Source organism: Eleutherodactylus coqui, chromosome 4 (assembly GCF_035609145.1).
Source record: "Eleutherodactylus coqui strain aEleCoq1 chromosome 4, aEleCoq1.hap1, whole genome shotgun sequence".
NCBI lineage: Eukaryota > Metazoa > Chordata > Amphibia > Anura > Eleutherodactylidae > Eleutherodactylus > Eleutherodactylus coqui.
The window spans coordinates 245235765-245365917 of record NC_089840.1 but is presented as its reverse complement, the minus strand read 5'-3'; the positions used below and the strand labels follow the sequence as shown (position 1 = coordinate 245365917).

Sequence of the window (130153 nt, the reverse complement as noted above, 5' to 3'; positions counted from 1 at the left end):
TCTGCTGCGTGAACATACCCTTAGATCAGAAAGGATATGGTTTTCTCCTTAGGGTGAGCACCTACTAAGGAGACTTAAAAGGCCACCCAGGCTCCTCTGGGAAATGTATCAAATGGAAAGATGGAACGATGCCTCTACAGCACCACCTATAGGACAGAAACATTCCTGCAAGTCAATGCCAGACTTTTAAACATACCTCTCACCTAACCAATGCCAACAAACCTACCTCAGACTGATGAGGGGCAACTATCCTGAAACAGCTGTATGTGTATGGTTTATCCTTTCCTTATGCGGAAGACTCTAGCTTTGGCTTATATTTCCAGTCCTTTTTTTTTTTTTTTACAAGGCTTGTTAAAAAGTCTGAGATGGAACAGAATGGTATTTAACAAGGAGAAATGCAAAGTCCTACATCTGGGCAAGAAAAATGAAAAAAGCACATACAGAATGGGAGGAATTGAGCTAAGCAGCAGCACATGTGAAAAAGACTTGGGTATACTAATAGATCATAGACTGAACATGAATCAACAATGTGATGCAGCAGCCAAAAAGGCAAACACAATTCTGGGATGTATTAAGAGAAGCATAGAGTCTAGATCACGTGAGGTAATTATCCCCCTTTAGTCTTCCTTAGTCAGACCTCATATGGAATACTGTGTCCAGTTCTGGGCACCCCACAAGACATAGACAAACTGGAGCAAGTTCAGAGAAGAGTTACCAAGATGGTGAACGGTCTGCAAATCATGTCCTATGAAGAACGGTTAAAGGATCTGGGAATGTTTAGCTTGCAAAAAAGGCTGAGAGGAGACTTAATAGCTGTCTACAAATATCTGAAGGGCTGTCACAGTGCAGAGGGATCAGCCCTATTCTCATTTGCACAAGGAAAGACTAGAAGCAATGGGATGAAACTGAAAGGGAGGAGACAGATTAGATATTAGAAAAAACTTTGACGGTGAGGGTGATCAATGAGTGGGACAGGTTACCACAGGAGGTGGTGAGTTCTCCTTCAAACAGAGGCTGGACAAATATCTGTCTGGGATGATTTAGTGATCCTGCACTGGGCAGGAGGTTGGACCCGATGACCCTGGAGGTCCCTTCCAATTCTACCATTCTATGATTCTATGGACAGGTAGGAATATTGCCTTCCAATAGTTGGTGCTGTAGAGGCATTGGTCCATCTTCCCATACCGTTACAGAAAATAAGACACCAAACATATAAAGAAAAAAAATTAAGAAAAACTCAATTTAAAAATGTTGTGATACGTTATGTCTAAAGCAATGGTTTTTAGGAAAGATTTGTTGAAATGCTTATTTACAGAGAACATAGACAGGTTAAGACGAGACGGGGCTGAGAACGTTTCCATGAACTGATTGGTTACAATTTCAAAACAGGAACCACATACAAAAATATATCAAGGTAAAAAAAAAAAGCTGTCCGGCAGCGGCGGCTCCTCCGTTCTGGAGCTGAAAATAGATATATTCAGCTTTTCAGAAAAGAACTACTGGCAGCATTTCTCTAATGTTTGGCTCCTGTGCCTCTTCAGCTGTAATCAACCTGTTCTGTTTATCCTGGAGGACACGGCGAGATTGCAGAAAAGTTAAATGGGCTCAAAGATTCATCTGAAAGTAAAGCAGCCTTGAATCGTGCACATTTTTAAAATGATCAACTTGAGGTAGAGGTTGAGATACGGCCCCCGTGGCTGGAGATGTACTTTCATCTGTCTCAGGTTTCCTACAAACCTAATAGAATAAAAGCTATGATGTATTATAGAAGTTTTCTGCGTTAGCATCATTGTACAGAAACACTATATGGCGGTACAATAAAAGTCTACAGCTCTGTGGCCACAAGTTTGTCTGCATGATTCATACCAAAACAAAAGATGGCTTCAGGTTTATTGATGCTGACGAAGGGTACTTTTACACAGGCCAACGAGGAGGGTAGAAGAATTGCTGAAATGAGCTATTTTGACCGATGTGTCCTGCATTGACAGTGGAAAACCTTCAGCATATGGAGTGAGAAATAACTCAGTCACTTTGGTTCAGCTCACTGAATCTAGGTGACTAGTGAGCAACTTCTTGCCTAATATAAACAGGCAGTCGTTCATCATTGGACGACTGCCTGTTCAAACTGAATGGAGGCGGGTGGTTGGAAGAGATCTCTGGCGTGCTGTGCCTCCATTCCCAATGACTATCGGGTACTTAAAGGCTATGAAAACTCTTGTGCATGAAAAATCATTTCAGATCTTACCAGACCCTGCAGGAAAAATAAAATGATGTACCTATCTTTTTTTTGCATTGAGTCTTCCTTTTCATGCATTTAGAAAGTCTCATACTTGGTTTGCAGTATTTCCTACATTCATGTTTCTGACGGGGTTCCCCCCCCCCCCCCCCCCCCCCAGCACTGAATAGCTGGTCTTGCTCATGAACCTGTACAAGTTCAACTCCCCCTCACCTTTTCTGCTCACTCAACACTACACAGCTGTCTGACCTGTGGTGGCGAATCTATAGCATGCATGCCAGAGGGGGCATGCAGAGCCCTCTCTGCTGACACATGCGCTGATGGCTGCTCACAGTTCTAATTACCAGCAGAGGTGCCGTGGCTCTTCAGCTGGTAATCACTCAGCGCTGCTGATCCTGATGCACACTCTGACATCAATGTGTGCACCCGAGATCATCCTTCCCTCCTTGGTTCCGCAGGAGAAGCGAAGGGAGGAAATGTTGCGGGCTCACACAATGCAGTCTGTGTGCACCCAGGATCAGCGCAGAGAAGAGGAGTGTCGCTGACTACAAGGAGGAGGTAAGTGTATGGGTTGGGGGCTATTACTACTGGAGCTAGTGTGGGGTTAATATTATTACAGGGGTCACTATTACTATGGAGGCCACTGTGGAGAACACCATTACTACTCCAAAGGCTACCCGAGCAATCCAGGACTCATAGAACTTCAGGCGTGCTCTAAAAACGCACCTCTTCAGGCATGCATACCGCATTCCCTAAACAAACCCCTCTGTACTCCGCCTGATAACATGCTCCCTGACCTACTGACTGCAATCCTTGCCAGCCACCATCAACTGCCCCTGCAGTCATACCAATTCTGCCATCACACGGCCAAATATCTGACCATCGTCTGTGTGTATAGCATCCCTCACTCTCCACCTCGCCATACCGTGCACATCTCCAGCCCCTTTATCTTCTGGGTCACTCCACTACTTGTAGTATGTAAGCTCGTTGGAGCAGGACCCTCACCCCTATTGTTTCCATCACATGATTACTATGTAACCATGGTTCTGTAATTTTTGTACTTTTGTCTCTCTGTATTCCCCGTCTTTGTAAGCGCTGCGGAATATGTTGGCGCTATACAAATAAAGATTATTATTACTACTACTGAGGGCCAATACTACTATTGAGGTCAATATGGGGGACACTATTACTACTGAGGCCACTCTGCACGTGGCAGCATACCTCAAGCTGACTTAGGTTATGTTTACATGTGGCGGAAATGCTGCAGAATGTCCGCAGCGGAAATTTCTGTTGCAAAATCCATATCATTGGTGCAAATTTTGAGCGTAAATCAACCGTGTATCCGCAGCTGATTTGATATTATGCGGCGCTCCCCTCACCTCCTTTATAGGCTTCTGGTTCCTAGCGGCCTGTTCAAGCCGCTGAGGACCAGAAGTCGGGAGCGCTGACAGCAGGAAGTTGTCGTAGGAGGTGAGGGGGTGTGCCGAATAGTATGAAATCAGCTGTGGGTACGCAGTTGATTTCCAGTCAAAATCCGCACCAATGGTACTCCAGTGCTCCAGCTAGAAAATAAACACAGAGCGCTCCTCTGTCTCTTTTGAAGCGGCCCTGTCCTTTTTTATAATGACAGAGGTAAAATCATACATTGTGATAAGCCCCGCCCCCTGAAGTGTTAGCACTTTGGTATAAATAAGTAGGTCTTGGGTTGCAGTTTGGGCACTCGGTCTCTAAAAGGTTCGCCATCACTGGCCTAGAGTGAATTACAGCCCTCTGTCCTAGTAGCTTTCTCAGCTCTGCTCTCTGTCCTCATGATCTTCTCCATGCAGCCCTCTGTAACAGCTCAGTGGTAAGGCAGTGAATGCACCTTCACAACAGGGAAGTAGATTAGGGGAGCAGCTGAGAAACAGCCACTAGATTACTCTGACAGAATTTGCTCAGATTTCAGTCTTCCCGGCGGCAGCCCTAGAGATCCATAGAGGCATAGAAACCAAACAATCAGAAATCAAAAAAATAAAATAAAATTACAAGTCTTCACTTCCAAAAACACTTTGATTAAAATGAGACAGAAAATAGACAAAAGACGTACATAGCCTTAAGCACCCGACCAGGCTAACATTACCTTGAGGGTGCATTCACGTATTTTTCATCAGTGTGGATCCAAAAGACGGAAGAAATGCAAATCTTCCCGTTATACTTTCTGCAGGTTCCACTCCTGGTTTTGGTTTACAATTACTGATGTGTGTAATTAATGGTATTGCAATTAAATGAATGCGGGTCCATTCACACACAGCAGAAATGGGGCAGAAAGTCTGCTAAACCGTGCCAAACCCTGCACCATTGCTTCACCCTTTCACTTGAGGGGGTGAAATCTGCACCTATGGTGCAGTTTTTGAGGCTCCGTGTGAACGTACCCCAAGGGTGTATTCACCTGTTGCAGTCAGGTCACTTTCTGCCATCTAGGCCATACTGGAGTGTCTGTACAGATGTAGCAGAGGTTAATGGGTTATGATCACTTTCTGTACCCCTTTCTTTACCCTTATTGTACAATATCCTTTGTTATGTTGAGAACAATAGTCTTTAATGGCACAATTAACTATGTTATTGCACACCAGTTGAATTGTGTCACTTCTAGCTGTTTTGCTGCAGGAAGCAGACGGCTCCATACATTGTGCAGTAGCCTGGATTGATACACAGGCCAAATTTCAATCCCTTTAATAGACAGGCTGCAGCACCAACCTGGGCCACTGCGCAATGTACGGAGCTGTTTCTGCTGCAAGTAGGACAACCTGTTTAAGCTTTTCTACAGCGCTATGAGAGTCGTACCTGGAAAACTCAAAACCACAATTCACACTGGACAGTACACAGACACCACATACTGCACTTGCTATTCTCATCAGTGAAAACATGACAATAGGACATTTAAAGGACAGACTGCCCATGTGAAAAATCGCTGTGTGTAGTATATGGCCATTAACCACATTCTTACAGGCTCTGACCTTTAGTCCTGCACACACCCATTCCCTCTGTGCCTTTTAATTTGATGGAGGTGATCTCAGGGCAGAATGACCAGCTTCCCTTCCAGAATGGTACAGGCAAACGATATGATGTTCCCCTCTCTCCATCACTGGTTTCATTAGACAGGGGTGTTTACTGCAGACACCAGCCTAAGAAAATCCCATCCAACACTGCATTACCGGAGCAGGTACTGCGGTTTATCTTTACTGAAGGAGATAAGGGAGCCATCTTGTGCCTCTCCTATTTTTAGGAATATACAAGGGCGAGTCAAACCTTATCGGCACTCTGACTGTAGAATTTAATTTTAATCCACTTTATGTAGATAATTCAGAAAAGACCAATATCACTCTCCCGGCTTTTTAATATACTTTGTCCATCTGACAAAAAGCTTTCATATTACCTCAATAAAGTGTTTTGGGGTTGAGCTGTGAGCCAGGAACACGCTGCTGTTTTCACCTCTTCAGCAGACATGCATCTTCTTCCTCTTAGGGCTTCTTTTAGGGGACCAAACAGGTGATAGACTGATGGATCAAGATCAGAACCAGTGCAGTGTTAAACCGCAGAGGACCACTACCCAAAAATGTATTTATTTTTATTTTTTAATAAGGGGGGGATGTTTTGTCTGAACTTTAGATTCCGGCTCTTGTGTGAGCATCCTCACTGTAACCAGCACTGTTGATTGTTGAACCTTTTTCCCGATAATGCTCCAGCTCCTCCTTCTTGGCCAACATTTCTGCGACCTTCCTTGAACTTCTCCACCCATTTATACACACATTTTATGGGGAAAGTGTTTTGGTGCAAATTCTTTGATAAATGTTGGCTCCAGCAACACCATCTGACCACAAAAAAAAACAAAACACAAACACACTCACTCACGCAGCATGCTGCTCTTTTTTGCAAATCACAAGCCATTTTTTTTCTTGCACTGCAGTTACAAATTGACGCAACACATTCAAACCTGCACGGCAGTGACTGGGAAGATGACGCTCTACAACAGAAAGCACTGATAAGACAGTGCGGCCAACTGAAGTTGTAATATAACTGGAGTGTGGATCGTTTGACTCCCTTGTTTTTTTTTGGGGGGGTAGGGCAAATGATCTAAAGTCACATCTAAATTGATGCATGCAGCCCTGACAGGTGTTCGTCAATGGCACTAATTTATGGTGACAAGTATTTCAAACTTCCACGTCCCTCCAGTGGTGATGTAGGGGAGATGATAGACACGGCTGGTGCCAGTAATTAGGTTTTTTTTTTTGTGTTTTTTTTTTTAAGTAGTTAGTAAATGGAGTGAGTGCACAGCAGATGGGGTTACTGTCAGGCCAGGCTCACACGCCGGATTCCAGATGCAGGAGCTCTGCAGCAGATGCCGGACGGTCACCCTGCGTGCCTGAATTGTTTGTAAACGCGGATGACTGCAGTCATGCGCAGTACAGTTTTTTTTCCTTTAGGCCTCATGTCCACGGGGAAAATCAGGCCCGCTACGGATTCTCCATGGAGAATCTGCAGCGGGTCCCTTCTGCCCCGCGGACATGAGCGCTGAAAATAAGAATAAATCAGAATAAACTTACCTCCCGCCTGCTCCGGATCCTTCCTTCGCTGCGGCGCGGCCGGATCTTTTCTTCGGCCCGGCGGATGCGCAGGATGACGTCGGTGACGTGCCCCGCGCATGCGCCGGCCCGAAGCAAAATGATTCGGCCGCGACTGAGAGAAGATGGCGCCGCGGCGGCGAAGAAACGGAGCGGGTGAGTAAAATCTGATTTTTGTCTCCCGCAGATCCGGACGGCTTCCATAGGCTTCAATAGAAGCCCGCGGGAGCCGTCCCTGCGGGAGACCCGCACAAAAATGGAGCATGGTCCAGATTTTTTCATGCTCCATTTTTTTTAAAATCACTTTTATTGACCATCCGCGGGTATTTATCTACCCGCGGGTGGTCAATGCATCCCTATGGGGTGCGGATCCGCGGGCAGGAGAAGAGTTAAAATCTGCTGCAGATTTTAATTCTTTTGCCCGTGGACATGAGGCCCTAATGTTTTTATTTCCTGCACCACTGACTTCAATGGGGGCCGTCCGTGGCAAAATAGAGCATGCTGCAAACATTCCTCTGCTTGCAGAATACGGAATTGTGTGAAGAAGAAAGAAAAATAAGTTAGTTTCTTTTTTAAAGTTCATGCCTTTCAACTCCCACCATTTTGCTGCTGATCCTTTGTGCAGATTCTGTAATTGCGGTCTGTCTGTATGATATCCCCCCTATAAAGCATTGGCCAGAAAGTAGACTGCAGCCAGATGTAAGGTTTGTGTTGTTTTTTTTAGCGTACAGCATTTATGTATCTGGTAGCGTACATTACTTGACATGTTATAAAAACACAACAAGCACACAAATGTTAAATGTCATTTTATTAATTGTAAACAACTGTTAATTGCACCAACAGGACATACAATCCACACCACCAGCCTCAGGGTTACATCAACAGAAAACACTAAAAGACCATCTACAAATGTTGCTGCCATCGGTAAGTGCTCTAGGTAGTCAGGTATTGCTTTTTCAAAGACTGCAGCTATGGATTTCCTCCAAGAAACCCATTAAATGCCTGAGATCACTCAGTCTTGTACATGGTTGGGGAAAAAAATTAAAAAAATTGTAGAAATTGCATATAGACTACAGCTGCGTTATCTGACTGTATGACATCACATCTAGAACTAGATACAGCATCCGGCAGCCGTATCGGTCATGCATTCACGAGCTAGCGTCCTACATGCTTCTCATACGAGGAAGAGATGGCCCATCACCACCACACATCAGGCAGCAAGGACAAAGTGCTACATAGATCAGACGTTAAAGAAGATCCTCTCGTCCTTCGGCGCCAAAGTTTTTTCTTCTAATAAAAGGTGGAGGGCTGCAACTGTTCCATCCCTGACTGTAAATGTGTGCAAGGCATTCATCTAATGGGGTGTGCAGAAATCAATGCGTATGCTGAAAGAACGACTCCAGTCAGAAGGTACGGAACCAATTCTCAGTGTCTGCAATACATGGTCTTATGGGAGCACACAATGTAGTGGCGGGTCATGTTAACATATAGACAAGTCAGGCTGCACAAGTTGGACTACAGGAACAGTAGGGGGGGGGGGGGGGGAAGGGAAAAAAGGGGGGGCACCTAATTAAGGTGACCCTCTAGTATCGAACAAAAATGGTCGCACCGCTTCTGACTACCCGACGTACACACTGTGCTTAGTATGTATTGGTAGTCCAAGTGTGTAAATGAGGGGTGTAACAATACCTTTGCAGCGCCACCTATTGGATGGCAGCATTCCTGCTAATCAACGTCTGACCCTTTATCCAGGTCTTTGGGAATTTAAGACCAAACCAGAATCCATACACAAAGACCTGGATAAAGGGTCAGACATGGATGGCAGCATTCCTGCAAATCAAATAGGTGGCGCTGCAAAGGTATTGGTCCATCTTCCTTATTTGGTAGTCCAAGACACTACAAGCTGCTCTAACCGGCCAGTGCTACTCATGTTAATCAAAGCAGGTGCAGAGTCTTAAGACTGATACATACTAATGCACATGAGGTAGTCCGATAGCTGTGGCCATCTTTGTTGGCGCGGGTCTGGAGGGTCACTTTATTACCATATTCTGGAGCCATTTTTCCCAGCATGCAACACACAATGAAGCATTGTACACTGACACCCAGAATGCCAAGTGCTGCCACACAGTCCCATGTACATGGTGACCATGATTAAAACTAGGAGTTCGAAGGGCTCTAGCAAAAACAAAACAAAACACACTATTGGGGGGGGGGGGGGGGGCAATAAACATTTGTGTGGGGGATTGGGATGGGGTTTAGATTTCTCAGAAAAACAATAAATAAATAAGACCAAAAACTTTGCCACCAGGGGAATATGTGGCGCTGTTAACAATTAATGGCCGAGAACCATGCATGGTGGTTTGGGACATTATATCTACTGTATGATGGCTCAGTAGTAGGTCATGTTGGAACAACCTATAGATATGGTACAGTGTGCGCTGCTTGTAGAGGGTTCAACCAGCTTGTTACCACCATGGCACAATCAGGGAATCTTAGAGTCCTAGCGCTGCAGTCATCCTGTATCATATAGCATGTATTATTTCATCAGCCGCATTATATAAACCATTCATATACAGCAGGACATATTTCCCCGGTGGCAGCATTTGGTACTATTAGTACCCAACCCCACCCCGTACATCAACTAGGGGGCAGAACGCAGTAAAAACGGATTTGCTGCAGACCACTGAACACTCTGATTTAGACGGAGAACTTCCATTGTAAATCAGGATGATAATTAAGCTGAAGTACAGTTTAATCCGGTCCACAGACTGATCACCGCCTCTGTAATGGCGGGCACACATGGCCAGTTCCCGCCGCATAACATCTAGACGTGGCGCTAAAACAATGCAACTAGGTTTTTTTTTTATGGTTGCTCCTATTCTTGGTTATAACGAACTTTAAACCATTCACCCCAGTGTAGAGGGAGACTAACGCCGTGCAGAGAGGAAAATGGAGTCCCTGGCCCTAGAAACCAACTTCATGATACTCTGAGAAGTGAGAGCTGGAATCTCATTGGTTGGTAAACATCAACTTTGAGAAGTTTCCCCAACTACTTCTATACCCTTACGTAGAAGTCCAAGTACCTAGAAGAAACATAAAAACGTATAGAGGACAAAACACTTTATCCCCCTCTCCACCAATAGCCATTTTTTAAAGAACAAGATTAGTCACCGACTAGTAAGACTTTAATTTGCATAGCACTTAACAAATCTTAACCACCAAACAAGTGGTGCATTAGGAGATGTCAGATGATAGAGTAAGGCAGCACCAATATCTCGTAAGGCTCCAGTAAGAGTAGGTGTAGAATTATGGAGTTCAGTCCGTTCCAGAACTGTGCATAGGTCGGGCACCGTTTGGTCGTGCCACAAAGTCCACACTGTAGCCTGCGGTTCCTTCTGGTGCAGCGGATACACCACTAGAAACTGGATTACAAGATGTAAACTGGGATGTTAGAGATCTGTAAGGTCATGAGATGTAAAAAACGGGGATGAGATATGGATGCAAGGAGCCAGATAACCACAAATCCCCCCCCCCCCCCCAAGAGCCCTGTAATCCCACAAAACTGGACCAAAGCCTGGAAGAGGCCACTGCAGGCTAAATGTAGCATCAGAACCTGCTGACCATCTAATACATGGGTGGTTGGGCAGCAAGAGCCAGTCCTAGAAAGTGGCTCCCTATTTTGGCTTCTAGTAGGGTGGAGTCCTGGGATGGGTACCCCCCCCCCTCAAAGTGAGGTCTATAGGATCTAATAGGGCATGTGAAAAGGGGGTGTTCTTCACAGGCACCAGTATTAAATGGGTTGTCCCATATCATTTCTTGAAACAAAAGGGCCCGGACAGTAGGCAGTCACTTTGTGGGCTTAGGAATATTCATTTAAACTGGCTTAATAAATATAGATTTCACTATTAACAGCTAAACTTTCTATCTCAGTCACTTCTGATCAGTCGGGAGCCAACTGCTGGGACCCCCACTGATTAATAAACTTTCAGGACACTTTGGGCGTGATTTCTAACAGTGGAGGTCTAACATGTGCTCATCTCTTGTGAACCCATTGAAGAGTAGAGCTCGGGCCCAAGTGCTCGGCAATCTTCGGCAACCACTGCAGTAAAAATTGAGGGATGTGCCAGGGGCAATTTCTGTGGATCAGTAGGATCTCAGCAGTGGGACCCCCATTAATCAGCAAGTTGCCCCCCATCATTCTTTAAAGGCGTATTGCCATCTACTAAGAGGAAAAAATAAAAATAAAAAACATACCCAAATCTGAGGTTTTCTAGAAGCTCTTGAAACAAGAACCAGGAGATGAAACAGTTTCTTAAAGGGGTTGTCGGAGTTGTAAGTACTCTGGACAACCCCTTCCCTAATAAGTTGCCATGTACTCGCCACTGCCGCTGTGTCTCACGATGGCCCTCGGTTTCCTTCTTCGGTTTCTGTTGACAGCTGCAGTCCCGTCCAGTTTACGGGACATCACAGGGGCCTTAGCCAACAGGGCTCAGTGATCGATCACTGCCAGTCTCCAAAACAGATACATCAGTGGAGGAAGGTTTCTGATGCAGCAACCCATCTTTTAAGGTCAATTTACATGCAAAGATGATCGCTCAAAATTTGTCAGAAACTGACAGTTTTGAGCGATCATTTTTAGAGATGAGCGAGCACCAAAATGCTCGGGTGCTCGTTACTCGAGTCGAACTTGTCGCGATGCTCGAGGGTTCGTTTCGAGTAACGAACCCCATTGAAGTCAATGGGCGACCCGAGCATTTTTGTATTTCGCCGATGCTCACTAAGGTTTTCATGTGTGAAAATCTGGGCAATTCAAGAAAGTGATGGGAACGACACAGCAACGGATAGGGCAGGCGAGGGGCTACATGCTGGGCTGCATCTCAAGTTCCCAGGTCCCACTATTAAGCCACAATAGCAGCAAGAGTGGGCCCCCCCTCCCAACAATTTTTACATCTGAAAAACCCTCATTAGCAATGCATACCTTAGCTAAGCACCACACTACCTCCAACAAAGCACAATCACTGCCACTTCTCCTGGGTTACATGCTGCCCAACCCCCCCCCCCCCCCCCCCGCACGACCCAGTGTCCACAGCGCACTCCAAAGTGTCCCTGCGCAGCCTTCAGCTGCCCTCATGCCACACCACCCTCATGTCTATTTATAAGTGCGTCTGTCATGAGGAGGAACCAGAGGCACACACTGCAGAGGGTTGGCAGGGCCAGGCAGCGACCCTCTTTAAAAAGGGCGGGGCGATAGCCCACAATGCTGTACAGAAGCAATGAGAACTCCAATCCTGTGCCACCGCCATCAGGAGCTGCAAACGTGGGCATAGCAATGGGGAATCCATGTGCCACACAGTATTCATTCTGTCAAGGTGTCGCATAGCTCAATCCACACTGCAAGGGGAAAGCCGTCAGCGCTCTACCCCCTACCCAAGTCAGTCAGTGCCTTTGTGCCAGACAGGTCAAACACCGCGATGGGAACTAAGTTTGCACCAACAGCATAGGTGGGTCCTAGGAAGCCCAATACATGAACAAAAAATTGATCTGAGCGGCCAAACATGGCAGACTTGCACCGCGCCCACGACATAGGCCTCGGCCCACAGCTTCAGCAATCCTAGGCAGGAAGCGGACTTTCACTGCACCCAGGACATAGGCCTCTGCACAAACCCTCAGCAATCGCGGGCCTACAGCGGACTCTAATGCTAGCGTAGCTGTGCACGTCTCATTAGCGCTGTATTGCTCCTCTAGTTTGTCCCAATGCAGTGCCCCGGATAGTAGAGCTAACGTCAGATTAGATACAGGTGGGCTTCGGCCCACACTGCATGCCCCAGTCTGACTGGGGTTCTTTATAAGTAGACACAGGCAGGTATAACTCCGTGTGGACCGACAGCATAGGTGGGTCCCAGGAAGCCACCGGCGGTACATAAATATATCCCATTGCATTGCCCAGCACAGCTGAGGTAACGTCCGATTAAATGCAGGTGGGCTTCGGCCGACACTGCATGCCCCAGTCTGACCGGGGTTTTTAATACATAGACACTAGCAGGTACAACTCACTAATGTGAAGTCCCTGTGGACCCATAGCATGGGTGGCTCCCTGGAACCCATCGGCGGTACATAAATGTATCCCATTGCAGTGCCCTGCTCAGCAGAGCTAACGTCACATACAATACAGGTGTGCTTCGGCCCACAGTGCATGCCCCAGTCAGACTGGTAATATGTACCTTAACAGTAGCTGCGTTGGTGGTAATGTGGTGGTGACTGCGGACCTAGTAGTGCGGTTTTATTTAGTTGGTTTTCGGAATGTGGCCAGGATTAAGTGGGCCGTGGCGGGGGGATGGTGGGGGGGCTCTTGTTGTGTCGGTAAAGGTGAAATTCTTGGACTGCCACCAGACGGACCAATGCAAAGGTATGAACAACCACACTGCCTGTGATGTGCACTGTATTTTGATTGCCCTGTTGGAGGCTGACTTCACGTACGTAAAGCACTGCAGAGACAGGCAACAATTATGCGCAAGGCTGGGTATTAATTCACCAACTACTACACCCAGAGACGCAGTAAACGGAAGGCAGTGACAGGCAGGCCAAATACAGTATTTTTTTGAACTTTTTGGGAAAAAGCCCACTGCCTATATAGCCAGAATATCTCTTTCACCTTTCCCACTGTCCCTGCCCCTATACTGAGTAAAATGACTGCAGACTGAGCACGCTATGGTCTGCCCGCCCGATATACAAAAAAAAAAATTGTGCAAACACTGCTAAAAGCAGCCTCAACAGTACTGCACACGGTCAGATGTGGCCCTAAGAAGGACCGTTGGGGTTCTTGAAGACTAAAATAACACCTAACACTCTCCCTATAGCAGCAGCAGCAGCATCACTGTCCCTGATCTCTCTCAGAGTGCATCTGTGGCGAGCCGTGGGAGGGGCCGATTTTTATACTCGGGTGACACCTGATATCCCCAGCCACTCACTGCAGGGGGGTGGTATAGGGCTGGAACGTCGCAGGAGGAAGTTGTAACGCCTTCCCTGTCTTTCTATTGGCCAGAAAAGCGCACAAATTTCTCAGAGAAGTGAAAGTAACTCGAACATCGCGTGGTGCTCGTCTCGAGTAACGAGCATCTCGAGCACCCTAATACTCGAACGAGTATCAAGCTCGGACGAGTATGCTCGCTCATCTCTCATCATTTTGCATTAGGTACTAATGGGCTAATCAGCACATTAGTAGCTAACTAGCTCCATGTGCATGTATTTAGAGAACAGCAGTGGTCTGTTCACTAAATACATCACTTTTGTTCTGCTGCAGGCTGCATAAAATGCTATCAGCGCTACCCACAAAGAACACAGCATGCGGTCCCTCTCATCAGGGATTGCGGCTTTTATGCTGAGCTGAAGTCAGTGATGGACAAAGAGTGCATGGTAAGTGCATGATGGGCACACATTTACATGCAACGGCTATCACTCAAAAGCAGACGTTTGGACGAATTTTGAGAGATAATCATTGCGTGTAAATCAGCCTTTATACCCAGTGTTGGTGCAGGCAATTCAGGAGGTTACATGCCAATTTTTTGTTTTTGGATTGACCTTAAAGAAACAAAACAATCAAGATAAGGAAGAAGAAGAAAAAAAACAACGATAAGTTAAGAAATGACTGTACTGTGACTTCAGAAATGAGCTGAGAATTAAGCCATTTTAAGTTAAAAACGGTTTTATTTATAAAGTCTATGTGGGCAACAAACCAGAAACCCTGAGCGCAGAGGATGCAAAGGAATCAAAATAAAATAGAGGAAAAAAGTAAAATAAATTAACTGTTGAATACAAAGTTCAGCCTCTCATCACTTGTTGGATTCTAAGAAAACGCCAAGAAAACAAAAGCTGGATTTGATATATAATGGATGACTAAAATCATAGCGAAGATTTGCATATTGAGCCCAAAAGTATATCCTCCTCAAAGAGGAGTTACAGTGTCCCCTCCCCCCTTCGCTCCCACAAATGGTCAAATTTCGTTTCCTGCAGAAATATTACCAGCCTTTTACAAACAGTGGTGATTTCTCTGTATATTTAGGTTATAAAATTGCTTAATTAGAACAGAATGGGCAGGAATTACCATGAAAGATTAATGTGGGTGAAGGATGTCGATTCTGAAAAGAAATCTTCCCCCCAGGTAAACCCCTGTAGTAGGTTTTAAACGCTCCTGTCCATGGGCTCCAGCAATCACCGAATGTGAGGTCTAGAATCTGACCGGTTGTCTATAGAGCGAGCCGAGTCTCACGGCAGAGAACGCGGGTGGGAAGTTGTCTTGGGGATGCAGACGTTATTTTCACAGGTGGTAATCGCGGACACCTCGGCACAGGAATAGGATTATTTATTTTTTTTAACACGTTAATGGGGCTTTTAAAAAATTTTATACTTCTTTAAATTGGACACATGATAAAAATGTAAAAGAGTAGCGGAGTTTCCTGTAACAACCAAACAGGTCGTTTATCCAAAGTGCATAAGAGAAAAAAAAAAAATAGAAGCAGTTCGTTAACTTTAGACCAGATACCCCTTCTGCGCCACAGGCAGGACGGGATGCGGTGCGGATAGGGTCAAATAATGCGAATTGTGGGGTTTTGTTGTTTTTTTAACTGTGGAATGCGTTGAAGAATTTCATGCAGTTTTGTAATTAAAGTCCATGCATGAGATGCGTTTTTTCTAGGTTAAGAAATCCGTTACGACATTTCTGCAAGACGTTGTTAATGCAACAGCAGAAACCTTTTCCGCTGCAGAAAAAACCCAAAAACGTACAGATTTGAATTTAAGACATGGGGATTTCCAGACCCAAACGCTTGCGGCACACTTGTGTATTTGGAGCCATGTGCTAATTCACAGGTAGCACACGGTCCCATCGTGATTAAGCAGATTGGCGATTTTCTCATGTTAACCTATGGTCCCACATCAGAAACACATTGCATGTCCTAATCCTCTCTGCATCACGGACAGGAAATGGGACAGGCTAATGCATGTCTGTCTGTATAGATTGACAGCACACAGTCAAGATGTCCATGTGCTGGCCGATGCGAGTTGTGTCCAAGTCTGTCTGGCGCAGCTCACACACAGGAAATGTGCACCCAGCCATAGGACAACGCGGGGCTGTAGAGTTTTCCGCGCAGACAAATCCTGTCCTATATGAAGGGTTCCTTACTGGGACTGTGTGGTATCTGTAAAGTGAGGTCTTAGTAGAACGTATGACCAAATCAGATAAATAGGGGCAAAAAAAAGGGATTTTAGGAGCAACAGTACCACAATTCTATAGCCCATTGGTTGCTACATGCAGCAGCATCTTTTATACAGCCCTTACTAGGCTGTGAATGGGAAGTGATGGATTGTTCAATGGCAGCCTCTAACATCCCAGCTATAAATATGTGCATCATGTAATCAGAAACTGGATAAGAATACTATGTAGGGACCATGCAAAGGAGAATTACCTGCCAGATAGAGTAACAGACCGGGTGATATAATCAACTCTGGATGTTAAAACCCATGGCTGGACGCAAGTGCAGTCTATCCATTGCCAAAAAGCCTCACCCATCGTGTCCAGTAGCCACCACGGAGACCCCTTCATAAGAATCCCTTCCATCCACCGCAAATCAATGGTATATTATATTATATATACACATTCACACACAATGATAAAAAAAACCATCATAACGCTTCTTTTCCAACAGGACGCAGCGCTGCAATCCAGATGGTTTCCGACACGCCACAATTAAAAAATAACCTATTAAATTTTGACTAGATAATTTGTTTATCCTATTGAAGGTATATTGATAAAATCCTACTATTGTCATCACAAGGTGTACACATTCTGAAACCCAATAGGGAACTCCATGCTTCTGATGCTTTTTCCAGGTCTTCCTGCTTCTTGCTTGCATCATAGTTTGGCAGCCATGAAGTTGACATGTGGCTTCACCAGTGGGAAGAGAGGTAGGCTCCTCTTAAACTCTGTAATGTTCTCGATGACGTCGGGCTGTGGGGAGAAAAGATCCACAATGATCATTCCATGACGCAGATTATATAGAAGGTTCCATTTGCCGACGCGCAATGTTGGCAAGCATCTGAAACACTCTTAGAAATTGGGCGCAACTCCGCCAGGTACCGTGCAACCCTGCTTTCGTGGAAACCCCCTTTACTAGAAGTTGGAGCAGCTCCTTCACCCTGGAGTGGCTACAAAGAAGGTCTCTGCCTCTGGAGGATCCAACATGTACATTATCCTACCAATAGCAATAGGAGGGCTGGGCAGGAATACTTAGTGGGGCTCCATTGGCCCTAATGACACTAGAACGTATACTATGGAGAGTTTCTGTTAACGGCCGATACACTTCAGCTGACACTTCCCTTGATTCTTCCAGCCAACGTCTAGAGTTCTTACAAAGATGAACGCTGTGCATATTTCCAGTTCTCCCCAGACACGTTTAGTACATATGTAAATTAATAGACTTCAGCATGGTTGGTGATCCCGGGATTATTCCGATTGCCAGATTGAAATCAGGAAGAAATTTTTTCCCCTTAAAATGGGGAAAATTGGCTTCTACCTCATTGTTTTTTTTTGCTTTTCTTTGGATCAACATTGGGTGGGGGTATAGGCTGAACTGGACATGTGGCTTTTTTTTCCAGCGTCACATACTAGGTTACTTTTGATTCTTGCTCATGTGTCCAATGACTTTTGCCAGGATAGTGTCCATGTATTTCATTAGAAGTGCTAGGTGAGGAAGATGGAAAAATACCTCTGCAGCGCCACCTATTGGATGGCAGCATTCCTGCAAATCAATGTCGACCCTTTATACAGGTCTTTGAAACCATGACTGGGAATTGAAAACCAAGCGAGGGTGTAGTCAGATTCTGGCTTGGCTAGTGAGAGGCCTATGATGTGAGTCAGGAGGGGTATCATCATAAGTCCCTCCCGGCTAGGAATGCTGTAATACCTTATTTGTCCTGCGGTGGCACTGCAAGGAAATCTTAAACTTGCAGCCAGGTTCACATGTAGGTAAAAGCACAGCAGTGTTGAAAGATCAGTCATGACACCCTTCTAATAAAAAGCAATCCCCTAAACCCATTATAAGAATGATGACAAATGGGTTCACCTTTACAGATTTCTACTGGCCAGACAGAGTCTCCCAGGTACACTGGGTGCTTAAGGCCCATCAGGCAGGCAAAAAATAAATAGATGGCCCGTGCACCCAGTTATTTACCATTGTAACCATTCACGGTGGTCTATACTTGAATACCTGTCTCGGATTAGTCCATCTCAGAAAGCCTTACTTTTAGCGAACCCAACTGAAGTAGTGTCAATGTAATACATGGTGACAATACCTGTGGAAGAGCTGGTGCAGGAGCAAGATTAGCATAGTTTTCACTAGGGAACTCCCCTACGACAGGACCTGGGGAGAAACAAGGGACATTCAATTTTAGAATGGTGTTATTTTTCTCACCTGTATCTTGAAACACTAGGCATAAAATCTACAGTAAATGGTAACGATATGAAGCTACGGTCGGGATATTGAGAATAAAAGGTTAGGAACCCCCACGAATATGATCCTGGCTTTGATGAGATCAATCTAGCATTAAGTATTAGGGCAATGGACATATTTTGCCCCCATCTCCCAATATTCAAGAAGGTGGCCCAAGGCCAGGTTCACACAGGTGTACAGTCACTGCATATTACATGGGTGCTGTACGCCCATGTGATACAGGTAATTTACAGGCAATTACATTGCCGTATGCGGTTCCAAATCACGTTAGCGTAACATTCAAGTGCAAAAAAGCAACACATCATGTTCAATTTTGCAGCGTATATACGCAAGATAGGGCCCACTGTTCTATATGGACATATATACACTTCCATACTCTGCAGGAAATTTAACACCCCCCCCCCCCCAAAAAAAAACTAAACGGTTGACTGCGCATAACAGCATGCACAGTACGATTTCTCCGCCATACGTGGCAGCATGCAGTTTCATCGCTGACCCCAGAGCTGTAAAAACTCTGCAAGACCTTCTGCAGCATTTTGCACTTAGGGACGTGTGAGCCCGGCCTAAGATAGCAATTTATAAAGCTCCTTCAAACATTTCAAAATGCACAGAGCCAAGTCAGCGGCCCACCAGGATCATACAATGGAAGAAACTGCAGATCTGCCACCGGGAACAAGAATGAAAACAGAGACTGCATATATTAATGTCATTTTGTACAACTGGTAGCATTGTGAAGGACCACTAGGGGCAACACCCGTGTGATCACATGACTGCATCGACAGGGCTTCATCAGGATAACCTGGTATACATCTAGTGTTAGCAGCTACTACAATAGGTTAAGGATTAAGGCGTGGCTATTCTTCTTGGTTTCCAGCAGTTTTGACCACTTTTGGTGGCCAGATCCAGATGTCGAGGGTGTGGAGACTTCCCTTATCTTAACTGCATAAAATAAAAGATATCACAAGCTGTCGAGCTGTAGTTCGATAATATTGAATTGCAAGGGGACCGGTCTTGTTATGTAATGTTATGGTGTTACTCGTGTTTCTGTGCCCTCAGGAGGGAGGATGGATTGGCTTTATGACTCTGCGAACGGAAGAGCCAAGATCGATGTTGCTGTATAAAAAGTGAGAAGTTCAAGCGTGAAGCAGTAGGAAAAGAGAAAGAAGCGGGTTCTGACAGTCCTCTGTTCTGCAGGCTTGCATTGTAGCTACGTCTTAGGCCGGTCTCACACGGGTGGATTTGGGCAGTCGGCATCCACAGCAAATGGCATGCACTGAAAGGTATGTAAATTCACTTTCCTTCACACGCACAGAAACGAATTGCGATTTCTACAAGCGGAGGGGACTGTGCGTCTGCAGTCATCTGCAGTACAGGAAGAAAAAGGTACGCGGGGTCACCGGGCAGGGTCACAGCAGATTCTGGTGCAGGAACCAGTATGGGGAGGGGAAAAAAAAAAAAAGCCCTAAAAATGCTAACCAGCACCGTTCCTGAGAGAAGGAAAGCTCCATGGATTGTAATAAAAGTTCTTTGTCTTTTGCCTGCACCGAAAAATAAGAGCCGCTTTTCCTGCTAGATTCAAAGTGACAAGGACATGTGGTGGGAGAACCCTGTCGATGCCCTTTTGTACAGCAGTTCCAAGCTATGGTGGGTCTGAGGCCCATGAGAGCCAGCGAGACCAGTCCCCTTTCAGATCTGGAGAGTGACCTACCTTGTCAAAACCTGGTGTCCCCTTAGCTCCAGGCCTTTCTACACTACTTGCCAGTCCAGTTGTACACAACCAAATGTATAGAGCAACACGTTTCGGGAACCGAAGCCCCCTTTCTCAAGACCTCTCATACAATTGCCTGTATGTCTTGTATACGTCTCCTTCATTACAAAGTACAAGGTCTTCGATCAGACCTTGCCGATACAAGTGTCATATTTAAGATTTAGAAGAGATGTCTTGTAGTAGGTCATGTAGGCTTGAGAAAGAACACGTTGCTCCATCCCTGTGAGGTTGCAATAAATCATTTTCTAAACCCCATAGCCTTCTGCACTTTATGAGCGGTCAAAGTATTTTTCATTGCCACTTGACCCGTGTGAGAGGAATCTGGCAACCTGCCCAGGGGTATAATTTACCACAGCAGCGGTTCCTAGGGGTTTACCTACAGCATAACCAAAATCAGGTGAGATATGATCTCTATTGCATTCCCAAGTAGGGGCATACTCGCCCCATGCAGCGCTAGATTCTCACTTTTTCGAGCCATACTTGGGATGGCAGCACATACGATGGAAACAAATACTTGGGGGACTTCTATGTAACCCTTGTGATGTTAACCAAGTACTCACATGAATCCATTTCTCTGGCGAGCACATGTACGGACACTTTATGCCTTCTTGGAGCTTCTACAGCTAATAATTCCTGAAAAATAGAAGTAAGGTAGACTGCAATCCCTGCGGTATTGTCACGTTAACAGCACTGAAACCTTATCGGATCTCAAAACTTTACACAAAGCAGAAGAAGGCGTACTTAATTCATTTACTTCTGCGACCTTGAACGGTGATGGTGGGGGTTTGTAGACAATGACATGTAGCGCTGGTAGCTAAGATTAGTCACAAAATTAATTCCCTAGCGTGAGTCCGATGCAAATCAGGTTGCCAGGAAACTATTCTCACAGCAACCGCTAACCAGCACTTTATAAGACAAAGATTGGGGTGTAAAAATAGAACATCTAATAAAACACATTGATGTTATCCCTTAAAGCCATGACGGAGGTCGAGGACCGGCCGACTCGTCCATCAGTAGCACACCGGCCACAGTATAAGGAACCATGATACAGTTGGCAGGTCACACCCCACAATACTGTTTAGAGTCAAGTAAAGAACTCTAGGAAAAAAAGTTGTAGAAAACCAGAAGCCTAAAAACGTACTTTTAGACACCCGCTGCCTGGCACCAATAGCTCTAAAATCAGAGAGGAGTCACTCTTACGACTCCAACGATGTGCATTACTAACCTAAAGTCCGACTTGGAAACAATTTTCCTTTTGTCGTACTACAGAATCAGACTACAAAATGTCTTCGTAGTCTGTTACTATGGGGACACACAGGGGCAAGTAAACAAAAAACAAATGACAGGAACCTGTAAAGGGTATTCTGGTAATATAAAGTTACTGCCCCCATCCACATGACACAGGATAAACTAGCTGATTGGTGGGGTCCAACTACTGGAACCCTCACCAATTTTACCAGAACGCGAGTCTCGTCTCCACCCGAGACTGGCAAATGAATGGAGCAACGGTGCGCATGCTTTATTTCAATGAACGCGACAGATAGCCATGCATTGTACGCAGCTTGTCATCTGCAGTCCCACAGAGTTGAATGGATCAGCAGTGTGCATGATACGCTGCTACTCCATTCCAGCTTCTCATAGTGAAGGGAGCTGAACAGGAAAAGGGAGGTAGGGAACCTGTGTTCCCATGATGGGCGAAGTCCCATTAGACATTTATCAGTATCACCTCTATGATAAATATTGCTTCTGGAGATTTTGGCCATTAATTCAAGCAACGCAACTACTAATTCACTGTACCTGCTCTGATTGGTCAGAGCTGCAGAAGTGATTAGTGCTGACCATTCAGAGCAGTGCATAGTGTCTATTCGGTAGTTAGAAAATTCCAGCAGTCATCTTGGTGAGTTGAAAACTGGGCCAGAAACTGGCAGATTGGAGAGGCGGCAAGCAAGACAAACCGCAGCTAATTTACGTCTTGAAGTCATCCTTCAAAGATATAATCCGCTTTTTTTTAGTTATAGCTTTTCTGGGATAACAGCGACATCTCGTTATGCTGCGATGGAAGTATTTCTGTGCGACTGGATAGACTGGCTGTTCGGAGATTGCTATGGCGTCTATATAAAATTTCCCAGAACGAATACAGAAAGGAATTACATTTTTAATTCTTTCGAAAAAAGCCAATACAAGGATGTAATTTTGGTGCTGAAAGTTATGCAGAAGCACATTGTTTTCTTGATTTTCTGCCTAGCGCTGTCTGTCAAACTCAGACGCACAAGGTACTGAAAAACAAGAGAAGAGGAGAAAAAAAAAGCTACCCCAAACTTCTCCAAGATGTATGGGCTGTGTTCTATGAAAGGTTTCGCACCGCTCAGACTGCATTATGCTACTGGAGCAGCTCAGAAACATCTGACATGCACACAAGACACGTACATTATAATTTTCATTACCCAGATTTCACACTGAGAGAAAGCGCTCCGGCTTGAAGCGCACAGCTTGCTCTTGACTGCAGTATTTAATAATTAATGAGACTAGAGAACCCCACCTTCCCCCTCCACATCAGAATCAATACACGAGGCACAAGATCAATCCTAGCCTACCTTGTAAAATTTGATGATATTATCCTTGTCCAGGGTTTTCAGATACGCCACTTCAACATTATCTGCAGACACAAGGCAAAAAGCATTTCACTGTAGACCGCTATTCACAATGCAGACTATATCTGGTATACATGTACACGAAAGGAATAGAAGGGATTGTTTTTCTTAATAGTCAGGTTTACGTCATGACACAGGAATAGACTACCCTAGCAGACGTAATTTGACATCTGAGCAAGAATCAAAAGTAGTATTTTTTTTAAATTTCCATACTTAGTGGGGCTCCTTTGGCCCTTCTAACATCGGATACTCTCCGTGCCATACTTTCTACTAACGTCTGATACACTTCAGCTGTTATTTCCCTCCATCCACCCTGCAAATGTCCGTTGCTGGGCCAATGCATTTTCTTTGAGAGAATTCACTAACGTCACAAGGAGCCAAGACTAAACCTTACCTCTTTCAAAGTGATACTGTTGAGAGATGATCTCCCCCCAGTATTTTGCACATTCAGCAGAGAGCTTTTTTGGCTTGTCCAGACGCTGGAGCGCTAGGGCTTGGATGTGTTTCTGGAAGGCCTCCTCAGTCATCTCCTCTAATGACTTCTCCATAGTCTTCAAAAAGGCCTCCACCCGACTCTCTAAATAATGAGGTTGCTTCTCTGACTGAATTATAAATCGCAGTCCTTGGATTCCATTTGCTCTGCGGGGGCCGCTGAACACAATATAACCTGCAAAATAGAAAAAGAAAAATACTTTGGAGGGGAGCGAAGCAGCAAGTAGTACAGAAACCATTGGCTAAATAGGTGATAAACTTATGATAGTTATTGTTTAAACCACTGGGTACCCCCAGGGATCACGACAATGGCCCACCACAATTCCCCAGTAATAATTGGAGTAGCATTCCAAAAAGTCGAAAACCGCAGAAAAAGTACTGAACGGGGGTCCAATGTACATTGGCTACTGGTGGTCATGGATGTGAAATAGCTCACCTAGCTGTTCCTTGGTACGTAGCGTGTTGAAGCAGGGCTCTGCAATGATCTGACAGAACAGCTCCAGAAGCATGTTCTCAGATGTATTCTGCATGTCTGTCTGATAATAGATCTCGATACCGCAGTTATTGTGTACTTCATTCCGTTGCTGATACACAAACCAGCCCCCTGTAAGTTGCAAAGAAGTCAGGGCGTCACAAATGGCCAACAGTTACATGTAATACTCATCAAGTGGTGGAGAAACCAGGACTTACTGTCAGGCAATTGTACTTCTCTATATCTGACCAGCTGGCTCGGGAGCAGGGGTTTTGTGTGAGCGTGCTCTATGAGAGTGTCCTCAACCATCTGCATGATGCCCAATGCCGTCTGGAGAAGAAGAAAAGTGACTTGAAGATATGGGGATCATGCATCTGTACAACAGAGGTGAATAGCGCTGAGCGAACCGAAAAAGCCAAATCTTGTTTAGGGTCAAACTTTATTAAATGTTCAGCGTGAACTTAAACCTCAGGCGGTTCATCTCAGGAAGGAGGAGGAAAGGAAGCGAAAGACTACTATTTCCTCCTCTTAGACTGTGTTATACACCAGGTTTAGCGCTGTTGGTGAAGTTAATACAGACAGAGCTAAACTTTTCGCGCAAGTTTGGCAAATCAGACAAACCGAACTTTTGAAAAGTTTGCTCATCACTAGTGGTGAATACATACCGCAACATGCAAAATAAAGTCGCTACAAAAAGACAACCTATAACATAAGCCATATCATTGTATATGCAACATATCAAGTCATTCCAGCTACAAGGGATCAGTGACCACCATACATGTGCCCGTGCAAATAACCAACCTGCTTTGTTATATTGCCATGGAGAAGGGCTTCCACATGCAACCGGGACAGCAGCTGAGGAATGAAGGCCTTGAGACGAGGGAGGGTAACATCTGGAAGAAACAATAGTTTTTATAGATCAGCTGTTGCTCTACTCGGATTATATTATAAATGCATACAACCATACATTTATATTAAGCTCTGACAACCCTTTTAATCTATTCACTATGGCGACTACTAAAAAAGGATGGAACTTTATCTGTTCCATGCTATTATGTTGCCTCCTCACACAAATTGCCGATTCCAAAAGGAAACAAGGAAACTCCTGGCAACAAACGATCTAGCTGTTACATTCAGTAGGCTAGCTCAGATGGAAGGAAATATGTCAAGACGTAGCGGGGCAGATGGAATACAGTGGGACTACAAAAGCCATGCATAATCCAATCCTGATGAGTTACCATGGAGACGCATAGGTCTGCATAGAAGCTGTAAATACAAAGCGGTAGACATTTCTCCTTAAGCGCTCATGCCCACGAATGTTGCAGAGTACGCACGCAGATTCACGCCGCGGGAGTACCGTGATTAAAAACGTGATCGTGCCTGTGAGTGATTGCAGAATTGTGTGGATTTCCGCTGTCTCCAATAATATGCTACATTAATGGAGACCCCCTGCAGCGTAAATCCGGAGAAATGGAACAGGCCACGATTTATTTCCCGCTGAGTAAATCCGCGGCAGAATTCTGCAAGTGAGCATTGGCAGGCAGAAAGCTATTAGGTTCAACAGAACCCAATAGCTACGGAATTCACACACAGATTTCCGCCACGGGAAACGCAGTAGAAATCCGTCTGTGGGCATCAGCCCTAAGACAGTTTATTCCCAGTGCATCTTAAATGCTTTGCAAAGTAAAAATTAGATTGCAAAGGGAGACATCGTTAAAGGGGTTGTCCCGCGCCGAAACGTTTTTTTTTTTTTCCAATAGCCCCCCCGTTCGGCACGAGACAAACCCGATGCAGGGATTAAAAAAAAAAACAAACTGGGTAGTACTTACCTGAATCCCCGCGCTCCGGTGACTTCTTACTTACCATGTGAAGATGTCCGCCGGGATCTTCACCCTCGGTGGACCGCAGGTCTTCTGTGCGGTCCATTGCCGATTCCAGCCTCCTGATTGGCTGGAATCGGCACACGTGACGGGGCGGAGCTACGAGGAGCCGCTCTCTGGCACGAGCGGCCCCATTCAGAAAACAGAAGACAGGAATGCGCAAGCGCGTCTAATCGGGCGATTAGACGCTGAAGATTAGACGGCACCATGGAGACGGGGACGCTAGCAACGGAACAGGCAAGTGAATAACTTCTGTATGGCTCATAATTAATGCACAGTGTACATTACAAAGTGCATTAATATGGCCATACAGAAGTGTACACCCCCACTTGCTTTCGCGGGACAACCCCTTTAAGGGTTTTCCTCGCCTTCAGGCCTCTTCCACACGGACAACAGCGATTTATCTCCGCTACGTACACGCGATTTTATAGCGCCAGTGATGCTTTTTTTTCCAGTTAAAAATGTAGCGTCGCTGCTACACGCGATAAAATTGCGCGACTTTGTAGCAAAAAAGTTAATACAACTTTCTAATGAATTTTCATGCGATTTTAACAAGTTCGTGCTATGCGTTGCGATAAACAAAGAGGCTCGTTAGAGAAACATGGGCTACAAAACATAGCAAGTCGCCATTGTATAGAGCATGCCGCGATTTTGTAGTCTCACAATGTATCAGCCTACCAAGCATTGCTCATGTAGAAGAACCCATAGTAAAGCATGGGCTCCATATACATGAGATTTGTAGCGTTGTCGCATAGCTACAAAATCGCGCAAGAAAAATCACCTGTGTGGATGCGGCCTCCGCTTGTGCTTAGGACTGGTTGTGTCTAGTATCCCAAGTGAATGAAGACTGAGCTGTGTTAAGCCATCAATGTGAACCTCTTCCTGATATACATATGGATATATCCAGCTAACTTCTTCTCCCCTGTGCATTAAGGACATCTATAGACCCTGTCCGCTGTATGTGCCGTGTACGGAGCAGGCGTGGGAGCCAAGCTGATAAGGCTGACCGACGATTTTTAGGTTGGACTGAATTTAACGATCAGCTGGCAGCGCACGATGAACGCACGTTTAGATGCAACGATTATTGCTAAAACGATTGCCTTTTAGCAACTTTTTTAGCGATCATCGGCTCGTGTAAATGGGCCTAGAGGATTAATATCAATACTCTATACACACTTCTCAGAAAAGGTTAGTTCTGAGCTGCTTTTTATCCAGGATAGATGGAAATCCCTCATTCCCACGTTGTCAGCCGAAGAGTGGCTACATGTAGTGGAATCTCATTTGATTGTATCCCCTGCTAATAACAGATTAATACAGTTTTATATTTAACAGGGGTAAGCTGGGACTGATGAAGGACTACCAAAAATGGGTAAAATACCAACAGCCTGTCAGAGGTCATCAGCTCAATGCTGGTTTTTGGCATTTACTATGGGAATGCCCTTATATCATGAAATTTGGGTCGGATCCGTTTACCTTACTATTCCCACTCTTCACCTCTCCTCTCCATTTAGATCCCAAAATGACCATATTTAGCCCATTGATGAAGAACTTTGGTCACACCACACAAATTTCTTAAAGAAGCTTTTCTTGCCCGACAAGTAAGTGCCAGGACATGAATGTCTGTCGTGCCACCCTCCTTGTGGGGTTGGACAAGACTGGTTCAAGTGGTAATAGCTTACCAAAAACTCATGCCAACACAAGTTTCACGAAGGGGTCCTTGGCTTAAATTGCATTCGATGCTGCACATTGACTGATCAACTAACCTCCCCCCTTCCATTTTAAGGAGACCCAAGACCAGATGTATGCCAAACAAATTAGTTCTTGTTTAATATTTCCTCTTTTCCATTCTATACTGACTGATTGTACCAATTCCACTGTCTCAATTGTTTTCAGCCGCAAGAACCAAACTTCTGTTCTATTCATCTTTTCAATATGCTTCATATCGGACTTGAGCTGAAACTTATTTTTAAACCTGGTTTTATTTAACAATAATCTGATTGGGGCATTTAACTCCCATTCGGGACATTTCATTACCACTAATGCAGCCCCTACCCACCCCAAGAGATTGCTGGATGTGATCGCAGGTTGTGGCCTTCTGAAGTCCCCCAGGGCTGCCATGATTGTATGCCTATTAGGTCAGGCTACAGGCACGCCTTAAGATGCCTCTTAAACAATATAAGCAATTATACAACTGCAAGTTCAAATCCCCTATGGGGACAAAAAAAACAAACAAACAAAAAAAAACGCAATATGTACCTCAAATCTGTAGCAATAAAAAACTACAGGCCATACTGGATAAAACAATCCTTTATGTAGCTATGCCTTTCAAAAAAAAAAAAACAAAAAAAAAACAAAACTTTTTTTTCAAAGTGGGGATACCAGAACTGTAGAACGTAACCTGGACACAGAAGCATCAATAACCCTCGGTCACAAAAGGTTAAAGCCCAAAGAGCCCCTTCACATTTTGATTGGCGGTCTCATTTTCACTATACATTCTTCCTACGAAGTCCAAGGGCGACGGCAGCAGTAATCCTATTTGATACCCCAGTCTTAGTAATGCCAGAAGTGCTGCTGGGTAAGAACATTGCCAGTAATTCTGTGATGTATGGAGGCCGCACACAAATATAAAAACAAGTAATGTTCCCATTTATATTACATTACATGAGCGGAGCCGCTGCTTCTAATCCGCTCGCTGTCTGACCCAGTTTCATTGCAATCTTGCGGCACATGCGTTTACGCTCCAGAGCAAATAGCTTCGCTCGTTCAGGTGGTGCGAGCAGATAAAGCGGCGCTCTCCGCAGAGCAGAGAACATGATTTATAGGGCTGCTGGGAAGGCAAATGAAGTACTATACAACTGGAAAATGGTCTATTAGAACAGCGGCAAATATCACCCACAGCACAAAGGAGTGCAAGCAGAGGAAATTCAGCCAGATAGAAATAGGAGGTTTTAGAAAAATACGCGAAAACATATGTCTGTCTGTGCACAAGATGAAGGAAAGAAAAAGGCCTATAGAAATCCAGAAATAGAAGAGCCCATATTCACAATCCATCCCTGCTGGGACTGCAATCGCTTCAATCATGTAGGAGACTGGAGTTGTTGTGGCCAGAAACTACAGCAAAACTACTTACAACGTCCGTCAGTTCTGCATTTGACCTAGATGACTAGGAACGGAAAGTTGTGCAGGGAGGGGAGGAGGTGAGCTGTGACTTATCTATATATAGATGTTAGTTTTCATTGTAATCCTGCCTATGAGGTTAGTGAGATGAATGCTAAGAAGGGATCTCTACAGAACAGGAAGTACTATACTATTATTGGACTCAGTGGTCAGAGGGAAAACAGCAGGTTTTAAATGAACATATAAACTTCATTTAAAGCATTTAACATACGTAAACATTAAGTACATTTCAGATGATACTTCCCCTTTAAGAGGGTTTGGGCTTCATCCACAAGGGATTAGTAAAGCCATTAATTGTATAGCTAGAAAACAATTTTGGACAATTGCTGACCTTCTAGCGCTTCCCGGAGCTCGTCTTTGGTCCAGGCCACTTCAGTCATCAGCAGCCTTAGGTAATACATTGCATGCTGGTGAGGCTGTTCCGCACGGAAGTTGTTCAGGGAACGCATGTACTGCAAAAAAGGAAGATCTAACATTGTAACGACTATATACTAGGAGACTCGTTAAGCTTCAAAACTAAAGGTTTCATCTAATATGAATAGGACTAATAGACATGCCAGAACATGGAACCTGCAGAAGTCTGTTTAAAGTGCACTTGTAATGGAAGCGTGCATCCACAACGCATCGGTGTAGCCTTGTTACTAAGACTCCAGCAGACTCCTCAGGAGTGTATTTGTATGGGCTAAGGAAAGCTCCAGGCCGGGGTAATAACTCACCAATAACCTCACTTTCAACTTTAACCCCCATGGTGACCGCTGATACGCCTTTTGACAGCCTGTATCGGCGGTCTATGTATGAAGAGAGCGCGCAGGGAGATCTCTTCATGCATCGTGTCAGCTGTTAGGCAGCCGCTCATCGGAGCTGTTAACCCTTTAAATGCCACAGTCAATTCTGACAGCGGCATTTAAATCCCCCAGATGTTCGGGGGTCGCGTATGGCCCCCCGTGATGAGATTACAGGGAACCGTGCGGGTGTCATATGAGCTGGGGGCCTTCTGAAAGGCCCCAGGGCTGTCATGGCAGACTGCCTATCAGGCCATCCCTGTGGGGTGGCTTGATAGACTGCCTGCCTGATAGCAGTGTGATGTAATGCTAATTCAGTACATCACACTGCAGGAGTGATCAAAGCAACGAAAGTTGACAAAAAAAAAAAAAGTTATAAAATAGAGATAAGCGAGCAGCTAGTTTAAGGCAGATATTCAAGCAAATAACTGATTACCCATCCGAGCAAATGCAGGGGGTGGGGGTGGGGGTGGGGAAGAGATCTCTCTCCCCCGCATTTGCTCGGACAAGTAATCAGTTATTCGAGAAGAGCGATGCTCGCTTGAGCATCTGCCTTAAACAAGTGTGCTCGCTCATCTCTAGTAATAAAGGTTTACTAATAAAAAAAAAGCCCTTTGCTATATTTATAATAAAAATCTAAATAATGAAACAAAAATACATATTTGGCATTGGTCCGTCCGTTAAAGTCCGATCTGTCAAAGTAAAACATTTTTGTACCCTACATGATGAAATGTCAGAAAAAATAAACACCAGAAATGCGATTTTTTTTTTGGTCACCGTGTCTCCAAGACAAAATGCAATAAAAAAAAAAAAAAGCTCAAAAAGCAGTATGTATTCCAAAATGGAATATGAATAATTTTTTTTCCATATTATATATTTATATAGAAGTACAGCAAAAAAGGGGGAGGAAGAAATGAAAATGGAAAAAATTAAAAACGCTCCGTCACTAAGGGGTTAAAGTGATCCACTCCAATAAGAACATTCATTAGATTCTGGAATTCCTGATATGCAGCTTCTTATTCTAGAATGTACCCAAGCTTCTAAAATTGTAAAAAAGTAATAAAAAAAAGTCAAGTGTTCTGAAAGAGAACATAAAGCAGATAAGATAAGATGCAGCTGGAGACTTACCGCTTCCTTAATGATCTCAAAACGTTTCTCATCTATTTCAAAAGTGACCATTTTCTCAATGATCTTCTTAAGCAAAATATGCTGCTTGTCATTGTAACCCTTCACCGACAGCTGGAAAACAAGGCAGAGGTCAGTGCATCCCCAGAACTAGTTATAAGAAGAGCACCCCACACACGGTTGTGTTCCCCTGCCAGTACTATGCAGAGTCACACCGGAGGGGTGGAGTTGGGGAGTTTTACAAAAGGTTACATTTGTTTCCATTAAATTTAGAGCATAAAATCTAGCCGACTACACCATTCTATACTCCAGACATAATGGAAACAAACGGACCCCCTGTAAAATTAACACCAAAGTGATGCTGGTTTCACTTACTGTCGGGTCTGTCACACACTAGAACTGGTTCCCGGGGGACCCATCAGCAGAACACTATGCAATCTGATGAGGGACAGCTCTATTAATTGGAAATTGTCCAGAGCGGACAACTGCTAGAACTTAAGGAGCCCAATTACTTGTGAAGTCACTAAGAAGAAATGAAAATCAGGTGCTCCCCAACCAGCATCAAGCACGGTACCACGTCCCATTGTGAGGAAGAGGCATGCAGTAGTTAGAATCCCATGCACATAGTTCACACGACAGGAGATAGAAATAACCCCTGTGAATAAAGTTGGACTTTCGCCAAGAATATTCAAAGCAACAGTCCAATTTATGGACCAAATTCTCTTCCAGGACCGAAGGGAAGGGGGGGAACAGAGATACATTATCTGCAGTACTTTTCTGCCCTCTTCTGCCAGTTCCAGGTCCCATTTTTCAGGCATCCAAGACGTCAGACAGTCCTCAGACCGCCTAAACCTAAACCACGGTGGTGCATTGATAGTGTTAGGCTAGAGATGCACTGTACCTCCTATGATTGGCCAGAGCTGCCCACATGACCAACACTGGCCAATCAGAGCAGTACACAGGGTGCATGAGGTAGTTAGAAAGTTGCCATCTTGGAAGGCTGAAAACGGGGTCCAAAACTGGCAAAGAGGAAGGACTGTAGGCAAGAACTGCAGGTAAGATACCCTCTCTCCCTCCTGTCCCATTACAAAATTTTGTTCCGAAATCAAAGTGTCACTTCAACACACAAAACGGGCACATCTCATTCTCCACTGCTGAAAAAACACTTTAGATTGAAGCAATCCTAAATTATAAAAGACAAAGGAGCAAATATTCATCGATCCGAGGATTAGTAAAATTAATCTATTAGCTGTTGAAAACTCAAAACCAAGTCACCAGATTGTACCAACCATGCAATTGTGCTTTTACACGGGCCAATTATTGGGTGGTAGAGTGTTCGTATTAACACTCATCCCCACAAGTGTCCCAGGAAAACCGTCCGCTGATCAAAGGGCATACAAGTATCCTTTATGGAAACATTAAAAGTTATCTGTCGGCAGCAGATCACCCCGTGTATACAGAGATGTGCTGCTGACCAACTGTTTGTACCAAATGGTCACATACGTGGTGATGATTGCCCCAAGCAACCACCCATCTACACTTATTTCCAGCAGGAATGTTGCCCTTGTATACGGACCTTTAACCCTTACTTTATAAAGTAGATCCGAGTCCCGACTCAGGAGTTGGCGATTTAATCAATTTATTGCTTTCTAACATGTAAAAAAAAAAGGGGTCGATCAACTGCATGGGTGCCGTGAAGATCATCCCATCTGCAAACTACTTTGATCTTCCAACGCTGCATTACATTACTGACAAATGTATCCTTAAATGAAAAAAGGCAAAACCCAAGTCCAAATATGCTGGTGGAAATTGAAAAAAAGTGTTACACCCAAAGTTGCAGAAAAATTGGATGAAGTACGTGTATTAGAATGCAAATTATGGGAACCTTGGTAAAGCAAAATGTTACATTGCTTTAGTTTACAAGTCAAAGGGTGTTATGTAAGAAGGTCCACAGACGGCCGGTGACCATGTATACCAAATCGTAGAGTTCGAACTTTGTGCACCCAAATGTCTTATGAAAATGGACATGATTGAAATGGGGGCATCATATCGTGGAGCTTCCTGAAGGACTGGCTGTAGTAGAACGTCAGTACAAAGGGTTTACTAAGTGGTGGACACAGGAAAGCTCCAGTGCTTGCAGGCTTGGCAGAGGTCCACGCAGAAGGACAATGCCACGTGTAGACTGCCAGATTGTGTAGATGGCATTGCCGATAGGCAGGTGACCAACCCCTGCTCGGATCAGTGCTGTGGAGTCAGTTACCCCTTGAAACCTTATAAACAGCTTGGTGTAATGCTAGACGTAACTGGATGCATGAATGGAGAGAGGTTGTGTTTATGGACAAGTCACGATTCTATTTGGGGCAAAGTGATAATTGTTAATGTATCAGTCAATGTTTTGGAGAAACGGACCACCCTGCTGTGATTTCAGAGTCACACAAGTCCAATCCATGGGCAATCTGTTATGAGTTGGTGGTTGTTGAAGGCACAAGGTCTATCATCAGTATGCGGACAGAGTAGTGCACCCAGTTGTCATACCCTACATGACCACCATCCAAAATAGGATCTTCCAAAAGGAGAATACCCGTCCTCATATTGCAAACATCACAAGACATGCCATGCAAGGTGTCATGACCATGGGTTTGCCCATGCAGTCTCTAGATTAATCTTTTGTCTGATTCATTACAGTTTTCTAAACATATATGTAGTGTCATACCCAGAATATATTCCTTCTGGGAGTAACACTTTCAATTTCCACCAAAATAAAAAAAATATATATATAAAAGCCAGAATAAAGCACCCCACACAGTTATATATATATGCCTTTTCATGCCTTGATGGGAAGTCACGGCTTCCTTGAGATATCTACTTACAAGAATTGCATTCATTCCTGATGCAATGCCATAGTTGACACCTGCGAGGCGGGCTGCATATGTATACTCTTTTAAATCATCCTTCAATAACCTTAGAAACAGGTATGTCATGTTGCAATGGAGGGGGTCAGCATAAAGGTAACGACTAACAAAGAAAAAAAAAATGGGAAAAAAAAGGAAACAAAAAAATAAAGTAGAAAAAAAAATAAAACTAAAAACCAGAACAGATGTGATAACTCAAGCAATGAGATGAACGTGTGAGGACGTCACCTTGACAAAAAGAGTATGGATATGCAGCTTCACAATCACATGGTCTTTGAGATGGGATGGTATCTGGACTACACAGCGAAACCGATCAGGTTTGTGGTTTTGGTTTTCAGAGAGGTAATGAGAAGGTTGGTTCCCCATAAAGGATATCTAAAAGGTTCTACAAACTTCTTCCACCCATGATAAGGACCAGGGAAGAAATGGAGGAGAGATTGTTATTGTCCGCCTTGGGTTTCAGGTACTTACATACATCCCATAGATGGTATTTTGGAGGTCATAGTTCAGGCCGGCTAGTTCTGCTGCATATGCATACTCGTTGAGAGAATTTTTAAGCAGTTCAAGGTACAAATAGGCCATGTTACAATGCAAAGGATCCACATAAGCAAATGGGCTGAAAGAGAATATTGAGATTAAAGTCTGGCGGCCACAAGCATCTCTAGGAATATAGATTCTTGACTTTTTTGGAGGATGCAAGAGAATCCTTGTAAGAACTGTACCAACAGCAATATTGGTTCTAAACAAGAGGATTAGGGATGGTCTATAAAAGGACAGCCCTGAAACTATAAGTCTGGAATCACACATGCAGTTTTGGATGCAGTTTTTTGACCCAAAGCCAAAAGTAGACTACAAAAACAAAATTTAAAAAACACCCACATTGTCTAAAAGCAGCTTTTGGGGGGGTCAATTTTTTTTCATGGTCATGAATGATGTAAAGCGTTCTACCTCCTTCAGAGGCTTTCCATCTAGTGCTGGAGCTCCACTCCACCACTTCAAACCCTGAAGGCGGTGGCTGTAGTCACGCGTCACTCATTGTGCATGTGACAGCCAGGCCAGTCACCGGCGCTTCAGTGGGGCTTCTGCCATGATCACTGAAGTCTGCAATTAAGTGGTCACATACATAAGGAACGACATGTGACTGCAGTCGCCTTCTTTAGTGTTCGTAATAGAGGAGATAGAAACTCCATCGTGGGTCGGGAAGCCACTGAAGGAAGAGAGTAGGCCTTTCTTTATACCACTCCATGGCAGCAAGAAAAATAAAATTTGTGTTTTGTACACCCCCTTTAGAAAAGCCTGCCTCAAAAACTGCATGTGTTTATACACCGATGGCCAAAAAGCTAAGGCTGCGGTCACACGGGGCGTAAATCCAGAAGAAATCTCGCAGAATGACCGGAGTGGGAGCGCACGGAAATACCATGAGATTTCCGCCGCAGAAATGCAGATTCAAAATGCGAACCGTTTGGCGCTGGTTTTGAAGAGTCTTCGGCGCCTGCATTCCACTGCAGCCATCTCTTCTCACAAGAGAGGAGAGACGGCCGCAGCGGAGACTGCGATAAAATTGACATGCAGCGGCTTTAAATTCCGTGCGGCGGGCCAGTTTCAGCACGGATTGGCCGCAACGGCTTCTCGGCAGCATGTGGACAAGCTTTTGGCAAATCTCATCCACTTTGCTGCTTTATCCCGGAATAAAAATTGCCGAAAGTCTGCATGGAAATTCCGTGGCAATTCCGCCCACTGTGAACCCAGCCTGAGGGTATATAAAATCCCAGTATACTCATTTAGGCCTCCTTCCCACGAACGGATTTCCGCCGCGTAATTCGCGGCGAAAATCCGCTGCGTTGCACGCAGCTATTAGGTTCTATTGAACCTAATAGCTCAATGCTCACGATGCGTAATTCCACCGCGGAATTACGCACCGCGATTTCTCCCGTCCTCACCCGCAGCATGCTCTATTTTCTGCGGGTGAGGACGGGCTGTACGCACTGACGGCTTCCATTGCAGTCAATGGAAGCCGTCCGTTCACGCTATCTCCCGCTGTAACCAGCGGGAGATAGCGTGAAAAAACGCTTTCCCGCCCACCGCCGCGCGTCATATGACGCCAAATGACGCGGCCGGCCGCGTCACGTGACACGGCTGGTGACGCGAGAGTGGTGGGCGGTGATGAGCGGTGACGAGCGGTGATGCGGCGGTGGTGGGCGGGGAAGCGATTTCACGCTATCTCCCGCAGGTAAGTATAGGGGCTCTGGGGGGCGCCGTGACGGGCTTCACAGCGGAATATTACGCTGCGGAGCCCGTCACGCTCGTGGGAAGGAGGCCTTAAGTTTTCGTGAGAAAACAAACAAAAAAAAAAAACAACAACTCTCAAAACATGCAGTTTTATATGCAACAAAAAAGTGCTCCAAGACAACATAGTAACGAATAAAAACACACAATATCAGCAGGTCATATAATACGCAGTGTTGTTATCACTACCCACCCGACGACCTGAAATAATTTACTTCTTAACACAAATACCATAGTTCACAGATGTTTAATTATAATTAGAATGGGAGTTAAAGCAAGAAGGTCTCAAAACATGGAGGTTGATAATCCCTGGCAATCTTGGCCTTAAGCTTTATAATTAAAACAGACTTCCAATAACTGCTGTGTTTGCACAAAACATACGATTTGAGGGGTTAAGGCTGCTATAATCTCCAGACCCCGGCAACGACAGTTGCTTTGATGATTGTGGCTGAATTCCAATACACCATAGGGTAATGCTGCGAACCGTATACAACATAGGTCAGGACCACGGAGGCCGAAATTACTGAAGACGTTAGGAGCCAGATCACAGGGTTTTATATCTATAGTGAAAACTAGTTCGTTAAAAAGGATATTACCATCTTGTAAAATAAAGTCATATTGCTAGGACATGCCATTACTTTAGGATTAGAGGAGGGCCAATCTCAGGGTGGTAGGGAACGCCACTGTGCAGGAAAAAGTTATGTGATGCAATGCTAAGTGCTGTAACCGCTTTATTGTCAAACTCTGTGGGCATCAAAGAAGTCTGACCCCAAAGGTTATAAAGAGGGATGGCATGTCCTAGAAATATGCCACAACTTTACAAAATGGAATACGCCTTTAACTAGCTAGTTACCATTATAGATCCAAAGTCCTGTGATTACAGCAGCCTCTGCATGTTTTAGATATGTAGTAGCTGCAGTGTAGCAAGGGATACAAGCGTAACGTAGGCCACCGTAGCTTGTAATTCCCTGTTTAAAAATATTAAAGTCATTTCTGTCCCGTTTCTACACGGGAGATATATCAAAAGTAGAGATGAGCGAGTATACTCGCTAAGACACATTACTCGAGCAAGTAGTGCCTTAGCCGAGTGTCTCCCCGCTCGTCTCTAAAAAGATTCAGGGGCCGGCGGGGGAGAGCGGGGAGGAACGGAGGGGAGATCTCTCTCTCCCCCTCTCCTCCCCCCCCCCCCCCCCCAACTCACCTGTCACTCGCGCCGGCCCCCGAATCTTTAGAGACGAGCGGGGAGATACTCGGCTAAGGCACTACTCGCTCGAGTAATGTGTCTTAGCGAGTATACTCGCTCATCTCTAATCAAAAGTAAAAGGAGGACATAATGTGTGTTTTACACCGTATGCTCTCCTTATTTTTCCTAACACTAACAGAGCTGTACCAGCTGTGTCTCTTCACTCCCCCACCCCCCTCCATATCTGACTGGATCAGGTCCCGGTAACAGCTAATGGCAGTCAGTCAATCAGCTCCCAACGATGGCACCTGAACCACAGACTGCTAGGGTGTTTTCTTTGCTGTGGGAGGGGGGGTGGGGGGGTGTCCGCGATCGCACGCTGACAGAAGAACTTACAATTCATGTCACCGCTGCACAGAGCCTAGGCAGCAGTGACATAAATTTTCTCTGAGCAGTCATGAAGTGGTTAAAGAAAATCCAAATTCATTTGCTAGAGGGATTCTTATCCTTGTGCACTTGCAAAAACAAACGTTAAAAAGTTTCTTTACATTAAAGTAACTTTGCATTTTGTTTCTTGGCTCCACTCAATCATGCAGGAAGACAGAAATGGAGCAACTGCAGCATTAACTGCTTAATGGGTTATGGCCAAGTATTTCAGACGTGGTGGAATTTATCATTAGCCATAAACAGAAGATAAACGATCGGCAGTTATTGCCAGAGCAGGGGATTATGACAGTTTTATTGAAGTTCAAGCAATAAAAAATATGAACGTAGAGTGTTCAGTGTCAGCACATTGGATGATTCCTGCGATTATAGCCCGCCACATAAATATTAGTGAGAACTTATTATCCATGCTTGGAAAACACACAGTCTCTCCTAATTAGTATACAGATGCTGACAGCGGAGTTTGTGTGGAAAGATAATAGCTTATCATACTAGATCGGTGCTGTAATGGGTGCAGACCTACCTGAAGAACTCGAAGTTGAGGCAGGCTTTGGGAAGAAAGAATTTGTCATCCTGCTTGAACCATAGTTTGCTCATTGCTGTGTCCTATTGAAATGAGACAGTAAAAGACACTTACTAAACCAGATATTTAAAAAAGGATTTTCAAGTCGTCCCCCCCCCCCCCATTCTTTTTCAAATACGCTACCGGTGGTTATAAAAAAGGTCCTATAATCACCTGTCCTGAATCCTTGAAGATCCATTCAATCTGCCAACATTATGATTGCAGGCTGCAGTCAGCTGGTTCACAGGTCGCCCCAGGCTGCTGCAGCCTATCACAAAGCTATGTGGTTGACTGCTGAGGTCTGCAATTGGCTGCAGCAGCCTGTGGCATTCCATTTAAAGACTTCCACTGCAGCCTGTAAACAGACCCGGCGGTGTGAATGGATCCTGGACAAGGGCATATAGGATCTTTTATGGAGTTTTTTGCTTTTCTTAATCAGAGGTAGCCCATTAAAAAATAAACTCCACAAACCCTTTTAAGCACCCAGTTGGTTTTTTAAAATCTGAACTCTTTTCTACAGTAGAATAGGGAAAAAATAAATGTCACCACCGTTTCCTCAGCTTTGGTTTTCAACATTCACTGTGTGGCAGTGGTAAAAAAAATGACAAGTGTATTCTGCATGTCAATACAATTATAGACATCCTAAATTCATTACTGCTAAAAAGAAAAAAAAAGCTGCATCATTGGGGCACACAGCTTTGACATGGTTACGGTATATAACAACTGCCTATTGGAGGCGGACACTAAGCAGACAAACAAGTTGACTCCTCCCACTTGCTATATACCCTCTGCAGGTACTCCGCTAATCAGTTTTTGCTTAGTGTCTGTAGGAGGCAGACCTCTTCAATCAAGGTCCTCAGGACTACAGGGATGTGGGGACAGGCCAGGCCAGCTCACTGCCTGTTACCCACAAGGAGGTCAGACGTCAAGTGTCTGTCCGCCTCCAAGAAGCAATTGCAGGTCGACAGAGCAGTATTACTCTCCGATCTCCCCCTATGAAGGAGGGCAAACGGCCATACATTGCTGTCCGTTGTCTGCCCTACCTGGCTAAGAAAACGTGGCACAGCTGGAGTCCAGTTCGTTGCCCACCAGCCATAGGTATCCCAGGGAAGATGCCTCTTCCCTCCCTGCAGGGTATGGGAAGCTCGTCAGGGGACCCTGCTGGAAGCAGGGAAGAAAAAAAATAGGCGCGTTAGAAGGGGCAGGTAAGTAAATAGGGCTTCTCTTGTTACCTTGCCCCTGTACAGGAGTCCCCCTCCTGTGTCATGCTGCCTGACAGGCTGTGTAGTTTAAACATGCGGGGGTGTATTCACTACCATGCAGTGTGTAGCACCATGCTGGGTCTGTTGCCACCTAGCGGCGTCTTTTACAGTTGCCATGCGGCTTGTGTTATGCCTACACTGGCCACCTTGGGGCCACGTTAGAACTTGCTGCTGGGATCTGTTCTGCATATTTCTTAGCAGCTGAACTTCACATCTATCCATCAATCTTCCTGCATGTCTGGTGGTTCGGTTCTGTGTGAACTGCGTCATTCCTCTGGTGTCTGATGTATCCAAGAGAACCGAATTGCCACCGTGCGGCTTTAATGTGGAGCCGCGGTGCGGCATTTCTGTAGCAGTCGCTGCGCTGTATTTATGTGTAGCTGTGCATGTTCTGCATGGGGGTGGGTGTCACACGGTTTATGCCACCATGGGCATGTATGTATTGGCCGCTGCACGTTGTTTGTTGGCCGCCTGCCGGACCGCATGACAAGCCTGCCGTTGCACCGAGGCGGCAGGTCCTGTATGGCAGGAACTGTGGCTGGAAGGCCTGCCCGTTCTCCGCCCACCCCCAATGGCTATGTGCCCCATTCCTAGGCACCACGGCTGGTCAACAGAGCAGTATTACTCTCCGATCTACCCCTACGCAGGAGGGCGAACAGCCAGACATTGCTGCCCGATCAACCTCAATGCCTCCAATCAGCAGCTGCTATATACCCAAGGTCAAAGCAGTCTTCCCCAGTGAACATGACGAGATTTTACAGCAAGTTCTTACAAAAATATTATTAATGCTTTCACAACCCACGACAATACGAGTTGTGGAGCGCTCAGGAGCAGAGCTCGTTTCTTACCAGGCAACTATAAGCTGTTTCTAACTTAACTGCTTCAACTGTAGCAAAGCAGCTGGCATCCCATCATCACCCCGTGACACGATGGAGGGGTGCCCATTGGTTGCCATGGCACCTCGGGGATAAGCGGACACCCCCAGGCTTGCCATAATTTCAGCCTATACAGCCTACTGAAATACTGCAGTATTTTGTACAAGTTATCCAGGCAATACCAAGCTCCAGTCCTCTAGCTTATTTAATAAGTCATTTGACTATCACTGTGCAGAAAAAAAAAAAACACAAATCCCATCCCGCTCCTGGGCATCTATCAGAACAAGGGCGAAATACAACCCTCAAACTGTATTAAGAGACATTAGTCCAGGCATGAAGCTGATACATAAGAGCAGGTGAAGGCACCACCCCACTGGGATGGCTTGATAGGCAGACTCCCAAGGCAGCCCTGGGGCCTTTCAGAAGGCCCCCGGCTGCCATGACACCTGCATGGCTCCCTGATCTCACCGCGGGTGAACTGTATGGGACTGTTCGGGGGATTTAAATGCTGCTCTCAGAATTGACAGCGGCATTTAAAGGGTTAATAGCCGCGATCGGCCGAACTGCAGATTGCAGCTATTGCCCGCGGTGTCCGTTGTAGTAAACAGCTGACGCCCTCGCTGTATGCAGAGAGGTCACCCCTCTTCTGCACCTGATCATCGCCATACATACACTGTAGTAAAGATGATCGTTTCCTATTAATAGTACTCTAAAAAGGATGCCAGCTACCTTCAGGAATTGATTGCAAAGTGTTCTTGCATGGCATGTAAATTAGATGCAAGGAGTCAGCGGGGCTTTCCAGCTTTTGGAAAAATTCAGTGTATTCATGAGACTCCCTGAAGTTGCTAGAGACTGCTGCCCCCAGAACACACTCATCGAAATCTCATGCAGCGTAAAGGAGTACTCCAACCTGGTTCATACAGCTACTATGCATGATCCTACTCATGGGGATAGCAGTCTTTTGGCTCCATAGATGTAGGATTTGGTAGCAACAAACAAGAACTCAGAAAAAAGCAACCTGTTAATCAACACAAGGAAGGTGGGGTAGTGGTGAGATATAGAAATAAAAGTTAAAAAAATAAAATAAGTTGAAAACTTTATGAAGCGTCCACAAAATTTGGCGCGTGCCCATAATAGTGGTTAGGTTCCCTTCAACAAGCTGTATATAATCTCTAATTTACACCTGTTGATTCATGTAGCGTGAATAATTGAATTAAAGGGATTGTCCGGAACTTTTACCATTGATGACCTATCCTGAGAATAAGTAAACATTTGATTAGCAGATGTCCACAGCTCAGGATCCCCACCAATCAACTGATTGTCTTGTCCGCTGTCAGTGTGGATAGAGATGGAACTCAATGGGAGCTGTGTTTGCAGTACCAAACTGGGCCACTGCAATATGAACAGCGCTATCCGCACCGATGGCTGGCCCAAAGATCAGCTAATTGGTGGGAATCCCAAGTGGCAGACCCCCTCAGATCAACTACTGATTCTGAGGATAGATCAGCAATAGTAATAAACCCAGATAACACCTTTAGTCAGCCTGCACAAACATACTAATTCTGCAGGTCATTATATAGACGTGACATTTTACATTATGTGACAAAATTACAAGTGCCTTCTTACCTTTAGCAGCGCAGGATAGGGCGTTGCATCCTTTTCTAAAGGAACAATCTCAAAGTTTGTGGGAATAAACTCGTTCCTCGTCGGAAGATGAAACTTTCCATTTAAATCAGCTTTCTGCCACTTCTAAAAAGACATTTTTATATTATATATTAATTGTGCAATTTCACAAACCACTTACTATACGGCGACTTTAAAGAAACGCCAAACTATACATGGACAATGAGGAGCGATACCCGTTCTAAACTTATAAAATGTGCACACTACTTTTAAACTGTGCCGGCCACAAACCACTCAAGATGACCGATATGTGAAGTGACGGGAAGGAGCCAATTTGCACGCGGTACTGTAATATTTTAGAGGAGCGCATTACAGGCATATCTTTGCACTTATATGATGGGTGAGTTCCCAGCCCGATGTCGGGCCTACTGATCCAAACTAGCAGCACCATACTACAATGCTCAGAGTTCGGGTCAGCAGACCTGGGGTTAGGCCAAGTGCTATTGATACATACTGATATGCAATGTGCAGCCATCTTTGTTTGTCCAGGCCTGGAGGGGCGCTTTAAAGCAAAAATGTGCCTATAATATGGTTGTCTGAAAGTCGCCCAAGCTGTATTTACATGACCAAGGAAAAAGCACACAGGTTCTGAGACGCACAGTACTTGCACGTTGTAATAACCCATTGCTTTTAATGGGTGTTTTTCCTCTTGCACAGATAGGACCTGCTTCAGTTTTTCCATCTCGCACTATTATCATGCAATTCTCTTTGAGAACATAACTTGCAGTGTGTGGTGCCTTGCACAGAACATGGATGGACAATCGCTGGTGCAACTTGCCATTGGCTGTGTAAATATGGCCTTAACCCCTTGAGTGGCACGCCCGGAAAATTTCCGGGGACGAGCTCCACTGCTCATAGCAACATAGCCCGGAAGATTTCCGGGCTATGTATCACTATGGGAGCTGCAGAGCACAATGCCACAAGCTGTGACAGTGTGCTCTGCCTGCACAGACCCACACAGAGCAGTGCAAGGGCTTTGAAAAACCAGAAGATATTGCCGACATGTCGGCAATGTCCTGCTTTGTTTACAAGTTGCCATAGAGACCATCGGCTTGTCAGAAGCAAGCCGATGGTCTCTGTGGCAGGGAGAGCTGGTTGTTAGCTGTCAGAGGACAGCTAGGTACCAGCTCTTACAGCAGAGATCAGAGAAAACCTCCGATCTCTGCTGTGTTAACCCTCTACATGCTGCAGTCTATGTGACTGCAGCATGTAAAGGGTTGTCACTGCAGCATGTAAAGGGCTGTCACCATCGGACCCCCGGAATGTGATCCGGGGGTCCTGATGGGTCCCTGTGGAAGTCCCCTAAAGGGACAAAAAAAAAAAAAAAAAATTAAAAAAAAAAAAAGTAAAAAAATAAAAACAAACACTTGTCTCCCTTTACTTTGTAAAAAATCAAAAATACAATCACACATGTGGTATCCGTGTGCGTCGTAATGACCCAGAGAAGGAAGTTAATACATTTAACCCCTTAATAACATGGCCCCTTTTTTTCTTTTTTCCCCCCATTTCTTTTTTTCCTCCCCCGTTTAAAAAATCACAACTTGTCCCGCAAAAAACAAGCCCTTATATGGCCATGTCAATGGAAAAATGAAAAAGTTATGGCTCTTGAGACGCAACTGCAAAATTAGTTGAAATTCAATGATTAGACCATTTTAAAAAACCTGCCCTGGTGGCCACGACAGGGTGGTAGGAAACCCGCCACTCAAGGGGTTAAAGGGAGTCTGTCAGCTCAGAGTTGCTGTGCAAACTGCAGGCATGATGATAGAGCCGGGGGAGCTGAGCAGATGGATAACTAGTTTATGGGGAAAGATTCAGTATAACTTGTATATTATGTAAACCTCTGTACAGTCTGAGCTGAACAGTCCAGTGGGCGGAGCCAGTGATTGTACAGTCATATACAGCTATCACGAATCTAGCTGTCAATCACAGATAGCTCCGCCCATTGGACTGTTCAGCTCAGAATAGGCAGAGATATAAACATACAAGTTAGGAGGAAAGATTTCTGTATAAGACTATATATGGCAATCTGCTCAGCTCTTCCTGTCCTACCACATGCTGCCTGCAGTTCAGACAGCAAGTTTGAGAGGATAAATTCCTTTTAACCCTTTGAGAACCAAGGGACATGTCTGTGCCATAGTTTTAAACTGTTTCAAATGCGATTGAATCAATTAAGGTCCTGGAAGGGTTAAACAGATTCTTTGAAGAGGTCAAAAGAATAGCTTGAAAACTCCGTTCCCAGCCTTTGTGTTAGAAATACAAGATGCAGTATGTGAATAAGTAATGGACCCCTGAAAAATGCTTCCATACAGGCTGCTATAAATAAGAAAGTCTATTAAAAAAAAGTCACTTCTAGTGCAATTTTCAGCAAAATTTGGGAAGCACCAAACTTGGGCTTTACTTAAAAGTACAGCCATTCAGTTATTGGATGCGCATAACATGTGCCGTTTGACTGCTGCTCATGCATCCCAAGGACTGGACATAAATGTCTTCCAGGCGACTACATTTTGGAAGGTTCACAATAGTTGATTTTTAAAAGACAAAATAGATTCTCTGTCTGGCTCTGGGAGACATTAAAACCTTGTCATCTCCGTACCTCCACGGCTTCTGCTTGGATGTCTTCTTGCTTGTACTGGGTGCCGTACCACTCTTCTGTCTGGTCAGTTGTGCCCTCAAAAGACTTGGAAACAATGGCTACTCTGTAGGACGTAACAGATTAGTAATTAATGTTCGGTCTCCAGCTCAGCAGAGAGCTATAACACACACACACACACACATGCACACGCACACACGCGACTGAAATCCCTACATGCATTGTCCCCAGTACTTTTTTTTTTTTTAAAGGAACACCCCAGATAAAAGCCAGTTTATTGTTATGCCTAGTGCAGACAGAGGGGCAGCGGGACTTCTCCTTTAAAGGCTTTGTAAATCTTAGTGTGTGTATTTTATTTATTTTTATATGCACAAAACAAAAAACTTGGTGCCGCCCAGTCCCGCTCCTCCGATTGCAAACAGTGGCGAGGGGCAGAGAGGGGACGGGAGCTCAGTGCACTGCTCCCGGCCTGCCTCCTTGCCCTGCAGAGCGGGACAGCGTTAATCGTCCGGGCATGAAAACCCGGCCGCTATACGCACGTCGGAATAAGCCCCAAGACATGATGTTCAGGTGGCCACAAATCCCATCCCAAGAGGGACTCGTGACCACCTGACCATATCAGTAAGTGGGGACCTCTCTGGAGTATTGGCTTTACCCACCAAGCTTGCTCTCCTCGTCTATAAGATAGAAGAGAGTTACACAATCCTTGTAAACTTATCAGGGCACCTACATTAGGGTGGCCCAATAAAAACTCAACTTTAAACTACAAAGCAAGAAACCCTCTGTTTTTTTCCTTTTAACAAACCTTTATTTAGGGCAGTTTCGGGTTCGTATGTCTACGACAAGGTTGTGCTCAAAGACCATGAATTTTCAGACTGTCACCAAAAATGGTCTATTCAGGTATGTCTCATTATGCATATTTACTAGAGATGAGCGAATGTACTCGTTTACAGCAATTACTCGAAAGAGTATCGCTTTTATCGAGTAATTGCCTAAATTGGGTGAAAAGATTCGGGGGGGCGTCGGGGGAGAGCAGGGAGGAAAGAGAGTCCCCCCCCCCCTGCATCTTTTCGCCTGAGTAGGCAGTTACTCGAAAAAAAGCGATGCTCTTTCCAGTAATTGCTCTAAACGAGCACGTTCGCTCATCTCTAATATTTACTTATGTCATGACCTGCAGGTTATATTTTATTTCTGGACCTATTCCATTCAGTATGGCATCGACACGCCAAAGTAGGGAGACCTAGGGAAGTCATACTTGGAGGCATTTTTGTTGGAACAGCACAAATGTGTAGATCGTCAGGACAAATGTTATAAGGACATGACAGATGCCATCGTCAATACTTAACGTTTTAAAGTATAGGGGCCGTTTTGCAAAAACAAATTATTGATGCTGTAGCTTGTGGAATATATATAAAATTATATTTTTAAGCTTCAAATTCCAACTGCAAGATGGTGCTCAAAACTGATGTATATTATGAGAAGTGGCGCTTAAGACTTCCAGTTCCACAAGCTTCAGCATTAATATATATAAATTAGAGTAAAGTGTGTGTTTTTTTTAATCTTTTATGTCTATGGGCCACCCTAACCTGCATCCTTTATGTGGAGGATATTGGTCAATTTAGTTGTGCCATTTATCTATATAGGCCTTTTTGGGGTTTTTTACAGATTCATCCAATCGCAAGCCAATAGTTTTCCTGGCTAAAAATAAGGTTTCTCTCAAGAATATTATGATGAGATGTTGCCAAGGCTCCTCAAAGTATTCCAAACAAACCGATTTCAGGGCATGTGGGTATAGAAACTCCGAGGGTCTCATAAAGGAGAGCTGTGGCCTCCTCACAAAAGTCCCAAATAACCGGGTATTCCCAGATCCTATGCAAACAGTCAGAGCCAACACAAACAACTAATAGAATTTGCTGATGATACACTTCCCATTTATTGTAGCTTCCCTGGATTTAGAGAACACTGATGTAGAATATAAAAGCCATCAGTTGTTTAGTTGCTGGAGAAGCAAATAAAAGGCGATTTTAACCCCTTAAGGACATGGCCTATTTTGGGCTTAAGGACGCAACAATTTTTGGCGGATTTTCTTCTCCGTTTATCAAAAGCCAAAACTTTATTTTTCCGTCGACGCGGCCGTATGAGGGCTTGTTTTTTGCGTGGCGAACTGTAGTTTTTATCGGCGTCATTTTTGGGTACATTAACTATATTGTAAAACTTTTATATTTTTTTTTTATGATAGCAGGGAGAGTAAACGCATCAATTCTGCCATAGATTTTTTTTTTTTACACCGTTAATCATGCAGCATAAATGAGATATTCCATTTTTTCTGCAGGCCAATACGGTTACAACGATACCAAAATTCTTACATTTTTTTAGGTTTTCCCACTTTTCTGCAATAAAAACCCTTTTTTTCGGAAATTTTTTCTTTTCTAAATCGCTGCATTCAAAGTCCTGTAACTTTTAAATTTTTTATGGACGGAGCTCTGTGAGGGCTTATTTTTTGCGAGACGAGCTGTAGTTTTTACTGGTACCATTTTGGGGTACATACGGCTTTTTTGATCACTTTTATTGCGTTTTAACTGAGGCAAAATGCTAAAAATTAGCATTGTGCTTCAGTTTTTTTAGCTTTTTTTGTGCACAGTCAAAAGCATGTGCAACTTATTGTACGCGTCGTTACGGACGCGACAATACCAAATATGTGTTTTGTGTTTTTTTTTTACCTTTTTTTAGGCTAATCTGAGAAAAAGCATAAAAAAAATTTTTTAAACTCTTTTCACATTTTTTTTCATCTTTGTTTTTTTTTTTACAACATTTGTGTCCCTCTGAGGGACTTTGACCACAGCCCTGATGATCGCTGTGATAAGGCATGGCAGGGCTACTGCTCTGCCATGCCTTATCGCTTATACAGCGATCTCAGGCACTGGTAACACATGGTGACAGGCCGGGCTCTCGCGATGTTATCGCGAGAGCCGTCCGGAGACAGAGGGAGTCCACTCCCTCTGTGAACTCTTTCCCTGCTGCAATCTACTTAGATCGCGGCAGGGAAGGGGTTAACAGCGGGGGGCGCATCTCCGATGCCCCCCGCTGTTGCAGCGGGACGCCGGCTGTGACTGACAGCCGACTCCCGCTACGGGATAGTACGAGATCATATGTGATCCCGCGCTAACCCCAGGACGTAAGTTTACGCCCTGTTGCGGGAAGTACCCAGCTCCCAGGACGTAAACTTACACCATGCAGCGGGAATGGGTTAATAACTCTTGGAACCGGTCGTCTGTTAATGTTGGTATTGTCGCACTTTAATAAAGAGACATTTGATTCTAGAGGCTATCAGTTGGGAATAGAATGTGGATATTAGGCCTTGAGAACATAGAATGCCAATTAAGGGGTAGTGGGATATATAGGGTCTGGGAGGCTAGGAATTGTGTATGTAATGTGTGTAACTTGTAGGAAGCTAGAAAAACGGGTACAGAATAGTTCGTACTTTGCTTGAAATTGGCCGAAAGAGGCTAAAGCATTAAATATATGCATTTCCCAGGGTCCGTATACCACATGGTTTCCAAACACACACGAGCGTCCTTCTTAGACTACAGTTCCAAAAGTTCTGGGTTACACCATAAAAGGTGTATCCACCACTATATCAGTGAAATTACTCATTGATTTTAGATTGCCTCCAAATCTGTGAAGCCAGCCTATGTAAAGGTAGCAATCTACCAGATGGGGTTGAAAACCCATTCTAATATAGATCACAGGTTGGGAATTTTTAGGAAATATGCCAGGTGTGACTGACCAACTATGTGTAGGACTGATCAACTGGTCTTTCATGTACATGCACAAGCTCAGCTCCTCCCTCTGAGGCCGTGTAGCATAGCCATGCCCACACAATACTACACAGCTCTCTCTCCATCTATCTTATCTTTTCTCTGAATAGCAGCTGTTCTACTCCTCATGGCTGTTGATTACAACCCTCTGTTATAGTAGCTTTTTCTACTGTCTTCTCCACCATCTCCTGGCACAGTCATATACCCTCTGTAATAGTTCAGTGAAAAAGCAGGGAATGCATGTTGGGGCCCTCTGTCCACAGGCAATTCTTCATGGTGTTATCTGCGTCGATAATCCACAGGTGGGTAACGCTTTCCATAGAATAACTATGGAAAGCGCAGTCCAATGTACTTGAGCGGAAATCTGCGATGAACCTATCATAATGAAGCCTATGGAAGCCGTCCGGATCCACGGTACACTCGCAGCTGAATTTCTGCTCTCCGGAACGTGCACATCCGCCGGGCAGAGGGAAAGAAGATCCGGCCGCGACGAACGGGAACCCGCAGCGTCCGGACAGGTGAGTTAAATTAAATTTTCAGGACTCATGTCCCCGGGAAAGGAGGGACCCGCTGCGGGATTCTGCATGGAGAATCCGCGTGGCCCGAATTTCCTAGTGCAGGGGTCCCCAACTACTGGTGCGCGGACCAGGACCGGGCCGTTAGGGTTTCTTTGCCGGTCTGCGGCGCCGCAGACCAGCACAGTACTGTTGTACCTTGATGTCACGTCACTGGAAGCTAGGGGCTGAGCGGACTTTGGAGTGAACGCCCCCTAGCTTCCGATTGGCTAGTACTTCGGCAGGGAGGACACGCTCCATCGTGTGCTGCTGTCTGCTACCGGTGGCGGCATAGCAGTGAGCGTGCGAGAGCGGAGAGCATAGCAGGGACCTAAGGAACCACGCCATCAGAACTGACGGGGTCCCTAGAGTTCTTGCAGCACAGGGGGGACATGGCCACACGGACAGTGCTTCGGATCCGGTGAGCGCATATCTAAGGATGCCAGGGAGTGTAGCAGGGCAGCAGAGTGGTCCCAGCAGCACCCCCATCACCCCCCCCCCCCCCCCGCGGTCTACAGCGCTGTCTGGTATATAGTGCTGCATAACCCCACCCCCATAGGACCAAAGCCCCACCCCACCGGGCCATGGAAGAATCATCTTGCTTGAGGCTGATCCCTGGGAGGAAAAAAAGGTTGGTGACCACTGTCACTCACATACTGCGCAAGAAGCCGGATATTTTGGCACTGGAGCATCGGATAAAAAACATAAAAAGGTCATCGTCCACTTGTGTTTAGCAGTGTAAGCTAATTGTATTAGAAGATGCGCCACAAGTGACAGCTTTGTGATCCTATTCACTTGAATATATTTTCTGTTTGTATTTAGTCCAATAGCAGCCATATTTTTTTTTGCGCACCCAGTTTTCTGTGGGTTGTGACAAGACTGGCATCACTTGGACCATCTTGCTTCTTCGTGCACGAGAAAGATGAAGTGAATACAGTTGTAAAAAGATGCAGACGCAGTTCTGCTCATACATGTGCATTGAAAGTTTACATTCCTAAAACTAAAATTAAGTCAATTTCTTATTTCTTTTTGCAGCATGGCCTTCCCAGTACGCAGGGGGGGGGGGGGGGGGGGGGGGAAACAAAAAGAAACCCAACACACAGAATACGACCAAATCATAAAGTGGACAACATAAACGAGACTCGGAACAGTCTTATGATCTAGGAAAAAGTCAAGTCGTTAATTTTAATGAACTCCACAATTCATACCGGCACTTTTATAGTCGAATCTCCATTAGCAGAAAAAAAGGTCAGAACTCATAACCAATAAAAAAAAACAAAACTCTAAAACACTAATAAACTGCTGGCATCTTTATTTACCATCATTTTTTTGGCGTTTCAGTTTATTCTATTTTTCTCTAAATGGTCTGTAAAAGCTACTCTGAGCTATGAAATTAGTTTTACAGCAACTGCCTGGACCTCCGTCAGAAATGGACCTATCGAGTCGTACAAGAACTGTGGGCATGCTCGGTGACATGTACAAAGGTTAGCGGAGGGGGTGAGCTGTGTCCATTACCTATAGTAAATGATGCATTCTCCATTATCTGCCTCCAGCTACACATTAACCGCTTTATCACAATCTTTCCTCCAAACATTATGACATCCGACTACTGATAACAGCAAGCAGGGTGACATCTTTTAATAGACGTACAAGCTGCATCGTACAAGGAGGAAAGCTGGCATGTTTCTTGCAGCCATTCTGCTACCAGTCACATTACTTTGTCATATTTGGCCAAGCAGAAAGTCTATTTACAGCAATACCCAAATGTGCGACAGACTTGCAGTTCTGCCTCCAAGAAAGCAGTGCGGGGGTCAGTATAAATCTTGGAAGCTACAGGTCCTTTCTTCATCAAGAAGCAACAAGGTTAAAGGCGCGGGAGGAGATGGGAAATGCAGAAGAGTGTGCGAGAGCAGTTTCCCAGCACGGTCTGCAGTGCGTCTCATCAGCATGCAGCCGGTGCCACTACAGATGGCGGGCAGAATCCAATCCAAAATTACTTTACAGATAATAGTGTTCCTTCTGTCTCCAGGGCTGCTTTTCTGCAATAGTAAACAAGCTTGCGCTTGCTCGCAGCAGAGGGAAGCACGTAAACCTCAATTTTATGGCGCAGGATGGAAATAGCGGAGCATATGGGCACTTAGTACTGCCTTTTCAGCTCATGTTCTCTGCTTACTAAACACAAATCTACAGAAAGGGTAGAAAAAGGTTGGCGGAGGAGAACATCCCTATCTAATCTCCACACAGCCCTTCTGTTAAATGGGAAAAAAAAAATTTTTTTTATTTTTTTTTTAAATACAAGTGTCCTTATTTTATAGTGAATGAAAAATAAGAAGTTTCATAAGACAAGACAGACTCTAAACCTAAGAGTGTGATCGTAGGCAAAGGAAACAGATTATAGACAGCAATGTCCTTCTGCATCTTAAGCAGCGCAATCTAGGGAAACCCTGCAGGATCTAAAAAAGGAGACTGCGGCAGATGTGCACGGTCTATCAGGAAGGTATTAAAGGAACCCCTTAGCTATCCGGACACTTGTTTCTTTTAGAAAATCCTTGTTTTTCTCTAGTTAAAAATGATTAAAAAAAGCCAAAACTCCAGCGTGTCACATCCACTAAGCATAAAAAAAACTAAGTTGAGGTTCTTCTAGGACATGGAATGTGGCGTCCAGATGGATTACACATGTATGGGTATACAGATGGCTATAAAGACATAGCGGGTTTGTATGGTATATGGTCACACATGCGCACTACCAACCCTTTAACACTGGGGACCGCTATACTTGTAAGTCCCTGAACCCCAGCGATCATACAATTATCACCCATCCTGTGGTTAGGGGATGCATTTTGAGTAATGGCAGAAAATGTGATGTGACCAGCAGATACTTTTTTCTAAAGGTGTTCTTGCTCGTGAGGCAGGAGATTTACCCTACAGGATGCCTATGAAGGCCTATGCTTAACCCCTTAATGACATGGCCTATTTTGGCGTTGAGGACCAAGCGATTTTTTTGGTATTTTTCCATCTCCATTTTTCAAAAGCCATAACTTTTTTATTTTTCCGTCGATGCAGCCGTATAAGGGCTTGTTTTTTGCGTGGCGAGCTGTAGTTTTTATCGGTGCCACTTTTGGGTATATAGACAATATCGTAAAACTTTTATTATTTTTTTTTTTATGATAACAGGGAGAGAAAACGCGTCAATTCTGCCATAGATTTCTTTTTCTTTTTTTTACAGCATTAATCATGCAGCGTAAATGACACACTAAATTTTTTCTGCGGGTCGGTACGGTAACAACGATACCAAAATTGTTATATTTTTTTTAGGTTTTTACACTTTTTTGAAATAAAACCCCTTTTTTTGGAAATCTTTTTTTTCCTCTATAGCTGCATTCAAAGTCCTGTAACTTTTTTATTTTTCTATGTATGGAGCTCTATGAAGGCTTATTTTTTACGAGACGAGCTGTAGTTTTTATTGGTACCATTTTGGGGAATGTACGGCTTTTTTGATCCCTTTTATTGCATTTTTTGGGAGGCAAAAATGCTAAAAATTAGCATTTTGCCTCTGTTTTTTAGCGTTGTTTTTTACGCTTTTTATCGTACAAAATAAAAAGTGTGTTCAACTTTTTGTACACTTCGTTACGGACGTGTCAATACCAAATATGTGGGGGTTTTAATTTTTTTCCCCCTTTTTTATGCTAATATTAGAAAAAGCATAAAAAAAGGGGTTTTTTAAAACTTTTTTTTAACATTTTTCTTTTTTTTTTTTACACTTTTCTTTTCTTTTTTTTATACTATTTGAGTCCCTCTGAGGGACTTACAACACTGTGCCTATGATCGCTGTTATAAGGCATGGCAGAGCTATAAACCACGCTTGTTTGACTGAGCCCTTAATGTCCATTTCTTTACAAATGTACCCTCTTAAATGTAAAGTGCTGCTCAATATACTAGTGCCTTTTCTTCAACAGAATTAGAAATATGTAAACTAAAGAAAAAAAAAAAAAAAAAGAAGTTTACTGAACAAATGCACAGATTACAAAAACTGTAATATGAAGAGGATCCCCAGGAACAAGCGGATTGGTGGCACAACGGAGAAAGACACGCATCAGGTAATACCAGTACTCCCTCCAGTCCAGAGACAAAATTTTGCCCCCAGGATGGTCACTTCAATTCTTGCAGGAAAAGCCCCATGGCAGGTTGTATACAGAAAGGAGAATAGGCTCATAAGGTTACGGGTGCCATAAGCAGTTTTTATTGCTGACTGCAAAATCTCACTTACCTGACATTCTCTGGCCTTAGCTTATCGAGTACCATTTCTATTAAATCTGGCCTGAATTCTTCCAGTAAATACTCAGCCGCCAAGACTTCCTCCAGTGGGTAATACTAAGAAGAACATGAAATGCATTAGTTATAACAATTACATAGTGTCTGACTTTCCAAAGAGAAAAAACATTCAGTGACCTGCAAAGGCTCGATCACAACTGTGCATTTTCTTTGCTCTGTCTGCATTATGTGTCAGAAGCGGGACACAGAAAAACCTACTAGCCATTAAGGAGTCTAGTGAAGGAGTCAGACTGAATCTACTCAGTGGCTGAAAGGTGAAGGAGTTGATATTAGTAGCCATATCCCATCTCTGAAATATTCTGTCGTGTCCTGGCTGCTTAATATAGACAACCCTTCCTTCCCCTCACTTTTCATATATCGCTCCCATTCTATCTGCTTACAAGCTGCAGAAAAAAGGGGCGAGATATGAAGTTACAAGAAAAGTTTGGTACAGTGTTAGCCAGTGGAGCAAAATGTGATTGTTCTCAGTAAGAGAAAGCAGTAACCTTGTAGATATGATACAGGGTTTACGGGTCTGACAGTCACAAACCTGTGATGTACGGCACCTAGTGTTGACCATGGAGGGTGCCATTCGGGCTCCATGCTGCACAACACCCTTCAATGCCACTGCCGTTTGACAAGTGGGTCAGCCACTTCAGTTTCCACCAGCTAACACATGGCCAACACTTCAGGGTTATGGATTGATTAAAAGCATTAAAGGACGACTAATAAATTTTTAAAAGCGGTTTTCCAGGGAGAATACCATTGATGACCTATCCTTAGGTTCAAGAGTGCAAGAGAATGAAATACTCTTTGCTGCCAGATCCTCCCCTTTATTTTGCACTCAGACTGAACTTGAAATACTGAGGTTATAGCTGTCATTTCAATGACTGTAGCTCCAGTTTTGAAAAACGCTATGAACGTGCTTTTGGGGTCATTGTAAAATGTTGATAGCATTGACTGAATTGGAGCTACAGCCATTTGAAGTACAACAAGCTCTTTTTGTTCAAAAGCGCAAAGTCCTTCTCCAGCAGAATGAACAGAGCTAGTCCTAAACAGTGGGAGGGGTTCAATGGTTTTCCAGGAATATCAATGAAATTCCCCATCATTAAATATGGCCAGCTGTATTATCAGGCAAAGCAGCATGTATTGATGGCTGTGCCACCATTTCAAGTGTTTCGGACCCTTCATTTTGAGAGTCAGACCCCCACCAATCACTCAAGGACAGCTTATCCCCATAATTTTACCATAATGAAGAGCTCTGTGGTCATGATACTGTATAAAAACATCCTTTGGCAACTTACATGTTGTAGTCCAGCCAGTTTGGATGTGTAGCCACGTGGACGCTCCTTGTCTTTAAATCGAAAGGCGACTGCATTCAAGTCCTAAAAGTGAAAAAAAGTCCAAGAGTCAGGCGTTGCAGACAGAATGACAAGACAAGTCATTATGGTACATGTGCAACTGGACTGGAAGGTCAATAAAGTCCCACTAAAAGTATACAGAAGTTTATTAAAGCAACTCTCTAGTCAGGAGTTCAAAAATGAGGTGCAAGTCAGAACCTACATTACCTGCTGCTTAGCTAGAGCACACAGGGGGTCTGAGCCACGCCCCCTGCATTAGCAGCTCAGGCTGCTCTCCTTTCCCTGCAGTTCTGTCTCCTAATGGGCTGATGTGTAGGACACAAATCTAACCTTATTATAGAAAATTAAAGGTCCAAGAGGGCCCTACAGAAGTCTGTTCTACATGAGCCCTCAAAGAAAAAACAAACCAAAAAGGCGGCTTCTGAAGTGTGCGCCGATAACATGCTGGATGCTCGCTCTTCTATACAGGATACTTTAATTCATCTGACCACAGGACAGTTCTCCCCATTTTGCCTCAGTCCATTTTAAAGGAGCTTTGGCCCAGAGAAGACTACGATGTTTCTAGGTTGTGTTGATATTTGACATCTTCTCTGCAGGATACAACTTTAATTTGCATTTGCAGATTGCACAGCGAACTGTGTTCACAGACAGCAATTTCGGGAAGTATTCCTGAGCCCATGCATTATGCTGCAGTGCGGAATCATGCCCTTATTAACCCCTTATCGGCATGGCCTATTTTGGAGCTGAGGCCGCAATGATTTTGGCAAATTCTCATTTTCATTTTTCAAAAGCCACAACTTTCCATCGACGTGGACTTATAAGGGCTTTTTTTTTGCGTGCCTTACTGTAGTTTTGATTGGTGCGATTTTTGGGTACATAGACTATATTGTAAAACTTTAATACATTTTTTATGACAGAGCGAAAACACATCAATTCTGCCATAGATTTTTTTTTACAGCGTTAATCATGCAGAATAAAATGACAATACATTTTTTCTGCGGACCGGTACAACAACAACGATACCAAAATTCTTGTTTTTGTAGGGGCTTATTTTTTGCGAGACGAGCTTTAGTTGGTACCATATTGGGGTATAGACAGCTTTGATCACTTTTATTGTGCTTTTTGGGAGGCAAAATGAAAATGAGCTACTGCCTCCGTTTTTGAGGGGGTTGGAGGGGGGGGGGGGTTGGTTTCAATGCTTTTTGCTGTGCAGGATAAAAAAAAAAAAATTTTCAATTTATTGTACACATTGTTACAAATAAGACAATACCAAATGTGAGATTTTAATTGTCAAAAATTTTTTATGCCAATATGGGAAAAAGCACAGTGTTTTTTGTCTTCTCTTTTTCACACCATTTGTGTCCCTGTGGGGGACCTGCACCATAGCACCCATGATAAAGCATTGCAGACTTATTGATTGTTCTAATGATCATAGGCACTGGATATGCAGGACGCCTGCATCTGGTGTCCTGCTGCCATGGCGCCGGTCAGGCTCTCCGCGATTACATCACGAGAATCCGATGACGTCACAGGAGTGCACTCCTTCTGTGAACTCTTTACATGCTGCGATCTACATAGATCACAGGAGGGAAGGGATTAACAGCGTGGGTAACTGTCCCTGTTGCACCCCTGCTATTGCAGGGGGAAGGGCGGCTATCAGCGACAGACGGCTCCCGCTTCCGGATAGCGCGAGATCCCTTATAATCTTTCTATCCTTAGGGCGTAACTGTACATCCTGTTGTGCCAAGTACACCTCTGCCAGGATGTACAGTTACACCCTGTGGCAGGAAGGCGTTAATGCAGTAACACCTGCAGGTCTGTAAATCTTCATATATCGAATATAGACCTTGTCCCTAATACACATTAATTTAGATATGTACTGCAGATGGTGGGATATTCAAGCTTCTCAATTTCACATCGAAGAACGTTCTGAAAATTGCTCCACAATTTTGTAGATACAATTTTTTCAGATTGGTGAACCTCTGGCCATCTTTGCTTTTGAGAGACTCTGCCTCTCTAACATACTCTTTATACACAGCAATGTGACCCACCAGCTGTTTTGCATTAGTCCCACTTTTCCAGCCCTTTTGTTAACTCTGGCCCAACTTGTCAGATGTGTTGCTGCCAATTTCTAAAGGAGTAATTTTCTTAAAATGTAATGTAAACGTGCCGCACATTTAACTTCTGATGAGTGCCATCGTGAATGCATCATTGTATATAAAGTTTCCAAATAATTGTACTCTTGAAGATTTATTTAGATTTTACACGGCGTCCCAACCTTTGTGGAGTTGGGATGGATATTCAAGGTTGTCCAGACAGTGGTTACCATAATTTATCAATCCAGGAGTCTAGAGGATATATATCAGTAATCCCAAAATAAATCAAATTATCCAATCAAAATCAAGCAGTCAGTGAAATCTATAAAATCAGAGGCAAAGCAAAACAATGTTTGGCTCAGAAATAGTTCAATCATTGCTTGCGGATAGGCACACAAGGGTCCGTGCAAACTGTAGGTTTGTAGAGAGAGTCATGAGATAAACTAGCATCTAGCACCTGCGTCTACCCCTTGTGGGCAATAGTGTTGTCACCTGTCAAAATACTGAGGCCACACTAACCCACAAAACATTTATGGACAATTGGTCTGTGTGAAAAACTGCTCCTAAGCATAATCTCATAGGCTATAATGGGGTTGTATGTTGTCCATGGAATAAACAGACCGCACACAGTCCAAAAACACGGACATGAATGAGTCCTTCAAGGCAAGTCCAGGTGTTGGTGACCACAATGTCGTTACACGAGTACTAGCGCTTGACGGACAAATGCTGAGCGACATCTGTTAGCAAAGGTGCTACCAGGCAATTCAGGAGAACACTGCTCATGTAATAGCACCCCATGGGTGGTTGGCCCGCAGAATGTGCAGGGACTCCAGTCCATTTTCAATTAAAATGCCAGCGATCATCTTCAATTGAACAAAATGGTTTTGTACAACTTGTGACAATTACCACTACACATCATCGGAATCAATCACCCTGCTTATGTAGTCCTACACCCCCCACATTCAGGAATTTACTTCATTAGGAATAAGTCGAAAAGCTAGTTTGACTTTCGTTGGATGTTACACTGTTTTAAAAAAACTAATTGAATCCACCGAGAACATTTATCTTTAATGGCTAGTGTCATTAGACAGGGCTGACCTTGCATTCTTGAAACACCCATTCTTGAGGGCCCTCTGTTCGGAGTTTTTGGATGTATTGAAACATGTGAAAAATGATATCATCCACGTGCACTAAATAAAGAGAGAAAGAACTCGTTACAATAGCAAATAAAGAGGCATATGGCAATATTAGGTATACAATGACCAGACCTTCAAGGGTACTGGTGTATTATGTCGCCACCGGAAGTAAGGGGTGGCGACATAATACAGCTGTTAAAGTTTTTCAGGCCCCCAGCTTCTGATTGACTGGGGGCGTGCTTAATGCCCCAAGTGCCGTTCAGACCTGGTAGGGCACAGCAGCGATGCAGGGAGTCACAGCGCCGGAGCATAGCAGGTACTGCCGTTTTCAGGCTGGGAGCGGTGGCGCTGGCAGAGGCACAGGCGTGTGAGGACAGCGCTGAGGCATGGAGCAGCGGCAGAGCACTGCAATGCGGCGAGGCTGGGAGCGGCATTCAGTTCAATCCCCGACGCCAGGAGGACAGCACTAACAGTGTGAGCAGTGGCGGCATTGGCAGCTCAGGCACAGTGACAGCGTTGCTTAACAGTGAGTGCCTGGGCATTAGTGGGGCCAAACGGAGCAGACAGCCACAACAAACTGCTGCCACGGACACCTGAGGGAGCGCAGGGAGCACTGCTGCGTGCCTATTGCTTTAGTGCCTGTCTGGAGGGTTAGGGTGATGGTTTATTTTCACATTAGGCTTACATAAGTAAGCTTAATAGGAAAACTAGCCATCCAGACCAGGCACTAAAGCAATAAACACAGTGCTAGGACCTTCCATTCTTCACCCTATCGGGAGCTAGGGGTGTGACAGGGGCGTTGCTACATGCAAGCCCTGTCAAACTGCTAGCTTCCGGTGGCGTCAAGATACGCCAGTACCACCTTCAAGACCCTGCCTAGTGCATGGAAAAGGCTTATTTACTATTGAAAAATGTGACAGTTTTCTGGGGTAAGTTGCACCAGAAGACTGTCAAACATGCTCTGTGCCACATTTGCCATTTCTCCTGTGTCTGACAAAGGGGATTTTTTTTTTTTTTTTTTAAAGGGTGAGGCCTAAATTGCTTTAAAGTCTTGGTGCAGTTCGACCTAAATTTACAATACTCTTAAGTTTGGCTTCGTTTCACAGTTACAATTTCAACAGACTTGCCATTTAACAGTACTGCGGTGCTAAATCTGGCACATTTTAAGACTATCTAGTCCAAGTTTGCACTGTGACTTAGAGACAGCATTTGTAAAGAAGCCTCATTGCATAACAGAAAAACATGGAGCCGTCTTCATCTGGTGTCTAGAAGGATCAGCTCATCCGGGCAGAGGCAAACAGTATAGAACATGTAGTATTGCACTGTACTGTAGCAAGTCGCTACTAGGCAGCCAGTCCATGCATGCACTTCAGTAATACCACTGAAATGCCCATGCGATTAGTTGGATCTTTCTGCTAAGTGCACGTACCGCAGATCTGAACTGCATGTGACATTATTGTTTGCAGTCTGGTTTAGAGTTTCAACGTCTCAGCGGTTAGCACTGTTGGCTTGCAGCACTGGGGTCCGAGGTTCAAATCATACCAAGAACAACATCTGTATAGAGTTTGTATGTTTGTATGGGTTTCTTCCCACACTCCAAAAACACACTGGTATGTAATACAGATTGTGAGCCTCCATGGGGACAGCAAATATCAAGTGATGTAAAACGTTGTAATAGGTATGTGCTATATAAAAAAGGCGATTATGAGACACTGGGAGAAAGACAAACTCCATGCAAATACTGTCAGATTTGAAGCTAGGACCCCAGCACTACAAGACAACAGTGCTGACCACTGAGCAACAGGAGAATTCCACCTCAGCCATTCAGGTTTCCCCGCAAGCTGAACTTTTAGCAAAGTTCAGCTGATTTGGTTCACTAGTGAAAATAATGTATGCCGAAGCAATCATAAGTGGAACAGTTATTGTATATTCCTCTGGAAAACCTTTAATTTTTTTTTTAAATTGGGAAAAAATAAATCTGACAAAAACCCATGTTTCAGAAATCCCCAACCCAACACCTATGTCCTTCCAACGGGCCTTTACATGACTTACACAGGCCTTCTTCAGTCAGATCTACATTAATGATGAAGAACATGAAGCCTTTGGCGCCCTCTTTCTGGCCTCCGACCAGAGTATTTACCCAGCCTATGGAAGGAAACACAACAGAATCAAAAAGTTGATTGACAGATTTGCCATCACCTGATCACCATCACATCTATAAGACTTGTGTTCTGGTGGACACTTGGGTATGCACTGAGGTAGAAACATTTAGCTTCAACAGTTAAGGGAATGTTTCGACCCATCGATGGATTGCTGGTGGGGGGGAATAAATGTATATTAACCAGTCCAGGAGCACTGAATGACTATAAACGTCCTGAAGCGTGTAAGGAGCGGGCTTGGGAGCCGAGGCCACTCTACACTCTGTGGGTATCAGCTGTTGTGGATAGCTCTGATCACGACAGTTAAATGTGTAGGCATCATGGTTAAAGTTGATTGCCCTTCTAAAATAGTTTCATTTTATTCCATTTAGAATTTTTTTTTTTAAAGTTTCAATACATTATATAATACAATAACTAGTACCATAACAAAAACAAACAAGCCAAAATGCACAAGTAAGCCATAACGTTGAAATTTACCAGTCTCAAGGCTCATGCCAACCGGCATATGTGCAAGCCGCTGCGTCTCCCCACAGTTCTACCCATTTTACAACCATACGCTCTGCTGGCAGGCCGCGTATGGCACTGTGCATGCCCACATGTCACACGTACACGTGCATTGTGACTATGTTAAATTCCCCGTTCTTTGTCAGAGTGGGAAGGAGTATGAAAACTCTGCCCCAAGGCTTCATATACGCAATGTATAGGGCTCGCGCTCCGTATGCACACAGTAACAAAGCATGCTGCGATTGATTTCTCTTGCGCATCGATACGCAGCGTCTGTACGCCAGTGTGCATGGATCAACAAAACCCCTTTGCTCTAATAATCTACTAACTGCTGCATACTGGAACACCCCACAATGCCTGCTGTTTTGGAGAGACCCTGACCCAGTCTAGCCATCACAATTTGGCCCTTGGCACAGTTGCTCAGAGCCTTACGTTTGCCCATTTTACCCGCTTGCAACACATTTTTTAATAACCGACTGCTTACTTTCTGCTTTATATATCCCACCTCCTGACAGACGGCACTGTAACAAGACGATTGAAGTTATTCACTTCAGCCATCAGTGGAATTAATGTTCTATCCGATCGGTGCTCCTGCAGTTTGCTCCATTTGCATCATGATTCGTAGTGTTAAAACACAGGCCACAACTGTAAAGGTCATATGTAGTATTAGGAATATTCTAAAATCTTTTGGCATCCTGTTGGTACACCTCAACTTACCTTTAGACTTCAGTTCAGAGAGTAGACTGCCAGGACCTTCATGTCCAATGAGATGTCCAAGATAGTGACCTGGGTTAGACTTGTAATACTTCTGAAGGTCAGGAATTGGGAATGTGACATACAGATTCCTTATATCCTTTACAGGCACTATTTTGTACATTTTCTAAAAGTAAAACAAAAATGAGAAAACATAAAGTCGTGTCTTTCTTCATGATCAAGGGCTTGTTAATTGTCAGCATTTTGTTTTCTGTTATGCTGTCCCTTCAGAGGGGCTTCGAAAGGGGGGAAAAAAGTACCATTTTATTGCCTTTTAATTAGATTTTCTGAGCTTCAGTTATAAGCAGACAGAATGGTTAAAAAATAAAAAAAAATAAAACAAATGGGGGGGACTGCAGTGTTTAAAAAAAAATAAAATAAAAAATCTGTACTGCGCATGTCCGATGGTGAGCTGTGTGGACCATTCGCAGTACAGAAGAGAGAAGACACGGACAGCTACACAGGGTCACCGGCCACAGGCACACTCCATGCAGGAGTCTTCATGCAGAATCCGTGCGTGCCCATGTGCATTTGGCATTCGCTTTGGAGCCCGATACTAGTAAATTGTCAGGCAGGCGGTCTCCACAGCAGAATGTCCAAGGTAACCTCAAATCCTAGACACTGATGAGGAGGACCACTCGCCTGACTCTGGAGAAGGAAGGGGGGTGGGGAAGCATATAATGAGACAAGCGCTTACCTGCAGATATTGCTCCATAAAAGGATTTTCAGGAAATTCTGGGACAGGAACATTTTTATTCTCTACTTCTGCAAACAGTTTCACCAGCAACTCTGTCAACTCATCCAGGGTTTCTGTGCATAGAATTTGTAATAGTTTTTATAAATGATGTTAACACACCAACACTGGGAGTATAGAATGCGTGTACAAACTCACATCATTTGGATTAAACACAGAAACATCAAATAGCCTGTATAGAATAGTTATTTTCAAGACTGCAGTCTATAGTCAGTGAACAAGGCTGAAAACCTATAGAAACCCAATAGCTTTCAGAGCTGAGAGGTGGATTGAGTTGTATGCAATGTAGATAATCCTCTGAGCTGTATACATTAGCAGCACAAATACTATCTGTTCTGATGGTTTTGTATCAGTGCAGGTGATCCATAATGGGCTGGGGTTCATGGAGTGGATACAGTTGTATCTACTTGGACTTCTGAGATGGAATCAGCGGGGCTGGATACATGACACTGTAGCTACGTCTCCACTGACTCCCACTTTGTTCGCCTGGATGGGCTCTTCATAGCTCCGGCTCCCTCAATCTGCCATATAGATGCTCCCCACAGCGCTCTCAATGAGTGACATTGGACTACTGATCAAGTCTGATGTCCCCTAGAGTGAGTAGTGGAGACCAGTCACCTGGCACAGCCTGGTTTAGGAAGAGTCTGTCTGGGCAAAGGCAAGGGAGTAATGCCCCTTTTACATGGGCCAATTCTTGTTTAAGTGAGAGCACGAGCGAGTGAAGTTACTGCTTGTTCGCGCTCGTGCAGAATGTTGACCAGCAGATCATTGATAAGAGTGAAGCACTGAGCAGGGAGTGTTTAGATGCAATGAGAAGTAGTGAGCGAAAAGTGCACAACGGTTTGGGTTTAGATTTAACCATTATCGCTCACTTTCGTTTAAACGAAGTCTGAGCGACAATCATTGTGTAAATGGGCCATAACAAGAATGGGATAAATCAGCGGGGCCGTGTATCCAGCCCCGCTGATTCTGAGGAAAGGTTCTCTTTAACTGAACAGCACCAGGTCTCCACCACAATATTGGTCTCTGGTATCGAGCTGGAGTGAGCGCACATGCTTCTGCTGCTCAAAAACAGAGCTGTGTCCAATGCTTCAAGTTATTTCCTCCACTACTGTAGGCTTCCCTCTCCCCATGTACTTTGAAGGACTTCAGGATAAACAGTGCTACACCTGTTCACAGGTGATATGTGGTATTGCAACTCGATCTCATTCCCTTTAACAGAGCCCAGCTGCAATACTGGACGCAACCAATGGACAGCCTCCAAGTTTCAGATGTGAACCCCGTTCAGACAGTAGTATTTGCAAGCAAAAACCAGGAACGGAGCATACAGAGAAGGTATAATGAAGAGATCCGCACGCCTTCCTGGCTTTGGCTTACAGCTGTGTGAACCGGGCCTTAGATATAAAAATTCTTTGTGGGTTTTTCCTCCAGCGCTACTTGTTTCCTACAATACTGAAGGTATCCCAGCAACAAACACTTTTTATAGACTGCGGTTGTATCACTAGTCCAGATCCCATTACAGTTGGCATAGCACCAGCATGTGCGGGCACTCGGGTTCAGCCTCACAAGCACTGCTGTAACAGAAGAGGCTTTACACGTTCACATGTCGGCTTCAACACTTCTCTCATATTAACTTACATTTAGAATCATAAACCGCATCAAATGCTTTACAATTACTACAGGAAGCTATAAGTAACAACTATATGAGCCGCTCTACTAATGGATGTCTAAACCAGCAGCGTTCAGCCTGGGTTCACAGAGCGCGGATTTGCTGCGGTTCTGCCGCAGTTTGCCGTTGCATATCTGCACTGCGGCAAAACCGCTACGTTTGCAGTGCAATGCAGTACAAATGTGTTTGGGCAAAAAGCTGTTCTCACAAGGCGGATTTTTTTCCGCTTTGCCGCAGTGCAGAAATGCAGCTGCGGTGCGGTTTTTCAAGCATGTCGATTCTTTTGACTTTTCCGCAGCGCTTTTTTGTCCATAGACCCCTATCGACGGAGCAAAATCCACACCCTAAATATGCTGCAAAAGTAAAAAAGCGCCGCGGAAAAAAACGCTTGCAGATTTTCCACGTGGAAAATCCACAAGACAAAGATAACCTTTGGGCTGGGTTCACTCAGGGCGGATTTGTTGCGGTTTTGCTTTGGTTTTTCCGCAGAACTGCTTCTGCGTCAAAACCGCTTCAAAGGTTAATTTTTGTCTTGTGTATTTTCTGTGCGGAAAATCAACAAGAGTTTTTTTTCCCGCAGCGCTTTACTTGTGCAGCAGTGCAGATATGTAACGGCAAACAGCGGCAGAACCGCAGCAAATCCGCGCTGTGTGAACCCAGACTTGAAGCGGTTTTGCCGCAGAAGCAGTTCTTCTGCGGTAAAACCGCAACGGAAAAAACGCAGCAAAACTGCAACAAATCCGCCCTGTGTGAACCCAGCCTTACTGGGAAGCATGTGGACACTATAGCCACAGGACTGTCAACCTGTGCAAATATAGAAGGGAGAAGAAAAGATTTTCAGCATATTTTTCCTTACAATTTAAGAGTCACCCGAGTAACTTAAAGGGGTTCTCCGAACTACAGATCCCATATAAAATACAATCACTGACAAAATAGGCCTACACTCCCTTCCCTGGCCGTTTCTCATAGCGCCTCTCAGTCCTCCGCTTTCGGAGTTTGCTTACGGTCTGCAGTCTCGCCTAGTAGAAGTGACGTCACAGGCACGGCAACCAATAACAGCTCAACAATCTATCGCGGAGCTCTGTTATTGGCTGCAGTGCCTGCAACGTCCCATAAAGAGGATGGAGCAGCCTGTAAACGTGGTGTCAGAGGGGAGCGCTGCCGCGAGAGGCCGACATGAGCCTATTTGTCATGCCAGTGCAGGATCAATGCATTTTACACAGGCTCTATAACTCAGAGAACCAATTAAAATTGTTCATGTTATTGTGGCCTTTATTTTAATTTTCTGGCTAATTTTTTTTTATTTTGCAGACTTTAAAGTTACATTTTTATTACAGCTTTTAAGCTCATTAAATTTATTACTTATATGGTTATTTCAAACTTATAAGTTATCAGAATACCTCTCTATGCTAATACATTACCATGGCCACATGTAGACCACGTTCACACAGGGCGGATTTGCAGGGGGGTTTCCCCCAAGCAGAAAATCTGCAGTGCTTCCATGGGGAAATTCATGGCTACTGTTGCAGATTATAATTATCTGCATGGAAAGCCCACTGCAGAAATCTGAAGCTATTATGGATTTGCTGTGAATTTCAGCTGAAGTCTATGATAGAAATCCAGAGGTTTTTGGCACCAAATCCACTGCAAAGAAGAAAAAAAAAAAAGCACTGAAATCCACGCAAAACGCATGCAGAATTTATAGCAGTCTACAGCATGGACATGTGGCGTCAGACATGCACGATGAGACCCCTGCTGTTGTGCAGACAACCGTTGTGCCGTCAGCAGTCCTTCTCCTTTCTCTTCTAGTGAAGTGCTTGACAGCTGCTCAGGCTCGCTCCAAATCCATGGAGATATCCATTCCTAAGTCTGAATTGATAACTTATGCCTGGCCCGGTCTTAGCTAGCCGGCTGTGACAGACTCGTGCTGCACTATAAAGTCAGTTCAGAAGCATTGCGCCTACATTTTGTGAATTTGATATTTTTTGTGTAACCACAAAAGAAAAAAAAAAAATTACGATTTTAGTGCAACGGTTATTACCTCTTCCAAGCACACAGATACACATGAGATTCGAAGAATAATATGTGGAGTGAAACTTCAGCAACTCTTGTCGCACACAGATCCCTTCTTGCGTGGGTCTTGTTTCCAGAGTGAGCTTATTACCTGAAAGAAAGACCAGAAATCAAGTCTTCAGTAATCTGTTTAAAAACCTTTAAAAAGCATAATGACTTCTACTACTTACACCTACCTCTCCTGCGCAGACCTATAGGTGTTCATGTTCAGAAAAGGAACACGATAAAACGCACAGAAAACCAATACGCATCCCAAAAATTCTTCTTTGGGTTGATCCCATTTTGTCTCATATTACAAATAGAACTGAGAAACCCGCACAGCCATGCTTTATATGCTCGGCCAGAGCCTTGGTTCCAAGAACATGCAGAGAACCCTGAAGACTGAAACTGTGTGAGCAGGACTGATAAGAGCGTCCAGGAGACATTCCCTTATTACAGGTAGTCTCTGCAGAGACTACACATCTGGCCCAGACTTCTTGCTATCCTACTGTGTAGTCTCTGCAGGTCATTACTTCACAGCTTACTGTTTGCTTACAGTGTTTCAGTATACATAGGGTCGTAATTAGAGATGAGCGAGCGTACTCGGAAAAGCACTACTCGCTCGAGTAATTTGCTTTATCCGAGTATCGCTGTGCTCGTCCCTGAAGATTCGGGTGCCGGCACGGAGCGGGGAGCTGCAGGGGAGAGCGGGGAGGAACGGAGGGGAGATCTTTCTCTCCCTCTCTCCCGCCCGCTCTCCCCAGCGACTCACCTGTCAGCCGCAGCGGCACCCGAATCTTCAGGGACGAGCACAGCGATACTCGGATAAAGCACATTACTCGAGCGAGTAGTGCTTTTCCGAGTACGCTCGCTCATCTCTAGTCGTAATCAAAATTATTCAACCCCCATTGTAAATTCGGTTTATTTGCTAGACTTACATACTTTGTTCTTCTTTTGCAAACAGCTGATTTTTAAGTGGCTCAACGCAACAAATACAACAAGGGGGTTTCTCCAAATTACACAAAAGTCACTTCATGAAGTTTTGTTTCATCGCTCTACAAGAACAGAACCCCAAAACGTCCGTGGCTCATTTCTATGATTTTGAGCATTTTAGAGCCGGCTTTTTGTGCTTTTCAAACAGAAGGTGTATTTGAGTGCCTGGATGAAGGACGTCAGCATTTACTGTGTGCCTTAGTGCACAAATGGAAAGTTCAGTGTCTGCAAAAGATCTGCAGCGAGATTTGGTGGAAACAGTCACTGGAGGGTTTTTGACCAACCGCCCCCTCAGGAATGCGGCGATAGCTTGCCCTTTCTGCCACATCCAGGTTGTTTAACCCGTGTTCCTGTAACTTAGAGATGCAGCTGGAAAAATAGTTAACAGGCTCAAAGGACTCATGTCCAGGGGTTGGTTGGATTCTGTATGCAGGAAGGGGGGGGGGGCGCCCACAAAGATTCCACAATTCATTCCCACCTGTGGACATTGGGCCTTATAAGTGATAATCACTCACTGAATAGAAGCAGAGCACCCCACAGAACTCACCTGGTTGCTTGCTCCCCAGAGTAAACAGGCAGTCGTTGACAGACTAACCACTGTCCATTTACACAGCTGATTCATTCAGTTTTGCACTGGTTAATGACTATTTGAATGATAGTTTCGTGTAAAAGGACCCTCAGACATATTTCTAACATGCAATCAAAAGTCAGTCTGCAACACCCCAGCCAGTCCAGGTATTTGAGGTGTGTTGTCAAGCACACCTGATGCAACTGATGAAGCCTTTGATTAGTTGTACTAAAGGCCCTTTTAGACAACGATTTTCGCTCCAAAATAGCTTAAAGCCGTCTTTTGAGCGATAATCATTGTGTGTAACTGCACTGACATTGTGCAGTTTTCGTTAAGCTGTCGCTGATCTTTCAGCGTGCTGAAGGATCAGCGATCAGTTATGAGGAATTTACAGCGGGATACAGCTGATACTATTGTTTCAGCTGCATCCCGCTCCCTAACAGGCGGGGTATGAAGAGCAGAGCGGTCCAGCTCTGTTCTCCATACTCTGGTCGGAGCACTTGGCTGTATAACAGCCGGGCTCTGCAAGCGGGAAACAGCTGGATGCAGAAGATAAGCGGGGAAACCCCCGCTTGTCTTTTGCATCCTCCGCTCTGAGCGCAAGGTGATCGCTCAACGTTTGAGAGATCACCTTGCGCTTAAAAGAACACAATGATTATCGCTCAAACGATTTATTGAGCGATAATCGTTGTGTCTAAACCAGGCTTAATAGTGCTTGAGATAACACCAGATTTGCAAATTTGTGTTCTTCAGGGTGCATTCCCACGGTTTTCACGCCGAGCCGATATACATTGTCCTCCTGTGCAGGGAAGAGGATGGAAGAGCCAGGAGCAGGAACTGAGCTCCCGCCCCCTCTCTGCTCCTCTGCACTATTTGCAATGGAGAGAGGCGGGGTGGGGGCGGGGCTAATTCTCCCACTTAGCCCCGCCTTATCTCCTTTCATTGCACATAGTGCAGAGGGGCGGAGAGGAGGCAGAGAGGGAGCGGGAGCTCAGTTCCTGCTCCTGGCTCTTCCATCCTCCCCCCTGCACACGAGGACAACGTATATCGGCTCGGCCTGAAAACTGAGCCGATATACGTTCGTGGGAATGCAGCCTCAGGTACGTTCACAAGAAGCGGAAAATTCGACATCAAAAACCGTGTCAAAATCTGCAGATTTTAGTAGCAACCGTGCTCACCCTCACCTCAATAGTTTGCACTGTCCACACACCTGTTACCTAGCAGAAACCACTTGCTCTATTAGGCTGCTATTACAAGTGGCTGTCTCTAGCACTCATGTTTTCCAAGTGAGCAGCTTAGCAATTAGTGCCATTAAACAAATGTTAACAGTACATGTATAATTGACTTATGCTGCAGCCCAAGATGCAGATGTGGCTAGGGGTTATTTCCATTCAAAGAAAAATGCCAGAACAGTACATGCCGTAGCTGAATGACCCCATTGATTACAATTGGGTCCATACGGCTCTTGGCATTCCATCGCAAGAAACAACTCTCCATGCTGCACGTTTCGTCCAGAGTTTTCTGCCCAATCTATGCCAAAGGCTCCAAACAGAACGTCTGGCACAGATGTGAATAGGGCAGAGGTTGTGCTGAGCCAATTATATGGTTCTTGTTTGATTGACCAAACAAACTTTCAGCTGTTTGCAAAAGGCCAATGAATCTAATCTGCACTGGCTGTGATTGGCTGACGCTTAGCTAATCAGAGCCAGCACTCGATGAGTGGCTGTGATTGGTTTACCCAGTGCTGGCTGTGATTGACTGTGCATCAGGTAAATCAGCGGCAGCGCTTCCAGGAGGCTGTGATTTTTCAAAAAAAAACAAAAACCGTTTCGGCGCGGGACAACCCCTTTAAGCAAATAGCAGTTTTGCCCCACCGAACTTATTAACTGTGCCCCCTCTGCAGTGACATCAGAATGAATGGAGTGCTGGCCGGGCAAGAGCAGATGGCATTCCATTCACTTCAATAGGTGTGATGGAAATACCCGAGTGCTTGCCACTGCCAACTCAGCGGTCCCACCGAAAGTGAATAGTGCATCAGTGTCCTTTCGCACTGTAGTAAGGACGGGGGGACACCGGACCCCCGACAAGCTCTATGGAAAGGATTTCTCATGTGCATGAGGCCTTTCACATATAATCCAGTACCCATTGGATGGGAAGGGTAGATGTGAAAAGAGTTCTTGTAACATCTGAGATCAATACTTGGCCAACATGACAACTTACTATTCTGCAGCAACAATTGTAATCATTGGTCACGCGGTGGGAAAATGAGAAGAGAAAAAAAAAAAAAAGTCTACTGCAGCCAAGTCCCTGAGCACTAGAAGAAACCAGTAATAACTAATGTGGGTGAAATTAGTGCAAAACTGCTGCCAATTCCTTTATCTAGAGACATTGGAAAGAAATGATTGGGCTGAACTGAAACTAGTGGAAACACCTGATGAGTAACCCGTTGGGCAGGGAGTTACATACACAATAGGTGGTATTTATTCCATCTCCTACATGCTGCCAAAGAGTACACGGGGCAGGATGCCAGAAATAATCACTAAAACTGTACACGGACATCCAGAGTGACGCAGAACAACAGCCCGGCCTCCGCAGCAAGCTCACCTGTGCCCTGGTAAACAGGAGAGTCAAGATAGAAGACACTCTGCCATTTGTTAGCATGCATGCCTGAACATCGTATAGAAAGTAATGCTAAAAACTGACCAATCAGCATCGATTTAAGCTCAATGCCTACATCTCCTGGCTATTTCATGGCTTGTATTCACGCTGGTGTTGAACCCTCGGTGGTGACATGTTTGCACGACAGTGTTTGTTCCAACACTAGACAACGGTTGATGAGTGGATGAAGGCTGGACTGCTGTTGGCAGCATTAGCACTTGAGATGACATGAGATCACGTTTTGGAGATGTGAAGATAGTGGTGAAGGACTATGCTTCAGTGTTATTGGTCAATATGCACCGCCAGCTATGTATGTGGACATTTGTGAGGTGTCATTTATTGGAGTCTCCACACAGGTGTCCAGATGTCTCCCAACCACCTACCAATTGCCAGACTGAGTACTGCTGTATCCATAGCAACTGAAGCCACAGGCCATATGACTTTTTTTTTTTACTATTAAAACATGTGCTGCGCTTTCCTTGCTAAACGCATCGCACTCAGATTTACAAATGCAATAAGTCAGTACAAGTTTCTTGGGTATATACCAATATACTTCCCTGCGTAACTAGGGTGGATTCAGATTAGCGCATTTATGTGCGTACAATTGTGCGCACAAAAACGCACGCTTATTAGAACCATTGGTTCTCTATAGTGTAGTCACATGTCTGCGTTTTACAGGCGTGCGAACGCACATACCTGCAAGACATAGGACATGCGTGCAAATATTCCCCAGCAGGGAGTAAAAAATCCCCTGTCACAACTGTGTAAGAGAATTTCTTAAACCCCGCGGCGAGTAAAGAAATCTGATGTTCTCCCATTGCTTTCAATGGGACCGACGCTTCTGCGGTCCCATTGAAAGCAATGGTCTGCCAGCAAGCCCTGCAGGGATTTTCGGGGAAGGGCTTTAAATATAAGCCCTTCCCTGAAAAATCATCCCTAGAATGTGTTAACACACACACACACACACACACCTCCTCAGCTGCCAGGGAACATGCGCATCCAGCCTCTTTTCTCCCTGACTGCTCTGAATCCGTTTCAGCAGGCAGGATTTAAAATTCCCACCTGCTGAAAGGGCTGTATCTGATTGGCTGAGCACTCAGCCAATCACAGGCAGTGCTTGGCCATTTATTGAATTCAATGAATGGCCGAGTGCTGCCTGTGATTGGCTGAGCGCTCAGCCAATCAGATACAGCCCTTTCAGACACAGCCCTATTGAAGCCAATGGGCAAGGACCTGCATTTACGAGTTGTGCATGTATGTGGGTGCGCGATTTTGTGCACAAATGCTCGTGTGAATACACCCTTATTCTGAAAATGGCCAGGACATTTCAGTAAATGCACTTTAAAGTTGGACTCTGAAAAGAGAGTCAATGAAGTGGCTAATGCTTGCTTCCTCCCGCCCAAATCCTATTGAATCCTCTTTTTCTGCACAAAAGCAGGGAGAGATCTGTCAGTCTGCAAGATTGGGGAGGGAAGAAGCCAGCGGGACACTTCTGATTCAAAAGCAACCTTCCAAGTCAAAACTGTAAAGGGTGCTTATTCAAAAACGCTGCACTTACAGGGACACCGTGTATACCTGTCCTGGGTTTATGCTGCCTGTATCTTGGGCAGAATGTATATGGTGACAGGTGCCAGGTACCCTTTAAAGGGGGGGTATTCAGGGCACAGACTAAAGGCCCATTTACACGTAACGATTAACGCTCAAAGTTCGTTCAAATGGATGAAAATGAGCGATAATTGTTACATGTGAATGAGGGTATCGTGCACTTTTTGTTTGAAAGGTATATCTTAGGGGGAACTTAAAAGCCATCCTTCAGCTAGTGAGAGATAAACTATCTCCACAGACCACATGCTATTATCATTGTAACCTGCCTGCAGCCACGAAGAACAATGCAGCTGCTTGCACAGCTGGACGTGTGATTAACCCCATGACGACGCAACCCCCCCCTACCCCCTTTGTAACTCCTTTATTTATCCTACGAAGTCGCTGTATGAGGGCTTGTTTTTTTTTTGCGGGATGAGTTGTATTTTTCAATGGTGCCATTTCATGTACCATATATGGTACTGAAAAAAAAATAAATAAAAAAATGACATGCTAACTTTATTCTATGGGTCACTTCGATTACTACAATTCTTACTAGGTTTTTTTTTCTGTACTACTTATTTTTTTTTCAAAGACATTTAATTTTTCAAAATGTTTTTCTGCCGCCATCTTCTGTGTGCCATAACTTTATTTTTCTCTCTATGTAGTTCTTAGGGGGCTCATTTTTTGTGAACATTCTGCAGTTTACGTGGGTACAATTTCAGAATACATACGACTTTTTGTTTGATTTTTACTGCATTTTTCTGTGAGACAGTAACAAAAAAGGGCATTTCTGGCGTTCTTAATTTTTTTTTTTTTTTTTTTAATTATAGATATGGCAGGAGGGGGGAGGATTTAAACTTCTTACCAATTGTAAAAAATAAAAAAAAAGTTGCGATGCTTTGATCACTCCTGCAGTATGATGTAATGCTATAGCATTACAACATACTGTGGTCAGAAAAAGGCAAAGCTTCAAAAAAAAAAAAACCAGATATGACGCACCGGGGTACCCCTAGGACATCGGTATGGTCTGCAAAGGGATGTGGAATGGCACGTACTGGTCCTACAGACATCCAATAGTGGAGAGCATCACTGGGGATCAAAGTATAGAGGAATAAAACCAGAAACCATAGGTTGAAGTATAAAAGGTGGTACCACCAAAAAAAAAAAAAAAAAAGCCCCAGCACTACAGATACTGCAATGTTGAGTGTAAGAAATACACTTACTTCACAGGGGTGCCTCAGCTGAGTGCACCCCTAATCTAGAAAGGCAATAGCTTCCCCACCAGGAGAATATCTCAATCGGCTACTGATCTTATTGATCCTCCTTGCCTTGTAAAATACTTTAATTTCATCAGATAGTGATGCAATGCAACGTGTTTCGGCTCCATGTCGAGCCTTTCTGGATTAGGGGCTCTTTACATCATACTGCAATCTGAAGGCAGTCTATCAATGTGAACAGCTCTATAACAATAGATCCTGTGGGAGGCTCAAACAAATATTATTCCTGATCAGCTACACCCAGTATCATCCATAGAGCTTGCCACATAAGCACCAGATAACCGCAGGATGTACAGGAGACGGCTTTGAATATTTCAGCGGTCGCATATCCTGATCCGACACTGCTCCCAAATTATATACACTAAATAGGATAATTAAAAAGGGAATTTACACTTATTTTTTTTACAATACATTGAAAATGAAAACTGAAGCAATTACCAAAAAGTAAGAAAGAATTAGGGAATGTATTAAAGTCAGTTGCATAGGAGCTTGTTACAGGAGCGCCCTCCTTAAAGGCGTTCTATCAAGACCCCAAGCTATCCCCTATCCACAGGACAAGAAATAACTTGCTGATCGGTGGTGGTCTCACAGCTGAGACCCCCACTAATCAAGAACAGGGCTCCCGATGTCCCCCTCTGACTATTACTGCAGCGTAAGGTGGGAGGGGCGCTTCTTTCCCCGAAAAGGAGATCAGAACGAATGGAGCGCTGGCCGAGCATGCAGTTGCCACTCCATTCGTTTCAGTAGGTCTGAGAGAAATACCCCACCGCTTGCTGCTCGCCAATCTCCAGCAGTCCTAGTGAAAGTTAATGACGTGACAACACATCTGCGCTACCAGCACTCCACTCCATTCAGTACCCTCCCAGTCTTACCGATCTACACGAGCAGGTGATATTGCGCTAGCTGTGCGCGCAGAACATTTAAACATGCAGAGTCGCTCGCTTACAGCTAAATCCTCTCCCAGTGCTTAACATTCTATGAGCGGGGAGCGCTTAGTCACAGCGAGAAGAGACAACCAGCGATGGTTTTTATAATAGTTGAAAGTGAGCGACAAAAACAGTAAACGGTTAGTAAACGATGGCTTGCATTGAAATGGGACAATTTATTGTACATTTTCATTCAAACGAATCTTGCGTGACAATAGTCCCGTGTAAATGGGGCATTAGCTTTATCTAAAAAGGAAAAAAAAAGTTGCTAGTTGATTATTTGGTGTAAACAGGTAATCACTGATTTCGACAACTAGCCAACAACCTTGCAGGGAGATGCGCGGTTGTTCGGTATGTACCTCCCACTGAATGCTAATTGGCTCCCACTTTTTCTTGGCCATTTTGTCCTCCCACTTAAAGCTCATTGATTCCCAAGTCAACACAAATACATGCGAGTGATCCTCAACTGAACTATCCTTGTTGGTCTTCAAATGACCACCCTGTACTACGGCCTCCGGCTGGTTTGGCCTCGCAGGCCACTGTTCAGTCGTACCAGCTAGAGACTGCAGCAACAAAGTGTTGGTGCACAAATATGTACAGGCGGTCTGAGTGATCAGGGGATTCAGCAACATAGTGTACATTTGGGGGAGAAGTTTCAAATACGCACCTGCCAAAGCACCTCACCCCCACCGTTTTCTACCATGATTAGTGCAGCGTCCCGAGCGGTGCGCTAATCATAATACAGTGCTCCCATTCATTCTAATGAGGCCCCGCAGACCTGCGCTCGAATGCAGAATTTCTAACACAGCAAATTTGAACACGGTCCATCCTATTTCCTACGTTTATGCTTTTAATGCACCTCATCACCAACCACAGTGATTGGGTGCGTTAAAGTGCTGTCAAACGCTGCGACATGCATCAAAAACCCAGTTCGAAATTGTGGTAAAATGCAGAGCAGTGTTTAACTGAACCCATGTGCGAGAATGGCCTGACTAATAGACTGATATTTCACCTCGTGTAAATGATTCCAACAATGCAGTCAGTGACTGCCAAGTTGAACATGTAAACAATCATCGCTATGGAAAAGCAAAGTCATTTATCCACTTTAGCAACTATTTCAAGTGAATACTCAGACAACAGTCTAACAGGAAACCTGCATGCCAAGTGTGCTCAGTGAGCATCTACAGTAATAGTATAATTAGGGACTTTATAGATGGAGTTATAAAATTTAAAGATCCCTGAGACTATCCCCGCCTGTCACGGCAGATCAAAAGCTGAATAATCCTCATTAAAAAGTTTATGGAAGCTACTGTGTAATTCTAGACTAGCACCAGACAGAAGTACTTCTGAGGCGCACTCTCGAGGCATCACGACACCAAGTGCAAATGTGAGATCACCAGAGCACCAACAATGCACATAAGCACAAGGTAGCAGTCATCAGCGTAACAGTCACAAGCATGGAAAGTCCTGGAGCGCCGATCACCACTGGAGATAAGACAAAAGTCACATTTTTAGAAGAGTTGCTGTGGAAAGTCATCTTACCCAAAAGCTAGCAGAATTTACACTTGTAAGATTTAACCCCACGAGTGTCATCTGCCATATTTTAATGATTGATACGTGCAAAGTGTGTGGAGCCGAGTACCATCCATATGCAGCAGGTACCAGCTGTATTACAGGCCGGGATCAAAGAACTCCAATCCGGACCATTTAACCCCAATACTGACTGCCGCCTTTAAATTCTTAGATGGAGCGGAAAGTCCTACTTTTAGTGACAGGACTGACAGACTTGAGCCAACTGTAGAGTACAAGAACAGCCATTCATCTGATTGACCGCCATGTAATACTACATTTCCCCTTGCCAGAACACATTGAACAAGAGGCAAAAAGTTGATAACCTTCAGAGATGCAGAAGGGGTTGTGTGATGTTAGCAACTACTGGAATTGTCACTAGATGTACGACAAAAACAAAGGGCATTTTTTGTGTCTTGTTGATTCTCAGAGGGTATACCTCTGAGAGTTGACAAGGCTTTGATGCTAACTACATGGCATGCCGATTGAAGAGGTCTGCAAATCTCAAAATGCATGACCTAACGCTTCGTGATAAAAGTATATTTCTATAAAGACCAACATCACTTCTCTTTCATGCAACTTCTACTATAAGATTGCGCCAGAACCCTGGTTCCCTTTCGTGTCTCTTCAACTCTGAATGAAAGTAGTTTGAATCTCAAGCCTTTGCTAAACTGGTTGCAATGATGTACCACGGTGAACTGGTAGAGGGAAACCATCTTCCAGCACCACACAAATGCATTTGGTTTTTAGAAGAAGAAAAAAAAAGGACAATGTTGTGACGCATCATATGCAGGACTGTGTAGGAAAGTTATATATTGCACACCTGTTCCAAATTTATGAAAGGGGTGTTTAGGGTCTCCTGTAGCTTTCTCTAGCTGGAAAAGTCTCCAGGCATCATTCATCAGGTTCTTCTCATGCTCAGAATCCACTGCATTGACTTCCCGATCCTTACAGCTTTCATCAAAGAGGGGACCCAAGAAAAACTGGGCAAACCTGAGGGAAAAGAATGTAGAAAGTCATGAGTAATAAGCTTATATAATCAAAAGGATATATGAAGGCGATATGCAATCAAAGTCTCCTTCATAAGTGCTGAAAGCAAAGTGGTCAAACTCATTTTCATAGAGGGCGACATCAGCCTAAGGCTAGTTTCACACAGGCGACAGATATTGTAGCGAGAAAAACCGCTGCCTTTTTTTTTTGTTAATTAAAAAAAATACAAATAATTTAACAGGCGCTTTCTGTCTGCTTAGCCGCATTTCTCCTCGCAGGTTCCCGACACACTTGGATTTGTTTTCCCCCAGTGCTTTTTGGTCAGGGATTCAAAAACCCTGTGCCTGTAGGAAGCGCTGGCTTTGATTGGTTCTCGAGCGCTGTGGCTTAGCCAATCCCTGCAGTGCTCGAGAACCAGTCAGAGCCATAGTTCCTGGGAGGCGGGATTTCTGAAGCCCTGACCAGGAAGCGCTGGGGGAAAACTACAAGCAAGTGTGCTGGGGACCTGCAAGGAGTAGTACGGCTGACCAGACAGTGGCTGCTAGGTGATGTATTGTGGTTTAGCTCCAGCCCCTCCCATTGCACACAGCCAGGCGGGAAGACAGGAGGTAAGCTGGCGAGGGGGAGGCCCATTGGCATTGCGGGTTCGGCTTGTATGCGCCGGGGTCCGTGTCGTCTGAACGTTAGATTTGTTCGCCTGTTTACCTGCTTTTTTACGGCGCTAGCAGGTGCACATAAAAACGCCTACGTAAAAGAGTCCTAACTTAGCTTCTGGTGCTGTTCCAACGTAAAAGGTTCTCTTTTGAGCAACCATCCGGGCCTGGAGACACAGAAGTGGGCAAACTAGCTTCTCTGACTGCCTGATGTACACTGTGCTCTATGTACTATGCATCATTAGTCAAAGGCACTACACCTGTTTTGATTAACCTGTGCTGCCCACATGATTAGTGGGAGCAAGTCAGAGTGCCATGTAGTGTCACGCCACCGATACGTATGGAGGAGTAATCACTTAATCTATCAATTAAGTATGCCTAATTGTACATCCACTGCATCAGAGAAAAATACATATGCAATAGACAAGATGACGCTTTAAGCTCCTCTTCCTCTGAAACACATTTATTAAGAATTACATCTTATATGGCAAACTTTGGTCTAGTAGGAGCTGATCACGAGCTCACCTCACCCCCTAGCTTCCAATCATAACACAATAAGCACTGCATAGCAAATCATGTTGAGGTTATGGCTCATGCACTTTCCTGTATCTGTAGCTGCATAAATAGAGAACTCTTACAAGAAGTTCTACTGCAAGGACTTGAAGACTTGGACATTACATAACGTAGGAATGATGCCAAAATATCTGGGAGGCATAATTACAGATACAAAGACTTTTATGAACTCATAAAATGCATTTTTTTCTTCATTGCTATCGCTTTGTGAACTTGTGATGACACTGAAGAAATGTGCTGAAAACATTCTAGATTACTGTGCGTCAGGTAGTCAGAGAAGCGGTTTGGCCATCTTTATTTCTCCAGGCCCAGAGGGTCACTTTAATATTTTTTGTGATGTGGGAGATATGACTGCCGCTGAGATACTCATCATGTCTGCCAGCGGAGAAAATGCAAAGTGATGAATGACATTTAAAGCAGCACATTTGTATACAAAATGAAGACCTGTCTAACTTGATTCTAGCAGGCTCTGCTTCTATTACCCCCAGCAAAGCCTTGTCTATTTATACTTGAGGTAACTGAGCATTGCATAACAGCTAGGCAAATAAATGGCTAATATGTCATGTACGTATAGGCAATGCTCAGCCAAAGAGGAGCCGCTTCTTCAGATACTTTCCAATCTGGCTCAAAGTAAGAGCCCGATTGTCTACGATGTCCAAATGAGAGCATAAAATTAATTATTTCTTTCAATTCATGATTTATCGGGTTTGTTCTGCAAGTGAACTACAAGTATGACAGTAAGTGAAAACAAATCCCAGCATATTATGTTTGATTCGGTTTCTGCCAGCGGCATTCTACCAGCAGATTTCTGGGAGAACAACTACATCCTATTTGCTTTACCTGTCCAACGCTCCCTCCAGGTGTTCATGGGATACATCGAAGTAGTAGTTTGTATGTTCTCCGCTGGTGAAGGCGTTTGAGCTCCCTGCATGTTCACTTAGAAACTGGCTGTACTCGTTCTCTTTAGGGTATTTTTTCGTGCCCAGAAACATCATGTGCTCACAGAAGTGAGCGAGTCCTGAAATGTTGTCTGGATCAGAGAGGGACCCTGCCAGGAAACAGAATGCAGAGTTTAGTATAGGGCACAGTATGCACAGATTAAAGGGGTTGTCTTAGGTTTTATTTATAGGGTAGGGAATAAGTGTCTGATCGGTGCAGATACGACAAATAGAATCCCCGTCAGTCAATGGGGTTCTGTATCCCCCCTGTGTGAATGGAGCCAAAACCAAACACATATGGAGCAGTATTCATCTATATGGGATTGGAGACGAGAACCTGAGTAAAAGTTCTCAGCTAACTGCAACAATCCCACAGAGGCGAATGGAGTAGTAGCACATATGCCTGACCTCCATTCCATTCATGCAGGTGGGATGAATGGGTGACTGGTGGGGGTCCCAGCAGTCAGACACCCACTGATCAAACTCTTATCTCCTATGCATTTAAGTTTTGGAATAACCCTTTAAAGCCTGGACCCACATGCATTACAATGTTTTGTGATTAGGGAGTGGGGGGGAACGTGTCCCACTTTATAGTTTTAAGAGCAAAGCAAACCAGCCTAGCTTTTCATAAGTAGAACCGATTGTCTGCAACTTGGGTCTGTTTCAATAGGAGATCGCTTCAGACATCTGGAGTAATAATGTTAAATACTAGATCAGATCTTTAGTGATGACACAGAGGTGCTGCTTCAGCTTGCTGAAACAAAGCCATGAGCAAGTTCTTGCTCCGTGTAAACAGGCAGTCATCCGTCTATGAATGATTGCTTGTTCACAGTAAATGGTGGCAGGCGGCCAGAAGAGACCTCCATTCACTGAACGGCTATCGCTCCTGTGTGAAAGGGAGAAGCAACAGTTATTGGGAAGACTGTCCTAACAGTCGTCCCGTGTAAAGCCACCTTAAGGCTATATTCACATGGGAGAGAATCTCATGCAAGTTATGTGCAGGGTATTCCTTCACCCCGCAGTGATGCGATGCTGTTTCCACGTGAAAAAGCCTTGCATCTACGGGTTTCACATGGATGGCGAGAACGACATCTGGCCATAAATCACGGACAGATATCGTCCTTTCCAGTGTGAAGGAGCCCTAAAGGCTTTAATTTTTTTTAGCCCTGTGAGGCCACTTAAAGGGCATGTTCACATATAGCAGAGTTGGTGTGTTTTTTCTTCAACAGAAAATCCACACCAAAATTCAAGTCCAATTAGTTGAATTCGGCACCAAATGGTGCGGGTCCACACCAAAATCTGCAACGCAAATGAAGCTTCAAAATTTTACTTGGATCTGCATGCACCCAAATGTAAACAGTTAGGTCTCTGTATGTTCAGAATTGCGTTAGGCCTCTTGTCCACGGGTGATTGCTGCGGATGACACCGTGAACAATAATCCGCAGGTGGATAACGCATGACGCATTTTCCATAGGATAACTAAGGTAAGCTCAGCCCGATGTACATGAGCAGAAATCGCCACAATTTTCCACTCGCATATAAAAATCACGGAAATTGGAAAGTCGCGGTGACTAAGTGTTCTCACATTGCGGAAATCAGCTGGCACTAAAACCCAACGCCTATGGACTGGCGGCCTTACTGTGGCTATAATGCAGTATTTGAGTACATGTAGGAATGCATACCAAAGGATCAACGTATCCATTCCTCATCCCACATTCTCCCATGTAAACAAATACTGTAGTCACGGTTCTTAGGACTAAGGTTTGAGACAAAAATTAACGAATAAGATTGTAATATATCTTGTATCACAACCCAGATGCATGTCCTGTGCTCCAACAGGTTTGGTGAGGCATAAGACTGAAGCCAGGCTCTGAACAATGTAGGACATGGAACATTAGCAATGCAAAAATACCGATGAAGACATCCAGAGCTGCGGAGGACTTGTCGGTTGTGGGGTCACTTATAAGTACTGCTTTTATTCCATTGGCCAGCTCAACGCCCCGGTATTCCCTCTTATCTTCTGGGGACTTGATGATGTCATTGACAACTCGTTTGACCGCAAGAGAATTCATGTTGCTGTAGGTTTTACACCGAAATCTGCAGAGAAAGGAAGTGCACAACGTCAGACACAAATACAGGATGTTAAAGCGCTCAGTCGTTACAGCAAGCTCTGCAGAAATCAATACAAGCGACGCTCAAAAAACATTATGTAATACAGCTATATCTTACTAAAGAAAAGTGCCCCTTTCTCTAAGACTCCCCTCCAGCACCGATCATTCATTTCACTGCTCAACTCCATCCCATGAAAGGCAAGATAGATCAGCTTACTGAGGTATCAGGTTACAGATAGTTCTTTTAAGGCCATTTCTCTGTTATTTCCGACTTGAGGGAAATCCTTCGCAGAACGTGGATTGTGAGCCAGAAACATAGTTCATCTCTAACTGCAATATCAGAGACGGCGCCAAAGTATCACATGATAATATCATGAGCCCAAAACAAACACGCCGCGAGCCCTCGCCGACAGGCAGGGAGAATTCGTCGTGGGTCATGATAGCATCAGCTTGCTGCAAAAATATTTATTCCAGAGGGTTACTGTGGTTCAACAGTTGCATCAGAAGCCATGATGTAATGAGAAACCAGCACTAGCCCACCAGGGAAAAAACATTGCAGAAATAGCCGTTCTTCGACCCTTTATTTACTAATCAATGGCCTGATAATACAAAAAAAAAATCCTGAAAAGGAGTAAACAAATTAAAAATAAATAAAAAAGCCAGTCCCTCAAAGACAGCCAACAAGTTAGGAGATAACTTATAAACTTGGTACAAGCCCTTTAATGTATGTGCCTCATGGCCAAGGTTCTTGAACGGCACACAGATACCTGCAGACAAGAGGACACAGCAAGTCCTGTTTTGATGCGGGCCAAAATTACGACATACTGTGATTTTTTTTCTCTCCCTCACTGACCAGAGCGCCTGTGTGGATAACCAAATTGGCCCCATTTACACAGGACAACTCGTCAGGGATAGTCCTGACTGCCCGCATCCATTCACAGTAAACAGGCAGTCGCTCATACGTGAGCTGCCTGTTTACATGGGCCGATTGAATGCCGAACTATAAGAGAATGCATCATCATTCGTCGTTCAGTCGGTGCAAGCATGCGGACTGAGCGACAGTTTAGATTCTCTGCGGGAATCTGAACGATTTATCGGCCCGTGTAAAGGGGCTTTCAGCCGAGAGTGTGTACGGGGAGGGCGGTCAGGAGGTAGAGGAATTGGTTAAACACTTCTGAACACCTCCATACTGTAAGAGAATAACTCTTGACAGACTGACATTACAGACTGACATTACAGACGACTGCAATCCCGGCACCAATCGTAGTTAGCAACTTCTAATACATAATACAGACGTATCAAAGCATTTACACGGGAAGACCACAAATCAAACCCTCCGCAGCGCAGGAAGTCCCCACCGCCACCACCATTACCTGATGTACACAGACATCGCTCCACCTTGGTTGAGCATGAAAGCACTTTACCATCTGTCTGTAAGAAGTGTCAACCAGATTGTGAAAGTGAAGAGACGCCGCAGGATCTGACAACAGTTATGTAAATGTGTAGAGAAGATACATCATGTGCCCCGGGAGGTGTCTGATGCCATCTAGCGAGTCGTACGTCAGCAGGCCCAAAGATGGAGAAAATTACATAGCTGCTCAAGATCAAGGCCTCCTGCACACGACCGGGTGGGATCCCGCAGTGGAATCCAACCCTGCACCCGGCCGGTGAGTACCGGCCAGCGTGCATGCACACTACCGATCACGCCGTATCGTCGCTAGGCGATGATTGCAGAAGGGCTGCTTCCATTGACTTCAACTGAAGCCGTGCAGGCGGAAACCACACAGAAATGGAGCATGCTGCGATGACTTCCACTCGTGTGCAGGAAGCAGCGGTTCTCCATAGGAGGCCATGGGCAGTATTTGCTGCGTAACGCGAGGGCAGCCGCCGGCCCTGGATTCCGCACATTAAATCCACCCGTATGCAGGAGCCCTAAATAAACGACTGCCTGTTCACACAGGCCGAAGCAAGAGCCAACGAATTCTCATTCGCCGTTCAATCGCGGCACGCATAGACTTATCGTCCCGTGTAAATAGGGCCCTTCGTACGGATTTTTTTCCGCAGTGCATGGACAAAATTTTGAGAATTTCATCCACTTTGCTACAGATCTTCCGTGAGGATTGTCCGCAGGGAAAGGGGGGCACAGTCCTACAGCAGAGTATACATCAGGGGGGTCTCAGAGCAGAGATGCCCGTATACAGGGGCTACAGGAGCGCGGCTTGTTACAACACAGATCTCTGTCTTAGGCGAGAATCTCACGCAAGTTTTGCGCATTGCAAGACATACAAAACTCACACCAATATGAACTCTATTGTGAATGGACTCTTTCACATGAGGGGAAGGGCACAGAATAAAAAGGGCCTGTTCTATCTTTTGGCGTTCAGTTGGAACGCCTCGCTCGTTTTTAATGAGACCTTTAAATACATTTCATGCCGTGGGATGTGATGTTTCCCATTGAAAGCAATGGGAAACGCTTGTGATCCTCTGATGCGCATGAAACGCGTGGCTGAGGACAGCATTTTCACAGAAGTGATGCAACGCGTTTTTGAGTGAAAACCCCTTTAGAATGGAAATATTAGCAGGCAGGTCTTCCTGTTACCGGTACCCAGTAGTGGGCAGCCGTTGGCACGACACTCTCCAGCTAGAATGACTAAGATTCTATTGCCAAGTGAACGGCCATCCTGGGAAGTGTAAATGAAGCCACACAAGCTGCTGGAACGTGTCACCTAATCTCCCGAAGGTCAGCGATGCAGCTCCGAGCGTGCGCTCCACTGGATCTGCATGTTGGGATTACTTGTCCTACAGCTAATTATCGGTCCCCGCTATGTCCCTTGACAAATCTACAACAATGTGACCCGTTACAGAGATGCCAGCTGCTTCCGTGACACTCGAGGCTTGTGGTGACAATTGTAGGATTATGTTCACACAGGTTGGAAAATCTGCAGCATGTACAGTAAAAGCGTCACGAACAGGATTTTATTTATTCACGCTGCAGATTGTCACTCCTTCAGATGTTGGCCGCTCTCACACATGCGTTCAGTTAAATGCTGTTTTTACAGCAATTTCGAGCGCCGTTCTTGAACAGATAGTTCAGTATTTGACAGCGCTGGTCTGCGAGGCTCCATTGAAATCAATGGGAGTGTTCCATGATCAGCACGGCATTTGAGACGCCGCCATAAAAGGCGGCTGGTGTGAGAGCGGCCCAAGGGCTCCTTCACAAGGGCGTATTTCCACGTGCAGTACGCAGAGATTACCCGTTGATTTTAAATGGGTTAGTTTCCATTTTGTTCGCGCATTTTAGCCAAACCGAAAAAAAACAAAACAGTTTGTCCCACAAAAACGCAGCACTGGGGCGCAAGAAAAAGTGCAAACATTCACGTGAAGGAGCCCTAAAGGGTAAAGTCTGTGGCGAAATCAGCTCAGCCCTCTCCAGCAGTCCTAATACAATGAACGGAGCAGCGGGGCGCATACCCAAACTGCTCTCTTCATGCAGGGACCAACCGGGTTTAGGGCTCATTCCCACAGGCGTATGCCATTTCGGTCCATGAACCTAAACTCTGTATGCCTGGTGTATTATGCTTTTTGTGTGTGCTTATGCCTACATATTCATGCCATCCCATTGACTTTAGTGGACTATAATCTGTAAGAAGGCCCAAAATAAGACATGCCTCCCCCCACCCCCACCACACAAACACGTATATACATGCATGAAAACCGCATGTCTGAATACCCCAAATGCAAATCCATGGGGTTACAGCTCTCTGTATTACGGAGCGCACATATACCTGTCTAAGTGAAACCTAGAAGTAGTCCTCTATCCTGCAATAAGATCCAATGGCCAGACCTACTGGACGCCATGACGATCACAGCGTCACACTGCAATATTGCATCTAACGACTAAGCGGCAGCCAATCACAGCCAGCGCTTCCAGCAGCCGGGGATTTTTCAATCCCTGGCCAGAAGGTCAGTGCCGGGACCTGGGGGAAGCGGTGGACAGGCTGACCGCGCGTCTAAGGTGATGTATACCTTTTTTCCTTTAGTTACAGCTTATTTTCGGGGTAGGGCTTATACTTTGTAGCATCACATGCAACTTTGTAGCGCTATAAAATTGCGGTATTGCCGTGAGAAGGCGCAGCGATATCGCACTGTGCAGTGATGAGATATGGCTGCGATTTTCTCGCGGCGATGCAGCGTCGCCCGTGTGAAGGAGGCCTTAACCCTTTCCAATCCATTTATTTTTTCTCACCCATTCTCCCTAGCTCCAAATAAATTGGAGCTGGGAGAATGGGTGAGAAAAAATACATTTTCCCTGCACCCTCCTGATCTGACAGAGTTCAGGAGGGTGCAGGGAGAGACCTGCTTACCTGACCGGCGTCTTGTGCATTCTCCTTCTGCCTCCCGACTCGGCGATCATGTGACCGCTGGGGTCAGGTGACACCTGGCGGTCACATGATCGCCGGGTCGGGAGACAGAAGGAGAATGCACAAGACGCTGGTCAGGTAAGCAGGTCCTTGCACGGTGCAGGCTCCCGGCTCGGCGTTCATGTGACCGCCGGGGGTCAGGTAACACCGGCGGTCACATGATCGCCGGCCGGAATCTATGCATTGCATAGCGCTAATTGAGCGCTATGTAATGTATAAAGAAGTGGGCAGAAAGGGTTAAAAACCCTTTCTGCCTTCTCCTCGGGGGTCCTCGATGACGACCAGTAAAGGAGTGCATCTGCACCCGATGTGCCTGACGATCGGGTGCAGATCCACTCCTGCACTGCAGTGTCGGGCCTGCCCCGACATCGGAGCTGTGGAGGAAAATGATGATGTCGGGGCAGGCCCGACATTGGACTGGAAAGGGTTAAGGGTGCATTCACACAACATTGGTGTGGATTTTGACTCAGACTCAGCAGCGGAGCAACAGGTCATTTCAGTCTACAAATAATGGCGTCCTCTCAACTCCACATACTGAACGTTCACTGCAGTACCAGGAGTGCAGTGCGCGCTGTCACCCTGCAACAGCTACTGAGTGCTGTCATCTTTCTCCTGGTGACAGGCAGCCCAAGCTTCCTGCCTTCTTTCACAGCTCCCTGTTAGTTTCCACATCGCTGCATCCCTCCCGCCGTGGCCACAACCCTCAGCGCTGGCTTAAGTGCTTGCACTTCTTCCAGTCCTATCTGCAAATGTGATCAATAATAATCCAGCCAGACATTACAAGGCTGGCTGAGGATAGCAGCGTCAGCAGAACGGGGCAAAGTGCCAGAGCCGAGTCACATGATGGCCGGTGGAGGAAGCGGATTGGCTCAGAAGCGCTACAGAGAGCCTATTGCTAAAAGTTTGATTCCAACAGTTGTGAAATACTTTAAGGGCTCATGTCCACGGGCAAAATAAGAATTAAAATCTGCAGCGGATTTTAACTCTTCTCCCGCGCGCGGATCCGCACCCCATAGGGATGCATTGACCACCCGCGGGGTAGATAAATACCCGCGGATGGTCAATAAAAGTGATTTTAAAAAAAATGGAGCATGGAAAAATCTGGACCATGCTCCATTTTCATGCGGGTCTCCTGCGGGGACGGCTCCCGCGGGCTTCTATTGAAGCCTATGGAAGCCATCCGGATCCGCGGGAGACAAAAATCATATTTTACTCACACGCTCCGGTTCTTCTCTTCGGCGCGGCGCCATCTTCTCTCAGTCGCGGCCGGATCATTTTGCTTCGGCCCGGCGCATGCGCGGGGCACGTCACCGACGTCATCATGCACATCCGCCGAGCCGAAGAAAGAAGATCCGGCCGCGACGAGAGAAGATGACGCCGCGGCGAAGAGAAGAAACGGAGCGGATGGGAGGGGAGTTAATTCTTATTTATTCTCCTTTTCAGCGCTCATGTCCGCGGGGCAGGAGGGACCCGCTGCAGATTCTCCATGGAGAATCTGCAGCGGATCTGATTTTCCCCGTGGACATGAGGCCTTAGTGTTGCGATTTCTGAAGTCAGTCTGCATCAGTGCTGCTGCGGATTAAGGCCTCATGTCCACTAGGAAATTCAGGCCCACGCGGATTCTCCATGCAGAATCCCGCAACAGGTCCCTCCTTTCCTGCGGACATGAGGTCTGAAAATAAGATTTACTCACCTGTCCGGACGCTGCGGATCTTCTTTCTTCGGCCCGGTGGATGTGCTCGGCCCGCCAGCGTGCTGCGCGCATGCGCCGTGCACTTTTTTTTTTTTAACTCCTGCTCTCCCGCGGCAAAGCAGAAATTCAGCTGCGGGTGCGCCACGGATACAGACGGCTTCCATAGGCGTCAATGGAAGCGTGCGGGAAACCCGCAGAAAATGGAGCACGCTGCAGGTGATTTCCCGCATGTGCGATCCATGCGTCAGGGAAAAAAGGACATCCGCAGGTATTTGCTTACCTGCAGATGTCCAATGCATCCCTATGGGCGCAGATCACTCATGCGGGACACCCGCACGGATTTGCTAAATCCAATTACCCCCCCCCCCCGTTCACAGAAAATAGATGTGTTAGGCAAAAAAAAACAAAAACACGACTTGTGCATACGGGCTCGGTCTATAAATTAGACTTATGGCTGTGTGAATAAGCCTTAGATCAGCGAAGCCCGGGGTTGTTAGCATCACTGTTTCGGATTTCCATCAGAGGAACTACAAAATGGTAAGAGAACGGTCGCACTTTAGATACGTGCATTTTGCAGTGATGATTTTGTAGCTCGTGTGAAGGCGGCCTGAAGCCCAGTCACTGCAACAGGAATTTAGGGGCTTTAATTCCGTTGGATTTCTAGTTTTTAGCAGAAATAAAAAAGAAGCATTTGTTTTTTAAAAAAGGAGTTCGATTTTGATTCTAGTCCACGGGGTGACGGAACTGAACTACTCGCGCCTCTGAGGGGCGTCAACAGGTCTGTTTGTAAATGAGCGTGCGTGTGCAGAAGGTTAGAGAGATAACGGGGCTGTGCCGAAAGCCGATGCAACAGAGGCAAACTAGTAGAAACTGTCCGTTTATGTAACAGATCTGCCAAAAAAATACTGTTTCCATTTAGATTCCGTTTTACCGTATATACCATTTAAAAGGAAATAAAAAAAGAACGCCAATGGCGCGAGCCGCAGCCTGTACCGAACGGCCAATGTCGCCGAGCCGCGGCCCGTACCGAACGGCCAATGTCAGCGAGCCGCGGCCCGTACCGAACGGCCAATGTCAGCGAGCCGCGGCCCGTACCGAACGGCCAATGTCAGCGAGCCGCGGCCCGTACCGAACGGCCAATGTCAGCGAGCCGCGGCCCGTACCGAACGGCCAATGTCAGCGAGCCGCGGCCCGTACCGAACCGCCAATGTCAGCGAGCCGCGGCCCGTACCGAACGGCCAATGTCAGCGAGCCGCGGCCTGTACCGAACGGCCAATGTCAGCGAGCCGCGGCCTGTACCGAACGGCCAATGTCAGCGAGCCGCGGCCTGTACCGAACGGCCAATGTCAGCGAGCCGCGGCCTGTACCGAACGGCCAATGTCAGCGAGCCGCGGCCTGTACCGAACGGCCAATGTCAGCGAGCCGCGGCCTGTACCGAACGGCCAATGTCAGCGAGCCGCGGCCTGTACCGAACGGCCAATGTCAGCGAGCCGCGGCCTGTACCGAACGGCCAATGTCAGCGAGCCGCGGCCTGTACAGAATTGGCGTCATGCAGTATTTTTTTTCCAGCAAGCAGATTATAAGATCCGTGGCGCACAGCGACTCTGGCGCGGATCACCATTAGAATGAATTTTGCATTTCCTTGACACAAGGTACCATTACAAAATGCCCAAATAACCTCCGGAAACCGTTATTTAGGGCACTAGCCGCCCATGTACACACAAGCACGGAGCGAGAAGTCGCTCGCCTGTCGGAGTCACTGAGCTCACCTAAAAACCAAGTGGCTATCGGCCCGAGTAAAAGACATGTTCGTCTCCGGGCCGGCGGCGGGCTCGTCTACCGACTGACGACGGGCTCACAGTGAACGGAGTTTGGCAAACGGATTAGATCCGCAGCGCCTCCTTCTCTGAACGGCTAGCGCTCCTGCGTGAAAGCACAGAGCGATAGCGGGCAGTGGTCCCGTGTAAGCCCACCTGTAGAGTCAGCACATCTAATCAATGGCGTGGTCTGTGGAGTGATTAGAGGCGTACCGCGGCGTCTTAAACACCCCCAGACATTAGGAGAATCGGGGGTCATTCTACGAGGCGGAGGAACAAGTTGTTCAGTTTTTCAGAATTCCCGAAGCAGTCAATGTAGGACCCCCGTCCGCACAGACTGCTTCCGCCGTAGGAAGAGGGACCTGGTACTCCCTACAGGCGGGCATCTCTGTTACCACTCACGGTTGCAATGGCAGAAACCGCGCTTACGAAAAACTAAGTGGAGACAGTGTTCTGCCTGCACTGACCCTATAGAATAACACGCGGCTATACGTTCTACGAGGAGCTCGGGGAAGGGGGGGGGGGGGGGGGAATTCTATAACACCCTATAACGGGGTGCTAGGGGGCACTATACCACCCCTATAATGTGGGGCTAGGAGCGGGGTCTATAACACCCCCATAATGGGGGGGGGGGGGGTCCTATAATAGGCTCTCTATAACACCCTATAACGGGGGGCGAGCTCTATACAACATGACTGCTGACTCACTACTTCCCAGTGTCCGTCATCCAGAACATACCGGGCAGAGAATGGCGGCTGCAGGACGCACGGGACGGCGCTCTTCCACCCTCTTACCCGGCTGAGTGATCGGGACCCCCAAAGGCAGCTGGCGAGGAGGAAGCGGCGAGAGCCCTGCAACATGGCCCGGCGCCGCAACAAGAGGAGGGAGCGGCCTGTGGAGCACAACTCCCTCCTCCCGGCACCCAATACTAACTACGGAGCCGGCCACTACCCGCCTCCAAACACCTCACAGGGCCGCCTCCAGCGTGTAACATGGAGGCCCACCTCTTCGTGCCCCCCGAAGCCCCGGCCTGTCGTAACACTCAGCCCGCGCGGCTGAGGTAATCCAACGGGAGCGCGCCAGGAGACCCCCGAGGACTGAGGCCTAACCCAGCGGCCTGCTCTACCACGGCTTACCGGGAGATGGCAGACCCGGGAGGCTACAAGGATGGCGGTTCCTCCTCGCCCATGTCTCTTATAAGAAGCGGGAGGGGGAGGACTTGTCTGGGTGATTAGTCATGTAGCTGCCAGCAGGGTTATCACCGGGCTGCCAGATGCCATGTCTCTAGCTGTGCCTTAACCCCTTAGTGGCAGGCTTGTTGGCACCTTGACGACCAACTCATTTTTCATGTTTTTTCTTGCATTTCTAGAGGCGCCCCCTTTATAATTTTGCAGCCGTATGAGGGCTGGTTAATGGCGGGACGACGCGTATTCGCTAATTACGTTTATTGTATTTCATTTTTATGGCGCGCCAAAATAAACAGTGTGATGCGTTATTCTCATGTCGCGCGATTCCAAGTTTATACGCTTTGCCATTCATGTACAACCCCCCCCCCTTTTTTTCGCTTTCGTGTCGCCGCGTTCCAAGAGCCATAATATTTGTATTTGTCCGTTGACGGAGCGCGATGAGGGTTGTTTTTTCACAGGATGAACTCTAGTCTTACTTTATCCACTTTTTGGGAAGAATTTGCTTTTTGATCGGTTTTTAGTCAATTTTCTTTCTAGAGGCAAGATTAACAAAATCTGCAAATTCTGGCATTTTTGTTGTTGTGTTTTTTTTTAAATAAATTAATTCTGCAGGCCGCTATGATTGCGCCAATACCAGATTTAGGTTTTGAGTTTTCTTTATGTTTTTGCAATTTTTTCATACTTTATTTTTTTTTAATCACTGAATTCAAACACCCCTAACTTTTTTTTTGTCAACACTGTTGTATGAGGGGGATTTTTTGTGGGGCGCGTTGTACTTTTAAGGCCTCCTTCCCACGGACGGATTTCCGCCGCGTTGCCCGCAGCCATTAGGTTCTATTAAACCTAATAGCACAACGCTTACGGTGCGGAATTCCATCGCGGAATTCCGCACCGTGAAATCTCCCGTCCTCACCCGCGGTATGCTCTATTTGCCGCGGGTGTACGCACAGCCGGCTTCCATTGCAGTCAATGGAAGCTGTCCGTCACGCTATCTTCCGCTGTAGCACAGTGGAAGATAGCGTGAGACCGCTTCCCCGCCTACTGCGTCATATGACACGGTCGGCCGCGTCATGTGACGCTGTGGGCATGTCGTGTGATGTGGCCAGCGTGTCACATGACGCTGCAGCACGTCGCGCCAAAGCGTCATGCGGGACGTAGGACGCCGGATCCGCTGGTAAGTATGGGGTCTCTGGGGGGCGCCGTGACGGGCTTCGCCGTGGAATATTCCACGGTGGAGCCCGTCACAGCCGCATGCAGCCGGCCTTAATGTCACTATTTGTTGATCCGTAGGATGTTTTGATTGCTTTCTATGTGTTTTTTTTTTTGTAAGGCGCGATACGCAAAATTAGCTATTTTTTTGTAGTCTCTCTCCATGACATGCGCTACCTGCGTTAAATGAACTAACTTTTTTCCTCTGGGTCATTATGAATGCGCCGATGCCAGGTCTATTTTTGCTTTTGCCCCCATTAAAGGACTTGAATCTCACAATCTTCTATTATTCTTATAATATACTGCAATACTCCAGTATTCTAAGGCCGAAGGCCCACGGAGGGATTATCGCTGCGGAATTCGTGGTCAGACACCCGCCACAAATTCCTCAGTAACGTCAGTCCATAGACTTGCTGTGGTAAACGATTCTCCCCCGCCCATGAGTGGAAAGCAACAATTTTCCGCTCGCGGGGGAGAATCGCGGCAGGTTCTATTCTGTGCAGAAAATTGCGCGGACGGGTTCCATTGCAGTCAATGAAAGCCGTCCATCCCGCGGTACTTCCAAAGTTAAGTACTGCGAGAATCTGCGTCACAGCCGGGCGAGACACTCGTGGCGGATCCGGAGAGGAGAGTATAGGGTCTTGGAGGCGCAGTGTCTGATTTCGCAGGCGGAATCTGACCCGGCTGTGGGCATCAGGCCATATTTAAGCCTCCGGGTGCCATAGCATGCCATCAAGACCCTTCGATTACATTGTGGCGGTCCAATGGGCGACAGAGGAAGCTCCCTTCTTCGGTCAGCCTTTTACATGCTACAGTTGCATTGCCCACGGCATGTAAAGAGTTAAACAGCGGGAATCTGATGTTTCTCTGATCCCAACTGTTTGAGCAAGTACCAGGCTGTTATCCAACAGTTGAGCACCGGCTCCCCCTGGCATGGGAGACCCGTGCCAGGATTCTGATGCAGCCGTAAAATGGAGCGTACCTGCATGCCTTGCAAGGGCAATCAGTGACTTGAATGGGCGATTCTGTTCCAAGAATCGCACCAGAATTGGACCTGCAAAAAAAAAAAAAAAAAAACACTTGTGAACACACTTTATTGGGTCTGAGTGGTCAGTCTCAAACTCCTGAATAAGGCCTGTTTGGTTCCCGTGACGGAACCGAATAATGGAAATACAAGTGCATATGCAAATGAAGTCTTAGATTTGCATTTGCTCTATGGCCGTTTTCACATAGGTGCAATCTAGCCAAAATTTAAAGGGGTTGTCCGGGATTTTTTTTTTATTGATGACCTCTTCTCAGGATAGTTCAATAGTTGATTGGCGGGGGTCCGCCACTAGGGATCCCTGCTGATCACTAGGTCCGCTGTCAGTGGGGACAGCGCGGAAAGCAGGTAGCACTGTCAATATTGCAGCCACCTAGTTTGGTACTGCAGACACATCGCAATAGAGCTGTGCCTGTGGCACCAAATTGGGTCACCACACAATGGACCTGCTTCCAGCACTGTCCCTATGATCAGCTGATCGACAGCGATCCCAAGCAGCGGACCCCTTCTAATCAACTGTTGATGACCTAACCAGATGATAGGGCATCAATAGTAATAGTCTTGGGCAACCCCCTTGAGATCCATATTATAAGTGGGCATGTATGTCTATGAAACCGCTTGTGATGTATTGCGACAAAGGCAGACAGTGCGGTACATGGTCATGCGATGTCTGCGATCTCACAATTGTAAAGAAATCCAACAATTGCATGAAACCTAATATATTATACTTTATGGACGTAGGACATTTTCCCAGCTTCTGCATCCGGTGTTATTTTCTTGCTACCGGAGCTCTGTCCTGCAGCATTATCATGGATTTCCGTGTAACCGCTCCATTACCTCTTGTTCAGCTTTGCTCCCATCCTTGTGGGAATAAGGGCAGTGACTGAGGGTGGATATGTCATCCAATATATAGAGAAGACATGACTGGTAATTTACTTGATTGCCTCTTAAAGGGGCGTGCCTGTATTATATATTAACAAAATAAAGAAACATTAATGTCAATTACCTCAATTATTTAAATGGATACTAACTTTTTAGACAAGTTCTGCTCATCTAGCAGCGTGTCTGTATTATCAACCCTGTAATATACACGTATTAAAGGGCTTTTATCATTACTACAAAAAAATGGCCACAAAACAGCACCTCCTCTCCCCTCCCCAGCTGAGAGGCACGTTGTAAAGGTTGCATGCACACGGGTGGGTTGGAGCCCACAGCAGAATCCGGCCCTGGCCGCAGCTGCGTCTGTGCGTCTCTGGTTACTTTTCATTTCACCTGTACTGCGGATGGCCCGCACCGCTTGCCGTCAGATATGCGCAATACAGATTTTTTTTTAAACTTCTGCTTTTCCCACAGAATCCGCAGCCTGTCTGCAATGTCACTTGTGGATGGACCGGTGGTTGAATAGTTTCTATTAACTTCAGTGGAAGCCGTCTGTGCGAGGACTGCAGTACAGTAGAGCATGCTGCGATTTTTCATCCGCAAGCGGAAACCGCAATTGGTTTCCGTTCGTATGTATGGAGAATCATTTTTCGATAGTATGCTACAGAGGGTTAATGCTGCAGAATCTGGAGGCGAACGCCAGCTCCGAATTCTGCAGCAAGAATCTGCCCGTTTGCATGAGGCTGCAGTGTCGCTGACCTAACTCCTACGGTAACACATGCTTGAGCACATTTAATACCTGCAGATGTTGTTTATACTAACTGCATAAAAATGCAGGATTCTTAACGCACAATTTGATAAATTTGACCTTCACAATTTATTTTTGGGAGATGCATGTGTATCGGAGTGACTGCCTGCAGGAGTGCTGCTCTGCATATTCCCAGCAGGCTCAGTACTGGTACACAGCTAGCTATCCAGCTTTCCCATTCACGTGGAGGCTTTTTAGCCCAAGGAGCGGTGTCTGTAGAGCTGGGTACCCGGACGTGGTGGATGGGCCTACGAATATTTTAAGGCTTCCTGCACACAACTGTGGCAGATTCCGCAAGCAGATGCCCACCGCGCAGGACCTGCGATTCATCGCGGAAATGAATTCAAAATTCTTGCGGACGATCATGATTTGATGCTTAGTCCGCGCAGATCTATACAGATGCACTGTGGGTCGTCCGCGCTAAAATAGCCCTGCTCTTGTTTGTTCAAAGAAGCTCCGCCTTTTTATTTTTGGATACCTTTTTGGTCCTCAGACTTTTCTCCACGTTTAACTATCCATAGGATAGGTGATAAAAGTCTGATCTGTGGAAGTCTCACTGCTGAGACCCCCACTGATTCCTAGAATGGGGTTTCTGTGTCCCCCTCTCCTTACTGCACCCCGCACAGTGAGGAGACTGAATGGCGTGGCAGTTGAGTATGTGTAGTGCCGCTCCATTTTCAGTGGGACTGCCAGGGATAGCGGAGCGCTTCTGTTTCCATCAGCCCCATTGAAATGAATGGAGCTGCGCCATGCATGTGCAACCGCCTCTTCATTCAATCTGCATCACTGTTGGTGCAGCGAGCCTGCATTGACAAGAAGCGGGGGTCATGGGATCCCTGTTCTCAGGATCGTTGGGGGTCTCAGTGGATGCCCTAACGTTGCAAAAGCAGCTGAATGGCTAACGGGTGAAAAAAGATGCAACATGCTTTATATTTGTGTGCGCTATAGCAGTCTATGGGGGTCTATGGGGGTACGCAAATGCGCACGTTATCTGCACAAAATTGCGCACTAGTATGATTACACCTGGGACTGAGTAGGCTGCCCTGTCTGTTCAAACATGGCAGGGGTTAGTCCGGCACAGATGTGAACGGGCCCAGCAGGAGAAAAAAGTTCAGTGAGGAGTACGGGCCCGCCCGTGAGAGGATGTGATAGCGCTCCATTCAGTGTGCAATTATGTCACGTACTACCGGGCATTAAGATGTCACGGTTGTCTGCAGGAGTCCTTAGGGTGGTTTCATATCTGATCCGCAAATCAATCCGCCCATAGGGATGCATTAGGCGCAATGTCCACGGGGGGATTTGATTTGCAGATCACTAGTCAATGGAAGCCGTCCGATGTGCGGACCGCCCGCAGCTGTCAGTGTGGATGGGCCGCAGAAAGGCAGGAGATTTGAAAGAAAAAAAAAGCACTGCGCATGTGCCTGGCGAATCAGCTGGCACACCCCGACACATCCGGCATACTGAAGGAAGAAGATCCGGCTGTGATGGAGGGGATCTGCTCTGGATCCAGAGAGGTAAGAAACAGTTTTTTTCTTCCCATGTCGGCAGGAGCACGAATACCACTGCGGGATTCAGTAGTGGGGTCCGTCCGTGCAAGTGGACATTGGGCCTTAAAGTGGTAGAGTTCTAAAAAGTTGTGTTTTTTTTTTAGTAAAACATATAAAACAGACCGTGTTTTTGTGTCATTTATTTTTTGGGCATGCACAACACAAGCAATGGGCATATACGTTTAAAGGGAACCATGCATAGGACAAGCACTGTATAGGCATCAGAGCATTCCAGCCTGCCCTGACACTGAACCAACGCTGTTGAAATATGCTCTATATTGAATCATAGACTGGTAGAGTTGGAAGGGACCTCCAGGGTCATCGGGTCCAACCCCCTGCTCAGTGCAGGATTCACTACATCATCCCAGACAGATATTTGTCCAGCCTTTGTTTGAACACTTCCATTGAAGGAGAACTCACCACCTCCCGTGGTAACCTGTTCCATTCATTGATCACCCTCAGGCCGGCTTTACACTGGTGAGAAAATTGCATGATCTTTGTGCGATGCGAGAGTGAGTGAAAATGCATAATTATGAAACCAGTGATTTTCAGCGGTTTCATTCTCATTCTCATTTGCAATGTTTTCACTCCTGCGATGCTGAGTGGGGAAAAAAAAAATTGCAGTATGTCCTATCTTCTTGCGATATCGCTCATTGTTTTTAACGGGGCTGGTGGCAGCAGTACCAACCCCAATGAAGACAATGGGAGAAGATTGCAATTCCCCGCCACGGCTGTGACAGCCACACCGGGGGATTCCTTCAACCCCGCAGGGATGCGTGGCTGTATCCATGTGATAACGCTTTGCATCCAGGGGTTTTCAGAATGATTGCGAGGGCGATATCCCGTCGTGAATCATGGCCTGATATCGCCCTCGCCATTCTGAAGCCGGCCTCACTGTTAGAAAATTTTTTCTAATATCTAATCTGTGTCTCCTCCCTTTCAGTTTCATCCCATTGCTTCTAGTCTTTCCTTGTACAAATGAGAATAGGGCTGATCCCTCTGCACTGTGACAGCCCTTCAGATATTTGTAGACCGCTATTAAGTCTGCTCCCAGCCTTCTTTTTTGCAAGCTAAACATTCCCAGATCCTTTAACTGTTCCTCATAGGACATGATTTGCAGACCACTCACCATCTTGGTAACTCTTCTCCGAACTTGCTCCAGTTGACTACATGCATGCTTTGTAACATATACCTATGAGGGTGCGTTCACACGAACGTATATCGGCTCGGTTTTCACGCCGAGCCGATATACGTTGTCCTCATGTGCAGGGGGGGGGGGGGGGGAGGATAGAAGAGCCAGGGCCAGGAACTGAGGCTCCCGCCCCCTCTCTGCCTCCTCTCCGCCCCTCTACACTATTTGCAATGGGGAGAGGCGGGACAGGGGTGGGGCTAATTCACAGACTTTAGCCCCGCCCTTGTCCTGGCTCCTCTCATTGCAAATAGTGCAGAGGGGCGGAGAGGAGGCAGAGAGGGGGCGGGAGCCTCAGTTCCTGCTCCTGGCTCTTTCATCCCCCCCCCCTGCACCCGAGGACAACGTATATCGGCTCGGCGTGAAAACTGAGCCGATATACGTTCGTGTGAATGCAGCCTAAGGCTGGGTTCACACAGGCAACAAACAGTGCTACTAATCGATACAAATTCGCTGAGCCGCGGTGCTCAAGAACCAATCAGAGCCAGCGCTCGATGAACCAATTATAGACATTTAATGGTCCAATCAGAGGCCGCGCTTCCTGGAGGCAGGGCTTTTCAAAGTCATAACCAAGAAGTGCTAAGAAAAAACTACAAGCAAATCGGCCGGGGATCTAATGAGCCGGACTGCGCCTCTTAGGTGATGTATTTTTTATTTTTGGGCAGCTAGAGCTTTTTTGTGGATAGGGCTTAGGCCCAATGTCCACGGGTGGATTTGAATTGCAGAAACCGCATGGGTCACCCACGGAAGATATACAATTCAAAGTGCCCATGGGGAAGCATTGGCATCCGCAACTGAATTTGAGCATGCGGTTTTGATTTGCGGACCGTTGTCCCCAGAGGTTGGCTGGGGATTCAATGAATGCCAGCACATGAGAACCAATCAGAGCAATCGCTTGCTGGAGGCGGGGTTTTCAATTCCCGTTACCAGCAAGACATGCTGTCGGTGCTGAGGACTGTAAAGAAGCCTGCCGGAGAGCAGCAGGAGGGACCTGGACAGCGCCTGCTAGGTGAGGATTGCTTTTTTTTTTTTCAGATGGTGCAGCTGAGGCTTTTAGCGTTGTTAAAAATGCTGAAACGCCCCAAAATAGAACATGCACCGCTTGAAAATCACGCGGCTGTCTGTGTGAGCGGTCCCATTGAAAACAATGGGCACGTACCGCTGAAATCTCCGCGCTAATCACACTAAAAAGTGCCTGTGTGAGGGGGGCCTTACACTTGTTTCTTACACTACCCACAAGCTGAGTAGCGAGAAATCTCGTTACTCAGCTTACGGGTAAGTGTAAGGAACAGAAATTTAACTCCTTAATGACCGCCGATACGCCTTTTGACGGCCTATGTATGAAGAGATGGGTAGTAGAAGGACATGTGACTATAGGAGATAACAGCAGAAAGGCAAAAGTTTTCTATTTATTACATATGTATGAAGAGAGATCGCGGGGCGACCCCCCTTCATACAGCGCAGGCGTCAGCTGTTTACTACAGCTGACACCAGCAGGCAATAGCTGCAATCAACTGCGCGGCTGAGCATCGCTATTAACCCTTTAAATGCCGCTGTCAATTCTGACAGCGGCATGAACGATGTATTGGGGTCCTGTATGCCCCCCCCTGCAGGGAGCCGTGCAGGTGTCATGGCAGTCAGGGGCCTTCTAAAAGATCACAGGGCTGCCTTAGTAGACTGCCTATCAAGCCGACTCCGTGGGGTAGACTGCTTGTCAGATTGCAGTATGACATAATGCTATGGCATTACGTCATATTGCAGGAGTGATCAAAGCGTCGCATGTTGTGGTCCCCTGTGAGGACTAAAAAAAGAGATAAAAATAAGGTCAATATTTTTGTACTTGGTAAATGTTGAATTGCAGTTTTATATGGAAAACTTATAAAGAATTGAAATAAAAAGATCAATAACGTTTTACTAATTGTTACAAAAAAAGCAATAAAAGTTTAAATCACGCCCTTTTTTGCCATAGCTATAATAAAAAAAAATCTAAATCATAAAACAAAAATACATATTTGGTATCACCGTGTCCGTAAAAGTCCGATCTATGAAAGTAGCGCATTATTTACCACGCATGGTGAATGTTGTCCGAAAAAAAAAAAGAATACCAGAAATGTGCTTTTTTACTCACCCTGTCTCCCAGAAAAAATGGAATAAAAAGCAATCAAAAAGTTGTATGTATTGATGATAAATACCAATTAGAGATGAGCGAGCGTACTCGGAAAAGCACTACTCGCTCGAGTAATTTGCTTTATCCGAGTATCGCCGTGCTCGTCCCTGAAGATTCGGGTGCCGCTGCGGCTGACAGGTGAGTCGCAGCGGGGAGCAGGGGAGAGCGGGCGGGAGAGAGGGAGAGAAAGATCTCCCCTCCGTTCCTCCCCGCTCTCCCCTGCAGCTCCCCGCTCCGTGCCGGCACCCGAATCTTCAGACCCGAGCACAGCGATACTCGGATAAAGCAAATTACTCGAGCGAGTAGTGCTTTTCCGAGTACGCTCACTCATCTCTAATACCAATGCTATGGAGAGCTTTCACTGCGTTCCCTGCGGCTGGATTATCACCGCAGGGAAAGCAAAGAAAACTCGCCCGTGGACAGACAGCCTTACACGATGGAAGACACTCTGCGATTCTCCGCCGCGGCAGAGGATCGCTACTTCCCCGAAGTGATGCGAGACGTTTTTGATAGAAAAACGCCTCATATCCGCAGGGAAATCGCATGTTGACGAGCGCGATATCGAGTTTCATGGTTCGCTATCGCACTCGCTTGTGTGAGATTAGCCTTAATGGGCACATTCCTTTTTTCCTAATACAAAATGGAAAAAAGTCAACGTGTGTGTGTGATATCAATTTACGTGTATTTACAGGATTCTTACAAACGATGCGAAACACTTAGAATTCCCACTTAATTTTCAAAAATTGGTAATAAAATCATCTGATATCATTTTTATGTGTTTGTGTTGAGTAATTCCAAAGAATCTACAATGGGCTTTCCCACCCAAAATAAGTAAGAGCCGAGGAGTGCGCAGGAAGAAATGGGGGTGGGGGGGAGGGGGTTAGGGGAACGGGATGGGAAAGGGTTAAGGAGTCATGCAAGTGTATTCGCGCCACGTAAGAGGCGGGTACTCTTGTGCTGTACTACGCAGTAATTAGAACCTAGTGATTCTGTGGGTTTGTACACTTCAGCATATTTTTCTGCACCGTGTAATCACGTGAAAAGGTGCGCAGCAGGTCTTATTTAGGTGCGTATGACGCACGGAAATCCATGGGCGAGCATAAATACATAGGAAGCCTGCGTATTCATACACGATATACTCATATGCCGCGTGAATGCACGCTGGGGACGGCTTCACATGGGTGTAAGCGTATTTACATGTGTGTTTGCACGATGGCTGTAGCGTTTAAATGCGTATTTCACTGTAGTTTTTGCCCGCGTAAACACGGGAGCGCGCTTATTGCTTTTTTATGTGCTATTTTTGTGCGCAATACACGTGAAAATAGGGCATCCTTTTGCACGACTGAAACAGGTGTGAAAAAAAATGTGCATGACCGAACCCACTGAGATCAATGGGCTCTATTCACTGTATTACACAGCGCAAATATGCTCATGCATATACGCCCTAATGTTCCCCAACACCGTGACAGGAGAACACTCACTGCTCCTACTCTCCTCCCCACCATGACTTCTCTGCTAGTAAACAGGAAGCCCTCGCCGCAGCCCAGTGGGCGGAGCTAACGCGTGACGTCAACAAGCCTCTGTACAAGGCTTTTGTAGTTTAAAACACGGTCACGTGGTACAGAGCTCGTCCAATCCGTAACGCCGTGGCATCGCGGACCAATTACGTATCCTCGTTTGGCTCTGACCAATCAGCGTCTAGCTAGCTGCTCGACAGCCAATAAGGTTCTTCAGCATTACTGAGCTCTGATTGGCTGCTGTTATCGGAAGCGCAATTTTCAAATGCGCCCTGTATAGCCGGAGTGGCGGTGTAACGTCTTCTTCCGAGCGGCTGACAGCGGGGTGAACCGGAGCCGCAGACAGGTAGGAACGGCACCGCATAGCGCGATATCTATATTAGACGATACGGAGTGTACTTGGTGCTGTGTTCAGCGCTGGACGGGAAGGCGGCAGCTGCGTTTACAGGACGGTTTAACCCCTGCATTGCCAGAGTAAGAAATCTATATATTTTTGGTAACTTTTTTTCCCCATATAACTTTTCAGGGTTTTTTTTGTTACTAAGTGTTTACATGGAGGGCCGAAAAAAACTAAAATAGTTATGGTTGCTGCACTTCTAACTTTTTTTTTTCCTGGCCCCAGGGTGGCTGGTGATTGGCTGTAGCAGCGAACACATGGCAGGTGTTTAAAGGGGCTCTTTAATTGTCCTGCGTGTAATATGTAGTGCAGACACACCATTCACTTGCATTGGGGTATTCAAAAATACTTTTTTTTTTTTTGTTTTTTTTTTTAATGTGCCAGAAAGTATTCCGCAGCCTGTCCCATAGCGGTCTGTATTATGGACCGCAATAAACCGCTGTAATCAAATCTGCCGTAAGCGCTGTGTAAGGACGCGCGTGAAAAAAGCGTGCTCCTAGTCCAATCGTGTAAATACGCAGCGTATTTACATGAGTGGCATTTGCTTTAGGGTTGCGTAATACTCGGGCGTGTACGCTCCTCTGAGTGAGGCCTTTAGTAGAAGGCGATTTTAGACGGAATGGTTAGCGTTCGGTCTAAACACGTGTGAATGGCGAATGAGAAGCGTTCACTTTTCACTCGTTCTTTTTACGCAGGCATAAAAGCCATCGTTGGCTCGTTCGCTGATCGTTCGGATTAAGTCGCGCTCTTTCTGTCCTTCTCATAACTTAATGTTGGGTGAACTCTTGTGTTCGTGTGATGGCGCCCTACGGAGAGCTCCTCAGTAACTTGTTCCCGGAGAGCCCTGTTAACGAGCGCGCTGCTTCTGTAAACTCTGAGATAACTTCAAGTTCAAACTCCATCCTGGCAGGAAGTCTTCGAACTCGGGCAGCATTGCTTTCTTCGCGCACGTATAATATGCGGTACATTACAGCGATTCAGATAAATTGCTTTTCGCTGTTACTAGCATTTTTCATTGTGTATTATACTGTTTCCCCCCAAATAAGACCCTGTCTTATACTAACTTGTGCCCCAAAAGAGGCACAGGGTCTTATTTTACTTACCTAGCAGGCTCAGTCCACTTCTATTATGCAGGTCCGCGCGGTTCCCGCAGTCGTCTCTGCTCGTACATCATCACTTCCTGGTGACGGGATTCATAAATCATCCCCCCTCCAGGAAGCGATGGCTCTGATTGGCTGAGCACGGTGCTCAAAGAACCAATCAATGCAGTGTTGGATGAACCAATGTGGTGGCTGTGATTGGCTGAGCACGGTCCTCAAAGAACCAATCAATGCAGCGTTGGATGAACCAATCACAGCCACCACATTGGTTCATCCAACGCTGCATTGATTGGCTGAGCACGGTGCTCAAAGAACCAATCAGAGCCATCGCTTCCTGGATGGGGATTTATGAATCCAGTCACCAGGAAGTGTGTGTGGTGTGTGTTACCTCCACCACCAATGTTGGGGGTTCTCTAAAAACTAAGGCCGTTCATGTGTTGGGGATGAGATAAGCTGGACCTTCAGCTGACTGCTGCTACGACTACTCTTAAAGGGATTACCTTCTTGTGACATCTCCTCTTAGTTTCTAGGGCTCCCAGTTCCATCCCTGGCCACCATTCGTTGTATACAGCGGACTACTTATGTGGATGTTTGCTATGACAGGACTAGTCCTCATTATGAGTTACAGCAGACTACTTCTGCGCACATCGAGGAAGGGGAATGGGTGAACCCCTGGGCTCGGCAGCTCTCGTTTACGTGCTTCATGGCTGACAACCCCTTTAGGCCTTGTTTCCAGGAGGAAAATGGAATTAAAAATCTGCGCAGATCGCTCGCGTGGGAAAACGCACCTTGCTCCACCTTCTGCGGTTTACCCGCACCGACCACTTCCATTGAAGCTAATGGAAGCTGTTCGATCCGCAACGCAGCAGTGGATGACACTGTGGCCGTGCCGCAGATATGTGGGAAACGGGAGTTTAAAAAAAAAAGACACAACGTCACAAGTGCATCCGTCACGCAGAAGAAAAGATCCGGCTGCGACTAAGACCCGCGCCGCGTCTGGACAGATGAGTAAAAGGATTCTGCGCTGGGAAACCGTGCGTCCCGTGGACACGGGGCCTTAAAGCAGTGGGTCTTCCCCCTTATCTCTTGATAGGCAGGGTTTCCTCTGTAAGGCCTTCTGCCCACAGCCGGGTCGGATCCCTCCTGCGAAATATTGCAGTGGAATCAGACCCAGGGCCCCCGAGAGTCCCTATACTCGCCTCTCCTGATCCGTCGCGAGTGTCTTGTCGGCACGCATGCGCAGTGTAGCGCATGACGCATTGGCGATGACGCGGATTCCCACGATGCTTCCGCTGCGCTTACAGAGGAGGCATCGCGGGACGGACAGCTTCCATTGACTGCAATGGAAGTCGTCCGTGTGTTTTTCCGCATAGAATAGAACCTTCTGCGAATCTCCCCCCGCGAGTGGAAGACACAACATGTCTATGGACGGACATTGCTGCGGAATTTGCAGCGCGTGTCTGACCACGAATTCTACAGCGATAATCCGTCCATGGGCATTAGCCCTAACAGTGCTGTGGGATCACTTTGGAAGCTACATGGGGTTATTGGGGAAAGAGGGCGCTAGAAGGGACTAGTTCTGCAGCAGCCCTGTAGCCACATGGGCAGTCCTGGGCTTTATTCTAGGTGGTCGTAGAATACGAAATGCAGAAATGTGTGTAACACAAGTGTGGTAATGGTTGTCTGTTTGTCCCCAACAGGTTTATTCGCAGTGATGTCGTCCCAAAATTCCATCCTGTTCAACAAGAAAGAAGAGAAGGGGAAGAATATCCAGGTGGTTGTAAGATGCAGGTAGGTGCCCGATCAGGTCTCGGGCGTGTAATATACTAAGCTCTACCATATGACTTGGGCCCTCCTCTCACCTATGGGAGGTTCCATCGCAGATCCGACACAAAATCGGAAGAAAAATCGCCGCGTGCAGCCCTTTCCTCCGGTTAAATGCTGGGCAGCTCGGTGGAGACCAGACAGATCCAGTTATAGTCAATGGGGTCCATTCTGCACTGTTCGGTTCCTTCACAAGACGGGCTTGGGGTAGTGTCATACCTGCGCTGGGGATTCCACTTTCCCGCTGCGTTCGGCGAGCAGGAAGGGGGAATCCCCATGGCTGAACAATTCTGCATGTGGGTGGAACTGAACAGCGCTGGGCAGACACATGGATTTCTACTTGGACCATCACACCTGGACTGCTGATGTCCATCTTAATTGTCACTTCTGGGTTTTGGGGTCACCAATAAACAGTTGTCATCACCCGTGTCCCGTTCTCCTGCCACTGCTGGGGCCGATTCTTTCCCCACAGTGATGCCAGTGTGAAGGAGCGCTGTCCGAGTATACGGGAATACCCGAGCGAGGGCTGGTGGGGTGTCTCAGCGGTCTCTGTGAAAGTGAATGGAGTGCAGGGTGAGGTTCATCAGCCATTATCCATACATGTGTCATTAAATCTGTCTCTTCTAATTCCGCCTCAGACCCTTCAATCAGATGGAACGGAAGGCGAACTCTCATTCCGTTCTAGAATTTGACCCCCAGCGTAAAGAGGTTTCTGTTCGAACCGGTGGAATAAATGAGAAATTGGGGAAGAAAAACTATGCGTTTGATATGGTAGGTGACTGAATGTAGCTGTTTTTGGTTCGGACACTATGGATTTTAATCTACATTCTTGGAACTGATTCTTGAGCTCTTGCTGTATCAGTCGACCATGTTCTTGTGATCGGTGGGGGTCCCAGCAGTTAAACAACCCCTCCCCCCCCCCCCCCCCCCCCCCCAATCCCCAATGATCAGATGGGTATTTCCTATCCTGCAGATAGAGGATAACTACTTCATGGTACAGTTACTAGAAATGGTAGAAAACCCATTTTGGAATGTTAGTGGGGTCCCTACTTCTGGATCCCCAGCACTGGTGAGGGTACAACAAGTGTCTATGGGGGACCCAGCACATCTGTACATTACAGGGACAGCAGGTCGTTTTCATTGGGTACCGCTGAATCTTTACTTTCAGGATAAATGCGGTGGAGGAGGCACGGCACCCTATACCGAGGGGTCAGCATTTTAAAATGTGTCTCCTGGAACCTGCAGAAAGATATTTTGTAAGGAAGGAAAAAGCATGATCTCCCTCTGAGAATGAGTGAGTGGCCCAATTCACTTTTCCAGTTCCGAGCAGGCAACTAATTGTCCTCTGGACTCCTGCAGCAACTTTTAAAGAGAACCTGGTGTCACATCTCATTTCTTATATGAAGCCCATAGGATTTCAGTGAAACAAATGGGAGCGTGAGCCAGTAGGGGATCTGAAACTCTCCAACTGACCATAGGTGAACCATGCATCCCCTTGTGGGTCCGGATATACACAGGGGTGCTGGAGAGGCTAGCCGTTGCACTTGTATTGTCTTAGTTGGGGAGAAGAGGGGGGAATTCCCAGAAAAACTGTCTTGGCGATGCAAGCGGGAAAGATGGGATTACAGAAAAGTGGCATTCTGTGTCTATAGAGGATGTTTTAAGTACTACAGGCTTGTCCCATTGTCTCCCACTGATCAGATATTAATGGCCCATCCTGAAGAGAAGTTGAAGTCCTTTAATCCATTAATGTTTTTTTGTTTTGTTTTGTTTTTGTTTTTTTTTTTTTCAAAGATGAAAGCAAATATAAAAAAAAAGCCTGCAGGCTTTTTCTGACACCACACTTTGGCTTTGGCCCCTTTGCATGACTTGGTGTCATTAGATTTCTTATATCCTCCCCACCGCCATAAAATCATAAAATGTGAGCTTGATACATTGAGTGAGCTGTCAGGCCAGGTCAAAGTTCCTATGTTAAGTCTATGGCTGCTGTTGTGCCTCAGCCAACAGTGCTGCTAGGGAGAGTCAGGACTCCTTCACACTGACTAGTGTGTTATCAGGCTGTGAATCATGGCCCGATATCTCCTTCGCAATCCAGGGGAAACCCCTGGATGGCAGTGGATTGCGATGTTCTCCCATTGTTGTCAATAGGGCTGGTGCTGGCCCCACTAAAGACCATGGGCAATATTGCAAAAAAAGGACATGCTGGGATTTTTATATGTATGTGTATTTATTTATTTTTTTGCCCGCATGTCAATCTAGTAAAATAAGAATGTATACATAAAAAAATTATCTGATGTCGACGCCAACCAAAACCATCGTTATATGCGCCTTGTAGTTCTATATCTATATATATATATATATATATATATATATATATATATATATATATATATATATATATATATATATATATATATTCTCAAAATGAGGAACCCACTAATTAAAATGTATATTTTAAAGCTTTTTACCCCCAATAAAACTAAAATGGAAAGTTTGAAAATAATTTCGGTAGCCCTACATGTCACAGAAAAACTGCAGCAAAAATAATTTTGGTAGCTGAAGGAAAAAAAAATAAATCAGCAAAACCACCACATGGGTAGAATACCTTAAATATCAGGTCTTTTTAGGACAAACACCCTGGCCCTTTAGAGGGTTAAGTGCTGCAAGGTTGTAATGAGATCTTCATACTATAATACCCTTTTCTTTATCTGCAGGTATTTGGTCCGTCGGCTAAACAAATTGAAGTGTACAGAAGTGTAGTATGCCCCATCTTGGATGAGGTTATTATGGGCTATAACTGCACCGTTTTTGCGTGAGTATCTTTTCGTTGTTTTGTTGTTGTTGTGAAGAACTGTATTACAACAGTAAAGATACCCTTTGAAGCGTATCTGATGTACACTCATATATCCTGTGTCTCCTCAGTCATGTGATGCTGTCATTAAAGTTTGTTTTAACACTGTAAAATCAAGGCTGAAGTGCAGTCCCCTGCTTGTTGTTAGACATTCACCTTCTGTAGTAACTAGGACTTGCTGTCTTCCAGCTGTGGGGGAACGGGCTGTCTTCAGACTGGGCTCCCCTGCTCTCAGATCTGCAGTCAGTGTGTACGCAATCTCCTTCCTCCACTGATCTTAGATTTAAACTGTTAAGGGGCTCAAAGGGGAGGAGGTAGTCTGTGTAGCTGCCTCTCATACTTACCATGTCCCCTGTTACAGTACTATGCCCCCATGAAATCAGCTAGCGCAGACAGCATAACTTTTCTCACAAGGCCTTGTGCACACGTTCTCCCATAGAGATGAGTGTGAGTGCACACAGCCTTGTGAAAGGTCAGACTGTGTGCACAGCATTGGAACATGGGGCCTGGTGAGTATAAGACGCAGCTTAAGGCCCCCTGTTCACGGGCGTTGCGAAGTCCCGCTGCGGGGAGCCGCCGCCTGGGAGCAGGAGCTGGCAGACTAATCTCCGACGGCCAGCCTATCTGACAGGCTGACCGCGGAGAATCGTGGCAATTTGCAGCATGCTGCGAATTGCCAGCCGCGAGCGGAAAATCGCAATGATTCTCTGCTCGTGGACACGGGGCCGGCGCTTTCCATAGCTAGGCGCACAATAACGCCAGGCCTGCGGCTAGTTCTAACATATCGGCCAGTAGACTGCTAGCCATCAGCCTTGATATCGGCATACAAAACTGCTCCGGCCACACCTGATACTAGCTTATATGGCCATTCAGTAGACTACTATCTGCACTTTCATAGTGAGGGTACACTCATAAAATCCAGTCATATCATGGTCTTGTGAGATCAGCCAGTAGACTATCATGGCATAATTTGGCTAGTTTGACAACCATCAAAATACCTGCTAAATGGCCGGTTTAAAGCGACCCTTCGTCCTGAAGAAGCAAGGATGGCCAAACCACGTCTGACTATCTGATGCATACAGTGTAGTATTATTTATCAGTAGTCGACGACACTGCATCCTGATGTGACTGGCCAGTGCTGCTCACCTGGTCAATCGAAACAGGTGTATACTGCCTGCACACGAGCAGAATTTCAAGCGCGTGATTTTAGGCACATAATCCGCCCCAGACCACAGCCAATATACTCCTATGAGGATCCGCAGTTGTCCCCAGACGGACGGATGTGTATCGCGTTTTTTCACGCGAGTGAAAAAATCTGCGACCTGTTCTAATTTTGGTCGGATCATGCGCGTGAAGCCTCCAATACAAGTGAATGGGTGCGTTTTTTCACGCAGTACATCCGCAGTGCAGCTGCGGATGGAGTCACTGGTTGCTATGACTACAGGAAGTAGGCATGGTAGGAGGCGTCCCAGCACACAGCAGAGCTTCACAGGCACATTTCAACTGCAGATCTGTCCTTTCAGTCCCCTCATCTACCAGAGAGCAGCCAGCAGACACCAGCCAGGGTGCACCCAGTACCTCCTTTTTTTCCTGGGGGGCTCTTCCTCCTCCGTTACCGCAGTACGTCCGAAAAAAGTTACATGGATCAACCATGCCCACAAAGACATCTGCTCACCGGGTGAAAGCATGTTGCCAGAATAATTTAACAGTGCTCACACAAGCAAGAGGGACAGAACGGAGTCTGGGTGTTGGTTTTAAAGCTGTTTTCCAGGGAATGGGCAGTTCTCTAGGGGTTGGGTTTACAATAAGGGTGTCTTCCGGATTTTTCTGCGCGTTTTTTTCCGCAACACATCCGCGTATATCCGCGCGTGATTTTTCACGCATCCGCACCTATCCGCAAGCACATTTAGGTACCATACGCGCGTGAAAATCCGCGAGTGGAATCCGGAACGCTCGTGTGCAGGCGGCCTAAGACTAATGCAGATTTTGCATCAGACAGTCAGAGAAGCTGGAGTGGCCATGTTTGATTCTGGCTACACCTCTTCTGTGCAGTGCGCCCATCAGACACTTCATAACGTAACACCTGCCGACTGGTCTGAAGCATACTAGTTGCTTGGTATCTGCCACAAGCCCTCTTGTTACCAGAGACACAATGGCATTCTCGGTTGTCTAGCCACTCTCTGTTGTGAGTGATTGTAGAGTGACGCAGGATTCCGGATACAAGGCACTAGATGTTACCAAAATCTACACTATTTAAAACCCAAAAGTAGAAATGAACAATGTAACAATGAGTGTGCTGTTAAACTTTTGCCTATGGAGACCTAGGCATTATTTACTGCTAACTAGAACATAGGAATTGGGAATAACTTGTGAACTAGATTGGCACACTCGTGGGGAAAAAAAGTTACAAAATGTAAGACTCTCTTCCTCTGCCCTCCTGGTTCACCTTCTCACCCTCAGCAGCCCCTTGTTCTCCTATAACATGCCTACTTGGCCTCTAATGCAGCTAAAAAGCATCCTTTTTATCTTTATATTCAGCCAATCGACAAGAGTCCAGGGGGCAGGGTCAGATTTGGTGCAAATTTTGGCACACATTCTGAATCGGAGTTCATAATTGTGAATAGGACTTTAAAGCCGATTCACACCGGTTTTTATACGGCTCGTGCTTCCTTGTGGAAATCTCTTGCCCGGATGATGGGAAATCTCACGGACTGCCGCAGCATTGCTTTAAATTCTTTTGTTACCTGCTGTCTTACAGCTACGGTCAGACCGGCACAGGGAAAACCTTCACTATGGAAGGTGAAAGAACTGCTGATGAGAAGTTTACGTGGGAAGAGGTATTGTTTAAATCTTTTTCTGCTTTTCATCAGTATTTCAATACTTTCCTTAAACCCATGACTACTTTTTTTTTCGTTTTGTCTTCTGCACAGGACCCTCTGGCCGGTGTAATTCCTCGTACTCTTCACCAGATATTTGAGAAACTTTCTGAGAATGGTACAGAGTTCTCCGTGAAGGTTTCTTTGCTGGAAATCTACAACGAGGAGCTTTTTGACCTGTTAAGTCCGACTCCTGATGTCAGCGAGAGGCTGCAGATGTTTGATGATCCCCGCAATAAAGTGAGTCTCCCATTGATGGTACAAACTTACACTCCTGTCTCTATTTGAAGTTTTACAGGATCGTGCAGAAGAAAAGCTGATTCCTTGACTTACAACAGCAGAATGATGTACAGTGATAGAACTCATGTTTTTAATGCATCTTACAGATGTGTCACCCACAGCGTCCACATTGAACGGCAGATATCTGGTCCGTAGTCTAGTTCTTCCTAGATTGATCCTAACATATATTCTGTTACTATTACACAGCAGTGGAAATGCATTGTTTAAGGTCTAGTGGCGCCCACATCAAACATCTGTAAGATGCATTCAAAACTTGACAAGATTTATTTTTCTGTTCTGGCTGTTTGTCATTTCATGTAGGAAGAAATCTGCTTTACTTCTGTACAATTTGTTTCATCGCCCTGTGTAATTGTCCCACAGAGAGGAGTGATTATTAAAGGCCTGGAAGAGGTGACTGTACACAACAAGGATGAAGTTTATCATATCTTGGAAAGAGGAGCAGCAAAGAGGACCACTGCATCCACTCTAATGAATGCTTACTCCAGGTATGTATCTCGAATGTTTCTATGCTTCTGTAAAATCTGAGTTTGCGGAACTTTATGTTCAGCATTTTCTTTGACTACTTAAAGGGGGTTTCTGGTCAAATACTATTGATGACCTATTCTCAAGATAGGTCATCAATAGTTGGTAGGCTGGGGAATGCCGAACCCTGCATAATGGCTGGTGCTGGTAATTGTAGGTGCAGCTGTCAATAAAACCAATGACCGCTGCTTCGGCCATTACACAGGGGTCAGAGTTAATGTACCTTTCTGTTGTGGCATTGACAGGCACTGGATCAAGTCAATGGCCACGGTCCACAGCGGCGGACCCCAGCTGATCAATTATTTATGACCTGTCCTGAGGATAGGTTATCAATAGTCGTGTGTCTTTGTTTTGTGTGTTTTTTTTTTTTTTTTTTTTAATCCATGAACCCCTTTAAGTACTGTGACGGACTTGTTCGATAGCCCCATGTAGAAAAAAAATAGAATGTGCTATTCTCCTTCCCATTCATAAATAAGAATACTACATGCGCTGTGTGATGCAAGTTGCACCCAGATTTTTCATTGCGCCTCACAATATGGCCATCTGTGTATGTCTGAGCTGTATTACCCCAGACTTTACTGCCATCAATGGAGAAAAATATAGGGCAACTCAAACATGCACTCTCCTGCCCATCCTTCCCAATCACCACCATAAGATGCTTCTTGTTTGCAGTAGCTTTAATTAATTAAAATGTTTCCCTTCACAGTCGATCTCATTCGGTGTTTTCCATCACAATTCACATGAAAGAAACTACAGTTGATGGAGAAGAGCTGGTGAAAATTGGGAAGCTTAATTTGGTAAGATTTCCTCATAGCTTGTGCTTTGACTGCCTCACTCCTGCTGTCTGTGCTTCCAAGATTTAAGGTGGCTGGGTTGTATTGGCACAGCCAAGCATCTTGTGGTACACTGCTTCCATGGAAGTCAATGTGAGCTGCAGAAATAACCCAGTGCAGCAAGTTGCGAATTTTCTGTAATGAAAATTGAAGTTGAGCATTGCAACTTTAAAACGTATTACTTGCAGGAAGCTGCTGCATTAACTTAAATGGAGCTGTGTTGCAGTTTTCCTGCGCAGTGGGCCAATGGGAGGGCACCTGGGAAGTGAAAAGGTTTAAGAACCTTAGGACTTCAGACACCCACCAATCACCATGCAATATAGTCTAGCATGTTCTAGTATGGTAATGCACTTTACAAAGATCCCTTTACTGCTGTATATTATAAACCTAGATGCAGAATATATCCTTTAGTTCTCATAGGTGCTGGATTTATTTATTTTGTCCTCGGCTTCTTGTCTTCAGCATCTGCTGACCTGAACTTTATTTCTCCTCAGGTGGATTTGGCTGGCAGTGAGAATATCGGTCGCTCCGGGGCTGTAGACAAGAGAGCCCGTGAAGCTGGGAACATTAACCAGTCTCTTCTGACGTTGGGTAGAGTTATCACCGCTCTGGTAGAGAGGGCTCCACACATCCCATACAGGGAGTCTAAACTAACGAGGATCCTGCAGGACTCGCTAGGAGGAAGGACAAAAACATCCATCATTGCCACAGTCTCTCCAGCCTCGATTAATTTAGAGGTAATTAAATGATTTGGTGTGCTCCTCTGTTTTTGTAGGCATATTCTACCCAATTAACATTTTAAGTGTCTCAGGCTATGAAGCGGAGCCTGCTCTAGACACAGCGTGTCACCTAGCTTTGAAAGCTGACCTATGGCTGCAGCAGCCGTTGTCAGAGAACTTGTCGCGGCTGTTAAATATTTAACTGCTTCTGTCAACTCAGACAGCTGTATTTACAGGGGTTCTGTCATTAAAGAAAAATTCTAGCCTTGCCTATTCCTCCCGTCAGTCTACTTACCAGATCTTCAACTTGCCTGTGGGGGGGGGGGGGGGGTCCCTTGCCTCCAGCTGGCTGATTCTTCTGCTTCCTGTGAGGTTACGTACATTGTGGGTAGTCTCCTTCCTGTCCAGCAATGTATGTTACGTCACAGTTCACAACCTAGGAGGGAGAGTGCCGAGCTATTGCAGAGACAGCTCATGTGTGTAGTCTCTGCAATAGATCGGCATTCCTTCCTAGACAGTGAACACTGTCACGGGTATCTGACCTGCCAGAAGAAATGTGAGGAATTCCAGCTTCATAACCGGCCAGGTGTCGTGACCCAGGGCACTGCAGAAGCTCGGGGAGGAGCAGATTCCTTAAGACTGCCTGTGGAGGAATAGGCGAGTATAGAATTTTTTTTTTTTAATGACAAAACCCCTTTAGGGGTATGTTCCCACGTGGCGGAATTTGGTGTGGATGTGCATTGAAGTCCGCAGCATAACTTGCATTGTGAAGTTTGGTATGGATCTCCAGCGGATTTCGCCCTTTCAATTGAAGGGATGAAGTCTGCTGTAGATTTGCATCAAAATCTGCACCAAACTATTATACTTGAACGCCTCTATTAAGTCCCAAACAGCTCATCCACTACGAGATTGTGGTCATATCTTTCTGCCTATTAAGACCTCTTGATAGAATCCCTGCAAAAATACAATACACTGAAGTATTGCAATATTTAGTAAAAGTGATTGAACATTTGCTAGTTGAAGTCCCCTTTGCAGACTTTTGTTTTTTAAATAAAGATTGTATTTGTTGCAAAAATGAAAAGTACAGTTTTAACCCATTTAAAGATCAAATGCAGTAAATATACGGCTCTTGGCCCTGGGCTTTATTCCTGGCTGGTGGTAATTAAAGGGCACAGGATTAAAGCTCCAGCAAATTGGTAGAAGCAGGTTGGATTCTCAGCTGTGCGATACAGCCAAGGACCCAGAGGAGAAGGCAGAAGCGTTTAACCACTTCTGCCTTCTCATTTACAGGCTACATAGCGCTTACAGCACTATTATAGAGGCTGTAGGAAGCAACAATGCAGTGCAGCTGGGTCGGCTTGCAGCAGACCTTTGTGTTTAGGTCTCATTATCATCCATTCTATTAGTGCTCTAGTTAAACAACATGACACAGTATTTTGCTTTTTAACCGTGTTTAACTGTAAGCTTTGCTTATCACTTAGGATGTTGTTCTTTTTTATTAACTTTTTTTTTTGTGGTTTTGCTTTTATCCTCAAAAGGAAACCGTAAGCACGCTGGACTATGCCAACCGTGCAAAGAATATACTGAATAAGCCAGAGGTGAATCAGAAACTCACCAAACGGGCTCTAATTAAGGTAAGTGATGCTTCCCACTCTAAATTAAATGTTTTTGTTTTATTACCTTGGTGTCGGATAATGATAGATTAATTATGACCTTCTATAAGTGTTCCATTAAATGTCATTAGTGACTTTTTACATTAGGCTGGGGAAAAACATTTCTTTTCAATTAAGTTGCGTAGGGAGTTTACAAAGCTTATCAAAAGGTAACCCATTTCTCTAGGAATACACTGAAGAGATTGAGCGCTTGAAGAGGGACCTCACCGCAGCCAGAGAGAAGAATGGAGTCTTCCTCTCCAGTGAAAACTATGAGTAAGTTTAGTTAAACAGATAAAATTGATGCATTTAAGAGATTCTCCAGAACCTTCTATTGATGACCTATCCACAGGGTAGGTGATCAAAATTTTGATCCCCTGCTCAAGATCCCTGTGGATCAGCTGATTCCCAGCACCACTACAGGCACACCTCCCATGGAATTCAATGGGAGCCATGCTTGCAATACTGAACTGGGCTGCAGCACTACTGACGGCTGGCTTTGGGATCCTGAGTGGTAGACATCCCCCCCCCCCCCCCCCCCACCATCCCACACTGACCAACTATTGATGACCCAATTGTAAAAGTTCTGGACAGCCCCCTTAAAGGAGTTCCTACATTCACTGTTATCTTGTATATACAGGCAGCTACAAGGTAAACTAGTATGCCAAGAAGAACAGATTACAGAATACACTGATAAAATCGCAGCCCTCGAGGAGGAGCTGAAACGGGTGAGTTCATAGTTTGCTGTAGAAAAATTGGTGCTATTGCCAATGACAACCATGTACAATATATTATACTTGTGTGATTTAATCCATATACATACATAGTAGTAGCATTTATTTAATCACTTTTCACAGGTCACAGAACTGTTCTCTGAGAATACGAAGCAGCTGGAGGAGTGTAGCACCGTACTGCAGTGCAAGGAGAAAGAACTGGAGGAAACCCAGAAGGATCTACAGGAATCTAAACTGCATCTGGCTCAGGAGGAGTTTATAACCACTGCATTAAAGACCACAGAGAAGAAACTTCGCAAAACAGCTGTCAAGGTAACAGTCGACTACTTACACTTCATCGTACACACAGTACATTCTTAAAGTGTGTATTTGTCATGTTTTTAGGTCCAAATCAGTAAGATAAACTTCAGCTTCCACTTTGGGGTAAAGGGTATGAGCTTATAGCTATAGACTATCAGGTCTTGCTCACATCCTGCCATATGCCATCAAGTTAAGGATGTGATGCAGTCCACTCTGTAGGCTTGCAATGGGATGTGTTGCTCATAAGCCCCCCCCCCCCCCCCCCTTCAATGTGTAAACTGTGTACATGAAGTGATGGCTTATGAATAGAGATGAGCGAACCTACTCGGCCACACCCCTTTTTCGCCCGAGTACTGTGTTTTTCAAGGACTTCCGTACTCGGGCGAAGAGATTCGAAGGGCGCCGTGGGTGAGTGGGGGGTTGCAGCGGGGAGTGGGGGGGAGAGGTGGAGAGAGGGCTCCCCCCTGTTCCCCGCTGCTACCCCTCGCGCCGCCACGCCGCCCCCCCAGCACCCCCCGAATCTTTTCACCCGAGTACTGAAGTACTCGAAAATAGCGGTACTCGATCGAGTAATTACTCGAAACGAGTAGGTTTGCTCATCTCTACTTATGAACTTATTCCCTCTACATGGACATAAACAGACCGTCAAAGGGCGTTCTCCTCTCAGGTTTTAAAGGGTACCTGTCGTTACCTTTTGAGTCCCCACAAAGTTTGCGTGCATGCATTCTCCCATAGAGATGAATAGGAGAGCCCATGTACCAACTTTGTTGGGGATGTAGCGCAGGAATTGACCGCCTGGTAAGTATGAAACATGGCTTCCCAGACTCACCTTTGAGCCTCATAACCTAGTTTATGGGGCTCACAGGAGGTGATGGATTCCTTTTTAAAAAAGGGGTCTGCTTTTTATTTATTTATTTTTTTTAACTGATCACCCCTTCTCTGGATAGGTATCCAGTAGTTGATGGGAATTGTATGTGGCAGAACCCCATCCATCCACAAATAAGTGCAGTGGACCAGATGTAATAAGTGGACAGGGGAATATGTGCAGGCTTCACTCCCATTGAAATTAATGGGCATGCTGCGCAGCCACGGCACTTCCTGTTCCATCCAATCCTGAGAAGAGGGTGATCAAAATCCCTTTTAAGGGTTTTCTTGTAATTGAACAAATTTATGTCTAAGTTTTTTGAAAATCCTTACCATTGATGGTTTTAGCTATTGAGCACTGTTAAAGATACTACAAACGATGTGACTGGTCTCCATGCCAAGCTGGATCGTAAGGTAGCAGTGGAACAGCACAATAGCCGGGTCCAGGGGAACTTTGCAGAAGAGATGGATAGAAGGTTTAGCACCATTCAGAGATCTGTGGATGAGTACAGCGCAAAGCAGCAGCAGACACTGGATGTCTATACCAGCTCAATAAGTAAGTGCCTGTTTTGTACATTATGGCATCCCTTTCATTTAGGGATATGGATGGATAATGTTAGTATAATGGTGATTCAAAAGGAATGACTGAATCAGCTTTACTTTTGCACCAAACATGAATTGACATACTTCCGCCAGAATGTCCTGAAATGAGAACTATTCAAGTTTTCAATGCACCTTTTATAGATGTTCAATGTGGCACGATTTGTGACACGACAATGTCAAGTTAATAGTGCAGTGGAATCTATAGCTAGGTATGCTAGGATGCATCTTGGCTGCCTGTCCACGGGCGTTGCGGTATCCCGCAGCAGATCGCCGCCGCCCGGGTGCAGGAGCCTGCAGACGGGTCTCCGTGGTCAGCCTATCCTGCTGCGGATTGCCGTCCGCGAGCGGAGAATCGCAATGATTCTCCGCTTGTGTACAGGGAGCTGCGCTTTCTATAGCAACGCTATGGAAAGCGTGCATTGCGTTCCCTGCAGCCGGATTATCGCTGCAGGGAACGCAATTCAAAAACGCTCGTGGACAGGCAGCCTTAGACTACTGACTTAAAGGGGTTGTCTCACGCCGAAACGTTTTTTTTTTTTTCAATAGGCCCCCCGTTCGGCGCGAGACAAACCCCAATGCGTGTGTTAAAAAAAAATAAAAAAAAGTTTAGTACTTACCCGAATCCCCGCGCTGCGGCGACTTCTTCCTTACCTTACTAAGATGGCCGCCGGGATCTTCACCCACGATGCACCGCGGGTCTTCTCCCATGGTGCACCGTGGGCTCTGTGCGGTCCATTGCCGATTCCAGCCTCCTGATTGGCTGGAATCGGCACAAGTGACGGGGCGAAGCTATGAGGACCAGCTCTCCGGCACGAGCGGCCCCATGCAACACGGAGAAGACCGCACAGCGCAAGCGCGTCTAAAATCGCCAGAAGAGGCGATTTTAGACGGATCCATGGAGACGAAGACGCCAGCAACGGAGCAGGTAAGTGAATAACTTCTGTATGGCTCATAATTAATGCACGATGTATATTACAAAGTGCATTAATATGGCCATACAGAAGTATATAACCCCACTTGATTTCATGAGACAACCCCTTTAACGTCTGCCGTGTCACCAACTCTTCAAGTTTTTAATGCACATTACAAATGTTGTATCTTTTCAGGTCATTCTGGCTGTTGTACGTCAATTCATTTATGAAGAAATCTGCTTGGTGTTTTTTGCACAATTTCTTTGACTTGACCTGTATATATAGATATTTGCTAGATAGCCAGACCTTCTTCTTGCAGATGACCACCTCTCTGCCAGCTCTTCAGCTTTAAATGCCACGGCTGCTTCTGTGGCCAAATCCTTTAATACGGTTCAAGATACTGTATCCGTTCAAGTGTCTCTCAGTGTAGATGCGATGCTAAAGCAGGAAGGACTGTCCGCTCAAGCAAAGGAGGATCTGCAGAAGCTGATGGTATGTAGTAATGGGTTTGTGGGTATGCAACTCTTACTTGAAATTGGTGTCTTCCAGCATAGACTGCTTTTGACTTGTGGCATCTAACAAGTTCCCTGAAATCTTAAGTATATTGTGGATGCTCATAGTGTGGGCTTCCAGCTGCCCCTTCCACCCTGTAAATTTGCAGCCATAGGGGCAGTGGCAGCACCATGTACGTATTTTTCTGACTGTTCTTGGCTCGCAAGGTCATGGCAACAAGATGGATAAACGAGAGGCAATTGGCTCTATACCAATGAAGAAGCTTGATTTAATAAGGTTTGGGATAGGTGTGCAGATCTTCATCCACAGTGCACATGCAGCAAGCTTACCAGCTTTTGTTGAGTTCTGCTAAGTCAGACTTACGGATCTGTTGGTGTTCTGGGGCAGTGAGCGATGATCGCTGATCTAGCAATGTACCTAGGGGAGGCCTTTTATGATATGCCTCTGGAGGGATAGTGGGAAGAAATGTACAAACTATTCAGTTAGAAGTGATTCGCATGTACTTTATACTATAGGCCACCTGCACATAATAGAGGTATGTAAAGTCCCCGGGTGCAGCACCAAATCATGACTGACTCCTAGGGTGACGTCGCATCATGACAGTTTCTTGGCAGACTGTTTTTTGCAGGGTGGTTTGCCATTGCCTTCCCCAATCATCCACATGGTGGATGCCCTTGTAATTCCCTGGAACGTCTTCTAGTGTGCTTGCACCTTCTATTCCTTCCCACTCATTACACGGCTTTTCAAGATAAAACTGGAAGGCTACCTGGTAATTCTCATGTCTCAACTGGCTTGATACATGGATCTCATTGACACTTTATGGTGACTTTCTCTTCGAGACTATAGTCTTACATAGACCCCTCTTACACCTGAGTGTCTGTTTCGTTTAACAGTGTGGCGCTTTAAGGTCCTGAGAGCCTATTGCGGAACCTGTCATTCAGACTGCTGAGGGCTAGAAAACCCTCCTCTACACCAGAGGAATTACATTTTCCCATACAAACTAAACTTTCATCCTATGCACTTTTCTCTATCCCGCCTCTTGTCCTACCTCCAGGGTCTGGCCATGCGCCTGGGCCTCAGTTCTCTGAAAGGTCAGGTGTTGACTCTTCCAACAATCTTTGGCTTCAGAATATGGACAACGTCGGCTGTTTGTACCTTCTTACGTCTGTGTTTCTGAGCTTGTAGCTTTGTCCCGCATTCCATTCCCTCCTTTCTTCCTAAGGTGGTATCAGCTTTCCACATCAATGAAGACCTTGTCTTGTCTACATTCTGCCCCGCCGCTGCTCATCTGAGGAAAAATGCTCTCCACAAGGATGTACTTCGAGCCTTGCAGATCTGCCTGTTTGAGGCGTTCCAACTCTTATAGTGATCCCAGATGGCCGTGGGCATGGCCTTTTAGCTTCCAAAGCCATCATGTCACATTGGATCAGGTCAGCAGTGGCGGAGGCCTACCATGCCAAGGGCAGAGAGCCTCCCTTTCGTGTTACGGCACATTCTACACAAGCAGTGGGCGCCTCTTGGATGGTACTCAAGGGTGCTTCTGTTCTTATGTAAGGCCTGCACATGTACAGTTTTTAATCTGCTGATGCCTCTCTCGGTCACAGACCATAAACTTACGGCATGCGTTTTTTTTTGCTCTTCCTCACGCCCAGGGGACTGCGCTGGAACATCCCGTGGTTTTCTGTTGAGTCCCCCAATGACACAAACAAGAAAACCAGATCTTTCTTACCATAAAATTTCTCGTCACATTTAACCCCTTGAGTGGCACGCCCGGAAAATTTCCGGGGACGAGCTCCACTGCTCATAGTGACATAGCCCGGAAGATTTCCGGGCTATGTATCACTATGGGAGCTGCAGAGCACAATGCCACAAGCTGTGACAGTGTGCTCTGCCTGCACAGACCCACACAGAGCAGTGCAAGGGCTTTGAAAAACCAGCAGAAGATATTGCCAACATGTCGGCAACCTCCTGCTTTGTTTACAAGTTGCCATAGAGACCATCGGCTTGTCAGAAGCAAGCCGATGGTCTCTGTGGCAGGGAGAGCTGGTTGTTAGCTGTCAGAAGACAGCTAGGTACCAGCTCTTACAGCAGAGATCAGAGAAAACCTCCGATCTCTGCTGTGTTAACCCTTTACATGCTGCAGTCTATGTGACTGCAGCATGTAAAGGGCTGTCACCATCGGACCCCCGGAATGTGATCAGGGGTCCTGATGGGTCCCTGTGGAAGTCCCCTAAAGGGACAAAAAAAATAAAAAATTTAAAAAAAAAAGTAAAAAAATTATTAAAAAAATAAAAAAAACACTTGTCTCCCTTTACTTTGTAAAAAATCAAAAATGCAATCACACATGTGGTATCCATGCGTCATAATGACCCAGAGAAGGAAGTTAATACATTATTTAACCCCTTAATGACATGGCCCCTTTTTTTCTTTTTTCCCCATTTCTTTTTTTTACTCCCCCCTGTTTAAAAAATCACAACTTGTCCCGCAAAAAACAAGCCCTCATATGGCCATGTCAATGGAAAAATGAAAAAGTTATGGCTCTTGAGACGCAACTGCAAAACTAGTTGAAATTCAATGATTAGACCATTTTAAAAAACCTGCCCTGGTGGGCACGACAGGGTGGTAGGAAACCTGCCACTCAAGGGGTTAAGGGACACAGCACCTGCCCAGGACTCTCCATTGACTTCCATGTTGGAGCGTTTTCCCCGAGGCTGCATTAATATTTCACGGTTTCGCTTTGACTTAACTTTTTTTCTATCCTATGCTGCTTCTCCTACTGCTTGCATACAAACTGGGTTAGTGTGGTGCCTGCAGGAGGGGTATAGCTGGTGGTCAGAGGAGCTAATACACTTGCTTGGTATCTGCCTCCTAGTGACAGTAGTTATACCCATGGTCTTCAGCTGTGTCCCCCAAAGAACGTGACGAGAGATTTTATGGGAAGTATTAAACTCTTGTTTCTATTAATGTGATTTACTGTGCTGCTTTTATATCTCCTAATGTCTGGGCTTTAGCATTTGTCTAATTGTACAGCGCTATGCTCTTTTGTGTAATCTCTCCTGGCAGGATGAGCACCAGCTTGCTCTGCAGAAATCCCTGGCGTCTGACTTTCTGCCAATTATGACCTCTGTTTTGGAACTGAATTCTCGGATGAAGCAATGCTTGCAGAATTTCTCAGCTGTTGCTGACAAGGTATGTGAATATATTAGTGACTGTAATGCAGAATATGGCGGCATTGTTGACACTTTTTTTTTCCAGCATGTGTATCGGTTGCACTATTGGTTTAGTTGCAATGCAAGTGCAAGGACACTGCAGCTCTTTAGCGTTATCTCCATACTCCTGTGACTGGTGGGAGTGATTCCACATTAACATTGGAGCTTTATGTTTTTTGTTTATTTTAATGCAGCTCCATATGTTACTCTGATTTAACGGATCGAACAAAGATGGCTGAACCAACTAGTCAGACCAATGATGCATGCTAATGCACAGTGTGCATCAGGTAGTCAAAGACACTACACCTGCTTTGATTTATCAAGTGCTGGCCAGTCAGAATATAGTGTCTTCTATTACCAATGCGTGCTAAAGCACAGTGTACATCAGGTAGTTCGAGAAGCAATGCAATTATCTTTGTCCAGGCCTGCAGGGTCGCCAAAAAGTAACTGAGCTTTTAAAAACTTTTGCTGTCAGTGTCATGTCCGATATATTGATCGGTGGGTGCTGATGTGCTGAATTTCCCGGTGATCGGTTGCTATGACATGTCAGAAATGTATAAAAAGTTTTAGTTCTACTTTAACTGTGCATAGGGGATAACTTCATTTGTCAGGAAAAACACCTTTAACTTGTTCTGTTTTGACGCTGTGAAAACCACCTCCTAAGCAGTAGAAATGTCTTTAGACCAAGTATAGAATGCAATAAAGTATTTGCCTATAGATTGACTTTCCAATAGGTGATTTTTGCTGTGGACATATAGGCATTATTAATCTTTTGGTCACAAAAGGGTTAACCATTTTTTGTAGCGGTGGCACGTGCGTTTTTTTTTTAAAGGGATTGTACTATGAGGGTTAAAATTCTAAGTGCAACACCAATCCGGCCCACCCCACTTGCCCCGTTGCCGGCCGTAAGAAGAGACACCACACACAGGAGTCTGGTCTAGCTCCTCACACGGGAGAAAAAACTGCGCACTTTATTACAGATTACATGAGATCTTATACCCTCTGCCCTCTCACCACTAGGGGGTGATGGGCTCATAATCATATATGGGCAGTCCGGATTTCCGCCTTAGACAGTGAGGCGCCTCTGGCTTATACAGAAAATCACGTATTCAATTAACTCCAGTACAAAGAATTACCCACACAATTCTAAGAAGTCCGGCCTAAGACAGTGAAAATTATGTACATTTGAACATCTTGATATCTTGTTTCTGCGCTTCTGGGAAATCGGCCAAGTACATGCGGCCTTGTGTCTGGTTCTTCTTCTCTGAATTTAAGATACATCTCTTGCAAAACCTTGGCATATCTGATGTAAGGCGAAGTATTAAAGTTTTTTTCATTTGGAATTGAATAAAACTTGCATACAGGTATAAAAGCATAAAAAACACATATGGCAATATATATATATACCCTCACAGTACCACAATGACAAGTTATATCATAAGTGTCTAAGGAGGGAACATTCCCTGTAGATGGGAAATAACTTGTAATTGTGGTACAGCCCCTTTAAATATAACTATTGGCAGATGGTGTCATAGCGGTAATATACTGTAACTCTGCCTATAGGTTAACTGTCAGAAAGAAGAAATGAACAGGTTCTTCACAGAACATTGTATGATGCTGCAAAAGTTACGTCTGGATTCTACTTCCGCCCTTTCCACTATTAAGGCAGAGGCTGAAAGTTTGAAGCAAGCGCTCCAGGCCGCCCGGTCCCTGCAGTCAAAGGTATTGTGTAAATGGTCAGCATATAGGTGCATCAATCAGGTGCTTTAAAGGGGTTTGTTTTACAATGAATGACCTATCGTGAGTCTCAGTATTTGGTGGGAGACTGGGTGCTGGCACATCTGCTGATCCGCTGTTTGAAGGGGACCTAATGCTTTGAAAGCTGCTTTATGCCCCCTTGTACTACTTATACAAGGCACAGCTGCTACTCTTACTTCTGTCCCATTCACTTGAATAGAACAAAGCTGAAATAAATTGTAATACCAGGGACTTCCACTACTAAGAATACAGAGCTGTGCCTGGTAAACAATGAAGGGGATTTACCTTTTAAACTTACTGATCAATGGGGTGTTTAGAGTCAGACCCTTGGAACCTAATCTTGATGGCCTACTCGAAGGAGAAGTCATTAATTTAATTTTAAAGAACTGGAGAACCATTTCAAAAGGTACCTCCACATGTAGCCTGTTAAAACAGAGACCCACCATGGGGCTGCACAAGCCTGGTAAGTCATGGAAACTAGGAAATCTTCCCTGGTGACTGGGATATATACCCTTGCCTTCATGACTTAAAGGGATTGTCCACCTTTTGAAATGGTGGTGATCCATTATTTGAATAGGTTTTCAGTAGCTTATTAGCAGGGGTCCACCACCTTGGGGTCTTTGGCTGCTATGTTGGTGTACAGAGCCGAAAGCGCACTGCAGCAGGCTGGGTTACTATTGCAGGTACTGTTAGGTTGCTGCGGGGTGTAAAGAGCTATGACTACCAGTCTGACAGCATCGAGCTATGTCTGTCTTAGCAGAAGCAGTGAACATAACACCGGCCTAGTAGGGAAGGAATAGCAGCTCTCAGAATGGCGGTGCTATGCCCTTCGCTAGCAACGGTCTGTTAGCCATTTCAGTGGTCTTTTGGAAGATGCATGGCAGTGGCTGGGGACATTTGGGGGATGGGGGGTCCGCTGTGACTACTGGAAAGAGGGGGTTCTGCTGTGGTGGTGAGGACTTGTCCAATCACTAATTGAAGGTGTAGACTGCTGGATTTCCCATTGCAGAAAATCCACACCATTTCCATTAAGTACCCTTACCCTTTTTTTTTTTTTATATAAATCTTTCTCCCAATGGTAGGTACGAGCGTATAGGCACGGTTTTCACTAAAGGGGGTAGCATGTCCTATCAAATATGCTGTGAAATAAATGTAAGCACATAAGCAAATTAAAACCTACTTCTCTATTCAGGGAGTGAACAATCTCCTATATTTGCTACAAAATCAGATGAATCTCTTTGCCGTGGAAGCGGATCAGACCTTTGAGAGCCTCCTTATGAAAGGCGGGGAGCTCAAGAACACTGCCGATCAGTTTCAGCAAGATGTGGATAAGTAAGAACTTTACGTGCGTCTTACAGAATGGCGCAGTAGTGAACCGCTGAATGTGTATAGAGAATAGTGATAAGGGTTTGCATGAAATGTCTACTGATGGGTCAATGGTAGATATTGCAGCATGTGGAATCCCAGTAATGTCGACCAATAACCTTCGTCTTGCAGTGTGGCCTCAGAAGCCATCGAGCAAACTTCAAGTCATCACAAGGTATTTGTAGATCACAGCGGAGATGTCGGCTACGAGATCCAGCAACTGGTAGGGACAAACATCAGCACCGTAGAGGAATCCAACATCCTGTGTGAGAAGCTCAGCACCAACATCACGGCCCTATCTGGGGAAACCAAGAGCTGGTTCGTGACCACCAGGGGGAAAGTGGCTTCTGCTATGGAACAGCAGGATGGCTACTTACAGGCTGCAAAAACCCAGCTCCAAAGCTTTCAGAAGGTAAGTACCAGGTGACTCTGTAAAGGATTGATAACTAGATTTAAAATTGACCCTGCAGTCGCTTATCCCCTTCACCCTAATGGTGTATGTACAGGTGCCAAGCCTGCTTACATACACTGGGTGCTGACTAACGTGCTGATCACGGCTTAACCCTTTAAATGCCACTGTCAATTTGGACAGTGACATTCAAAAGATCCCGTGGGATGAGATTGTGAGGTGCTGTTCAGTTGTCATTGAAGGCCTTCATGACTGCCATCTACTGTGTTTGCCAGCAGAAATAACATTCTGTAATACGTAAGTATTGCAATATATGGTATAGCGATCAAATGATCACAAGTTTAAGTCCTCCAAAAAAACAAGCCTAACGCCATGGACGGTAAAACAAACCTTTTATGGTCAGAAGATGGCGACCGTTATATATTTATAGATTTCGTATATAGAATTATGGCAAACTACATTTTGGTGCCAGCACACTCTTTACTCCACTATGCACTCTCTAAAGGAATCCTGGGACCTCGCTGATCATAACCTCTATTGCTTTAACATACTGGCACTGGCACTAATAATGTCAGGGGCCGCTCTCCACTGTTTAGTATAATGGATGAGGCTGCATTTGACACGGAATGTTCAAGACTGTCCTCATAGCAGAATGGCCGTGCTGTGCTAGATATTTGCTGGGAGCCGTTGCAGGGAAATAGGATGAAAAACTGCATTTGATTTGGTGTAGATGTGGCTGTAAAGTTATATCAGGACATGCAGAGCACTCTCAAGAGGGGGTTATCTGGTTTTTAAAAAATCTGTAAATGGTGGTGTATTTTTTTTGCAGCCTGGTAATGCAATCAGTCATACATATACTGCACATGGGTGTGGGGTTTATTTGTATGGAGCCTAGCTAGTACACACCATATGATGCAAGCTGACACCTATCTGCAGTGGCTGGTTTCCCATCACAAAGACTGCAGGGTGACTTTTTTTCTGCCATGGCTACCTGAGGCCTTGCCCAGGCCCTCAAAGCTGCCATGGACTTGTGCCTATTAAGCCACGCAAGTGGCCTGCAGAAATACGATTAAACTGCAATAATACAACTTATACTGCAATAGTGAAGTATTGCGGTTTATTGTATAGGTGATCAATTGCTTGCCAGTTTAAGTCCCCCTATGGGAACTTTAAAGTTTAATTTATTGCCAAACAATGAACAAAATTTAAGTTTTGAGCCCTCGGTCCCATTTTTTAACTAAACATTCTGCTTATTTATCTTGCATGGGATAACCCCTTTTAATTTGCTCACAATGGTCTCTGCACCCTTCTGTGTCTTGCAGTCTGCTTGAAGGTTGTCATGTTGCAGGTGAATTGATAACTTGGTCATTTTTATTGTATCCCCCAGGGTATGGAAGAAGCCTGCAGCTCCTCAGTGGCTCAGATTACAGACCTGGTGAACCAGAAAAGGCTTGCAGAGGAGAAGGCCTTATCCACCCTCTGCGACCAGGTCATCAGTACTAAGGAAATGATTGCAGAGCATCAGCTGGAGCTTGATGAGCAAATAGAAGCCGGCATAAATAAAGTAAAAAATTACCTTAGGCAAGAACTCAGAAATGACATCCCAACGGGTGAGCTGCCAAGGAATGTTTCATTGTGCATTAGGATAGTTCGATGTTGAAACCGGCTGATACTTGGCTACATACAGAGTGTTCACAAATTTCTGTTGCAGGTACCACACCTCAGAGGAGAGACTACACTTACCCGTCTTCTCTCATAAAGGGTCATCCAAGAGATATTCTCCTAGAACAATTTAGAAAGCAACAGGAAGAACGTCAAGCAGTGGCCAACAGTGTGATTTCTATACTGGAGGAGCCTGTGGACCAGGTGAGCAGACCTAGTGTGAGCAAAGTCATATAGTATCTTGGAAACAGTTGGGAAAGTGTTATTACTGGGTTTCCCTGAAAATAAGACACTCTTATAGTTGTTTTTCCCCCAAAGAGACAAGCTCTTATTTTTGGGGGTATCTTATACCAGAGCCAATCAGCCATTTAGTGATGTCATTCAGTAAATGGCTATGAATGATCGAGCGCCGGCTCTGATTGGCTGAACCAGTGGCGCTTGTGATCCAGTCACAGCACTCGCTTGCTGGAGGCGGGGTATTCAAAGCCCCGTCACCAGAAAGTGTGCTGTGTCAACGCTGGGGACACGGCAGCATCAGAGACCAGTGCAAGGGACTCAGACGCCGCCAGCTAGGTGAGTATTGCTGTTTCTGGGTTTTATTTTTTCTCTTCATACAGTTTAGCTAGGGCTAAACCCCATCATTTCACACGATCGATGTTTTCTAGCCTGGAAGAACCCATTGGAAACCATGAGCTTAACATATGTGTGTTGCAGCAAGATTTTGTAGCCTGTGTGAAAGAGGCCTAAGGCTAAGAAAAGGCTGCAATCTCCAGTCTGGGGTTAAATTTGAATAAAAGGGGTATTACCTTTTTTAAGGGTAAAAAGTCAGGAGAATGGGAGGTGGCACATTCTGCAGAGGGACATCGGTATATGCAGTCTGAAGAGAATCTAACACTCCTGTGTGGGCATACATATTTTATTACTCTGAAGTAACCACGACTTCATAAAATTTTCTGTGCAAACGGATAAACGCCCGCACCAAATTAACTCTGGTGAAGCCGGGTATATCAGCTGTGGACAGTATATCTGTGGACAGTCTAGAATCCATTGAAGGTGAAAAAAGAAAATACAACTCTCCACACAAAGAACCTGTACCACTATGCTGGTGTAACTTCTTTAGATGGTCACTGCCAATATTGTCCTGATCCTTTACAGTGCGTTCACATGTGGATTCTGGTGCCAATCCGAGTCAGTCTACTTTTGGTGTGGATTTTTGACATGGAAAATGGCACCAAATCTGCTACTTCTGCTGCTAATCAAAATGTGCTGACAGTATTGGGAGACAGATAATTTGGGGAGGATGTAGATTATTTGGTTGCAGTATTTTGTATTAACCCTTTTTGTTCCCAGAAAACTTTGGAAGAGGAAAAAATAATTTTTGTAAATGTCACTCTTCTTTTCTCAGGAGTCCCTTGAAGATGACCCAGCCTATAATGACAGTATCGTGAGCGAGAAATCCCTCATAGATGTCAATGTAGTTTGCCAGGAAAATGGTGGCGTGCCCTTTTTCCAGGTAAAATTCTTTTTTTTAGTATCCTTTAAATAATGGAGGGCTTCCTTAAAGGGGTTGTGCCCCCGTTGCCACATGTCCTCCCACAGCGCTGAGTAGTTCTACTTCTATTTTCTTGTTTGTGTAAATTGTGAATACCTTCTACACTTTCCCTACATGTCTGGCTAGTAATCTGCTCCACTGCTGTGTCGCTTGCCAGTAAATGGCCTTTACATCTGTTACTACAAGTTATCATACTATCGTTTTAGCCTATATACATTTTTGTTATGCCACTTTTAACTATATATATATATATATATATATATATATATATATATATATATATATATATATATATATATATATATATATATATATATAAATATAAATTTTTGTATGCACCTCATCACCCATAACAATGGGGGGGTGGGGTGGTAAACTCTGCAAAAGTGTTCAAAAAAGCTGCACAAACTCCTTACACCCGTTTATAAACTGCATTTTTTGCATTTATATTTGGCACTTGCAGGTGAGCATCAGAAACCTTTTAAGCTACATTACAGTATTTATAGATTTTCTTATAGTTCTTTATGTAAACTATTTGTGCCCATTTCATTTCTATATTGGGGTGCTGAGAACTTGGGTTGAGCACTGTCACTATAACAAACACTTCTTACCTCTTATGATCTAGACATACAATTAGTCTACCAAATCGCACTAACTATATAAACTAATAGATAATGATACTTCTGTCTAATGATTTTTAAACTGTAAAGCTAATTAGTCTTTACCTCCACAGATTTGTGTGTATATTATAATTTTTTAAATTTTTTTACACCATTGCGGTTGCATTCAGACGACCGTATATCGACCGCCGGTCGATATACGGCATCTCTCTCTGCAGAGGGAGGAGGCTGGAAGAGTCGGGGAGCAGTGCTCTGAGCTCCCGCCCCCCTCTCCACCCCACTCCACTATTTGCAATGAGAGGAGGCAGGGCAGGGCTTAAGTTACAACAACTTGGCTCTGCCCCCATCCCGCCTCTCCTCATTGAAAATAGTGCAGGGGGGTGGAGAGGGGGCGGGAACTCAGAGCTTCCGTTTCTTCCAGCCTCCTCCCTCTGCAGAGACACGCCGTAGATCGGCTGGGTGTGAAAACCCGGTTGATAGACGGTCGTCTGAATCCAGCCTCATTCTTATATCTTTATTGTATGTGGATCATTACCCAGCCATTTGAGTGGAAACTCCTCTATATTGGCTATTTTAAACTGAATCTATTTTAAGAAAATTGACAGAATTAAGCCAATTCTTAGAGTTGTGCCTTAAGCCCATAACTTTGTTTTTTTGTAAGTTACATTACACCTTGTTATCTACAGTGGTGAAACGTGGATGGGCAGTACCTTCCTTTTCCATAAAAGAGAAAACCCTTCAGTTCGTACTCCTAGCATAAGTCGCTCCATCCTTTTCTTCTCAAAGTATAATGCTCCCTCCACCATGCTTCACTGGGTACGGTGTGTTTTGGTGATGCACAGTTTTGGCTCTTGGAATTTTGGTGTCTTTGATTTCATCTTGGTCAACTTTTTTTTTTTTTTTTTTTTTTTTTTTTTTACATGGCATTTTAACAGGGGGTGTAGAGACACTTGTACAGTAGATATAAAGTGCATTAGGCTGTATGGGAAATGGTGTAATCAGATTGAAGTGGGCAAAACAGGATCAATGAAGGTAAATTGGGGAATAGGATAGGCCTCCATAAAGATGAGCTTTTAAGGCACTCTTAAAATTGTGGGTATTGGAACAAAGCTAATTGGCTGGGGTAGCGCATTGCAGAAAACTGGAGCTGCTTGAGAAAAGTCTTAGACTAAATTTCACTATAAACGAACTTCCCACTCCAGACGAAGGTCAATAACATGACATAGAGCACAGGTACATTTGGTATACAGATATTTGCAGATGTCGATGGCCAATAGCCATTAAGGTGTATTATAACCAAATGTTAAAATCACTTTGCATGTTGGTGGTTTTTGTTCAGGCTGTAAATACAAAAAGTTCATCCTGTTAACTTGGTGTTGGAGCCTCAATACTTTAATTTGCTTCTACAGAAGAAAGGTCACAAAAAAGAAAACAGAACAAATACAACAATCTTGGAGCAATCCAAGCTGGCAGAAGATGGAGACACCACCCTCCCAAGATCCAAACTACCACTGAGAATCCAGAACTGAGACCGTCTCTCCGTGTAAATAGTCTCCACCGTCACTTAGATTTTTGAGCCTTTTTTTGTTTTGTGTTAAGATTATATTTTTCTCTTTTATTGTCTCCATGTGACTTTTTATATATGTTTAAACATTAAACCTCACCAGTTCATTCGTTGGCAGCTGGAATAACCATTCTACCAATTTTTCTTGTTTAAATAAACTTATTACATTTTTCATAGTTTTATTAAGATGTTTATTTGTATATGGGCTTAGTATTATATAAAGTGGATGAGATATTGTGACTTATAACCTATAACTATCAATGCAAAAATAAAGATGGGCTAGTTACTTCCTTGTGGGAGTTATCACCAGGATATTCCGTAAATGATGGGCGAAGGTCTACTGTTTTTTGGGGTGGCCATGAATGGAAAGTTGGCTGCAAAAGGCTAATTAAACGGGGAGCTGGGTAGGGGTTCAATAAACTTTAATGAAGTTGGGTTTTCTTCTCTTCTCCCCCTTCTCCCTTAAAAGAGCACCATTTACTTGAGTGTTGCATGAGAACATACATCTTGGACCGGGCAACAAATCACCTGGCTGACTTAATATTGCCAGCAATGAATCGGTTCCATGTAAGCTAGATGTTTTTCACTCCGTGGGAGGTGTGTGTTTGCTCATGAGATGCTTGACTTCACAATCTACTGTCTATGTTGCGATGCAAGCTTCCCTCACTGTATGTCAGGTGTCCTGCTGCACACTCAGGTCGGTCTTCCACAAATGGGTTGGAAATCATCATGCGGGAGCCTGAAGCAAAATCCAACCCTGTCTGGCATCTGCAGCTCGGAGATGCACAGTACAGTGTTTTGTTTTAACCAATGGTTTCCTATAGAAGTGTTCACATGAAGGAATTTTAGACGCACTAAATGCTTGCACCATTTCAAGATAGGACATGCGACTGCAAAGCTCACATCTAAGATCTGTTCTGCGTGAAAAGATGGGACCTCGCCTATCTTTGGCGTGCAATGTGCAGGAGTTTCCATAGACTCCTATTGGAGCAGGAGTCTATGGAAACTCCTGTACTGGAAAATGAGATTACAGATCTCATTAGGATG

The 130153-nt window shown here is 45.4% G+C and overlaps 2 protein-coding genes across 6 annotated transcripts; one reads left to right on the top strand and one right to left on the bottom strand.

The window, feature by feature from the left end:
* Positions 1-14521: 14521 nt before the first annotated feature.
* Positions 14522-89638, bottom strand: IDE (insulin degrading enzyme). 5 transcript variants are annotated; one of them, XM_066600999.1, is made up of 25 exons: positions 89560-89638; positions 80294-80478; positions 78284-78491; positions 76051-76220; positions 65642-65764; positions 61875-61987; positions 61142-61304; positions 59814-59906; positions 57724-57815; positions 54473-54553; positions 53125-53228; positions 44489-44591; positions 41839-41961; positions 38037-38119; positions 34072-34216; positions 30692-30802; positions 29113-29233; positions 24526-24617; positions 23943-24054; positions 23689-23856; positions 23155-23427; positions 22704-22765; positions 20670-20742; positions 18184-18251; positions 14522-16840 (listed from the first exon to the last, which is right to left on the bottom strand). In XM_066600999.1, the coding sequence occupies exons 2-25, from the start codon at positions 80451-80453 to the stop codon at positions 16745-16747; spliced, it is 2937 nt and encodes a 978-aa protein (XP_066457096.1). In that variant the 5' UTR covers positions 80454-80478; positions 89560-89638; the 3' UTR covers positions 14522-16744. The 5 variants fall into 5 exon arrangements, with proteins under 5 accessions (XP_066457096.1, XP_066457093.1, XP_066457095.1 ...); XM_066600996.1 differs by lacking the exons at positions 34072-34216; positions 89560-89638 and adding exons at positions 33559-33703; positions 89162-89354; XM_066600998.1 differs by lacking the exon at positions 89560-89638 and adding an exon at positions 89218-89354.
* Positions 89639-100231: 10593 nt separating this feature from the next.
* On the top strand, positions 100232-129282 carry KIF11 (kinesin family member 11). The gene is made up of 23 exons (XM_066600994.1): positions 100232-100314; positions 103166-103256; positions 103928-104060; positions 106004-106101; positions 108899-108977; positions 109071-109256; positions 109677-109801; positions 110545-110635; positions 111166-111408; positions 112929-113024; positions 113230-113318; positions 113683-113770; positions 113900-114088; positions 115289-115496; positions 116774-116946; positions 120031-120156; positions 121740-121898; positions 123127-123266; positions 123432-123711; positions 125096-125318; positions 125420-125574; positions 126776-126883; positions 128952-129282. The coding sequence occupies exons 2-23, from the start codon at positions 103180-103182 to the stop codon at positions 129069-129071; spliced, it is 3186 nt and encodes a 1061-aa protein (XP_066457091.1). The 5' UTR covers positions 100232-100314; positions 103166-103179; the 3' UTR covers positions 129072-129282.
* The last annotated feature ends 871 nt before the right edge of the window (positions 129283-130153 follow it).

What these genes read in the sequence shown, in the direction of transcription:
- IDE (XM_066600996.1), bottom strand. Translation starts at nt 89,283, where the DNA reads ATGTTGCAGGGCTCTCGCCGCTTCCTCCTCGCCAGCTGCCTTTGGGGG. An exon ending in CTCTGAACTGAAGTCTAAAG is followed by an intron (nt 59,907 to 61,141) that starts GTAAGTTGAGGT and finishes TTCCTTCCATAG; the next exon opens with GCTGGGTAAATACTCTGGTC. An exon ending in TTGAGATCATTAAGGAAGCG is followed by an intron (nt 29,234 to 30,691) that starts GTAAGTCTCCAG and finishes CCTTTTTTGCAG; the next exon opens with TACATGCGTTCCCTGAACAA.
- KIF11 (XM_066600994.1), top strand. Translation starts at nt 103,180, where the DNA reads ATGTCGTCCCAAAATTCCATCCTGTTCAACAAGAAAGAAGAGAAGGGG. An exon ending in CAGGTGGTTGTAAGATGCAG is followed by an intron (nt 103,257 to 103,927) that starts GTAGGTGCCCGA and finishes ATTCCGCCTCAG; the next exon opens with ACCCTTCAATCAGATGGAAC. An exon ending in TTGATGATCCCCGCAATAAA is followed by an intron (nt 109,257 to 109,676) that starts GTGAGTCTCCCA and finishes ATTGTCCCACAG; the next exon opens with AGAGGAGTGATTATTAAAGG.